The 141228-nt window shown below is 49.1% G+C and overlaps 5 protein-coding genes across 6 annotated transcripts in view; 2 read left to right on the forward strand and 3 right to left on the reverse strand.

The window, feature by feature from the left end:
- Positions 1 to 8950: 8950 nt before the first annotated feature.
- On the reverse strand, positions 8951 to 36843 carry WIPI2 (WD repeat domain, phosphoinositide interacting 2). Of its 2 annotated transcripts, none has more exons than XM_032197263.1 (12): positions 36551 to 36843; positions 27032 to 27114; positions 22678 to 22847; positions 21313 to 21409; positions 20595 to 20692; positions 20024 to 20116; positions 19179 to 19249; positions 18150 to 18257; positions 17193 to 17357; positions 16103 to 16210; positions 14739 to 14836; positions 8951 to 13860 (listed from the first exon to the last, which is right to left on the reverse strand). In XM_032197263.1, the coding sequence occupies exons 1-12, from the start codon at positions 36622 to 36624 to the stop codon at positions 13748 to 13750; spliced, it is 1278 nt and encodes a 425-aa protein (XP_032053154.1). In that variant the 5' UTR covers positions 36625 to 36843; the 3' UTR covers positions 8951 to 13747. The 2 variants fall into 2 exon arrangements, with proteins under 2 accessions (XP_032053154.1, XP_032053153.1); XM_032197262.1 differs by having other exon boundaries at positions 14706 to 14836.
- Positions 36844 to 40055: 3212 nt separating this feature from the next.
- MMD2 (monocyte to macrophage differentiation associated 2) lies at positions 40056 to 54159 on the forward strand. Its single transcript, XM_032197264.1, has 7 exons — positions 40056 to 40339; positions 49155 to 49236; positions 49674 to 49834; positions 50232 to 50306; positions 50529 to 50630; positions 51104 to 51173; positions 51494 to 54159. The coding sequence occupies exons 1-7, from the start codon at positions 40293 to 40295 to the stop codon at positions 51695 to 51697; spliced, it is 741 nt and encodes a 246-aa protein (XP_032053155.1). The 5' UTR covers positions 40056 to 40292; the 3' UTR covers positions 51698 to 54159.
- Positions 54160 to 55654: 1495 nt separating this feature from the next.
- On the forward strand, positions 55655 to 74668 carry RADIL (Rap associating with DIL domain). The gene is given in 17 exon segments (XM_032197628.1): positions 55655 to 55712; positions 59715 to 59805; positions 61512 to 62070; positions 66090 to 66397; positions 67420 to 68085; positions 68255 to 68292; positions 69030 to 69190; positions 69802 to 69914; positions 70464 to 70707; positions 71408 to 71580; positions 71670 to 71820; positions 72155 to 72345; positions 72894 to 73127; positions 73129 to 73279; positions 73382 to 73527; positions 74124 to 74263; positions 74563 to 74668. Coding segments are annotated over 16 exon segments (3417 nt in total). The 5' UTR covers positions 55655 to 55712; positions 59715 to 59769.
- Positions 74669 to 76864: 2196 nt separating this feature from the next.
- AP5Z1 (adaptor related protein complex 5 subunit zeta 1) lies at positions 76865 to 85826 on the reverse strand. The gene is made up of 17 exons (XM_032198032.1): positions 85783 to 85826; positions 85525 to 85662; positions 84973 to 85159; positions 83640 to 83781; positions 82755 to 82867; positions 82414 to 82582; positions 81953 to 82093; positions 81549 to 81586; positions 81300 to 81462; positions 80809 to 80987; positions 80193 to 80335; positions 79229 to 79372; positions 78964 to 79075; positions 78482 to 78579; positions 78165 to 78297; positions 77771 to 77985; positions 76865 to 77493 (listed from the first exon to the last, which is right to left on the reverse strand). Exons 1-17 carry the CDS (start codon positions 85821 to 85823, stop codon positions 77223 to 77225), a joined length of 2427 nt encoding a protein of 808 aa, XP_032053923.1. The 5' UTR covers positions 85824 to 85826; the 3' UTR covers positions 76865 to 77222.
- A 10895-nt stretch (positions 85827 to 96721) lies between these two features.
- FOXK1 (forkhead box K1) overlaps positions 96722 to 141228 on the reverse strand; it is a 46158-nt gene continuing 1651 nt past the window's right edge. Inside the window, exons 2-9 of the mRNA XM_032198009.1 lie at positions 117683 to 117880; positions 107170 to 107326; positions 105820 to 105966; positions 103861 to 104054; positions 102538 to 102704; positions 101548 to 101829; positions 99559 to 99783; positions 96722 to 97249 (exon numbers count right to left, since the gene is read on the reverse strand). Of these exons, the coding sequence (XP_032053900.1) occupies positions 97017 to 97249; positions 99559 to 99783; positions 101548 to 101829; positions 102538 to 102704; positions 103861 to 104054; positions 105820 to 105966; positions 107170 to 107326; positions 117683 to 117880 (1603 nt within the window). The 3' untranslated portion in view covers positions 96722 to 97016. The remainder of the gene's footprint in view (positions 97250 to 99558; positions 99784 to 101547; positions 101830 to 102537; positions 102705 to 103860; positions 104055 to 105819; positions 105967 to 107169; positions 107327 to 117682; positions 117881 to 141228) is intronic.

Below are 141228 nucleotides of genomic sequence, written 5' to 3' on the forward strand. Positions count from 1 at the left end.
AGCAGCCCTGACACGGTCCTGAGGCCACGGAGCCGGTGGGGGCCTGGATGTGGCCAGGGGGGGACCTCAGCACCCACCCCGGAGCACCGCGGGCAGGGTTTTGGATGGGGACCCCGCTCCGTGTCACCGCCCGTGGGGAGCTGCAGTGACCCCATCCGCTGATAAAACCCCAGATTTACCACCCCAGGTGGCAAAACCCCAATGGGAGGCATCGGCCGGGGTGCCTGTTGCAGGGGTTTTCTCACCAAAATGACCCCATCTGGGGAGCGGCACCCCCCACCCGCAGTGACCCAAACTTCTCCACGGCACGGGAGTGGGATGCGCCGCACATCCAGCCCCCCCCCCCCAAACTGCCCCGAGGATCCTCGCGCCGAAATCAATCCGGTTTCCCCTCCCCGTTGGGTTTACACGCGGGAGCAGGGCCAGGCCCCGGCAGCTCTGCGGGGTGGGTGCTCCGTCACTGCCGGGGCTGGAGGGGGGCACGGGGGACACAGAGGGGATAACCCCAGGGGGGTGAGACGGTGGTGATGAAGATGAAGATGATGAAGATGAAGATGATGAAGATGATGATGATGATGAAGATGATGATGAAGATGACGAGGATTTGCATCCCCAGCCCCAGGCAGCAAAGTGCTGTAAACACGGACATTCAACCCAACCCCACCGGAGGAGATGCGTGCTCGGGGAGGGGGGGGGGGATGCTCGGGGGTCGGCCAGAACCAAGCAGGGGGGGTCCCTCACCACCCCCACCCCCTTCCCATCCCTCTCCAGCCCCCTACAACCCCCCCATCCCCAGACAAAGCCGGTCCCATCCTCACCCAACAGGTCGGCGGCTCCTCTTACCTCCCCCCCCCCGGCGGCAGCTCTGCGGCACCGGCTCCTCTCTCGCTCCCTTTCAGCCCCGGGACCCCCCCGGCCCCCCCATACCGGAGCCCGGTCCTTGGGGTGGGGGCACCGGGAGCAGCGAGCGCGGCGGCTGCGAGCGAGGAGCGGGGGCGGCTCCGTCGCCACCCCCCGCACCCTCCCCTTCCCCACCCCTCCGGCCGCCCCTCCCCGGCTCCAAGAAAAGGGGGGAGGACCGGGGGGGGGGGCTCAAAAATGTTTTTTCCACCCAACAGAGCCCGTCCGTCCCCCTGGCTGCGTGTCCATCCTATAGGCGGCAGCTATAGGGACTGCCTGTATGCGTTTTGGGGAAAGGGGGGGGGGTCAGTGGGGTGGCGCTGATTGCAAGGAGATATTAATTAGGGTGAGGAAAAATCAGGGGATTGCGTTCATTTCGTTTAGGACACCAGGTCTGGTCCCATGGCAGGGATAGGGAGCTTTTTGCCATGCACGCCCCGAACGCTTTTGGTATATGGGGTCAGCGTGGGGGCTGCCCTGGGGGGGACGGACAGAGGGATGGATGGATGGATGGATGGATGGATGGATGGACGGACGGACGGACGGACGGACGGACGGATGGATAGGCAGGTGGATGGTTGGATGGACAGACGGACAGACAGGACAACAGATGCATGGCCAGACAGATTGTAGCTCTGGCTAGCAGCACGCAGAAATCCCTTTGTTTTTGGGGGCTCTGTGTGTGTGTGGGGCTCTGCTCCCCCACGTAACGGGCATTGGAAGCAGCGTGGGGTGGGGGGACACCCGTCCAGGGTGAGTGCTCCAGGTGGGGACACTGCGGGTGCCCCCCATCCAAGCCGGGCAAGACCCCCTCTCTGGTGTTCCCCATCCCTGGGTGGCAGTGGGGTGACAAACACCAAAAAACGAGCACCGTGCTCAGCCCTGACCTTTTGCCCTACACCAACTCCCTTCCTTGGAAATCGGTGCAAAAGGGGTGATTTTGGTCTGGGTGCCCCCTCACCCTGCATCCACCTCGGAGAAGGGACCTCGAAGATGCGACACGGTTATAAAGCCATCCCAGGCACATCCCCACGGCACTGCCAGTGGGGCAGGGATGGAGCAGCACAGCCCTACGAGACAGCAGAGAACCCCCTGCCTGGCATCCAGGCGGTGTGCGAGCTCCACGAAAAGCGCAGGACGAGCTGGAGCATATGTGCGCTCGCCTTTTCCCAGCTCCCAGGCAGCGTTACTCACCCAGCTCGGCAGCGATTCTCCCGTCAGAGCCAGCCCTCCCGCCTCGGCACCCCGGCTGCAGAGCCGGGGGGATCCTATAAATGCCCCCGAGGTCCCTATAAAAGCCTCCGAGGTCCCTATAAAAGCCCTGAGGTCCCACCAGCATCCTGGCTCCCTTCGAGTGCATTTGGAGCTCTTGGAGATGCTGAAAAAAAAAACACCTGGAGGCAAAATCCAACCCCTGACTTGTGCCATCCTGGCTGAAATCGCACGACCTCGTGTTCCCCATTTTGGGGTTTGCCACCTCACTTTGGTTCACGGCTGCCAGAGGCCCCACAACTCCAAAGGACCCCACAGACACGCACGTGGGGCTGCCAAAATATCATCACCTGCAGTGCTCTGCGCTTACCAGAGGCTGGGCTCAAGCCAGGCTCGGGGCCAGAGGTTTGCTCCTGACCCCCGCAGAGCTGGCACCAGATATAAGGAAACCTCTACAGCTTTTAGGGCCACACCAGGATGGATTCCTTCCAAGTGCTTCCTCTCATCCTTCCCCTCCCAAAGGGCAGAGTTGGACCCAGATCCCATTCCCCATCCTCCTGAGGTGTCCAAGCACTGCTCGGTGCTGGTGCTGAGCCTCCTCCTCCCTTCGGGGATGTTTGGGGCCCCCGCGCCGTGCGCTCCCCCTGGGCTTTGCCTTGCTCTTCAATTTTTCAGCCGGCCCTGAATAATTCAGCTTTGCTGTAGCTGGCTCGAGGTCTGTGAGCTCGGCTGCTCCCGGAGTTTCCGCCTGACCCACTTCAACACCAGGGAAGCCTGCCAGGCACCACGAAGCTGGCCCCGACCCCTCGGTCCCCATGGCACAAGGGGATGTCCCACACCCAGCCCCTGGCACTTCCACACCCAACATCACATCGCAGAGCATCCCCGGCCAAATCGCAGCATTTTGGGGGGATTTTCTCTGCTTCCATCCCTCCTGCAGCAGCACCGTTTGTGGGGTGAGGAGGTGGTTTTAGCTCTGGAGGCAGCCTCCGCCCCGGCAGCCTCCTCGCCATGGGGGCCGTGGATTGATCCTGCCGGGCGGAATAAGGCCCCGCTGATTCATTTGGCTCGGAGATGTTGGATTAGGACGGCCTCCAGAAATCCCCCGTATTGCGTTTTATCTCGCTCCTGAAGCAGAGTTGGGTTTTATTAATTATTGCTGCTGCAGAGGTGAGGGAGAGGAGAGAGCGTTCAGGCGGATCCCGCCACCCTGCCCAAAACCCCAATGCCACCTCTTGGACCCCTCACCGATCCTTTATGTGGCTCCCTTTGGGGTGCTGCTGCTGCCGTGTGCCTGCCCTCCCTCGGGCACCGCTGTCCTTGCTGTCCCCGTCCCCCCCAGCACCCATTTCCTGGGAACCCAGCAGCAAAACCCTGCTCCTTAACCAAGCCGTGCGCACCCAGCAGGGATGCCCGTGCCTTATATCCCCGTCCCTTGTGCACCTATGGGGTGGGCGATGTGGCGTTGAGGTTTCTGGGCTGGGAGCCCCCCTCTCCACCCCACCGCACTGCGTTCCCGAGCTCAGTGCCCCCGGCAGCGCTGCTCTTCCATCTCCTCCATCTTATGGGACCGGGATGCTGCACGGCTCCTCCCAAGCACTCAATCCCCTCTTGGAAACCCTTCTTTAAATAACATCGAGGGCCTTCGCATCCCTCCCCGAGGACGAGCTTCGCATCCTTCCCTGCTCTGCTGGGTAGCTCCAAAAGCCAACCAAGCGCTGCACCAGCCCCGGGAGCATCCTCGGCAGCATCCTCAGCAGCACTGGCTTCGTACGGAGACATCGGGGATGAAATGAGGCCGGCGTGGTGCCGGGGGGATTATCGGGGCCATGAGGAAGGCGGTGTGGCCGGGGGATTCGTTAGCTGCAGCTCGCGGGGCTTGTCCCCAGCGCTGGCAGGAGCTGGGCACCGGAGGCTGCGGGGATTAACGGGGTTTTCCCCAGGCTTTGCAGCAGGACACGGACGAGAGGAGAGGAGTTGATTTGAGGCCAAAGCACCGGATTTAAGCGCTCCTGGGAGATGCAGGGGATGAACTGGAGCTGAGCCACGGCACCAGCACATCCCGAGGACCAACCCCACTCCTGCAGACACCCCAACCCGGGGGCTTTTCCCTGCTCCCCTGCATCCCCCCACCTGCAGCAGCTACACCGGACTACGAGAGCTGGAAAAACCCAGAGAGGATGCCCAGAGACTTTCCTTTTTTTCCTCCCCTCCCTTCTCCTTGCTGGAACGGATTCGCATCCATCCCTAATTAATCCGAGATGAGCTGCTAATTCAGCTCCTTGATTGCAACTTTGCATAATTGCTGCACGCACTCGCAGCGGCAGGACGGGATAAAAACGGAGACAATCAGCAGCGGGCGCAGGGGAGGTGAGGGCCGGGAAGGGCTGTTCCAGCACTCTCCCACTCATCTGGGCTATTTAAAGACCAGGTGGAGAGAGAGAGACGAGATTTTTCTCTGAAAGAAGAAAAGGGCCAAGTCCACCCTTGGATGGTTTTGCTCTTCCATGCTGGGCTCCCAAAGGACCTCGCCGGCAGCCTCAGCACCTCTGGTGATGGGGAAACCGCAGTAAATGAGCACGGTTTTCTGGACAGCGCAGCTCCTTCGGCTCTTCCCGGAGTGCCACCGAGCTCTGACATCCTCCCAGTCCTCCTCCTCTTCCTTTTCTGCTGCCCAAGCGGTCGTCAGTAGGTTTCAGAGTGAACGCCCCACCAATTTGAGCAGGGCAATCTCCCCCACCCCGATCCAGGCTGCCCAGCCACCAGCGGGTGCATTTGGCCCCAAAGCCCCCAAAACGAGAGCCAGGGGCTGCGGGCATGACCCTGACACCTCCAAAATACTGGGAAGCATGGCCCAGTGCCACAGCAAAGGGCACAGCCACCGGCAGCAAAATTTGGGGGAAAATCAGCTTTTCCCAGCAGCGATGCACCCCTATTAATTAGCAGGGACACGCACGGAGCCCAACGCCACGGCGGAGATTTGGGCACCGTTGACACACACAGAGCATTAAACCCCTTACGGGGGATTTGCATAAGCTCGGGGAGGGAGGAAGAGCGGGGGGGGAAAAGTGTTGACAATGGGCAAGGAAATGCATTAAAGTGCTTAGAAAAAAAAAAAAAATCTGATAAAGGAATAAACCATTTAAGGGAATATAGAATTCGGAGGCTGGTTATTCAAATCCTGCCTTATAGGAAATCCTCTTAAAGCGATCACCTGATTGCGTGTTAAATTCCTAATTGAATAATAAAGGAATTATGTATTTATTCCATCAAGGCACAAGGAGGGAGCGCACGGGGAGCTGGCAGCCCGGGGGGGGGGGACGCTGGGGGGGCAGCCCCAGTGCCCCCCCCTTGGCCCCACGTTTTTCCCATCAGGGGGCCGTGGGCTATAAACTCTATACTTGCTATAAATAAGATGCAGGGAAAGGGAAAATAAAATAAAATAAAATAAAATAAAAAAATGTCATCACCTGGCAGCGGGGAGGCACGCAGCAAGCCCCCAGCCTGCTCCTGGGATCGAGTGAGGGAGGGGGAGAAAGAAAAAGAGGAGCTAAAAATAGCCCCGGGAGCCACTTTCTTCCCGGAGATCGTTTTTCTACCCGCCCGTTTCATTTCATAAACAGGATTATTTATTTATTTATCCCTCTCTTCACTTTTTTTTTTTTTTTTTTTTTTTTTTTCCTTCCCTTCTCTGTTTTTACCGAGCGTTTTGCCCAGCCCCGGCTCTCTTTTAAAAGCGAGTTAAAAAGAGGCAAAAAAAACCCAAACCACCCCCTCCTAACCTGCCCCAAACCAACCCACCCAGCCCCCTTGGTCCTTCCAGCAGGATCTGGCAGGGCTGCAGCACTTTAGAGGTAATTGAATATCCCAGAGTGCATCTGCTAATGCAGCTCCAAGATAAATAAGCAGCAGCGGCGGCGAGCACGGGGCCGTGGCCTCGGCAGCAGCTGAGAAAACAGCGCCAGCACCCAGCAAAACCCAGCCCTGGGCAGTGCCGGGGCTGCCAGAGGCTTGGTTTGGGGAATATTTGATGGCAGGGGGCTCAGGATGCTGGTTATTGAATTTAGCGAGTTTTTCTCCGCCAAGCCTGGTTCGTGGTGGCCACGGGGGCCAAGATCCCCAAGTTCTTGGGGGACGGAGCCGGGCTCGGGGCTTTGCACCCTCTGCAGCTCCAGCAGAGCCCGTGCTGCCTCTGCTCGGTGTCCTTAAGGGCAGCCTTCAGGGCTGGCAGCAGCAGTTAATCGGAGGCTGCGGAGGCCATCTTTCCATGCACACGCTGTTTGGTTTCCAAAGAGGCTCCCAATAACTAATTTCAGATGGTGAAAATGCGTCCTGGCCCCTTGAAATGCAAATGGCCGGGTGCCCTGGGAGACAGGAAAGGCTGCTCCACAGCCGAGAGGGTAAAAAGGAGGCGGATAAGGGCTGCTGCCCCTGCCCCTGTCTCCCTGCTTTCATTTCCAAAATCACTTTTGGGTGAAGAGAGAGGAGCTCAGGGGTCCTGAGCGCGGTCCCCAAGGCGCTGCAGAGCCCCCAGGGGCAGGGATGCTCCCGGGGAAGGTGCAGGGATGCTCGGGGAGGGAAGGGAGAAGAGGAGCAGGGATGCTGCAGGAGGAAAGAGGGAATGGAGCAGGGATGCTCGGGGAGGGAGGAGGAAAAAGGAGCGGGGATGCTCGGGGAGGGAAGGGGGAAGGAGCAGGGATGCTCGGGCAGGGATGCGCACCACCACCTAGCGGCTGCGCGGCGGCAGAGCGCGGCCCCCCCGGCCCCCCAGCACCCAAAGGCTCGTGCTGCTGCCGCTGGGACGTTTCTGTGCCTGGCAGCAACAGATAAAAACGATAAAACGAGTTCTCAGCCCTGCTGCTGAGCTGCCAGGGAGCCCGCTGGTGAAGGGCAGGAGGGCTGTGAGCAGTGGCCAGTGCCAACATCCGTCAGTCAGTCGCTCCCAGGGCTTCTTTTTGCCCCTGAAGAAGAGGATTCAGAGTGTTAGAACATCACCAAAATCCTCCAGTTTATTTCATGAGTCCGTCTGGACTCCTCAGCCTCTGAACCCTTTATTGTAACCTCACCGTGCAGCTCAGCAGAAACTCACTGCCAAGGAAAAAAAGTGACAAGGTGCTGGAAGAGCAGGCGCCAGATTTCCTCAGCTGCAGCAGGCTGGGCAGAAAGCTCTCATTAGCTCGCATCACACCGGTAATTAGCTGATGAAGTGCCCACCAAGCGCCTGGCAGGGGTTTGTTCAAAACCTGTGCAGGGCCAGGGCAGATGCAGAAGGTGAAAGGTACCCGAAAGGTACCCAGGTGCTCCCAAACACAGGCAGGAGCAGAGCAGGGCTGGTGCTCGCCTCTGCCTGCTGCTCCCCCAGCACCTCCCAGCGTCTGGTTTCCTCCTGCTTGCTCTAAAAAGCCACAATTCTGCATCCAAGGAAAACAGCACGGCTGAACGGCGAGCCCAGGAGCTGCTCTGCCCGGTAGCTGCGCTCCTGGCAGCGTGCTTGGCCCCAAGCCCGGGCGGTTGGGCTGCATACAGCAGAACCCTGCTCTTGCTCTGATTTCCTCTGGGATTCGAGTCCCAGGTCACGAGTAAGTAAAGGCAGCAAAGGTGTTAGTTCCTGGCCAGTTGGTGGGATGCCACAACAGGGCTAAACCCTACTCGCTACCAACAGAGAGCTCTGGGAAGGAAAGAGGCACAAGGCGGTGCTACCCTCGTAAGGGGATAAATAATGGGAGATGGGATTCATTATAACAGGAGGTGAGATTTCCCCGTCCCTTCCCTGGGAATTCCAGCTTCATGGAGCAGGCTCAGTACCAGACAGATGCACAACTGCCACTGAACACAGCTGCAGCTGCTGGTTTCAGGGCTGATTTTAACCCATTATTTAGGATTTTCCCTGTGCTTACTAGATACTGTTCTGGCCAAGAGATTCAGCTTTTCTGATATGTTTGCAGGGATTCACGTGCTGGGCAGGCTTACAGCAGGAGCAGCCACATCCATCCTGGGCACAGGGATGGAGCTGCCGCCTGCACCACCTAGGCTGGAAGCTCTGCCCCTTACTGAATCCACCCGCAAACAGCTCAGCTCTGATCCTCAGCTTGCTCCAGGCAGAAGGGAACCAGCAGCAGCAGCTGAATGAACAGTTCAGAATCACTCATCCGAGCTAACACAGCTGCTTCTGCCTGCAGCAAGGGATGGCACGAACAGCACCAGCAGGAAAGCTTCGCCCTCCAGAGCAGGAGCAGGAGAGGAGATGCTTGCACCTTCACAGCCCAGGTTGCTGTGAAACAGTCACAGAGGAGAGCAGGAGCTCTCAGTGTGTGCTCCTCCACTGCTAGCCAGAGCAGTTTTCTCCTCTCTCATGCACCTGATCAGAGGGTTTGTCACAGGAGGAGCCTCCTCACCCATCCGCATGGGCTCACTCTCTCCTGGGCCTGAAGGTGAGAAGCAGCAAGCTGGGAGCGACAGCACAGCAAGCAGGGTACGATGCTTGAAAGCACTGCTACGGATGCAATCCATAAAATAAAGCACAAAGGAAGTTATTTAAACTCACCTGAGGAACAGGAGAAAAACACCCAAGTGTAAGTTCCTCAAGAAGGGCTTTAAGGTGAAACAAAGGGAGAAAATTATGGTTTCAAGCAAAATATGCCAAAAAGGAGCTCAGCTGGTCCTTTTTCTTGGCAAAACTCAAGCTAACAACATCTTCTGGGGTCTGCTGCACAGCACAGCACGGACAGCAGGCTTACTACTGCTAGCAGTCGGGCTGGGGCCACAGCACACATCCAGCACCCCCAGCTGTTATCCAGCCCCATCCTCAAGCAGCAAACAGAAGGAAGAAGACACGGAATACTTATCACAACACATTTAATTTCTTATGCAGTTATAAAATTACAAAGAGCGATGGGCTAGCAGTGAGAACCAGACACTTGGTGAGGTGGAATGTTAGACAGATTTTTCCACTTATCAACAGATATCGAACAGAGTCAGACTGCAGGATGCAGTTTTTTTTTTTTTTTTTTCCTCCATGTGCAGAAGCAAATGCGAGAGCAAACAGATCCAAGTAGAGAAAGGGTTGAGCTAATGCCCCAAAGAAACCCAGAGCTACAGGTTTGGGAACAACTCACCGCTCCTGAGAAACGAGCCGGACACATGCAAAGGCAGCAGGGGAAGTCAGCGCACAGATCGCTGCAGCCACATGGCCAAAGCCACAGCACCAAGACACCCGCGATGAGCACAGCTGTAGCTACCTGCAAGCCAGGATTAAAACTTCTTGCCTGTTATTTTCAAGGCAGCGCAAGATGGGATTTGCCAATCTGAAGTAGGTTAAAACAAAGGCATGTCACAGTCCGAAAACCGGGGATTTACTGAATTCCTTTGGTTGTGCAGCTGGAATCTGGAAGGGTTTATTTACAGTCTGAGCCATGCTTTCTTCTTTGCAAGCCTCTCCTGGTGCAGCAGATTCCAGAAAGACAAATGCCTGCTCTGCACATGTGGAGATGACACCGTGCCTTGCACTCAGTTGTTAACAGGTTAAATCAAGGCGACTGTTAGCCAGGACACCTGGAGCACAGAATAAAGCTTCCCAGATCTCCGCAGAGATTAATCCCCACCAACGCTTTGGACAAAGACTCCCGTTGCTCTGCGAACAACAGCAGAGCATCTGCACGTACGAGTGGTATATTGAGCAGCTCAGCAACCTACGAGGAAGGAAATTCTACAGTCTTCCTGCATGTTGCTTTGGTGCTAATGCCATTATTAGAGCCGAGAAAGCACAGCATGGGATGTAACAAAGCGTTCTGCTGATCGGCTTCTCGGGGCTCCGTGCTAACCTACTCACAGAGTAGGTTCATTCAGTTCACTCCTCCCTTTTTACTATTACACGTAGGTCAGACGCACGTTTCCTTTGTGGAGACACCTGTCACCGCGTTTACAGCTTTCCCAGAAATTTATTTGCATCCAGGCAGACTTGAAAAAATCACCTCCCCCCAACAATTGCTGTAGAAATAGGCAGAAGAAACTCACTCAGACAGGACCTGAAGCAGTGAGGTGCGTGCACACACCTGGTGGCAGAGGGAGTGCTCACACAAACCGTCCTGCTGAACAGGGACTCAGAAGGAACAGTTTTTTTTTTTTTTTACTAAGCTCTGTATGCTTTCAACTTCCTCCTCCTCTCCCAGGCCCGGCCTTTTAACTGCTAGATTTATATCTATCACTTGTATTTTGGAAACTGTGACATAAGAAGAGCCCAGAGCAGATAAAAGCTTTCCACCTCTAAACTTGAAAGACATAGGGTAAACACAGATGTTGAGACAGCAGCAGAGTACACACACTTGCTACGTATTTGCACATCAAGAGAAACAGCTCTTTCCCTGCGGTGCTCGCTGGGAACAGATCCCACTGCAGTTTAAGACCTGAGTTTCCAATTCCAAGATTAATGTCCCCCCCAACTTCCCCAGCTTTGGTTGTTTGTTTGTCCATTTCTGTACCCAACGCTCTACTGAGCCAAAAAGGTTTTGAGAGGTGCAGCCAGAGAGAGACACACACAGAAGCAAAGCAAACGTTGTCCTTTCGAGGAAGGCCACTGAAACAAGAGGGGTTGTAGAAGTGTTCCCGTATCGCGTGACTGCAAGCCCACAGCCACAGCACAAGGCTGCAGCCTCCTTGGCTCACGCTGGGGAATCCAGGGCTGTTGGACCACCAGGACAGAAATGCTGAGCACCACCTGAACCATGGAGCATAAGAATTCAATTGCATGCTCCATACTCAGGTGAAGAAACGGCTGCAAACAGCAGTTCTGGTGTGTTTAAGAAAAAAAAAAAAAGCATATATATCTTTGTGTCACGGGGCAAAACCCCATCCTGAAAGGCTTCTAACTTTGGTAGCGTACTACAGCAGGGCGATTAGAGGGCCTAAAGCCATCAGAGGGAAATGAGATTAATTATATTTTATCTGAGGAGAAAGCTTCACATCCTCATGCAATGAACTTATACAACACAATCGACTGTCACCACCCTAAATACACTGTCAGTTGGGACCAGAAACCTCCTGCTCCATCCCAGCAGCTCCACGTTGGTCACTAACCCCTGAATATTTCTGATCTTGCTCTCTAAGAAGACTTTCCCAGTTAAAACAGGAAAAAAAACTTCCAGCTTTTAGGAGTGGACCAAGCAGGGTGTAGCTATTGAGCAGTCAGTGGCACAGGAGGGGTGTACTACAGCACATGGAAGACAACAACAGCAAATATGGGATTTCCAACTCACCTACGGAAAACAAGCAGGTGTAAAAGTCAGGATACTGGTTTTAACCCTTTCTTAGTGTTCTGTTTTTAAGCAATAAAATTAGTAGACAGGTTAAACGTGATAGCAGTCCCTTGCTATGCAATATGGCCTTTGTTACAACTCGAGTTGTAGAACTTGTGCTTAGCAGACCTGTGTTGGTTACGCGTGTTTGCTGCTAACTCGACTCGTTGAGTCTCTGCCAAGCCTCCAAGTATGTTACCAGGAACATTCCCAGCTTTAGTCTGGAATAAGCAGACATCTGACAGCTCCTGCGTGGTTCAGTTTGCCAGCAGAGCTTGCTGAGCTTATATTTACTTCAAGGCTTGTATTTTACTCTGCAGTTATGAGCTCCACAGCAAAGCTGATAGCACTTGTAGTAAGAAAAACAACAACAAAAATAATTCCAGACTATGGAATTTAGTTGTCAGCCAGAGCTTAAATTCAAGAGACTTGATGAGATTTCAGCATGGCTCAGCAGTTTCCTCTGAACGTGCTGAATTCTGGAGAGGATGCCACAAGCCAATCCAGCCAGCTATTTAGGACGGTCAAGGGTTTTCAGGGAGTAAACAAGCCTGATCCCTTCTCTCCCACATGTTTGTCTAAGAACATCTGTGCACACTAACAGCAGCCTCACCGATACAGGCAGCTCTTTGGCAGGGGCTATCATCATCTTCTGCTCTTTTAGATGAAGGGGAAAGCCCACCTTACCCACACAGGGCTCGGGGGACAACTACCTGCTACCGCTTGACAGAAGCCTTGTTAACAGTACCAAATCCTAAGAGCACCCTGCCATCTAGTTTGGTAAGGAGTTCAACAGCTGGAGTATTCAGTTCAGTCCAGGCCCCATCCTGTTTTCCAGATCTGCAATTTCCTTGTCTACTTCTATTCGTATTTCTTTGTAAGTAGTCAGTAGAGCAAAGGAAGCATCCCACATTACTACACAAAAGGCAAAGCAGGCTCACTTTGGCAAAGTAAAGTAACACTCACCAAGTACTTTGCTAATCATTTACTCACTACCTGTTATCCAAGACTTCAGAGAAGGCACATTACAACCCTAAAAACAGACTGCAGCACTGCTCAGCCTTGGACAGCCCTAGCCACAGTCAGGGCAGTTAAGGATTTATTCCAAAGCTGCCAAAGAAAAACAGTCCTTGGAGAGCATCACCAGAGGTACTCCAATAAAAGGAGAAAATAAAACAGGAACATGATTATCCAACAAAACAGAACCTAGAAGATAATTCTTTCAAAATCATTTATATTTACATCAGTATCTGGAAAAAAAGTCCTGAACCTTCACCATTGGAGCAGTATGCTCAGCCCCAGACTGAAGAGAAGCAAGAATTAAGAATTACACCCTCCAGCTGAAAACCTTAAGGCTGTTTTAAGTAATGGGGCTGTCATACTCTGTGCAGTGACTTCTATCCAGCCTGACAGAATCATTGCTTTGGATAATTAAAAGTAGTATAAAAAAAGGTTATTGCTACTCTGCCAAGGAAACAGAACAACTGACAGGAGAGAAAGTGCATTTGAAGTCTTTGTCTAAAAGAAAAAAAAAAACACAAAACCAAACAACAGCTACCATAGGCTACAGACACCCGAGCACTATAGGTGTGAAACAAGTCTCTAGCAATTCCTTCTTCATTCTAGCTTTCTTCCTACCGCAACTTTTTTTCTTCCCTGTAAAGGCACTTTCTGTATTCTACATCCTCATGCAGGGAAACATTTCCAGTTTTCCATCCCAACAAACAGAACACTCCCACAAATACACAACATTCAGAAGGAATTTTAATTAACAAAATGGTCCAGGAAAGGGGAGGGAGAACCCAAAAACAGGCCAATGCATTTGAAAGATTGCATGTCAGTCACTAGGTATGCCTGCAAGCCCATGCACAGGAAACCTTTTGGACCTTTGTCAGTGCAGAACTAATCTCAGCTTCCAGAACCACTTCTCTACTCCTTCCTTATATAAGCTAAATATTATATACATATATAAAAAAAATACAAACTTGAGTTTGTTATAAAGTGGCTTCTCTCTCTCTCTCCCCCTCCTATGCTTGCTTGGCACATGAACGCATGCAAAGCTAGTAGGCTCCGAGGGCTGCACAAACAGCAGGTTTTGGCAACAAAAAAGAAAAACAACAAAAAACACAGCTAAAATAGATAAGCAAGATTAAAAGCCACTGAATTGAAAACCATATATTTTTCCAATGGTATAGAATTAGAACTACAGCTACGACTTAAAACGGTAAGAGTCTGTCATCCTCTCTCCCAACTCATGTCAAAGTTCATAGCAGCATAACACGAGATTCCTCAAGAAACATCAAGCCAGTGTTCTCTGCTTCAGGAGTGAGTTCACAGGTCAAAGTTCAGTCTGTCCGAAGGATCATGGGGGGATGCTCACTGTCTTCATCCAATCTGAGCGAGTTGGTTTCATCTTCCAGGCAAGCTCCACCCACAGCACCCAGGTCTTCCGTATAGGCTGCAGGGAAAGGGATTAGTTCAACAACCAGCACCACAAACCAAGGCTTGGATCCAACAGAGTCAGGGATTCCAGCTGAAGTACCAGACGTTATTTGCAACAGTTTCACTGCCACCCTATGTTTGCCTTCATCATGACCATGTTTCTCCAAGCAAAGAGCAGTTTGTGATCAAACTTTGCAACTACGCAGCCTGCGTGCAGTGCACGTTGTTGCTTTAGGCAGACTGATGTTTTTATACCCTTCACCCTTTCATTACAGCTGCAACTGCTGTATCGAACAGCTCTATGTGCAGTTGAAGCACCAACCTGAGTGCTGTACAAGGATGGTAAGAGCTGTATGCACGGGCTCCACTCACGTGGAACTCCAGCATTAGACAAACACCGAACCTTTCAATTTCATAGAACAGCAAGGCAAGCTAAAAGGTCACAGTTCCCATAATGGAACTATAGGTTAACACTTAACCAAAAAAACACTTAACCAAAAAAACAACCTAAAAGAACCCCTGTGACTATAATTCAGATGCTTTGTTCTGCACCCAGACCTCCTGCATGAAATAATTGCATTACAGCATCTGAAGAACCATTCAGCAAATACTGCAACTATTACTGAAGTAATTGACCACAATTTGAGACAAAGCTCTACCCAGAAAATAGTGAAGATGAGCAGTTTATCTATAGGAGGCTACTGAACATCACAAGTGCTCTTTTCCAGCCACTCACCAGTGCTTCACATCACGCTCATAGCTATGAAAAGCTCAGTGTTGAAGCAGATGAGCTCATGCAGCCATCTAGAATGATGCAATATGCAGAGGTGCTCCCTGCCCCATTTCCAGCCTTCTCCTTACCATGCCTTGTGGGTGAGGAAGGCACATATGTACCTTTAGTCACAGCAGCACTGTACGTCTGCGCTACCAACGGCCGGTCATGGGATGCAGACTCCAGGATCTCGTTGGCTGGCTCCATGCTGCCATCGAGCCTACCAAGCAGAGAAAGGTTAGCTGGAGAGGTGATCTGCCTAGACGTAACACAGCTTTCCTTGACAGCTACGCAAGGATATCTCATTAGGCGTGCAAGAATACATATACACATGCAACAGGAGAGATATGATCCCTTCAGGGATGGCAGTTATCTTTTCCAATTGCCTGTGCTCTGTTGTAATGCAAGGGATATTCCAGAGGACTGTCAAGAAGGCATCTCTGTGAATATATATTCATATTTAATTTCATATTTAACACTGAATACACATCAGCAACAAGTTTGCCTCTGAGATGACATGAGGACCTAAACCCTGCTAACTGATGCTAGGAAGAAAAAGACTCAAAGAACAGTGCATATTTTAAAGAAAAAAAAAAATAATCAGTCATTCCTATCAGCAAGGTTACAGATTATTTCTTGAGCTCTGTCCACAGCAGAAGCTGTTGCCTCACATACATATCCTGGAAAACACTCTAGTGAAGGTATTAGAGCATTTCAGCTATTACAAACCTGATAAAAGCTTCTCTTTACCAAAGTTCACTTTGTTTACAAATGAAACTGGAGATCGTGTCTTAAAACTTTCAGATAAAGATATTATTTGTAACCAGTACCGTAGACTTGACCAAAGTTGCAAACCTGAATTGTCATCATAAGTTTTTGACTTTAAGTCTATGATTGATCATGTAAGTAATCCAACTGTATTTCCCTATCTGTTCCCTTCAAACCTCAGAAAACAACAAGACCTTGCATATTTTCCCTTAAGTCTTCTACAGTACTGCTACAAAACATTACTTCAGTGGCCTATAGGCAAAGAAGTTCAGTAAGGACACCTGTAGAAAGAATACAGACAAAATTTCACAGGGCAGATTCCCCTGTGTGAAGCCAGAGTTACACATTCTCATATCTCTGTAGCCACTTCACTTATTGATGAAGAGGATGGTGTCAGACCTTTCAAGTTCTTGTCAAAGTAACTCAACTCAAACTGCCTAGTAAGAGGAAATAGGATCGGACAGCTAACAGCAATTGATTTTTCACTGCAATTGGACAGCGCTAAGTTTCTGCTGGAAAAGCGGCGCTTAGTGTAGAAGATATTAAGAAGAAAGGCCCGGGGGGATTCTGAAGTTACTCATTCATGTCAGAGGTTTCAAAAAATAGGTTAAAGAAATGAGCTCTAAGTTAGACTTCTGCAGCATGAAGCTAAGTTTAAGAACAAAGCGGATTTTGTGAAGAAATAAAAAGCATCAGTCCTCAGCTAGTGCAGACTTACTTGTGCTGCTTCATTAGTGTGCACTCTCCTCCTTCTTGGGGGTCTAGGTTGTACATGTAGAGATACCCATCAGCAGCTCCCACCAATAACCGAGGGATCTTCTGGATTCTAGAAAGATTTACGGGAGATTAGTAAAAGTTTGTGTTTTGTATCAGCATGCTCCACTCCCCTCCTGAGATTTTAAGCCATTATTTTCCACAATTGCTTCTAGATGGGGAATATTGTTAACAGTGGCATAGACTGAGCACCTAGGAAAGAACTGCATATATAAAAGCAAGGCATAATCACAATGTGGAGCTAATAGGATGCCATGGGAATCAAGCAACTTATACATAACCCAGGAAAGCAAATTGAGACGTTACCATCCTTTTACTAGCTTTGTGCAACTCTAGAGACAAATATTCTAACATGAAGTATTTACTTATTTCAGAACTGTTACAAGGTTTAATCATTGCTTAAAGCATGCTTTGAGATCAGAGGAGAGAACAAAAACATGAAATCCATTTAGCATAGAATCTACAGAAACACACAAAAAAGTTCACTACTGCTCAGGTTATTGCTTTGGTAGCTGTGCCAAATAGGCCCTGCCCTTTGGTGAAGGCAGAATAAAGATTAAAGTTGAGAACTAAACGTAATGAATGCTATACAGTTTTAGAGACAAGAATAACAGGAACATGCCTTCAAAGATTTCTTTAACCGTTACTCTGGACTGCCTTATTTTGCAACTGACACAAAATACAGCATTATTTCCCCTAGCACTAATAGAAGCAAATGCCTTAAGCCTATGCATCTGTTCTCAACAGCCTTCTTTCAAAAAGAAACGACATCTTTAAACAACACTTAGAAACAGTCTATTGCTGATCCAAATATTATGTCTTTCCCTCTCCTCCTCAAAGGACTGTGAGATGTTAGCTCCAACATACAGCTTTTAAACCAGCGGAGGCTTTGAATGCACTGCAGGTGACCCACTGCTCTGTGTACTACCAATTTTGACAGAGATAAGGCGTGTCCCCCAGTGTCAGCCTCTGCACAGCTCAGCGTGGCGACCCAGTGAGTGGGTGGTGAGTGCAAGCTCTGTTTCTTTACTCACGTGGCAAGTGCACAGATGTTTTTGTGCCCACAGAACGGCAGGCGGACTGTAGCAAAGGCTCTACCCTGGTTGAACATTTCTGTTACTTGTGAAGGCAGATAGCTTGTGGAGGCCATCAGCACTTTTCCAAAGTAACCTGTCCAGGTTGTAGGCTCTTCCTGAGGTCTACAGGTTAGAAGAAAAAAACAGAAAATCACGTCTAACTTTGACTTCACATTGGAGAGAAAGTTGTGCAAACATTTTGAAACATCTTTTCATTTTCAAAGATATTAAATGGTTATTTGTTTTTCTTCAGAGATAAAGAACACCTTTGAGAACTCAATACACTCCATTTACGCTACAGGGCATGGTGTGTCCTGTAATATCCTCAGCCTGTTGCTAAAACACGTTCTATTGGAAATTGATACTTCTGTTTATACAACTGTATTTCATAACGGTTATTATACAAGAGTGAGATCTATTACAAGGTGCTAAACTTCAAGGTTTTATTCAACTGTTTAATCAGTAACCAACCACTTACACAAAAATATAAGTAAAACTCTTCTCAAATCATAAATAGAAATGTTTTACAACATGGTGCCTTTTAAAGCCCTATAGGCAGCTGGAAGATATTGTTGAGATAAGTCTTCCCATACAGATGGGAGAAGAGGTAATAAAAAAAAAAAAACACAAAACAGTGGTCATTGAAGACATTCAACTGCCCCCACATTCTTCTGCCAAGGATGCCCAATTCCCCTTTGTCAGAAATACTCTTCCTATTCATTAGGAGAACAGCATGCACATCAGGAGCAGCTACTGATTCATAACCGACTCGTTATGCCCTTTACATTATAAACGTGTTCAAAGGAAATCTGTCCACACTCTGACTATACTCAACAGGAAGAGTTTTCTCCAATTTGTAAGCCTTTTCCTTGGAGACAAAAAATAAAAAAAATCTACGGCACCTCTGAAACCTACTTTTCTTTCACAGTCTCAAGTTTGAAGATATGCACTGTCTCCGTGTTACTGGATGCAGACAGAAACATGCCGTCCATGCTGAAAGCCAATGAACAGATGCTCACACACCTAGGTGGAAAAGAAACCAAAAAATACTGAAGCATTATTTTTGACATATATTTGACATTATTTTTGACATTCTAATGCTGCACTAACTGGTGAAAGCAAAAGCTCCTGTTAAATGACTCATGGCAACTGATTTAAATGAGAATATTATTCCTCTATTTTGGTAGGTAGGAGCCCTTCTGCACATTCACCACTAAGGAGCTCCATAGCGTTCACACCAGTTGTTCTGCAAGAGCTGGGAGGGACTGTAGCTGCATAGTAAAATCACCTGCAATTTCTCTCAGAAGAAGAGGAGCATGTGACTTGCAATTAAGCCAAAGCATATGGCTTAATAATTAAGCAGATTCTTCAGTCACCACTGCTTTGTAAATAAAAGAAGTAACTCTATAGTAAGCATTCTCTGATGGCTTCTTAATGCACTTCAGGAGCAAGATTCCCCTTAATGACATTTAATTGACATATACTAGACGTTGGGGGTCATCTAGTAAAAATTTGAACTCACTCTTACCTCTGCATAAAGTATTTTAGAGCTACAGAGTTACTGCTACCACAAACTACAGTACCGTGTCACAATGACTTGCAACGGCCCCGGTGCTAGCAGGATTTAGAAGAGCAGGAAAATTAAACACATTGATTCCACTTGCCATAAGAATACAGTATCTTACAAAAGGTGGCCCACTTTGAACAAGTTCTTTACCAGTGAATTTCTAAAATGCAAGAGGAAGTACAATTCTGGCAGGACTGATTTGCAGAATAAGCAAGTCTAAAGTTGCAGGCATTAAAACTGTAAGTGTTATAAGCATACAGGCAGGGATGGAAGAAGATGACAACAGGCAAGAATTAGGATGATAGCTCAACTGCACAGCATACCGGAGATCTACTGTAAAGGACAAGCTTCTGATAACTACCCTGGCTGAACTTTACCTCTTCACTCCTCTCCGGAATTCAAAGAGTTTCTGTCCCTCTGGAATGGAAAACACTCTTATCACTGTCCCCTGGAAGGGGAAGAAAAAATAAGATCTTTCATTATCATTTCAAGTTTGTGCATTGTGCATTAGCTCTGGTGAGCAGAGTACATACCATTCTGCTGTTAATTTACCATAGTTCATGCACCCCACATATTAGCATTAAATATTTTCGGAGCTTGTTTGAAGGATGTTTGAAGAACCAAGAAACTATAAGGTGGGAGCTACTAATGTACAGTACAAGCTTTGCATCAAGAACAGCTCCTCTTATTAATCTTTATCATGAAAATGATCATGTTAACCACAAGTATAGTTACCTGGATGTCTTTGGGCCTTTATCAGGTGAAATCATGTTACATCTGTATAGTTTAAGCTTATTATCCAAGAAGCAGAGGCTTCACACTTTGTAATTTATACAGTTCACATAGACCATTTGTCATCATGTGCCAAAGTCAGGCAAAACAATTCTCTCTTTTGACTTTAACTGTCTTGTTTTCATTAGGAAGATAGCATCAAAGGAATGCAACTGATTCCTAGTATGCATCCCACACTAATGGGAAAAACACTTGGAGGACTGCCCTGATTACAGCCAGATTAAAATTTAAATAACCTTATTATCCAGCATTTCACAGCATGGAAGTTATGTCAAACATCATTAACAGTTTAACTTAGATTTGTTGTTATAACTTTAAGACTTATTTTTTGGTATTTGCACATGGTACTGTGCATGCTTAAAATGAAACTCGTTTAGACCATTTTAAGTAAGTTTATCATTGCCGGCAAGTCAATAAAAAGACGTCTTACCTTTTCTGATGCAGTGGCAAGTTTAGTACCACTTGCATCAAAAGCCAAAGCAGCCAAGGGACTATCATGAGCTGGGATCATATTAGCAGCTCTCTGCAGGAGCAAAACGATAAAATAGAACCTTAGTAAAGCACAGGTTAAAAGCTCCATGTTCACAGCTTAAGCCTGCATATGTAAGAGCTGTCAGGGCAAGTATGAGCCTTATTTACGGACAACTGCTTCAATCTGTTTCAGTAACTGCTAAGCAAAAGTACACAAAATTATTACTGAAGCATATGTGTAGAGAGTTCAAGGAGTAGCAGGCTACTTAAAGACAATTCAAATAAAAGTGACTGTCCATTTATCTGCTCCACCCATTTGCTCAACTCTTCTCATCAAAGCTAGTAGTCTTACTTTCCTTTGTTGACATTCTGTGATGCCTAGGTATAATGGATACCTAGGTAAAACGGATACTGCAGATTGTCATGGATGGACCAATTACAAGTGCCTAGTAATTCTCCTCTGAGCAACTGAAACTATTTCCAAAAACTGCAACTTTAGAAATGGAAACAGCATGCACAAAGACCCTTACCAGATTGATGGTGTCAAAGACCTGTACTTCTCCAATAGTTGCACTCCCTGGATAGGCCAGGTAGCAGTTGTCATTATTTATTGATAAAGCACACAACCCTAGAGGGAATTTAGAACATAAAAAAACAAAACCAACAATGGTTAGAATGAGGCAAATTCTAAAACTTATACAACAAGCTTTCTATGTTCAAATATTGCAAAGATCAACTCAAATCATTCTTCATTGTACCAACAGACACAGAACAGGGAAGAAAAAAAATCTCATCAACCTGCAACGCATCTGTTCAACACAATTATTAACAAAGCCTAATAGAAAGTATAATACTGTCAGAACTACAGTAACCAATGAAGTAGAAGAAATTCCCAAGTATTGCCCTGACTCCTAAAGCATTAACCTGACATAGTTTTTATCTGTACCAAGCACTGGCAATGTGTAGCTTGTAAGTATCTGTATTGCTTCCTTATGATCTAAGATTGTAACCATAAGCACTAGGAGACTAGAAAACTGGGAGAAAGCAGATTAAGGCAGTCTGCTGTTTGTTCTTGGAAGCCTCGTTGGATCGAATGGGTAGGCTTTAAGCCAATGCTCACATATTTATTTATAACTTCAATTTGAAAATAGAATTAAAGAGTGCTACAGTACCATGTTGGAAATGTCATGTGCAGACAGAACACGCTTTTCAGAGTAACACTAGCCTCTGAAAACAGGATTGCCTTACCTGCAGGATTGGGAGGTGTCTCCCGGATTGTATGCAACACCTTCATGTCTCGTATGTTGTGTATATATAGAGACTCTTCCAGACATACTATCAGCCTCTAGATGTGGGGAAGATGAAATGGTGACATGAAAAGAGAGTTTATATGGAGTTATCAACCCTATAAAAAAATTTGTATCCAAAATGCAGCAGGCACCTTCCAATACAGAAAAGGTTGTACCCACCTGATGGGAAGGAATAAGAGTCTGACAGAAGATGCACAAGATACATCTCTTGGCAAGGCTTCAACAGCGCAATACTACACTCGGTCACTTGAACTGACCAGTGCACTCGACTTTTCTCAACCATGCTAGTGCAAATTGATTTAAACGAAAGTTATTTGTATTACTAGATCAAGTCAGCAAGCCAGAAACCTTCATCTACACCTATTTCATTCTTATTCTTTACCTGCCCATATGTATTTCCCCACCCCCAAGAGGCCAATTCACATGTGGGCCCAATTTCCTGCTTTGGCTAAACAAAAATATACAAGGCTTTTTAAACCCATTTATAGACCCTATTACTCACTCACACTCATTTGTAATTACTCACAGTCAGTTGTGAGGACTTTTTTGTTGTTTTAAATTAAGTTCTTCAGCATCTCATTTACCCTTTGGTGACTAGATCTGGACGACTGTCTCACAAGACATTGTTCCTTTAACACTACCTCACGATGCCAGAAGTCAACTCAGCCACCCTGTCCCTTATGATTTTAAACAGGAGTCCCATTCTCACACCCCGATTTTGAGAGCGGGAATGGACATTAAGATAATTTCATCCTTCAGATGCCATTTTCTCTACTTTGAGTGACATGGTTAAAGACAGAAAATTATTTGCAGAAGAGCCTACCGATGACTTAGTACTACTTAGCACCACCCAACTCAAAAGACTTCACCAATTCAGTGATACCATTTTCTAAAAAATTCAAATTATATTTAAAAATGTTACAAAAAAGCTAACAGAATTTGAAGTTTTGTCCCGAGCAGAAGCTGTTGGCTTCAGCTACTTTTACAATTAGGATCACAGGACAATTCTGGCTGAAGGGGACCGTGGCAGGTCTTTAGACAACCTCCTGCTCAAAACAGGATCAGCCATGAGGTCAGACCAGGTTACTCACGACATTCTTTCTAACGAAACAGATGAACACAGCACCAAAAATTCTTAATCAAATACCGTTACTCAGATTCCACAAAATTTTACGGAAGCTACAGGTGGAAAAGTAAAAATTAATTCCAAACAGCAATTCTGTCACCCAAGGAAAAATCACCAGGAAGTGCCAGCACAAGATCCACAGCCCCTCCCCTTGTTTTCACTTAAATTATCACTCACCTGCCTATTGAGTTTGACAGCCAAGATGGTGTTGGAGTAACTGTAGTTGCAAATCTCTGTCCCCTTCTTAAAGTGACAAACTTTCAGCTTGCGTGGAGCCTTAAGGCTGACTATGGCCACCAGACTACTGGAGAACAGCCTCTCCACTATGCACACGTCTTCTGTGTCAGCTGGGGAATCACAGGAAGGGAAGGCAAACAAAATGCAGGTGAGATTTCAGGGATGGACAACGATGTGTATGTATTAATGGGAAATACTGTTTAAGAAAATACAGTTTAAGAACAAACATTCTGGCACAACAGCTCAGAGATAAGGCAGGATGCAGGACAGGTTTCTAGAGCAGAAAATCTACCCGGTGAATGCCAATTCACAAAGGCCATTTTTTTTCCCCAGGAGTCATAGAAGTTTGTGCTTGAGAAGTGTCTACTCCCTGGTGTGCCAAGATGCAACTGGAAAAAAAAACATCAAGGAGACCAAAAATCAAGTTGTCAAGTTCCAGAATCTTATAATCTTCTCTAATCTCTGAAGAAATCTAGGTAAGCATAGGTGTTCCCTTTTTTTTCCCCCTAAGGCAATGCTACACACGGAAATATTTCTGATGACAAAAAAGTTTCTGCACGTCTCCATGAAGGAAAAAAAAGATTACTCAAAGAAGCTGGAAATCTCATTTGTTCTGAAGTCCCTCCACCAGCTACCCCAGCACCTGTGTTTCTCCTCTCGTGAAATTTTCCTCCAAAAGCCCCCCAGACAGTCTTCACAGCACTCTAGGAAATCAACAAATACACTTCAAACCATTATGGTGGCACTCCGAGCACTTGAAAAGTCAAAGAAAACTGAGAGCCTACTCCCTTGCTGGATAAATGGCAGTCAGACACAGAGCTAGCTGTACGTATGCTTTTGAGACTAAAGCAGAATGTGCAAAAAGCTATTGCATGTCATGAGAAAGCAGGGGAGCTTTCCCACCCTCTGCATCTTGCCCGCAGCTGCTGGCTACATCTGCCCTTGCAGGGCTCCCCTTACAGGGCTGAAGCAAGACAAGCAACTGGAGCCTTTGGCATTGATCCGTGGAAACAACCGAACTTCTCAGAACTCCGTGTCTGGATTAGGTCAATGCTTAATGCGTCTCAAACAGTAAAATTGCCAGAAAATAAATACATAAGTAACCTTATTTCTGAAGGCTTCAGTTGGCACTGTTCTCATCACCTATGACAAGAAATCCCTGAAAAAAGTTCTGAGAATGTAAGAGTGTTACAATGCCACCATAATGTGATACATCTGTTTTAAAAACGCCCAAAGAAAGCAGTTATTTCAAAAAAAAAAAAGAGCTGAAAATATTTAAATTCTGTACATGAGAGCAAGAGTGATTGAGCACAAAGAAGCAAGAGCCTTCTTGTGGCAAAGGAGCAGGTTTATACTACGCATTTTCAGTCTTCCATGCGACATAATTGACTTTTATCCAAATCTAATAAACAATATGGTATTTTTCCAAAGAAGACAAAACTGTTCACAGAGGCTTTGAAAATTCAATTTCCTCACTTTCGCAAGAGGGATAATGCATTTTAGAAACGACTTTGTTTTCAAGGAATTATTCTCCACTTTCCTGATGTCACACACAACACATGAAAAAGAATAATATAAAAATCCACTTCAATAACCACACGCACAGACTTCTAAATGCAAAACTCCATGCTCCTTGAACCAGGCAAGTAACATAAAAGGCTCTCAAACATTTTACAGCACAGGTTATCAGTTTTCCATCTAAGCTGGGAGTCCTTCGTACTAATGGCATCGTTTTATAAGAGACAGAGAAGACTGGCACACGAAGACCCAAAAACAGAGCCTGATTGCTCCCTGCTCCTTGGGGGCTAGGTGGAATACTCAGCTTCTTTTCCCATTCAGGGGCAACCACGTTAAGAGACAGCTGCTGGGACTTGTTGCACTCCCAGGAAGGCAGGAGAACTGGTATTTCAGAGTAGGAACAATAGCAGAGATCAAATAGAAATGCTGTCCCACACTGCACCGATGCAGATTAGCCAGCAAGGAAGGCATGCAGGAGCACTGTCAAGAATTAAGCTGCTAAAGGCAAGACAAAAAAAAAAAAAAAAAAAAAAACAGAACCAAAAAACCCCCCGAGTTTTCAACAAGGAAAACACCTAAAAAGTGGAGACATGCCTGGAGTCGCATCATAAAGAGACTTATTACACTATAATACGGTCACTTCTGAGAGAAAGTCTTTGTGATAATCTTTTAATTAAATTCACTTTAAAAATACAGGATGCACCCCTGTTCCTTTGTCTTCCCCTAACAGGAAGGAGTGATAAAAAGAATCCCTTCACAACTGCCAAGTCATGTACACCTCCTAATGAGCAACCATTCGAGTGAAGTACCAGGCTGTACTGCACACCCTATGTCCAGCTGACCTAAATTAATCATATTTTTAATAGCACCAGTTAAGTTCTACAGCAATGCTGCTCATCAGGTTTTCTTTTTCACCCCGTTTGTATTCTCTCCTTTACGCCATGCAAGCGAGGATTACCAGCAACTCAGACCGAAAACACAGCAAGAACAAAGAGCAGAACTGCAAACTGATTTAAGCAGCAGCAGCGAGGGAAGAACAAGCAAATACGTAACAAGATTACAGTTTCATAAACACAAGCATGCAGCATCACAGACAAGAGCTGGTTAGAACCAGCTAGATTACGATCAGCTGTGCTTCTATTTCATTTTTAATCCGGGAACATGAAGCAAATTATAAACATTCATTAAGCCTTAAAGCACCCTCTGATATAATACTTTTTTCTACAGATGGATCAACTGAGCAGGGAGTTTGATGATTTATAGTCACAGTAAAAGTCAGTGATGGGAGCAAAGAGGCTTTCCATTCTTTTCAGTTGCTCTTTCAAACACAGGACACCTAGAGTATATTTTATAGCTTACTTCAGTCACCTACCTGAAAACTTGTAAACCAACCACGTGGAAGAGAAGGGTCCTTAAAACTGCTCACCCAAAATGATGTTAAGTCTTCAGAACCCCTTACAAAGTGAACTGAGGGGCCATGCGTGATGGTGAGGCCTCAAAATACCTTTCCTTGCTGACCGGAGGTACCCAGAACACAGGACACCCTCCAGCCCTGTGCCAAGGTTACAGCCTTGAACATGCACAGCTGGCAAGCCCCAGAGTGAAAATTATTTAGCTGCATATAAAAAAAAAAGTCAAACACTTCGATGTATGCCCTATGAGCAACCTTTATCCCATTTGTACTTTTTCTTTCAATTACTATTAAGAAGCAGCAGCTCTGTGAAGTTCAGTTCAGCCTCCCTCAGTATGTTTATTCAGTGTCTCACGTAACAGGAATCATCTTCACCGAGCCTCTGGGGGTCATATCAGGCCAGATACTCCAAGTGCCTACCATGCTACAGAAGTCAGGTACCTAAATTCAAGAGCCCCAAATGGAATTCAAGGCACCCATTAACCAGTACAACCAGACCGTGACTCAAGCAGGCAGATGGAGCTGCAACGCAATTTAACCTGACCACGGGTACCTAATTTGAACTCCACAATTACTTCTCTCCATTAACTGTACACAGAAACAGGCAGTCACCAGAGATAATAGGTGATCTGAGTCACACACCATTTTCAAATTTAAGATGCCACAGGGTCAGGTCACAGGGAATGGAGTCTGAAGACCACTCTTGTGTGGCATGATCCAGTAGGATCCTAGCATAAACACTGACATCACAGCTACAGGCACTGTTCACATGGAGTTTATTCTCACTGTCAGCTCAAAAAAAAAAAAAAAAAAAAAAAAAAAGAGGATGAACTGTTGGCAAAACAGGGGATACCACTTCTCAAGGCCTCCCTCCATGGCATCTCATATGGTGATCAGTTATTGGAATTTAGATAGTTCAACATTTTGGATGAGTAAAGTTGCAGCTATCATGTTCAAAGATTAGGATTTTTAAAAAATAAAGCTTTTTTTTTTTTTTTTTTTTGATAAGAGTGTCTTAGTGGTTGCCTGCCCCAACAGCCAGTATAAAGACCCAAAAGCCACCTGCACAGGCAGATTTTTTTTTTTTATACCCAGATGCTATGTAACCTTACTACTGGTCATAAAAATCAGAAAAGCAAAGAGTTTTTCTCTTGGCTATTACCAATTTTCACAGGACACCAGCAAGATTTAAATATCTAACACTGGCAATGTTTTGCCCTGCTAGCAGCAATTGTTTCGTGTTTGTTATTTCATCATACACTTAAGGATCATCTCATGTGACTTCAACAATCCATGAAAAAACGAAACGTCATCTCTTCCTAAAGTCAACCAAGGGAGTAAAAAAGAAAAAAAGAAGATACTCACTGCATTCATAGATCTGCTCTAATTTGTCCACAGAAGAGAGAGAGAAGAATTTGTAGCCTGATTTACTGCCAACCGCAAGGGATCTGTAAAAGAAACAAGTCCGTCAGGAACATAAACTACATCAGCTGTGAATTACCCTTGGACAGATTCTTACCCTCTTCTACACCTCCAGCTAGGTTAGCTCAGTAAGAAGAGCGATTAAAAAGCACCAGACAGATAATTTCCTGAACTCTGAAGAGGCCAAATAGCTTCAGAATTACCCCAGGTGTGGAATCCTACTTCACGTGTGATGACATTACAGCTCACAGCTTACAGCCTACTGCCCAGCTCTTACCAGTGATTTCCCTACACAATTCCCCACAAACTGAAAGCTTTAGTGTGGAGGGAAGAGGACATGAATATTGTAACGCAAACCAATTACATCATTGCCTCACCATGAGAGGTGACCTGCAAGACCTTTTCAAGTGAGACTGTCTGGGGATTTTTTGCACTTTATACTGTAACCTTCATCAACCACCCCAAGAGAGTTCTCATATAAAAAAAAAGGAATTAAATACTGCCAGCTCTAATTTTCTCCGGTTTTACTTGATGCTATTCTAGCATCTCTGCAGAACATTGTTACGTCTCAGTCGTACAAATACTCATGCTGAATCTTTAATCAGAGGCTCTCTCAGAAACGCTAGTCGCTGATGTTAAACAGATTTTAACAATAGAATGTTAAAAAAAAAAAAAAAAGGCTACGAGCTCTTCTTTCCACCATTACTCAATTTTCACACTTAGCTCATACACCAATTGCTTTTCCAGTCAAAGACAGGTCTTAAATTTTTTGCTAAAAAAAAAACTTCAGGCGCATCTTGCAGCTCTTTAAACACCAAAGCAGCGGTCAATGGCACGTTATTTTCCCCTCACCACGTGAAGGATGATTTTATGACATAGAAGAAAATTAGCTGTAAATATAGTTGTACAGAAGTGTGTCACTATGTTTACAGTTCATATATTTTTTTACTGTCATGACATATGAAAATAAACTGATTAATTTCCTATAAGATGCATTTCAATATGCCAAACTGTGGCAAGTGATTCAATAAAACGCTCAGACCCAGTCCTGCCCATCACTATGCCAAATTGTCCTTCTCAGCCCGTCAAGATGCTTCACATTTCAGATGCACTAATAATTAGTCCTGCATTTACAACACAGATCCACAGATTTCTTGCTCTTCCTGTATTTTTTCTTATGGCTCCGAAGTGAGCCCGTTTTAGACTTCAAGGTCCCTAGAAAATTAAAAACTGTTCCTAAGACGTCTTATCCTCCAACATTAAGATCCCAAGTTATAAAATCAACTTCTGCATGATGGTATAATGTTCTCTGCTAGCAAAATAAAAACCAAAACAAACAAAACCACATAAACTGGAACAGTCTGGTTAAGAAATTATACTTACGAAGATTTAAGCCCTCAAATTAAAAGATGCACCATCTAGGCAAGAGAAATAAGCTTCTCCAGATGCAATAATCACAACAGGGGAAAAAAGATATTAGGCTTCGAGACAGCACAGCTATGATAAAAACAAATTTTGTTGCTGCTCCTCTAAGTCACCCTTGTAATACGTTTAGTATTACATGTAGTAAAATACATTTATTCAGGCAAAAGTGGTACGTTCTGCAGGCTGTATCTGATTAGTTGCTGAAGACTCTGCATTGTTTTTCTCAACTACTTTTGTATAACTTGATGAAAATCCAAACTGTAAAAACATGAAAATGCAATTCAAAAAAAAAAAAGTTATGCATCTGCTTTTCTTAGCTCATCTATTGTGTCCCTCAAAAGAAAGTTTAACGCAGAATGACATTAGAACTGTCACTTCAGAGGTAAACAAGCACTCATCTGAGTTAAAAATAAATGGAGTCACAAGACTCCTTGCAATATAAACAATCTACAAAAGGCATAGGATGGATTCCTTGTGCAGAATTCCAGATTGCCCGAAAATATATTAAAACAGCTACCAAGTTGATTCCTGCACTGTATTTATAGCTTTAAACACCAAATAATGCTGCATCACTGAGTTAGTGACAGTATCGCTGAAACCAAGAAGCCCATTTTTCTCATCCTACTGACTACCTACACTCCATTTAAATCATTAGACTGAGTAAAAGCCCAAAGAATGAAGGCACAGAACAGATCTTTCCATCCATGGCAACTGCTTTTTATCATTTCTTTCTGGATCAAGGTGATGGTGAAGTCACAAAACATCTGTTTATACAGCAAAGTTTCAGTTTGTGTCAGCATAATTAAACCTGTTTCAATACACAAGCATGACTATAAGACCAACCGTTTTCCTTCTAGAACAGCATTCTTGGTTTTGGAGGGCTTTTTATCCCCCCCCCCTTCCTTTCTTTAAGGCACTCTCAAATTACTTCTTATGAAACTATGGGGAAAAAAGGGCCTTTTATACGTAGTAAGAGAATCCACTAAGCTATGTTATACTGGTGTAATCATAATGATTTAAATCCCCCATCTTCCCTCACACCAATATTACACTTAAGCCCTTAAGACACTCAATAGCTATCTAAATGACCAAATCCCACAAAACAAGTATCTAGGCAAAATTACCTCACCTCCTAAAAATGTGCAGCCATATGGGAAGAAAAATGATCAATAAGCCATTCAGCTAGTGCTCAAATGGACAGTGGCCAACAAGAAGATACTGTAGTTTATCAGAATCTCCTTTTACAGTGCGGGTGTTCTGCTTTATTATCACCAATTTTCAAAAGCTGAGGAGAGACTGAAATTGAAAATAAAATCAATATCCCCCCCCAAAAAATTGCCTTTTTTCTTCTAACATTATGCCACACCGGTATTTTTTAGCCTATTATGTGTAGCCTCTATTACAAGCCTGATTTGTAGACTTTGAGCCATTTCGTCATCAAGGTTTTCTACTCAGTACAAAATTACCAATATAGCTGTGATTTATGAAACCGTGTTTACTCGCTTTTTTCAAAGATAATACTGTTGTCTGATCCAAGATTACATAAATCTTGAAAGCATTTTCAAGAGCAGCTGTCATAAATAATTAAAACTAACCTCATCAGGCAACCAGTGCTTTGAGATGTTTCACACATTCATTTCAAGGAGCTGACATTCTCTCTAAGTGCACTCACCTAGAGTGGGAAATCAGCTGGTTCCATCTCTCCAGCTATTTTAAAACAAGTTTTTTCAGATGGGTTAGAAAGTGGTACAGGTTCTCTTTCGCTTCTTTAATATACATACAGAAGAAAGAAAACCAGTTTTCCCCTTTCCATATCATAGAGGACTTTAATTATTAATCAGAAAGATTCTACGTTAATCAGAATGATTCTACTAAGGGCAAGTCTCAAAGATTAAAATCAATTGCAGCTGCAGTACAAACATGACTCCAGAAGTTATTGCTATTTTAAATAACTGGTTAATTAAACCTACTTTCATTCCGATGCTGTCTCATTATACTAATGTTCCAACTCATTTCAAATCCAATGTAAATTTCTATAAGGAAGGAGCCTTTGGTGAACAAAGGCTTACGATGGAGAGGGGGAAAAAGAATAATAAAACAATAAACAATGAAATGACATAAGGACAGAATTACTGGAGGAGCTTACTTAACTTTTGCCTCTCAAATGGCTGCTGGAATCAAAGCTGTAACATCTTATAGGTATGTCCCAATAGAGAGGTCAAGAACATCAGTATTTGGGATAGGAGGTAAACACTGAAGCCCACACATTCCAACAGATTTATAAGGAACACTGAAAACCTACAGCTTTTCCCATTGCTTTTAAACTATTAAAAAAAAATCCCACAAATTTGCTGCTACAGCAAAAGGAAACCTCACTAGCCCATTACTTAACACAGAGCAATAGGCTGGGATAACAGAAAATTCATTCTCCAAGCAAACATCACTACTTTCAGAACACGTTTGTCCACACTCACACTGCACCACAGCCTCTCTCAGCCAGAACCATTAGGCAAGCCCACCTCTGCTGATATTCCCACTGCAACAACAGCAAGCAACATGACAAGCGATTGCTTCTCTCAGCTATCTTTCCTGAACACAAGGGCTACGTGATCTTTCTCTCTCTCCTTCCTTCTCTGTTTAAAGTCTCCTCAGAGTAAAGCTCTCTGCTGTCCTCAAGGACCACAAATGAATGACACCTGAACCTAGGAGAAATAAAAGCAGAGAATCACAGAATCACAGAATCACAGAATTTTCTAGGTTGGAAGAGACCTCAAGGTCATCGAGTCCAACCTCCAACCTAACACTAACAGCCCTCCACTAAACCATATCCCTAAGCTCTACATCTAAGCGTCTTTTGAAGACTTCCAGGGATGGTGACTCCACCACTTCCCTGGGCAGCCTGTTCCAATGCCTCACAACCCTTTCAGTGAAGAAGTTCTTCCTAACATGTAACCTAAAACTCCCCTGGCTCAACTTAAGCCCATTCCCCCTCGTCCTGTCACCAGGCACGTGGGAGAACAGGCCAACCCCCACCTCGCTACAGCCTCCCTTGAGGTACCTAAAAAGAGCGATAAGGTCGCCCCTGAGCCTCCTCTTCTCCAGGCTGAACAAGCCCAGCTCCCTCAGCCGCTCCTCGTAGGACTTGTTCTCCAGGCCCCTCACCAGCTTCGTCGCCCTTCTCTGCAGAAGTGAATGCTGAGTGCCCAACCCTCAGTCCTCTCACCACAAGTGGTTCAAAAATAAAAACAAAGACACTTTTAATACAAACATCACATGGCACTTATAATAAAAATTCCGCAACAAGAAGCACACTACACAACTTTAGAACTAGAAATGTTTGCTTAGAACACAGAATTAAATAGATTTAGTCAGGCAAAAAAAAGGGGGGGCAGCATTTAATCAGCAGGAACAGACATATGGACCGATACTTGTCCCATGTAACTCCATACATAAATGGAAGCAGAGATTAATGCTGACCTTGGAAATGAGGCTTATCGATGTTTTCATTAGGAACCCAAGCACAAGGATTTGTTTTGTCCTTTTGCGAGTAGTCTGTTTTCAAAACTATAGTGACTATTTTGTTTCTGAGTGCTGTTTCTTGGTTACTTTCTTTTAAAAAGGTGATTAAAGCTTCTCTGAAATCTGTTGATTTGCATTATGTCACTTTTTTTTTTTTGCAAATAGAACCTGAAGACCATTTAAGTTAATTTTTTTTTTTTTTTTTCCCCCAAGAGCTTTTCTCTGGGAATGTGTGTAACAACGTAAAGACAGTTTCACCGATTTTAACAGTGACAGTAAACTTTGAAATCTTCATGTTATATTTTGGTTAAAAAGCTTACCACTTCTCATGAGGCTGGACACGGATACATTTACAAAAACTTAAGCTCACCTCACAGACACATGTAAGCTTTAAAGAGCATAAAGGAGATGTGTAACATAATAGTTCTCCCAGAAGTAACATGAAGAGCACTCAAACTGAAGCAGCACTCTTACCAAATATCTATCATTAAAGATTTGCAACCGCTGAAACATACCTAGCACCAAGGTCACTGACACCCTCCTACTGCCCGGTTCTGCTAGGACTCCTGACTCCCAACCAGTTGCTTCATTTTTATCTGCGAGCTGGAGCTTCTGCCTCTCAGAGTGCCTGTCGTGCCAAGTTGTGCAATGACTGATTCACAGGGAGAAGCGTAAGGTCCAAAAGGAGCACGCTAACATCGGCTGGAAGTGACCTTCTCCCTGTTTTTACTTAATGAAAACGTATTACATCAAGGAGAACCCACAAACCGGCCGCTTCTGCTTTAGAGGTGGAGTGTTTTCAGGCAGAGTTCCAGTCCCAGCCAATAACTCAAAACCCTCAAGTAAATAAAGCTGAAGGCAACACGGAGTAAAGAGGCACGACAACCCTTGTAGTAACAGATACTACGCCACGAGACAATGTCACTACACAGAGCACCCATGAATGAACATGAAAAAGAACTTAAGCAGGAAAAAATAGAAAGCTAAAAGCAAGATAAAAGATTTCCCAGTTGTTGCAATTCCTGGCGACTGAAAAGCTATGGCAATTTTCATGTAGGCAATATTCTTTTAAGTACCAGCAAGCCAATTTCGGGAGTAAAACCCATCCCTAAGCTCACCTCCTTCCTACAGGAGGCAGTAATTAATTATCAAATCCTCCATTAAGCCCAGAAAAGATTAGGCTGACACCTATTCTTACCAGCAAGAACTATGATCTTTTTTTCTGATGCACAGCAACTGGCTCTGCTGTCTAGGTAAGCCAGGCGGATCTGAGCAGGCGTGGAGCTGGCACCTTGCTGGAGGTAAAAGCTTTACTGCAATAACAACGCACCCCTGTTATTTTTGTCCAGTTCTGTCTGTCAGCAAGTTTTCTAATTGCTGGAACACACCTTAAAACGTGATGCGAGCCCTGCTGGCTGGTGAGATGTAAACAAAGCTTGCCTTGCACGTGCTGGCCGAAACAGCGTGCAGTTGCTCACCTTGCCAGGCTCAAAAAGGGCTTCTTTTACTTGGAATATAAATTTAAACTAAGTCAGCTTTCTGAGACCCAGCACGGGAAAGTAGTTAATCCCCAGTTAGTTCTTTTCAGCTCTTCTCACCCAGTAAAGAGTGACCTTCTAGATACTGATAACAGCATGATAATAAACCCAGACGGCTGACCGCTTGTTTCGCTATTCAAACGAGAAATTAAGAGATACCATAGGTGAGAAAAATATAGATAAATCATCAAAAACTTTAGTTTAAGATGCGTAAGGCTTACAGTTTTACACGTGCTTTTTTCTTGACCAGATTTCTTCTGAGACACTATCAGAAAGACAGGATACCTGTTCCACATCATCCATCTGCCTCCTTTGTTTCAAAGTGGCCTTTTAAGTTATTCCTCATGATTTCAAGACAACAATATGAACAGGAGCCTTTTCCTATTTATATAGTCTCTATAATGGATATCTGAAAACCCCCAAAGATACTAAGATGACAAGACTTAGTACTCCAAGATTTTCAATCACAGAGACATACAGGCCAGATTAGGATCATGTAAGATAATTGAATCACCACCAAATCTCATCAGATCATCGCAGGGTGTTCTACATATATTATCTATACACACGCATAAACACACAGACACACACAGAGCTTGTTCTGCCCACACAATCGACATTCGAATGCTGAATACCAAAACCAAATTGGCTATAGCACAGAAACTGAGTAATACTTTCAGGTATTTATGAAAAGGACATGGGAAAAATAGCAAAGTTACACAGTTGAGGTTTAGAAAAGAAGGAAATTATTACTCCCTTGTCCTTCCCCATCTTCCTAACTCAAAATTAAAAATAAGTCACACAGAGAAATGTTTCAAGGTGTACAAGTTAAGGAAGGCCCAGATAAATTTATACTACATTTACTTCTGTTTTATTTCAGTCTCAGGTCTGGTCTGAAGGCAAGCCTGGCACTGTTTTGTTCAGAAGAAATGTATATTTTTTTGTCACAACTCAGTGATCTGTAAATACATACAGCTCTCACCAAAGGTAAGGTGCAACCAAAACCAGGCAGTTGCTTTAAGGAAGAAGTGGTGAAGCTTTTAGAACACCACGCGGGACAGCACAGTGAACCTCAAGAACTTCTATAATGACCTCTGTAAATCACAGCAGAAACAGGTGACAGATTTGCCAGGTGTGATGACTTGGTTTTATCTGGTAATGGGTAAAAAATGGATGGTATCTGAGCACAGCATGGGCACGCTTCATATGTGGAATGACAGCGAGCTGTGCATGGTACTTGATGAAAAACATGAAGAATAGTTGGAGAAGTCTTTGAATCAACATACTGAACTGGTAATGAGTTACTTACAAACGCACAGAAGACTCTCTCCCTCCACCCTGTCACTTATCATACGTTAAAGTCTCCTGCCTCAGGTCTATCCAGCTCCAGTTGCTCATCTCCACCCCAGAATCTCCAACATAACCCACAAAAGCTGGGTATTTCCCTCCTTGGTGTGACCCTGCTCCAGTCTTCTGGCCTTCAACATTCCCACCCGCTACAATCCACGATGAAGAGAGTCAAAGCTTTTACAAGGGCAAGGTACTGCTTGTAAGACTAACAAACAAGTTGTTTAAAAGTCACCACAGCACATGTGGATTACATTCAGTGATGCCAACCTGAGATCATTTCCTCTTACTCACTTCCTAAAATAAAACTCCTCCTTTCACAAGTTCTTTTGGTTCCTTCCCACTGGTTTCATCTCACTGATATTTAAAACAGCCAAATCCTTCTCCAGTGCTCTGCTTCCAACCACCAGCAGTTCTTGAAATGAAAAGCATCGCTCTTCAATACCCCACAGATGAATTATTATGCTCTGATCCAAACGTACTGAGACTGTCAAATAACAGCAGGATGTGTAGCATGAACAATCCGATCCTTTGTAGATTGAAACCAATTACGGAAGCTAAATGCAAGCTCAAGGACCATATGAGAAAGGCCTCTTTCAAAATGAAAACCCAGAAGAAGAACGAGCTCATGAAAATACCTTTACACCTAAGGCATGCTGCTTCACCAGAGAAAGCAGGTGAACAGACAAGGGCTGTATGAAAAGACAGCACCAGTGAGCTTTGGGACTATGCCTGGTAGCTCCTAGGAGACCTGGGTCTCTCCTACAGGCTGGGCATCAGCAGTAAGCACAAAGCACCCTCCCTATTGCTCCTGAAGTGCCGGAGAGCAAGGCTGAGCTCCCCTGGGCAACAATCAGGACGAGAGAGAAGGCACCGTGCAGCAAGCCCAGCTCGAGCAGCGCCTTCACTCTCAGCTGCACGTCCCCACGAGTGTAGCCTCACACCCTGCAGCTCCACACACAACCCTGGGGACACAGAGGTGGGGGCACGTGCCATCCGTCCTACCCCCTCCTGCAGTGAGGAAGCAAACCCCAGCCCCACAGCAGGGCAGCTCGGGGAAAGACTGTGGAGTGCTTGCAGTGGGATGGGGTGGAAGCAGCAGGGGGTGCGTGAGAAATGTCCAGCTCCTCAGGGCCTCTCCTGTCCTAGAGACCCCATCATCAGGGCCTTCCCTGCCCCAAAGATCCTGCACCCTACAGAACCCCCTGCTCAGGCCTCCCCCACCCTAAAGACCCCCCTACCAGGGCCTGCCCCAAACCCTTAAGACCTACCCCATCAGACCTTCCTCGCCCCCTAAAGAATCCCCATCAGCACCTTCCCCTCCAGGACCTTCCCTCCTCCCTCAGAGCCTCCCCCGCCCCAATGACCCCCTCCTCAGGGCCTCCCCCACCCCAATAATCCCCACCCTAAACACCCCCCTCCCAGAGCCTGCCCCACCCCCTAAAGACCTCCCCCCTCAGACCCCCCTCACCCCCTAAAGAACCCCCTCAAGGCCTCCCCCTCCTCAGCACCTCCCCCACCCTAAAGCCCCCCTCAGGGCCTGCTCCACTCCCCCGCCCCCCCCCCCTCCTCAGCACCCCCACCCCCACCACCCCCCATAAACCCCCCCACCCCTCATCCCACCGCCCCGTACGTGTTATCCTGGTTGAAATTAGCGAACAGCAGGTGCCCGCTGCCGGCCTCGCCGCTCTGACCGGCCAAGTTCATGACGGGACGCCACAGGCCTCACCGCCCCCGGCCGGCGGGGGCGTGAGGGAAGACGGTGGGCTACTAGGGACCGGGCCGGGCAGGGAGGAGCCCTCCTCCCTTGCACCAAGGACCGGTCCGGACCTGGCTCAGGCCTCTTCTCGCCTCAGCCCCGGCGGCCCCGGCCCCCGCTGAGCACCCGCGGCCTCCCCATGGCCGCCAGCGCCTTGTTTACGCCCTCCCGCCCCGCCGGCCACCGTCCGGCCTCTGCGCATGCGCGCGGCCCCCGGCGGGGGAGGAGCCGCGCAAGAGGCGGGGTGGTGGTGGCGCCGAACTTATGTTATGGGGGGAGTGTTGTGAAGCTAAGCAGGGCACGGCGGGGTCCGCGGGTGGATGGGTGGCTGGAGAGTGAAGGCGCGCAGAGGAGCCGCGTCCGCACTGAGAGGGTGTGGGGGGAGGAGGTTTTGTGAAGCTAAGCAGGGTTCGCAAGGGTCGGGAAGTGGATGGGTGATACGTGAGGAGCACAGCGTTGCCTGCTGGTGGAGGAGCTTTTGTAAAGCTAAGCAGGGTGCAGCGGGGTCGCCGGCTGGATGGGTGACAGTGAGGGGTCTCGGTGTCCCCGTTGTCCCCCGCTGTCCCCAGGCAGCGGCCGCTCGTTGTCGCCGTGGAAGCGGCCAGCCCTGCACGGAGCCGCCCCCCCGGTGTCTCTGCAGTTCCTCCTCGTACCACCGGAGGTCCTCCAGGCTCAGCGGATGTGGCAGCAGGGGGACAGCGGGCCGCGTGCCCTGCTTTTGGGGCAGCTGGCAGCGAAATGGGCCTGCCCTGAGGGGCCCCGGCTGGCAGGAGGGGACAGCCAGGGGCACCGGGGTGCGGGGAGAGGCTCCTCAGGGGATAAAACCAGCCACCAAGGACGAGGGAACTTGGAAAATCTGGAAAATTGCATCAAAATCATAAGGCTTATGCCTGGAGGGAATGAATCTGGGACACGAGCCCCAGTGGGATTCCTGAACCAGTGTCAGTGGTGCTTGGACTGGTGAAACTGGGGGGCTCCAGCACCCTCTGTCACACCTGTGCCACACACGAGCCATCCCACACAGGCTGCCAGTGCCCCCCTAAAGCATAAGGGACCCCCTGGGATCCCCACCATAACCCACCCTCACCCCCAGCTGCTGCCCCTGGCCCTCAGCTCCTGCTGCCCTACAGAGACTCTTCCCTCACGGGGAGGTTTCTGCTGTTATAGGATGACAGATTTTATCTCCAGCTCTTCTCTTACCTGCTGGCTCCATCGGCTGAATGCAGGGAAAAACCTTGTGGGAAGCCACGGTCGCAATGAGGCAGCCCAGTGCCACCACCACAGTGCCCAAAATCATGGTTATTCACACTATTAACGACCAGGATCCAGCACAGAGGTGTCTCCAGCTGTGGGATGCCTGCACAATTTGGGACCTTACATGTTTTGGGGGAGGTTCATGACCCGTTCCTCCATTTACACAAGAACCCCCATTCGGTGACATTACCAAAATACCATTCAGAGCACCTCTTAATTAAGAAACTGGCAGTACCATTATTAGCAATTACCAGATCTTTGCAAGGAAGTAGGGAGTGAGCCAGGGATGGGGGAGGAAGGACAAGCAGGCATGGTGGTCAGATGATGCTCAAAGAAGCCTCCAGGTGGGGAGGGGACGCATCCAGGCTAATACTGGTCCAGTACAGGTCTGGTACTGGTCCCAGCACCCACCAGGACCGGGCCGCCCGCTCTGGAGGCAGCGCTGGTGCCGGAGCCCTTCCCCAGCAGGATTCGCGAGGCTTTGGTTGCCATAACAACTGGAGCCAGGCTTCAAAAATAGTAACTTATTTTTCATTCAATTTGCCTTTTGCCCTCTGAGACGGATCTATTTTGGGACTGACGGTTCGCTTCAGGTGCCCTCTGCCAGCACCCCTGGCCGGGGGTTCAGGGGCTGGGGTTATTTTGTTCAATGTGGCTTTTCTCTGCTTTCCCTTCCTCCCCCATCCAGGCCCGAAGAAAGGTAAAGCAGGGAACAGGCATCATTAAATAGCCTTTGCCAAAGCCTCGTCATCTTGAAGGAAGGAACTTGAAAAAAAAAATCCCTTCCCAGCTCAGTGGCAGAGCGTGGGAGAGGTTTGGGAATGATCTCACCCCATATCATGCCTTGGACCTGGCACCCTCAGCAGGGCTCAGCTGCCCCAGATCCCGCTGTCCCCAGCCTGGTCCCCCCCAGGTGGCTTGGATCCACGATGGGAACTGTGCAGAGAGGTTGGATCCACCAGATCCCGGATCCTTTTGCACCACATGGAGGCACACAGAGCATCCCCACTCTGCATCCTACAGGGGGACAAGGTTGCATTTGGAAGGGGTTGCAGGGGATTCATTCGTGCCTTGAGTTAAGGGGCACACGTGCGCCTCTCTCTCTAGGGATTTACAGTTCATCTGTACACAAAAAAAAAACACCTTAAAAGCATGATTTGGAAGATGGAAGTGGTGTGCTTTAGGAAATTTTTAATTGTTTCAGCTTTGGGGAGAGGCGTGTGATTGGAAGTGACCACATGAGCCTGACCCTTCAGGTGGAGATGTCTGTGCCTCTTCCACCCTCCTCCCACAAATATTATTACAGCCTCAGCAAGGACAGGTTGTGCTGGGGAGATGAGCTCCTTCCCCAGGTGCTGCTGGCCTCATGTCACATTTCTTGTCCCTTACCTGCTGTCCTGAAGGCACCCACAGTCCCTGGCAAGAGGAGGGCACGATGCCAGCCATCTGCTCACACACACATCCCCAAAACCCTTTACATCCCCACTCTGAGCATCCCAACCTCAGAAATAAGTCACAACATCTCACTGCCCCCCAGTGCATCCATGCAGTCCTCTGGGGGCTGCGGGATGATGGAGAGGACAGAAAGGGGATAAAGGCAAGCGTGAATTCCCCAGGCTGGGACAAAACCACCCAGCCCTGCCGGAGGCCCTGGAACACAACAAACAAAATCCTTCAAATCTAACAAATAAAAGCAAAACCAAACCCAGCAACTCCCCAGGGATGCCGGGGTGGGCTGGCCCTGCCCCGGGGCTGGCGGGGATGCCTCGGACCTGGGACCCACAGTTGGCCGCTCTCCGCTCCCTCCATCCCCCCGCCGTGCTTTAATTACGTTTTCAATCCCAAACTGCTGCTATTTGATCCGCCGGGGGTGGCAGGAGGGGGTATTTTTAGCCGTGCTTAGAGCTGTCTGGGTGGATAAGGGAGAGCGCGCAGGTTGCCGCGGCCAGGCGGAGCGGGACGGGATTTGTGTCCCCCCCCCTTTCTTCTCTTCTCCTCCTCATCTTTGCCCATTTGCTGGCTGCGAGCAGGGCTGGCTCCCTCGCCGGCTGCCTCCCTTAGGTCGCCTTTGTGTGTGTTTTTTTCTTTTTTTTTTTTTTTTCTTTCTTTTTTTTTTTTCCCTTCCCCTTGTATTCTTCTCTTGTGCAACAGGGGGGCGAGGCTGGCCTCCGCTTCTCCTCCTCGGCATTTCAGCCCCACCAACGAGCACCCTAGCCCGGAGTGGGAGCCCATGAAGTTGCCGTGGGTCCCCAGGGCATCGCTGCCCTCGGGGGGCTCGGGGACCCCCGTGAGCCTCGCTCCGCGTTGAGCCGCCCGTGGCTGCATCCCTCCGCCGGCCCGGGACGCCCATGGCAGTGCCGAGATGTTCGTGTCCCGAGTCCTGGACTTCCAGAAGACGCGTTACGCCAGGTAAAACCCTCGGCATGGTGTTTTCCTTCCCTCCTCTTTCTGCTCTGTGCTGGCAGCTCCCCGGGATGGCACCCAGCCCCTGCCCCTCCGCAGGGCTCCGGCCGAATCCCAAACCGAGCCCTAAGGGACCTTCAAAAGATGCTGAGTGCCTCAAAGCTCAGGGCAGGTGCGGGCTGCTCCCTTCACCTGCGGGCACACGGTGTATTTCGGGATGAGGATGCCTCCCTAAGGGATTCAGAGCATCCCCGGGATCCCTCGCTCCCTGGAGGGGCAGAGCAGGGATGGGGTTTGCGGGTCGTTGGGGTGCTGTCTGGCTGAATTAACCCCAAAAGCCACCAGCCAAGACAAAGGGATGCTGACTGAGTTGGTGCTGGGTTTAAGGACCGGTCCTGGACTTCCCCTCGGTCCACATTGATTTTTAAACTTCACATCTGTCCTCCCCCTGCTGGGGCACCAGGAGCCCAGCTCTCAGCAGGGACAGACCCCACTGCTGGGTGCCAGCTCCCATGGGGGGGGTCCCAGCATCACCCCGGGGTCCCACTGCACCCAGCTGACCCCCCCAGCCCATACCCAGGGATTTCAGGCTCCCAGGGGGCTGGCAGGGGTTGCACCATGACAAATCCTTCCCCAGGGCTGTTAGGAAACCTCCTGGCATTACCTACATGGGGGGGACCCAAAGGCCACTCGATGCCTGGCCAGGGTGCTGGGGGGGCTTCCAGGGGTCTGGCACTGAAGACAGGCTTTGTCCCCAACCCCTGTGACCATGGTGGGGACATTTTTGTCGCTTCAGAGAAATCCCTGGGGGCACTCAGCTCTGCTTTCACCCCTACCAACCTCCCAGCGGTGCTGTTAGAGGCAGATAAGAGATCTGGAGAGGAGCGGTGGTGGTTGCTGCACACAGAAGCACCCTGAGGCACGTTTCCCTGTGCTGGTGACCTCCCGTCCTCCCCAAGCCACCAGCTCCTCTTTTTTTCCAGCCATCCCATGGGGAAAAAAAACTGCTTGCACCTCCAAAAGCTGCCTGAGCTCAAGGACCAGCCTGATGCTGTGGCTGCCTCTCGGTTACCTTCACGGGAGGGAGATGCAGAGGCAGCCAACAGGTCTGCACGATGCACCCAGCCCAAAAATCCTTTTGAAAAAAACAGAATTCAAGCTTTTTTCCCCCCATCTGGCATGCAAAGGACAGGGGTGGTGGGGATGGATCTGAGACAAGCTCGGTGCCCCCACAGCAGGAGGCAAACCACACATTTGCTCCGTGGAGGCTGGGGGGCAGAGCAGGAGCTGCCCCCAGCACAAGCCATCTGCCAGCCTAGAGCTGTGATTTTCTCCCAAACCAGCATCCTCAAACCTCACTGTGGTCCTTTATGGAGACAATTTATCAGAGGCATCAGGTGTTAGGGCATCGCAGGAGCCCATGCGCAGAACCAGGGCTGCCAGGTGGGGACAGGGATGGGGGCATTCCTTGGCTTTCACCCCAAGACACGCTGATGTGGTCACCAGCACGTGATGTTTGCCTGGAGATTCCTACATCACCGCAGAGATCCTCTTATCCTGGTGCTTAAAAATAACCAGTGGCTAATCCCCGTCCCTCCAGGCTCCTCGCACCCACCCTCCTCATTGCACAGATGCTTTGCTGTGCCACATCTCAAGAAATACCCCAAATCTCCCCCTCCCTTTGTGCCAGGGATGCACTCAGCTCCCCTACACATACTGGGGACCAGGCTCTGGCATGGGGACTGGTGTGAGCAGGAGCCACAAGCTCACAGCAGCACAAAACATGAAGGAGGCACGTGCCCTTCAAGGCATCAAAGCATCTTGCTTATCTTTTCAAAGGATGAGAAACTCTTGTCTCCTCAGCCCTTTGGAAAAAAAGAAATACACCAAAAGTTTTCCTTGTGATGGAAAAGCCTGGAACAGATTTATTTTTAATGTCTTTTATCTAATTTCGAGAGAGAACCAAGAAATTAGGAACTTGGCCATCAATACACCTGCCAACAGGGATAAATAAAATACGGCGTCACGATGAAAGAGCGGTGGTGTGAGAGCTGCAGCAAAGGCACCGGGCTTTGAATGAGGAGATGAAAGGCAGCGGGATCAATGCAGGAATGATTGGAGAACCACGGGGAGAAAATTCAGGGCTGGAGGGCACCGGGGTGTTCCCGGATCTCCATCATTCCCTGCCTGATGTGACTTCAGCCACAGCACCAGCACATAGTTACAGAATGCACATAGCCATAATTCCTCCCATGTTACCAGCCACCTGATGGTTATTCCCTGATATTTCTCCTCCTTTCTCCCAGCTGATCGTGCTGGTTTCCCCACAGAGCAACAGATGGGTGCCAGTCACATCATCCCTGAAGCTCCCCGGCCGGGTCAGCCCGGGCCAGTAAGCGATACCCCCTGCACATCACCGCTTGGCTCGCTTTTCACCCTGGATTCAGTCGTGGCCGGGTGCCTGCCCGCCAGCCATGCAGGCAGCAAGCGGAGCTGAGCCAGTCTGCCCACAGACACTCGAAATGCTTCCCAGGCTTGGGCCAGCGAGAGCCATAATTGAAAGGAAACACGATTACGGAGGGAGCTGCTGCATCTGGGCAGCTCCTGCAGCTCTGGAGCAGCCAGGGCAGGGGCTGTGCAGGGAGCTGGAGGCTGCACGGGGCACTGAATCATTGTAATTAGCTGATAGCAGTTCAGGATTTGATTTGCCCACGTAAAAAGCTCCAGGTCTTACCGCATTTGCTTGTCTTGCCTTGCAAGCCAAGGAAAATCCACGTGGATTCAGAGCCCAGGAGCAGCAGGAGCCCCTGCAGGTGGCTCCAGGCTTGTCCTCACCTGCCTGGTGCCTGCAGCGAGGACACTGCCACCTCCTCACCAGCACGAGGGGATGGAGAGCTGAGCTCTGTATTTGCCCAAAAAGTCATCTGGGAAGAGCTTCCTTGTGTAATGAGCAAGGAGATGATCACTGACCCCATCCTCCAGCATCTCAGGAGATGGGAGGGAGGGGAAAACCAGCAGGAATAGGAGGGAGAGGGGACATCGGGGTGCTCAGTCCCCAAACATGCAAAGAAAACACTCACAGCCCAGGCAGAGCTACTGCACAGGGAGGATTTGATCCCCATTCTCCTTTGCAAAGAAAGCATGAACAGCCCTTGCCTGCTCCCACGCTCACAGAGATGCTTTCCAAGAGCTCTGCTTCCCCCGCAGCCTGCGTGGGATGGAGCGGGGAGAGGGGAAATGCTTCCAGCATCCGCATGGCAGCTCTGAGCTGCTCGGGGTCCCTATTGTGCCCAGCAGGACCCCCAACACCCTCCTCAGCTACCGAGGTGCTTCCCCAGGAGATGGAAGGCCCCTGGAAATACCTAATGAAAACAGGATCAGCCCATCTCACCAGAAATCGGCTATTAGCCACCCTTTGGAGGCAGTTTGACTCAGATACCCACTTAAGACAGCACTGATAGGATTAATTGCTGGCAGTTCTCAGCACACGGAGGGCAGCTCTTATTATGTCCAGGTGTTTGGAAGGCAACAAGTGCTCAGAGCATCACCTGCATGGCTGGCTGGAGGTGGGGGCACTCCCCAAGCCCCCCACTCCTCTCCCCTGCGAGGGTCAGGGCCAGGCAGAGATGGGCAGCAGTGGCTGAGCTGAGCCTCGTGCCCCTGGGAAGGACAGGCTTTTCCATCCTTCAGCGGGTGTTGGGTGTCAGCCTGGTGTGATTCCTTGGCACAGCTCGCCCCGGCCCGTTTCAGGAGATAGCAGTCAGCGAGGCACGTGGAAAACACAAGCCGCTGCCTCATATGGCACAGCAGGGTGCAGGGCTCTGCCAGGCCTCCCCTTGAAGCTTTCCAGGTGAAATCAAACCCCAAACCTCAGCATTTGTTTCCATAGTGCTCGTTATTTCCATATAGCTCTCACAATCCACAGTCAGGGGGACTTGATGTGATGCATGGCACCTTCTGATGGTGAGATCAAGTACCATGAGCATCACAGTCCTGCTGCTCGCTTCAGACACCAATTAGTTGAGCTTCAGGGAAGTTTGGGTCCAAGGCTGTGCTCCTGCTGAAGTTTGGAGTCCAGGCTTGCTGCTGGTGAGGGGAGGATTTTTTATTTACGCAGAGGGAGCTCAGTAATGGGGCAGTGCCTCCCTCTGTGCTCAGCAGCACAAGCTGGTACAGGTGCATCAGGGCCCTGCTCTTTGATGCAAATAATACTGACTGAAACCACAGTCCCTGCCTGCTGAAATGCACCATCCCCCAGAGGCATTTGCTGAATTATTTACAGATATCTGCTCTGTAGCACCCTGGAGTCCCCAGGGAGACCAAGGCCACGTTTCCCTGGGGATGCTACTGGGACACCTGAGGAACAGACCTGAGGAACAGCAACCCACACACTAATCCCACGGCATGGTAGAGGCCAGGTTGGAGAAGGAAAGAGCCAGAGATGAAGGCTGGAGCCTGCCCCATGCCTCTGCACCACAGGGCCACCGTGCTCGCTCCTGGCTGCTGCAGGGCTCAGCCAAACTGAGCCTGCTCAGGACCTGTCCCACTGTCCCCTGTGCGCAGGGTAATGCAGGCGAGGATCATGCACAACAGCTTCCCAAACAAGCAAATAGGGAATAACAGAGAGGTTTCAGCTCTGGAAGCAGCCCTGCTAACATTCACCAGGCACCTGGGACGTCATTTTGTGACTAATCAGCTGTTGTCTGAGGTCTCATGAGCACCAAGTGAAACAAGAAGTCCCAGCTCGGGAAGTAATTTGGGAAACACTCCCCGATCCCATCTGTCGCGAATAAACAAGCAGCTCTGCTGGAGTTGCAGGGTTGTGAATTGCCTTGGAAGAGTTAGAGGCTGTCTGTAGAGAGAGCAGAAAGCCTGCCAGAGAGAAAAATAGATAGCTATATGTAGAGGTTGGGAAGGTGGGTGGTTGTGGCCATCGGGGGCATCTCTAAGGCAGCAGGGGGACATATTCAGCATCTCTCAGCCTGCAGCATGAGGACTGTTTGGTGCCAGCCCAGCACACTCCCATGTGTCAGAGCTCTGGGAATGAATGAAATGGGGATGGGACAATCAGAGGTGGTGAGGGAGTGTTTGACCTGCAGCCTAATCCACCTTGCTTTGGGGAAACAGGGCTCGCACCAGGGGCTGGGTGCTGCAGGAACCTGGTCATCTGCTGGTGGTCTGCCCAAAAGCTGCTCTAGCTGGGATGCTCGGATGCTCCCTGTGCAAATTGTCAGCTCTCTGCATGCTGCCAGGAAGCTATACATAAAGAAAACGCTGTGCCAGCTTGTGGCATCAGCCCTCCTGCCCCTGCTCACGTGGGACAGGTTGGGGTCAAAGCAGAAGGAAAAGGAGAAGCCCGTGGAGAGGCTCGTAGTGCCTGACCCCTCTCCCCCAGCCTGGGAGCCAGCCTGAGAGCTCACAGCACACGCAGCTCAGCTTCCCAAACCAGGAGCACCATATGTTCATGTGGGAGCAGGCAGGCACCAAGAAACGGGCTCAGGAACAGGGGCTCAGCTTGGTATCAGGGCACCACGCAGCACCCGTGTGGGTGGCTCCGCAGATGGCCAGGCAGCAGCAGCCTCTGAGCTTCCCCGTGGAAAGCATCAGCAGCTTGCAGGGCCCTGCTCTGCACCTTCAGGAGCTAATTACAAGCCTCAGAGGAGCTTGAAGGGATGAAGCCTCTTACAGGGACCGCAGCTGGAGCATTACCAGATTACAGGGCAGCAGCAGAGCACACACCAAGCCCCAGCTTATGGGGATGCCACAGCAGCTCACGCACGGGCACAACCCCGAGGATCAAGCCCTGGCTTTTGCACCAGGCATGCTGCCTCCAGGCTCATCAAGGCAAATCCAGACCATGAACTGAGAGGGTTCAGGGGCTGCTGTGCCCTACAGGACCACGTATGCTCCATTACTATCACCACAGGCATCACAACACACAGAATAACCTGAGCTTCACCTTCACTCTACCAAGGGACAACCAGAAGGACCACAGCAGGACTTACCCCACCACCAGCATCGCCTGTTGCTTCCTCCATCCTTCCTGGCAGGATGCCACCATCAGGATACAATCCCTCAGCTATTTGAAAAGCAGCTGCGACAGTCACAAGAAGGGGAAAACCTTCTGGTTCACCCAGCCTAGAGACACTCCAGCTCCTTGGACAGGGGTGTGCAGACACACAGCAAACCAGCTCCTTCCTCTGAGGACATTAAACCAAGGCCTGAGCCAACCTGGCCCTTTTCTACACCATCCACAGGTGAAACCTGTGGCCATGAGGTGCTTGGGGAGATTCCCATCACCTGTGAGCTCCTGGCCAGCATCACCTGCTTCATGGGGCCCTTGTCACAGCCATGGCCTTGATGCACGGATGTGGCACACATCTTGCTGGACATAAAGCAGCTCTGTGCCTCCCACAAGGGTCATATTTTCTGTATGGTGCCCCACAGCTCTGACTCCCAATGTGTCAGGGTCCCCAGGTGCCCCCAGGAGTGCTCAAGCTCTCCAGTGCTTCCCACATGAGCCACCCTGAGAAATAATTTAATGCCATCTCTACCTTCTTCTCCCCCAAGCCTGGCAAAGCAAGAGCCGGGCGGATCTGCGTGATTTTTTGAGGTCAGAACTCTGTTCTTGGAGAGAAGTCTTTAAAAAAAAAAACAACAAACAAAACATAAAACCAACCCAAACCCACAGAAAAACGGAGTGGGAGAAAGAGAAGGAGAAAAGGACAAGCCTGGGAAGCCGGCTCTGCACTTTGCCCCGGCTGCCTGGGACAAGGGGCTCTTTGTTCCTCGGGCTGGAGCTGGGTGCATTGGCCCTTTTCAGTCTCTTTCCCCGGGCAAGGGGCCAGGGGGAAGCAGGCACAAGGAGGGCAGGCAAAAACCCGGGGGCAGCGATGAACAACCGGTGCTCGTCCCCCTCCAGCACTGGGAGAAAAAAGTGCTGGGAGCCTTGGGGCCGATGATGCTCCTTAGAAAGCAGGACAGGAAAATAGGGGCAATCTCCTCAGAGACCCCCAAAACCCCAAGCTCTTTAAGGCCATTTCACCCCCAACAAAAACAGGCTGCCCATGGGGACAGCGGGGTGCCCCGTGCAGCGTGTGTGAGGGAGGGAATTCAGCCCCTACCCTGCCCAAGGGTCTGTGGGAACCACCCCACACCCCCAGCTCCCCGTTCCTGCCCCTAACAGCAACCACCGTGGGTTGGGGATGGAGGGGCAGATGGCACAGGGCTTTGTTAAAACAAATACATTCAAGGAAAAGGCCTTGCGCGTGTTTCCCCAGCAACTGCGACGTCACGCGGGACGTCTGGGCCTTTGTCCTCCACCCCCCCCCCCCCCCCCCCCCCTTCTTCTTCTTCTTGTTAAAAGGGAAAAGAAAGAGAAGCAGAAAGCGAAGGGGAGCTGGGGACAGTCTCCTGGCAACGTGGGGACAGCAGTGGCCTCCGGCAGGGGGGACATGGCTGGGGCACAGGGACTCCAGCCAGGGGGTGTCAGGATGGGGACGGGTCCCTGGTGTCCCCTGGGACGGAGGTGGCAGCCCCAGGGTGGAGGTGGCAGCCCCAGGGACTCTCAGCTGCTTCCCAGCCACAGCCACCCTCGGTTTACCCAGGGTCTAATCCTGTTCGTGCCTTGTGAGCGCCGTTCCCTCTATTTGCAGCGCACGGGGAGCTGAGCCCCTGCTTGACCATCTTAACTCGAGGTATTTGGGAGGGGACGTGGCCAGACTCCTGCGTGCACTGTGCCTGGGTCCTGCTGTGAGTGCAGGGCTGGGGACAGGGTTCCCTCGTGGGCTGTCACCGCCGCCTGCCGGGCACCACCTCACACACCTGGGCATGCTGCAGCCAAACCCTCGTGCATGCTCAAGCCTCACTATCTGAGTTTTTTAACATAAGCTGGCTTTCTTTGCATGGACACCAGTGAAATGCTCAGAGGAGATGCCCATGGATGGCTCAGAGATGGGTTTTTGGGGGGCTTCCAGCACCTTCCCAGCACCCCAGGGTCACCCCAACCCCGCAGCAAGGTCCTGTCACCCCCCCGAGCCGCTGGCTGGGTGCAGAAACGTGCTGCAAATCGTGCTGGAACTGGGAGCAAAAGCAGTCAGGAAGTAATGAGACCATCTCCTGCAGGGCAGTCCCCAAACCCTGCTGTCCTGAGCCTCCCGCTGGCACTGCTTTTATTGCTCTGCGTGTGCCCATTGATCCGACGGCAGCAATCGATACGTTCCTCCACGCGCCGAGAGCAATCTGATGCTGCTGCCTCAGAGCAATAGGAAAAAAAAAAAAAAAAAAGAAAAAAAAAGATAAAAGTTTCCTAGGGAGCACGGCGGGGCTTCCCCCAGCAGCAATCAGTGCTGGGCCAAATGAGGGGGGCCCCAGGGGGGCGCAGGTGGGACCCAGCAGCCAAAGCATCGCTGGGGATGCCCTGGTGGCACTCAGGCTGCTGTGACGTGGGGTGGCATCGCAGGGTGGTCACAGCCCCACAGCAGGTCCCCCTCCAGCCCCATGCACCCTATTCTCCTCTATGGGGCTGTGCCGGGCTCTGCCCAGAAGCTCTGGGCTGTTTCCAGCAGGGTAATCAGATCGGGTTGCTGCACGCTGCTTGTTTTTCCACCTGTGAAATGGAGACGGGGAGAGGTGCCAGTGTTACAGAAGCTGGTTGTCACCCACACCCGGCCCTGGGGGATGCTCCACACCTCATCCATCCGTCCTTGTGGCTTTCCCCTGCCTCCTGCCCACTGCTGCCATGGGGTCACTTTGCTCAGAGCCTTCCAAAAACCCTTCCCCCGTGTGCTGTCCCCTAACTGCGTTTCGCTCCTCGCTGCAGGTTCATGAATCACCGCGTCCCCTCCAACCGCAGGTACCAGCCGACGGAGTACGAGCACGCAGCCAACTGTGCCACCCACGCCGTGAGTCCCTGTCCCTGTCCCTGTCCCCGTCCCCATGTGAAGGACAGCACTCAGCCCTGTGGGGCCACCTGGGACACCCCAAGGGCCACCTAAAAATGCCAGCATTCAGCCCTGCACCTCCTGAGGGTCCCAGGGGTGGGATGAGCAGGTGGGCCTGGTGCTCCAGGGATGCTCTTCCTCCTCTAGCTATCACGGGGAGCTGGTGTGGTGCTGTGGGATGACCCCTAGTGGAACACGCACACATCCTCCTTGGGCCTTCTTCCACCTGGAGAAGCTCTTTTGGAGAAACCCAGCCTGCCCCTTACAGGTTCTGGCTTTTGCTTTGGCCAGAAGCAAAAAAAAAAAAAAAAGACACCTGAAAGGAAAAGCAGGGACCTCACTGTAGCTGCTCGGTGGAAATGTAGGTTGTGAGCAACCGGCTTGCTTCTCCCTTCCAGTTCTGGATCCTGCCCAGCATCCTCGGCAGCTCCATCCTCTACATCCTCTCCGATGACCAGTGGGAGACCATCTCGGCCTGGATCTATGGCTTTGGCTTGTCCAGCCTCTTCATCGTCTCCACCATCTTCCACACCATCTCCTGGAAGAAGAGGCACCTCAGGTACCAGCCCTGCCTGCTTGTGGCTCAGGAGGGGGGGACAACAGTCTGAGAGCCCTGGCAGCCCCTTGGTCAGAGGTTTTTCTGATCTATGTCAATAGAAAACAGCACTCCAATGCATCTTTTATTTTATTACTTATATCATTTATTTTATTTTTTATCATTTGTTTTATTATTTACATAATTTATTTTATTTTATATCATTTATTTTATGATTTATATCAGTTATTTCATTTTATATCATTTATTTTATGATTTATATCAGTTATTTTATGATTTATATCAGATATTCTCAAGTGCATCATTTTTAATTTTTTTTTTAAGTTTCTGGTTTGACAGCACACCTTGGATCTGTGGTGCCACAGGCTCTGACGTGTCTGTCTGTCTGTCTGTCCCGCAGGACCGTGGAGCACTGCTTGCACATGTTCGACAGGATGGTGATCTACTTCTTCATCGCCGCCTCCTACGCTCCCTGGTGAGTGCCCAGCATGCAGGGCCAGAGGGGAGAAAAGCACCCCAGCAATAAAAGCTTCCCACTTTTCACAAAAACCTTCCTATTCTCCGTATTCCAACCCCTGTCTGTTGATGTTATGGGTTGGGAGGGCTGTTCTGGGACACATGTGGGGTGAGGGCCACATTTCCCCGTGCCGCCATCCTTGGGGTGCCGCTGTGCTCACCCCAGCCCTGGGTCTTGCAGGCTGAACCTGCGGGAGCTGGGGCCCTGGGCCTCCCACATGCGCTGGATCATCTGGATCATGGCATCGGTCGGCACCGTCTACGTCTTCTTCTTCCATGAGCGGTCAGTACCCGTGCCTGGCCCTGCAGAGCCCGTCCCTGCTGCTCCTTCCCCTTAGTGCCCTGATGGGACAGCAGGAAGGATGGACACAGACAGACAGACAGACAGATGTGGGGGTCCTGGGCAGCCCCCAGGCCAGCAGGAGGGCTCCCTTGAACCGCGTCCTTTCCCACCCACATCTTATTTTTGGGAGGCCACAGCCCTGGTGGCAGGGATTTGGGAGCAAAGATGTTGTGCCATGAGCGGGTTCTTCCACGGGGTGGCACCAAATAGAAAGAAAACAGTTCCCAAAGCCTTCCTGGAGCCCTGCCTTCAAGCTTCAAGCTCCAGAGCCAGTTCTGTGCAGGGCAACCCACTGTGGGCTCCCACAGGTGGGATATGGGTCCCACCATGGTGGCACCGCCACCCCTTTCCCTATAGCAGCATTTGGGCTTGATAAGCGTAAAATTCAGCCCTGCCTCCTCTGTCGGTCGCAGGTACAAGCTGGTGGAGCTGGTGTGCTACGTTATCATGGGCTTCTTCCCCGCTGTGGTCATCCTCTCCATGGTAAGCCACCACCAGGGAGCTCACGGGTCCAGCGGGGCTGGGTTGTCCCCAAGGGGGTTGGCCTGGAGGTGAATAAGGGGATCTCCAGATGTGCTGTGGCTTGGTTCACATGCAATTTAGGTGCCCAGCACACCCCAGTATGTACCAGTGGGCACCTCCAGAAGACATCCTACGGGGTCTCCATCGTGTTGGGAGAATCGCAGCAAAGTCCAGGGCTTCCCTGCAGGATGGGAGGACGAGGAGAAAGGCAGGGCAGGGCTCCTCACAGCCGTTTCCTGGTTGTGACCAGGCTGTTTCTGTGCTTTTATTTTTTTTCACAGCCCAACAGGGACGGCCTCCCGGAGCTGGTGGCCGGCGGGCTCTCCTACTGCCTGGGCATGGTCTTCTTCAAAAGCGACGGACGCATCCCCTTCGCCCATGCCATCTGGCACCTCTTCGTGGCCATCGGGGCCGGCATCCATTACTATGCCATCTGGAGGTACCTCTACCGGCCCAGCACGCTGGAGGCCAAAAGGCCCCGATAGGTGCCTTAAGGACGCTGCTCGCCTCAGCGGGGACATGGGGACATGGAAAGGGGGACGGGGAAGGGAGCCCGGGTTGTGGGCTCACCCCGAAGCCACCCGCTGTCCCTGTGGGTACAGACAGAAGAGCCTTCCCACACAGACAGAAGAGCCTGAAGGTTGATTTTAAACAGATTTTTTTTTTTTTTTTAACCATGCGAACGGTTTATTTTTTGTTTTTAGGCAAAGTTTTTGTAACACAGCGACCAACCGAGGGGTGACAGGGGAACAACCACTTGCAGGGGGTTAGGGGAGGCTTTGCCCACCCTGCTGACCCCGAGCATCCCATGGGAGCAGGGGCCCTGACCCCACACCCCACACTTGGCTGGTGACAACCTGGGTTTGGCTACTGGAGCCCTTGGCGTGGGCCACCCATAACCCACAGTGGTGGGGCAGAGCTGGCAGCACCCAGAGATGCTCCAGGTCCCTGTGGCCTTCTCGATGGGAAGGTCCAGAGTCATCAAAGCCTTACAAGTAATTAAAACTTGAATTTCTTCCTCCCAGGGCACTGCAGAACCCTTCCTCTGAGCCAGTGTTAAGCGCACAACCCGGTGCACTGCTCCTAGACAGGCCCTCGGAGCCCCTCACCCCCTGATGTTTTCTCCCTGGGGCTCTCGGTTTTCCCCACTGGTCTCAGTGCTGGTGGCACCCCAAAGCATGGCCCCGCTCAGCCTCTGCCACATGTGGGCCTCTGCCTGTCGGGGAGGAGGCTCTCAAGGTCCGTTCAATCCATCTCTGTCAGGGTATTTTCTTTCTTCTTGAGGAGGGAAGGGAAACTCCTTGAATTAGGATCACAGGCCTGGCTGCCTGCTGCCTCTGGTCCCATTTTACGTTTTCCAGGCTTGTGCCAGCCTCTTGCTCGTCATCAGAATTAAATCCACTTTGGGGAGGGTTTCTGGCATTCCCAGGAACACCACAAGGAAGGGAGGCATCTGGGTGATGCTCAGAGGTGAGCTGTGATGGGGAGATCCTAGTGATAATCAGTTTTTAAACACCCAAACGTGGCTCCACGATGCTGTCCAAGCCAGGACAGCGAGGAAGCAGGACTCCTTGTTCTCCCCCTGGCCTTGGGGAGGGCAGTGCCTGGTGCTGCCCGGCATGTGGGATGGGCTGTGCACACACCGACCTGACAGCCAGGTCCTCCTGGGTGGGAACATCCCCTGGAGAGGATCATCACCTGAAGGGGAACATCACCTGGAGGGGGACATCACCTCCTTTTCCTCCATCGGCCACTGAGGGCTGAAATCCACCACCCAGTGATGTGAAAAGCCAAGCTAGACTCGATGGAAAATGAAGTGCTGCATACTGCCAAGCCTCCAGCAATTCTTCAAGCACCTCGGGCAATTTGTCACCGCTTCTCTTTGGGAGGAAGACTGCAGACTGGGCTGAGCATGGACCCTGGAGTCCAAATTGCCCAGGCTCAGCCTTGTTTTACTTACACCAGAAGAATATATCGGGGTCTACTGCGTGCCAGGGTCCTGTGCAGCCCCACAACCTCGGTGCTGCCCTCAGCCCCACCTGCACCTTCCTTGGGAGCTTCCAAAACATCGATGTCCCACTGGCTCTGCTCACCCCATGATTGATGGCAGCTGCAGCAGCCTCATGCGGTGCTGCCAGCAGAGGAGCTTTGCAGCTGCCCTTCTGCATCTCCCGTCCTTCCTGCAGCCTCATGCCGAGCTGAGCTCCTGGACCCAGCCCCAGGACCAGCTCTGCACACCCAAATTACCAAAGAGAAGGCATCTCGGTACGCTTCCCCTCCTGGCGTGGTGGCTGTGGCCACCAGGTAGGCAAGAAAACCCATATGGAGAGCATTCCTATAAGGGGCTGTGCCCCATGTCCCTGGCTTGGGGCTCTCTGTGGTGCCCCAAAGCAGCCTTTGGGATGGGATGGCTCTCAGGGTGACTGGTGGTCTTTGGGGCAGGAGGTGATGGACCTGGTGGGGTCTGTGCTGCTGCATCCCCTGGAGTGCTGTGCATTGAGCAAAGGGCAGTTTGTGGGGTGATTTGGGGTCAGAATAGAGGGAAATGTGCTCTCAGAGCGCAAGCTGCCATTTTTGCCCTCTGGCAAGCCACTACCCTTCTCCACGCCTCAGTTTCCCCATCTGTAAAATGGGGGCAAAGACAGCAACCAACCTTGGGGGGCTCCTGTGCGGGCTCAGTAGGTACGGGGAGGATGAGTGGGGTTTTGTGAGCACCATCACCTATTTTATACTAATTTTCAACAACTCGTAACATTCGGGACATCTGTGGAGGAGGAGCGACCTTTTTAGCATCTTGTACTTTTTTCACCGTCCGTCCTCGTTCAGTCGCTATTTTGTATTTAACACGGTACTGGAGCGAATTAAAAACAAACCGAAGGAAGCTAACGCTAGTGAACGTCGTTTCCCGTGGAGTAGGACTGAAATAAAAACCCGAGATACCTCACTATTGCCTGCCTGCTGAGTCAGAACGAGTTTCCCCAAAGTGCAAGGAAATAAACCCATTTTCTGTCTGATTCGCCCCGGGGTCCCAGGAGGGGGAATTTCATGTGGTGGTGGCAGAGTAGAAAGGGGGAGCCCCCTGATTGCTGGGGGTCCCAAAAGGGAGCCCGATCCCTGCCCTCCCTGCTCCTCTTTTACCTGCAGGGGGAATCTGGCCCCATCCAGGGAGCCCAGCAGCCTCCGCTGGTCCTGCACGTCCCCAGGCTGCCCTCTTGCTCGCACCTTAGGGGATTTCACTCCCCAGGGAAACTGTGTGGGTTGGCAGCTTGCACTGACACCCAGGGAGGGGGCAGCCACCGAGCTTCTCCCTACACCTAGCCCAGGACCTCCTCCTCGCAGGGCAGGGGGTGGCTGAACCCCTCCCAGCTCCTCTCTGATGGGAATTCCCACCCAAAGCATGACCCTCACACGATCAGCTTGGGATTTTTTTTTTTTTTTATATATAAATAAATTTAATTTATTTTTTTTTAAGTAAATCACTCAGCACCGTCCCTTCCTGCTCCCAGCCCCAACCTGTTCCGCCAAAGCCACCCCACAAAGCCAGTGCCCCACAGACACCGGTGCCCATGGGGCTGTCTTTCTGGCTCGCTGGGATTTTGATCACGCTGCCAACCCCACGCACCGGTGGCGAGGCCATTTCGGAGCCCCACTGCATGGGCAGGGAGGTGCAGCTCCAAATCCTGCCTGCCAACTGCTGCCCGCCCTTCCCCGGGGCTCAGTGAGTTGGTTTTGAGCTGGGAGCTTCGCTTTTTGTCTGTTTTATATTATTTTGTTTTGTTTTATTTTGTTTTATTTATTTTATTTTACTTTGTTTTATTGTACTTTACTTTGTTTTATTTTTTTTTGTTTTGTTTTATGTTATTTTTTATTTTATTTTACTTTGTTTTGTTTTATATAATTTTCTTTTCTTTCCAATTTTTTCTTTCCAATTTACTTCTCTTTTCTCTTTTCAATTTTCTTTCCCATTTTATTTTCTTTCCAATTTTATTTTCTTTTTTCTTTCCAGTTTTCTTTTCTTTTCTCTTTTCTTTTCAATTTTCTTCTCTTTTCAATTTTCTCTCTTCTCTTCTCTTCTCTTCTCTTCTCTTCTCTTCTCTTCTCTTCTCTTCTCTTCTCTTCTCTTCTCTTCTCTTCTCTTCTCTTCTCTTCTCTTCTCTTCTCTTCTCTTCTCTTCTCTTCTCTTCTCTATTCCTTTTCAAATAATTTCTTTTCACTTTTCTTCCCTTCCCTTTCCTCGAAGCCCCCTCCCCTAACGAGCATCCCCCCTATCGAACCCCTTCGTGCCCCCCAACACCCCGCCACCTCCCCTCCGCACCGGGGGATGCTGCGGGGCGCTGGGCGCTGCGCGGAGGCCGCGGGGTGGCGCCGCGGGGCCGCTCCGCTCCGCTCCGCACCCCCCGCTCCGCTCCGCACCCTCCGCTCCGCCCCAGCGGCCGCACGGCCCCGCACAGCCCCGGCGGCTCCGGGCGCTGCAGCCGCCGGGGCCGCGCCGAGCTCCGGGTGAGTACCTGCCGGGGGAGAGGGGGGGGGGGTACACGGGGGTGGGGGGGGGTGGCGAGGCCGTGCCCCTCGGGTTTGGGTTCTTATTTCCCCCTTAAAAAAAAAAAAAAAATTAAAAAAATCCCCCCTTTTCCAATTTTATTTCCCCCTTTTTCATTTTTTCCCTCTTTTTTCATTGTTATTTCTTCCATTTTTATTTTTTTTATTTCATTTTTTCATTTATTTTTCCTTTTCCATTATTTATTTCCCCCCTTTTTTCATTTTTATTCTAATTTTTATTTTTTCATTTCCCCATTTTTCATTTAATTCCCCCTTTTTTCATTTTTTATTCTAATTTTTATTTTTTCATTTCCCCATTTTTCATTTATTTCCCCCTTTTTTCTGTCTCTTTCTCTCTCTCTCTCTTTTCTTGTTTTTAAATTTCCCTTTTTAATTTGTTTATCCCATTTTAATTTTTTTTCCCCCCATTTTTGTTCCTCCCCCCTCCTTTTACTTAGTAATCTTTATTTTTGGGGTAGCACCTCCTGGCACACACACCGCACACAGACGCAGATCCCCTTGCTTGGCCCCGCGGGATGCGCCTGGTGGGACCCCCCTAAACCTCCCCAACCCCTCCCTGCCTGCTCGGAGGGGGCTGTTTGGGTTTGTTGCCTGTGGAAGTGGAGGCAGGAGGAAAGCGCTGAGAGTTGAGGCTTGTCTGGTTGCCACTGGAGACCAGCGCTGCCCTGCACACCTCTCCAGCACCTCTCCAGCCTCAGGGAGGGCACTGCCAGGAGACTGTGCCCTGGCTCTTACCCTAACACCCCCCCTTGGCACCCTCATCCCCTCACCTGCCCCTCAGGAACCCTTCCCGACTGCATCCCCATGGGATCTGTCTCTCCTTTCCTTGCCCTTTGGGGTCCTTCCCCCATTGCACGCACCCCAGGGGCTCGCTGCTTGGTGTCCCACCTCTGTTTCCCCCCCGCACACACCTATGGGTGCCATCCCACCCGCCTTTGGCTGCTCTCGCTGCTCTGGCATCCTTGGCAGAGAGGTTTTGGGGTCAGCCACATCCCCACGAGGCTGGAGCATTTTCTTGCTCAGCTGTAACTTTAGCAGGGAAAACTCCGGGGAGTTTGCTACTTGCTTGGGAAGTGCTTATTTTCGGCGCTCTCCAGGATCAGTTAATTATCACTGGGGGAAAAAAAAAAAAAATTATTGCTAAGATCTTGTAATTAGGCAGCCTACCGAGGCTCGGCTGCTCAGGAGGCAGCAGAAAGCAAATGTATTTTGTAAAATGCTTCTTGTGCACGCGTGTGAATAGAGCTGCACGGGCAGAGGGCTGGCATCTGTACTTGCGCCCAACTGGAGGGCTGGTGCACGCTGGCAGCTCAAAAAGACCAGCGAAATAATGATTCCAAAAAAAAAATAAAAGGCAAGGAAAAAATAAGCCCTGCTAAAAGGCCTCCTGTTGTCCTAGCAGAGCTAGGTCTCAAATCATTATAATCTATTTGTGAAGCCATTGCTGCTTTTGGGAAAAAAACCTGTTAGTTAATCTTTGCAGGGCCAGGTCTGCCTCGATATCCTGTTGGAGCAGCCTCTGGGCCGGGGGTCCAGGGCACAACCGTGGTGCTGCTGCTGCTAATAATAACACAATAAGGAGTTTACCCGCTCTGATCCGGCTAAAGACGGCGGCGAGGCTGGCACTGAGACGATCAGCCCCCGGCCTGTCCCCACGTCTGCCAGATAAAGCTCACACGACAAAGGGCCGGGCAGCGGAGCAGAGACGTGGTCCAGCTTTTTTGGGGAGCGGGCGCACGGGGGGATTTGGGGAGGGCTGCAGAGGGACCGGCCTGTAGGAATCTGCGGAGGGCAGGGTTTACAGCCCAGCAGCGCACGCCAACACGGCTGAGGCCAGGGTGTTCTCATTTCCTTTGCTCTCCGAGTTATAATTTGTTCCACATTGCAGTGCCGGGGCGGCCTCTCCCTCCGCTGGCAGCATCCAAGCTGCGGTCGTTTCCATTATACTAAAGCTGCGAATCCGAGAGGTTTCCGTTTAAAAAAAAAAAAAAAAAAAAAAAAAAGGGAAATTTTCAAATAGGGATCTGAGCAAATAGCTTTTCTGGGATGGTCACAGCTGAAATCTCGCTGCCCATCTGCAGCCGTGTGGAGCTGCCTTTGCCTTGGGACGAGCCCTGGGGAAATTCCAGCAGATTAAAAAGTGCTTTAATGGTGCTGCTGCTCTTCCCAGGAGGCAGTAAGATGACCTGGTAGCTACAGGTTGATTGGCTTGATATCATCCCCCCGGGGAGGAGGAGGAGAAACCTAGCTCAGGCTTTGATTGATTAAAGGCTTGAGCACCAGGAAGAAATTCCTGCCACCCAACGTGGCCACGTGGAAAATAACTCCTGGCGAGTAGAAACGATTTCGTTCTCTGACAAGAGAGGTGACTCTCTGGATGTAGCACACTTTTGTGCAGCGTTTGAGTTATGTGATGTGATATTCTCATAGAAATCTGCACTCTGCAGTATTAAAAAAAAAAAAAAAATCAGTCCAGTATTTAGAGCTGGCATTACACAGCATCAAGAAAGCCCCTATTGAATAAACCCGATCCATTTCAAAGGCAGTTATCAGAGGAGATTATCACTGCTGGGCACTGCTGGCTGGTAGCACGCCCTCGGTGTTTCAGTGCCTTTATCACTAATCGGGAAGGAGATCCAGGAGATTTCTGGAGAAGCCTGCAGCTCGCACAGAGCAGCGCAGTGTTAATGGTGTGGACAAATATGGGCTGCGAGCTGGGCAAGCGAAAAGCATCCTAATTAAAGGTGGGCGGAAAATGGAAATATTTCTTTGTGCCCAAAACCAATAACTGGAGTTTTACACGTTTTCCTGTCCCTAATCTGGGCGATGAATTGAGCAATCACCGTTTCGATGCTGGGAGAGGCTGAGCGGGGGCTCCCCCATCTCTCCCCATCCAGCAGGAGCTGCTGGGGGGGAATGTGTCTGTCTGGATTTCTGTGCTGGAAAAAAAAATGAAAAAAACAGATTAATAGAAATTTTTAGTCTTAAAATAAACAACAAACACTGAAAACAGCCATTTACAATGCGGGTATATTCTGTTCTGGCACTACCAGGACTGCATTTGGGCTTGCGGCAGCCAAAACCATCTTTTACTTTGCAGTGGGGAGATGCCAGACCCCTCGCAAGGGATGGAGGGGCTGCACGTAGCGCCTTGCAGCAGGAGACGAGACCAGCACCCATTAAATCCACTTATCAATAAAATCAAGGGGGTAGGGGGCTTGATCAAAGCCTCTAAATGCTCTCACGGAGGAGAAAACACGATAGCTGAAAGCTCGTTAATTGAGCAGCGCAAAGCACGAGGAGAATCAATGCCTGGCAGCCGAACCGGACGGCAGGCATAAATATTTAAGCAGCAGGAGCGATTAATCACAGAAGCAGCCGTGAGAGGCGGCGGTGGGGGGCTCAGCACCTCTCTGCCTGGCAGAAAGTTCCTTCCATAGCCCCCACGTGGGGCTGGCCGCAGGGGCTGGGCTGAGCCCTCTCCCAGGCCTTCGTTAGGTGAGTTAATTAGGTGGTGCTTCGGTCTTTAATCATGGAGAGAAGAGCCTGTCTTGTGCCCTGCTGCCTCTTTCCAAGAAATGCTCGTGAGATCGGCACAGGCACCTGGCAGGTGCTGCTTCTGCCTTCCAGTTTTTGTTACCCCTGGTCCTGTTCCTGCAGATTTGTGACAAGGAGGGTGAGGGGACGGTGCTTGGTGCTCAGCAAAATACCCAGGAAAAATAAATCCTGGTGAGCATCCATCCCAGCATCTGGAGGCAGGAGCCAGTGCAGGATGCGATGTCCTCCTCTGAATGCAGGGTCCCCAGCCTGGTGCCTCCATCTGGGCATGGGAGGGCGAGCTGAGGGTCGTGGGCTTGATGCTGGTCCCATCTCTTTCTGATAATCTTTTTTTTCTCTTTTCCTTTCCCCTCTTCCTCCTGGGACCTCCTCTTTCTCTCACAGGGCACCCACAGGACGATGCGTGCCAGGGGAAGGCCAACTCTGAAGAAGGGGACAGATGGAAGGACAGGCGGGGTGTGAGAAGGATGGCAAGGTAAGGGGGGCTTTGTGCGGGGTGAGGGGGCCAGGAAGGAGGTGTGGATGAAGCAGAACCCTTGGGACAGCAAGTCCCAGTGAGGCTTTTGGGGCCAATACTCAGCCCTGAGGGCAGGGTGCAAGCACAAACCATGTCCCAGCCCCACCTGCTAGGTAGGGCTCTCACCCCAGCTTCCACAACCCAGGCAGCAGCAGACCGCAGGGACACGGCCACCATCTCCTCCCCCTCTCTGGAGCTCCAGCACCTCTCCTTCAGAGCCACAGGGCTGTAAGAAGCACAAACCTGAGTATTTTCACAGTCCTCATGGCACCGGGACATCCCTGGGTGGGAGAGGGGTGACAGCGAGCAGCTGGCTCCCAGGCTCATCCTGGGGTTGTGGTGCTTGCCCGTGCCTCAGTTTCCCCATCTGTGGCATTCAAAGCGCCCCCGGCCCTGGAACAGGAAGCTTTACACCCTGCAGAAATCATCTGTGCACAGCAGCAAGGCTGCTTCTGGGTGAGAAGGTGACCTCTTCCATTAGCAGCAGGGATGCTTTCTCTTCCCGAATTAGATGGTGGCTTGGAGGCCGTCCAGGGCCAGCACCACTCTGCCTGATAGCGCTGGGGCTGCTGCACAGCCAGGATCCTGCTCGGGCAAGACAGTGCTGCAGATGCAGAGATGCATCCCACACCTCTGTGGCCGAATCATGCTGAACACAGCCTCAGTGGCACATTTTGGAGATCTGAATCAAATCCCTGCCCATGCCCGGGAGCTGTGCACATCTCAGGCACTGACACCTCCCAGCAGGGCAGTGCATTATGAGGTTGGAGGTGAGGGAAATCCCTGTCCTGTCCGAGGCAGAGAGGCATAAATTCATCCTGGAACGCTCCCAGCAGCGGTTTGGGATGCAGCCGGCTGCATTATCAGCGCCGTGCAAGCACCGGGTGGTTTTGCATCCAGGATGCGATTTCAGAGCTGGCCCCAGATGTTGGCGGGGACATCAAGCAAGAAAAAATCCAGCTGGCTGCTCCACCGCGGGCTTGCTCCAGGGAACCGGCTGTTGTTTTCAGGTGGAGGGGTTTTACGGTGTGCATGGGCTTTTTTTTTTTTCTTTCCCCTCCAGTGGAAGCAGACGACAAATTCACATTTCAGGCACCGCGGTTGGCGATGTCGCCGTGTGCTTTAACGTCCTCTGCACACCAGTAGCAGCCAGAAGATTTGCTGGAGTAAGGATGTTTTTAGGAAGGCTAATTAAAGCCCATTTTCACCCTGTGCCTCTCGGCGAGCGAAAGCGTTTAGCAGTGACCTCAGACTAATTCAATTTGCACTTGAGCTTTCTGTTTCACCTCTAAAAAAAGAGATGGGATTGCTCCATAAACTCGTTAGAGAAAGTGACTCCCGAAACGTTGGCTCCTAACCAGGAGCTCCTAACCGCTGGGCTCTGCTGAGTCCCGCTGCAGATAAGCACGTCCTGGCTCAGCAAGAGGGACCTCTTAATATGCGTGATGGAAATTAACTTTTCAGGGACAAAGCCATCCTGCGGTAACCGTGGGGATGCTGAGGAGCCTGGCTGAGCTCGGTCACTGATGTTCAGGGCTGCATAAGGGAGATCTCCTTCCCTCCTTGCTGGTCTTTTCCCACTTGCAGGTGGCTGCTCGCTACCCAAATCCCTCATTTCTCCCTTTTTCCCAGACCCCTGATTTCTTTTCCCCCTTTTTCCCCAGCCACGCCCCATGACCACCTCCCGCACCATGTTCTACGGATCCTCCTCCACCATGGCTCCGCCGTCCAAGAGCCGCCTGAAGCGCCAGAGCCGCCTCCTGTCCCAGGTCCTGCAGCGCACGCTGAGCTACAAGGACCGCAGCCCCACCTCGGCATCCCCCGCAGCCGGCGGGGACGACCCGGCCGAGCTCTCCACCCAGCTCTCGGCCCCGGGCGTCCTGAAGATTTTCGGGGGCAACATCTGCGCGGGGACCAACTACAAGAGCGTGCTGGCCACGGGCAGCTCGGGCGCCCGGGAGCTGGTGAAGGAAGCCCTGGAGCGCTACGGGCTGAGCCAGCTGGGCGCCGGGCACTACGCCCTATGCGATGTCATCGGCCGGTTTGAGGGCCCCGAGAAGCGGTGGCACACCGAGGGGCTCAGGGTGCTGGGGGACCACGAGAAGCCGCTGCTCATCCAGGACCTCTGGAAGCCCAGGGAGGGCTTCTCGCGGCGGCTGGAGCTGCGCAGGAGGGCGGAGGTGGAGGAGATGGCAGCCAGGGATGTGGACACCACCACGGCAGGTCAGCGGGCGCACCGGGGGCTTCACGGGGGATTTGGGGTGGCGCTGGCACCAGGTGGGACAGGAGATGTGTGTTGGCTGTGGTGCTCTTGGTAGTGTTGGTACTTGGCATGCTGTGGGGAAGTTTGGGACCTGTGACCTGAAATATTCACCCCAGCATAGGAGCAATTAAACTAAATGAGAAGATAATGAGGAGAGAGTGATATAGGGCAGCAGAGCCTCCCCAGAGGTGCCTCATCTCCCCCTGCCACCCCTCACCATGAGGTTATCACAAGGAACCGACAGGTTTGTCCGTGGCCTGAGCACAGAGGAACCAAGTTTTCCTCCTCCCACCCTCAGCTACAAGCCCACGAGGATGAGGACAGGAAGGTTTACATCAGGTTTTTAATTGCACAGGGTCCTCCATGGGCCTGACCCGGTGACGAAGGGCTCTGGTGAGGCTCAGGAGATGCTGGCCGGGTGGCTGTGCCAGGCAGGATGCCACAAGGGTGGGCACGAGCAGTCCCTCAGGCCTGTAGGACTGGGCAGGAGCTAAAGAGACCCAGCTCCCCCATGCAGCAGGAACCACATTCCCCTGCATGGATAGGGGCAGCTTTAAGGATCATCTTTCAAATTTTTGGCAGTCCTCTAGCAAGTCCCAATACATTTTATCTCCCCCTTTTAAAAGTAAACAGAACAGCCAAACCAAGAGCCTGGGCATGCTGAAGGCAGACCCTGCTGGGGCCCTGTGGCTGTAACTCACTTTACTTTTCAGTCCAGGTTCCCCCAAACCCCAGGGGAAGGTATATATGATGGGGAGGAAGGAAAAACAGCCCCCAGACCACGCTGTAATGCATGTGCCTGCTGGTCAGAGCCCCCTCCTCATCCCTCCATCATTCCCTGTGCCCACCCGGGGCAGGGAAGGGATGCTGGAGAACTGCTCCTGGCTTGCATGATGCACAGAGAGAGAAAGGGGCAGCTGCCACTCACCTTGGGGTCAAGGATGAAGCTGCAGAGGTGGATGCTCTTCTCTTCTCCAGCTGAGATTGGAGATGTTAAGTGCTTCAGAAGAGCAGTGACAAAAAAAAAAAAAAAAAAAAAAAAAAAAAAAAAAAAGGTTTTTTAAATAGAAAAAGAGGGCAAGATCTAAGATCTAACACCCAGAGTTATGCAGGCAGTTGCTCTATGGACTTACCTGTTAAAATCCCACTGCTGCAGCCATTTCTTTCAGTGGCACCACTCCCATCCCAAACTCTGCCACCACCCCTATCCCACACCAGTGGCATTGTCCCCAAGGGACATTGCACAGGGACACTTCTCAACCCCATCCACGGGCTGCTGGGGATACATGGGAACAAGCCATCTGCTTCCAGCAGTACCTCAAAAAGAAATAAAAGCCTTAGCGTGATGGGGGCTGAGTGCCACCCACCAGGGTCACCCCCACCGCCAGCCTCAAGGTCCCCTTGCCACAAGCTGAGCACCAGCTGCCAGCCTAGGGCAGCAGGGCACTGGGGTGGAAAATGCAGCTTCTGTGCAAAAATAAAGAGTGTTTGGGCTTGAGGTGACCTAGGAGAAAAGCGTGGGGGTGCTGCAAAGCAAGACCCCCAGGGAAATACCCACGGGGACCTTCCCCACGTAGGGATGGCGCATTGCAACCTAGCCTGCTGCTAAACCCAAGGCTTGGGGAAAGGCCCTACACCCATCTGTGACCTGTCAGCACCTGGCTTAAGAGTTTTATCTGCTCATTTAGCCATTATCCTAATTGGTTTATTAGCTGCTGCCCGGTGGGGAGGAAGGTGCTCGCTCCTCACACCGCTAATTAGCAGTGCAGGTGGAACAACTGTGCTAAACGAGGCTGATGGCCTCCCTCCTGAGACCTCCAACCCCTCAAGTTTTGGGGAGCAATGAGGCAGCAAATGGGGAGCACGTGGGGTGTTTGGGGGAGCACCCAAAAGCTGGGGGTGCAGCGCTCAGCTTCGCCAAAACTGCCCCGTTTTGCCCTGAGCTCATGGGGGCTTCCCCAGGAGCAAATCATGCCTGGGTCCCACAAAGTTATTTATTTCTTGACTGATTTACGTAGCCAGGAACAAGGACCCTCTTTCCCAGGCTGAAAAAGAGGCAGTTCCCAGCCAGGCTCTCAAGCACCAAAACCCGCAGGATTTCCCCCAGGATGCAGGAGGGGTTTTGGAGGCAACAACTTGGCGACGCTTGCCTGACTTTTTGGGTGGGATCACCCGCAAATGCTGGCAAGGAGAAAACAGCACTAGAGGACCGAAAATAAAACAAAATAACCTGGTGTGTAGACGGAGTTTGTTACGCTCAGGAAAAGGGCCGTGTTTATCTTTCCAGTGCAGCTCCGGGGTTAGCGGGGTGCTGGGGGCTCTGCTGGCAGTGCAAAAGCAGCTTTTTCCTCCGTGGTTTTCCTACACAAAGTAAATACAGAAGCTTCCTTCCCCCCAGATAAGGGGGCAGCGATGGCGTGTCCCTGTGGGTGGGGGGACCCCAAGCCCTGCAGCTCCCCGTGCCCCTCCCGGTGCCAGGAGCTGGAGTTGGTGCCACCAGCAGGATCCGGCCCCTCTTGGGCTTGGGCACAGGCTGTGGGATGAGCTGTGGCCACCTGCAGACCCCTGGGGATGGCCACAAGTGTCCTCAGTGCCTTGGGTCCGCTGGTACCCGGGCATGCTTGTTGCACCCCCAAATTTCACATCTGGGGGGTGCAGGTGGGGCAGAGGCGCTGCTGCGGCCCCGTAACATGGGATGGGACATGTAGGGGGTGATGGGACCCATAATATAGGATGGGACCCATAACACAGGATGAGACCCTGCCTGAATCCCAAGGCATGTAAGCAGCAGGGGCTATTTTCTCCCTCTCCCACCCCCCCTTCCCCATCCCCATCATTTTCCCAGCAAAGGAGCGCTCGACTTAAAACAAACAAACAACAAAATGTATTTCGGTACCGGCGGCCCGTTCCTCACCAAATAAGGCAGATGATGTTTTTTTTTTTTTTTTCGGGGGCTGAACCTTGTCAGCATCCCTTTAAGCAGCCCCAGGAGCCCGGCTCTCCGCTCAGCCATCCCCAAATCCCACCGTCCGTCCCCAAAAACCTTCTCTCGGTGCCTGGCCGGAGCAGCGGAGCTGCGGGCAGGGCTCTGGCTCGGCGCTGCACCGACGCTGCCGCAGCACAGCTCCCGCAGGCAGAGCCTTCAGGCTTTCCCCTCTTCATCCTCCTCCTCCTCCTCGGCCAGCCCCGAATGCCAGCGCCCTGCTCCCGGGAGGCTGCCCACCAGAGGTACGAGCCGGCTGCCGACCCCACAACTTCTTCTTATTGCTGCCGGAGCCCAGCGGGCAGCCTGGGGATGGAGCGGGGGGGGGGTCCCAAGGGAGCCCCCGCACTGGGGACGCCGCTGCTTCGGTGGCTGGGCCAGGCCTGGCTTATTAATTCGTCCTGCAGACAGCGCTGCCCGGATTGATGCTCGGGAGAAGTTAATTACAGCTCGCTCCTGCGGCAGGCGAGCGGGCAGGCTCTGCTGCAGCTCCCTGCCTGCCTGGGGGGGCTCCCTGCATCCCCCACCCTCTGCTGCCCACAAGCCAGAAGGCAGCATCCAGGCTCTATTTTTTTTCCTCATTTTTTTTTTTTTCTTTAAAGATTGAGGTTGTAAAGCTTCCCTTTTAGCACAGCTTTCCTCTCCCCCCCCCGCCCCGAGCCCCGGCAACACGGGGGATGCTGAGCCCCTCCCCATCCACCCCCTGCTCCGTGGGGGTTTGGGGTCGTGGGGCTGGGATCCCTCTTTTTTGGTGATGGGGAGGAAAAGGGGGGGGGCACAAAACTCCCCATTCCAGTGCCCTACAGTTGGGGTTGGACACGGGGTGGGCAGTGGGACGTCAACCCTGGGGGGGGGTCGCTCTCCAGCTGCGCTCCCCAGGGCCCCCAGCGGTTCCACCGCATCCCTCCGGCACCCGGGATGCTGCTGGGACAGCATCAGGGCTCCTGGGACAATTTTAGGGCATTTGGGACATCGTCAGGGCTTCTCCTCCCGCAGGCATCAACGCCCAAGCGCGGAAACTGCAGCGGCACCGGGCCCGGGGGGCCATGCGGGTGCTGGCGGGGGCTAAGCGGCTCAGCACCCCCCCGGCCCTGCGACGCAGCCTCAGCGAGAGCAGCCTGGGCCGCTCGGCGTCGCGGGACGAGGAGCAGCTCCGCAGGCACTGCTCCACCTTGCCCGACAGCCTGCGGGCTCCGGCCAGCCCTCGGGGCCCCGCGGCGGAGGAGCGGAGCGGGAGCAGCATGCGGTACTCCCTCTACCAGTCCCCGCACCTCCTGCTCCTGCAGGGCTACAGCCAGCAGCATGTAAGCACCGCGCAAGCCTTCCCGCTCACCTCCCTGGCATTTTTTTCCTTCCCTTCTGTGCTTTTATGGCACCCCTCCACGCTCCTAAATCCGCGGGGATGGGGAGCTGCTTGCATGGCCGGAGCTGCTGGGGGGGTGTTGTGGGGTGGGTGGAAAGGGCAGTGGTAAGGGAATCGGCTGTGTGAGTTCAGGGTGTGCAGTACCTCAAAGCACACAGCTGGGTTGAGTTTTTTGGGGATCTGGCTGTGGAGCCATGGGGAAAGCCCTGGAGCTGCATCCCTGCCCCGGTGCGAGGCAGACCCAGTTCTGCAGGAGGAGGGCTGGGAGCTGCCCCGGCCCCGTCTGGCTGCCTCGTTACTGGCAAATGTAATGAGAGGCAGTGATGAGACACGTCTGGGTGCCTCTGCGCCCCAGCCTGGGAGGCACTGGGAGAACTGGAAAGGACTGGGACAACTCTTTTGGTTAATGGCTACTTTGTCCAGGCTGAATATCTGGCTAGTCTGAGATTTCCAGCTCTGTTTTGGCGCTGCAGCTCTCATCAGTCTGCTGCAAGCCCATTAAACACCTGGGGAAACTGAGGCACGGGGCGGTTCTGTGCGCTGCTGTGGGCAGGGACAGGGACTGGGAGGGGCCCAGGGTCCCCGTCCTCACCTGGGCACGCAGGTGGGATGTGGATGGAGGGCTCCTCCTGCCCTGAGCAGCCCCAGAGCTGCCCCATTTATCGCGTGCACAAAGCTCCTGCAGCCACGTAGCAGCGTGCCCAAAGCAGCCCCGCTCGTTGGGCTCGGTGCTGAGCACTTGTTCGTCTTTGAAACAAAGAAATTGTCAAAGAAACGCACGTCGGGGTGCAGGAGTTACGGGGGGCACGATGCACACATGCCTGCACCACCCACGCTTCTCACAGGGCAAGGAAAATAAAGAGAGGGCTGTGGTTCTGCTGGCGCGAGGTGCAGGCAGATGAGGGGGTCGCAGCACATCCCGCACAGCCCCCCCTGCTCACGCCGCGTGTCCCCGCTCGGCAGGACAGCCTGGTGTACCTGCTGAACCGCGAGCAGCACACGGTGGGCCAGAGGACGCAGGCGAGCAAACCCAGCATCAGCCTGTCTGCCCCGGACATCCTGCCCCTGCACTGCACCATCAGGAAGCTCCGAGCATCCCGGCACCTCTCCGAGGAGCAGCTGGTGCTGGAACCCAGCGCCGGCGCCGGCGTCTCCATCAATTTCTGCCAGGTGGCCCGGACGGCCGTGCTGCGGCACGGGGACCTGCTGTCCCTCGGCCTCTACTATTTGCTCCTCTACAAGGACCCCATGAAGGCTCAGCCTCTGCCGGCGCAGACCCTGCTGCGCCTGCGGGCGCTGCACCCCGAGGGCCCCCCCGTCTGCGGGGCGTGCGGCAGCCTGCTGAAGGAACGGGGTTTTTCGGGGGCTCCTTCCAAAAAACGGGGGCCTTCGCCCACCGGCGGCCCCAGGGCTCCCCGCAGAAAGCTGCTGTTGGAGTTCGAGCCGGCGGCTGAGGACGTGCTGCTGCGGCGCATCGTGACCCTGATCGAGCCGGGGGGGGACGACCACAAGCTGACCCCCGCCTTCCTGCTCTGCCTCTGCATCCAGCACTCGGCCACCAGCTTCGAGCCCGGAGACTTCGGGCAGCTGCTGCTCAAAGCGGCCAAAATGATCCAGAGGACGGTGTGGGTCAGTCACCGGGGGGGCGAAAGGGTGGGGGCAGTGGGGACCCCCTCCGGGCTTCCCCAGCCTGGTCCCCACGTGTGGCCGATGCCCCTGATGCTGTCAGGGCGATGCTCCCCCCGTGGACCCCATGCCCAGGTCATCACTCGTGCTTTCTCCTTCTCTCCCTGCCCAGGAGCGGACACGGGAGCTGGCTGAGAAGCAGTCCCAGCAGTAAGTGCCACCCACCTCCCCTCCAGGCCCTGCCCCAAAACAGGGGGAATTCAGCCCATTTCTCCCTCCGCAGCTGGGTGTAACCACCCCGGTGCCTGCCCAGCCTGCCAGCAGTGCTGCCCGCTGCGTTTTTCTTGCTAAATCCCACAGATTTGGCTCTCTGGCCCTTTTTGCCAAGGTGTCTGCAAAGCCCCTGCTTGGGAACGTGGGGCTGGGAAAGCTCGGTGGGGACAGGACCCGCAGCAGCTTTGGGACTTCTCCTGCTCAGGACCTCACCCAAACGGGACCCAAATTCCCTGGGGACGCAGCCGGGATGGCCTTTACTATAGCAGGAAAAAGTGGTTCAGCCGTTGAGAAACTTCCCAGATGTTTTTTATTTGGTTTGCTTTATTTTTGACCGGCCCGGCATGGGCAGGCCGGGTTTAACCGCCCAGAGCTGGCAGGCACGGTGCATATTTCTCGGGGAAAGAAAACCTTCCTCAGCCACGGGCGTTTCCTGCAGCTGAGCTGGGCCCATGCTGGGGGGTGCCCCAAAAAAACGCCAGGTTCCCCCTTTGCCATCCCACAGAGCCACTGAATTGACATGTGCAAAGGGTTTTCCTAAGCAGGGTGCTGGCTCAGTGAGCAAAAGCTCTCCAAACTCATCCTGAGGGCTGCTTTTTTGGCTGTTTTCACCCCAAAAGCCCCCGGCCACGAGCTGGGGGGCAGCAGCCGTAACTCCCGCTGTGTCTCCCCAGCCAGGACCCTGCTGCCCTGTCCCGCTTTGGCATCGGAGACCTGCTGCCGGACCTGCAGCACATCCTCTTCTGGATGTCCAACGCCATCGAGGTGCTCTACTTCGTGCAGCAGAAGTCGCCCACCTACATCCAGAGCATGGAGGAGGAGCTGGACGTCAAAGGTGGGGGGCTCGGGGCTGCTGCTCACCCCGCATGGCCGCTCCCACCGCCTGGGAGTGATTTTATCCCTCTGACCCCCGGCTGTGAGCAGCTCTTGGTGCTCCATGAGGCTCCTTCAGCCTCCTGCAGCCCTCACCCACAGCACAGGAGGGTGATCTGCATCTTTGCACCGTGCCCTGGCCATGCTCAGGAGCACAAATAACCCCCATGCTGGGGAATTTGGGGAGCTGTGAACGGGGCTGCCCTGCACAGCCGCTTGCTTCTCCAAGCTCTGCTGAGCAGGGAAGGGCTGATGGAAAGAAACAGCCCCAAAGCGAGCCAGGAAGAGGGCAGCATCTCAATTTCCACCCCCAAAATAGCTGCCAGAACAACTGCAGGTGTACAAGCATCAGGCAGCCCCGGGGTGGGGATACAGCAGAGCCCTACAAGGGGAGCTGGGGGTTTCTGCACCCGCTTGGAGCCGGTGGTGGTGATCTTGTGCTGGGGACCATCCCCGTAGCATCACACAGCCCTTAGATAGCTCTGCTCCCAATTCTTTGCCATTGCTCCCAATTTTTCCCCTTTGCTCCCAATTTTTCCCCCTTTGCTCCCAATTTTCCCCTCCGTCCCCCAGGCTCCAAGGAGTCCCTGTTCTCCTCCACCATCACCGCCAGCGAGGAGGCGATGACGGTGCTGGAGGAGGTGATCATGTACACCTTCCAGCAGTGCGTCTACTACATCTCCAAGGTAGGCACCCCCCGGGAGGGCAGCAGCTCCCCGCGGGCACCGCGAGCATCCCCAGCAGCGCTCGCGGGATCCTTTAGGCTCGTGTAGCACCGAGGAGCTTTCCTTTGGGCTGCAGTGCCCCGATTTTGGGTTGCAGCCCAGGGAAAGTGTGGAATTACCTCGGCGTGCTTCCCTGCTGGGGAGGAGGTGTTTGGGGAGAGCTCGCTTGGCTCCGGCCGCTGCCCGGCGCGGCGGCCAGCCCCGGCATAATGGTGCGATTCAGGGCAGGAGGGAAAGGGGCCCCTGGGCTGTCACCGTTGGACCGGGCGGCACCGCGGGGGAGCAGGGAACAGAGCGGGCAGTGTGAGGCAGGAGAAAGAGGGGTTGTGTGCGGGACACGGCCTGCAAGGACCCAGGGGATGCTCCTGGGCTGCTCCGTCCTCGCCTCGCTCTCGGCCGCGGCGCAGAGCGGGGGGTGTTGGATGCTGCTCCTGCAAAAAGCAAACAAACAAACCAAGAAAGGAGCGTGGTGCTGCCGTCAGCTCTCAGCTCCTTCTGCCTCCCGGGCAGTGTCTGTACGTGTCGCTGCCGGCCCTGCTGGAGTGCAACCCCTTCCCAAACCCAAGCGAGGGCCGGGAGGGCTGGCGGGCGTCCCCGCCGCTGCCCGAGGAGCTGCGCAGGGTGGTGCTGACCTACCAGGCCGTGCTGGACCTGCTGCGCCAGTACGAAGTGCACCCCGAGATCACCTCCCAGATGTTCGCCTACCTCTTCTTCTTCTCCAACACGCTGCTCTTCAACCAGCTCCTGGACAAGGGTCAGTCCTCATCCTCCTCCTCCTCCCCCCATTCCTTGCCCCAGTCTGTCCCAGTTCCTCCTGGAGGAGGTCCAGGAGAGAGGGGGCCCGAGGTGGGCAGCCTCCAGTGTGGTTATGGGGACGCCAAGCACAAATCCAGCACCCGTCTTTGCTTCCTCAGGCTTTCCATCCTCAGCATCCCTCTTGGGTCACTCCTCACATGGGTTTGGCTTTTGTGGTGCCCATCCCCTACCAGGCTCACGCTGAGCTGTCCCCAAGCAGAGCTCCCTGTCCCCCTTGCAGCTGCCCCCTCCAGCTCCCTGTTCCCAGGAGGGGCTTAGCCCCATTCCCACCCATTTTGAGTCCAAACAGAGGTGGCTGAAAGCACTTTGCTCCACGGAGGGCTGCTTACTAAAGAGCCACCGCAGCCTGCTTTGTAATTGAGGAGCAAGGCGGTGCTCGTTAGCCCTAATTATCATGGCAGCGCTGCCGCATGGCACAGCTGGCTCCGTGCCCCAACCCTATTAGTGCCACCGTGAGTCACAGCCATGGGACACAGGGGACATCAACCTGAGGGCATTAATTGGGGGCGTTAATCTGGGTTTGCCCTGCCATGCTGGAGCATCTCTGCCCCTTGGTGAGGGGCTGGGGGCTCCGGCTGAAGGAGGGAGGGTTTTGTTCCCCCAAAACCACGCTGACGGGGCACTGCTCTGCCTCGCAGGCTCCTCTCTCGGCTGCTTCCACTGGTCGCAGGGGGTGAAGCTGCGAGCCAGCGTGCGGCTGCTCCTCGAGTGGCTGCGCGGCGCCGGCTTCGAGCAGCTGGCCCAGCAGTTCTTCGCCAAGCTGGCCAGCGTGGCCAACCTGCTGGCCATGCCCGGCTCCCAGCTGCTGCAGGTGAGTTGGGGGGGGACCTGTGGCCACGATGCTTTGGGCAGGGGGCGATGCGATGCCACTTGCCCCCTCCCCGCTGTCTCCTCGCCCAGATGAGCTGGCCGGCCCTGCGAGCTGAGTTCCCGGCGCTGAGCCCCGCACAGCTCCACCGGGTGCTGAGCCAGTGCCAGGCGGTGATGGACGTGGGCTTTGTGGCAGCGTGGCAGCCCGGAGAGGAGGAGAGCACGGCCGCCTTCCAGCACGGTGAGCCCCTGGTTGCGTGCTCGGTGCTGCTGCGGTCACCGGGGACCTGGTGCCCGCAGGATCCCTGCGGGGTTTTTACGCAGAAATTGAGCAGGAGGTGCCCTTCCCCTCCCCGGGGCTCCTGCAGGTAGTGGTATTGATCAGGAATAACCTCAGTGCTGCGATGCTGGGGTATCGCAAAGGATGCTGAGTGCACTTAGAGGGGTGTGGGGCCGCTTCTGTGATCCCAAAGGAGGGATGCTGCTGCTGCCTCAAGGCCCTGATCCTGGCTGGGGAGACCCAACGGGGCCAGGGGCAGCCTGGTGATGCTCACCTCCCTCCCGCTGCCTCTCAGAGGGGATGCTGGAGTCCTTCGACAACCACCCGCCCATCATCCTGCCCAGCGGGGGCTTCAAGGTGGACCTGGAGGTGGAGACGTTGGACGACAACATCTACCGGCACCTCCTCTACATCCGCCACTTCCTCTGGAGCCTGCAGAGCAAGAGCCCCCACGGCGGGGAAGGGCCAGGCTCAGCACCCCCTAAGGTAGCCTCGGTCCCCGCGCCCCACGGAGGGGCTGTTTTTGGGGTGGTGGTGGTGGTGGGAGGGTGCTGAGCCCCCTCCGAGCCCGGACCTGAGCTCTCAGCCCTCGCCTGCAACCCTGGAGGTGGGAGGAGGTGTGGAGCTGCTGGGAGGATTAATGCTGCTAATCCCCCCCCCGTGGGGTGTGGGAAGGGGACAGGACAGCACAGGACAGGCTCCTTCCAGCGGTCTCATTAGCAGGGAGAGTGGAGGACGGGGGTGTTTGCAGGCAGCTCTCCCCTTCTCCCCAGACCTGACCCTGTCCATCCCCACACAGCCGGGCAGCCTTTCCCAAAAAAAAAACACCACTAAGGGTAAGTTGTGGCCACAAAGCTGCAGGGTGAGAGCTGTGAGAAGCCAGGGCAGGCACCAGCAGCAGCCAAATCGCTCAGGTTTCGAAGGGGGCCGACAGCCACCATGTGCCCAAACCTTGGGGGATGGCGGGGGGCACAACACCCACCCGCCCTTGATCCCACAGAGCGTTTTTTGGGTGTCTTTTTCTCCTTTTTAAGAAAGAGCCACGCACGACGCCAGAAGTCCTGGAAGAGAACGTGAGCCTGGTGGCAGCCCCGGGGGGCTGCACGGTCACCCCAGGGGGCTGCTGCTCCCCGGGGGGCTGCACAGAGCCGGAGGTGGATGGGAGCCCCCTGCCCACCCTGGCTGCCAACGGCTGCCCCCGGCAGCACCCTGCTGGAGAGCCACAGCTCCAGGAGAAGCTCCAGCAGCTGCAGCTGGGCAGGGGCACGGCCCCCCCCGGCCCCCTCCTGCCTGCTGACGCCCCCCACCACCCCCCTGAACTTCGACTCCGCCAGCCCGGAGTCCCCGCAGGGCACCGGCAAGGCTCTGCAGGACCCGCGGAGGAATGGGATGAACGGCACCAAAAGCAGCACCCCCGAAGGTACCCAGGACCGGTGCTGCCCTTGGAAGGGGTGCAGGAGGAATTGTAAGGCTGAGTCTGGGGGATGGCAGAGCCATAATAACCCGGTGTCCCCGCTGGCAGGCTGCTCGCCGACCCCCTACGATTACCCCACGCCGGAATCCTCCAGCCGCAGCTCTGCCACCGATGACTTCTGCTACGTCTTCGTGGTGGAGCTGGAGAGAGGGCCCCTGGGGCTGGGGATGGGGCTGATCGACGGCTTGGTGAGTGTCTGCCGGCACCGGGATGGTGCCACGGCTCTGCAAGGGGCTGCCCTGGGAGGGAACGGTTCACACCTCGAGGAAGGTGATGGCTTTGCACAGAGCTGAGGAGCTTTTATTGGGGAAAACGAGGCACGGAGCGATCTCTGGTAGATCCCTGCTGCTGCGTTGCTGAGTGCCAGGCCCATCACAGCTGCTCTGCGGCTGGCGAGAGCGAACAGCTCAGTGCTGCTGTGGAAGGAAAATGACTCAGGCGAGGTCTTTCCTACGCCCTGCAGTGCGTGGTGGAGTGAGCACGGGGGGGACCTGCCCTGCCCGTGCTGGCGGGGTCCAGGGGCTCGCAGGGTGCCAAGCAGCGCTGTCAGACACGGTGCTCGCTGCTCTCCCCACTCTGGCATGCGATCTGGCTTAACCCAGTGGAGCATCTTACTAAGGTGGCCTTTCACCACCGTGTGTGTGTTAGTCAGTAGGAAACAAGGCGTCACCGAGCCCCGGGACAGCCGGGAGCAAACGGTTCCCAGCCCAGCTCCGGGTTAACGATGCTTCGCGCTAATTGAGCCAGAAAAGATGGCCTGCCCGGCCGCTCACTACTTTTCCCCCAACAGCACACGCCTCTCACCTCTCCCGGCATCTACATCCGCACCCTGATCGAGGACAGCCCCGCGGCCGCTGATGGCAGGCTGTCCATCGGGGACCGCATCCTGGCTGTCAACGGCACCAGCCTCATCGGGGCCGACTACCAGAGGTGAGGTTACCTGCACAGGACGTGGGGCAATAAGGGGAAGTTTGGGAGAGGCAGCGGGGAGGAAATACCTGGAGGATGTTCTGGCAGTAAAGCTGACACCAGAGGTGGTCTCAGCAATGCTGAGCTGCTCCAGGTGCAGCCCACCCTGGGCGTCTTTTTCCAGGCTGCAGGGTAGGGCAGCTCACACCCACCTTGCTGTTAGTGTTAGGGGCAGAGCTGCTCTGGGCTCATTTTTTTTGGGCTGTCAGCCTGTGGCTGGGCCCCCAACGTTCACCTCTCCCCCTTGCTGCTCTCTGCAGTGCAGTGGACCTCATCCGCTCCGGAGGGAAGAAGCTGCGGTTTCTGGTCGCCAAGTCAGACATGGAAATAGCAAAGAAAATCATCTCCAGCTCCTCTTCCTCTTAGTTCTGGAGGTACAAGGGGCTCTCTGCAGCAGCTCATGGGTGCAGCTCCGGTTAAGGCTAACCTCGTGGAGCCCAGAGTGCAGGAGGAAGGACTAGGACTCCACAACTGCCCTCGATTTGCTTTTCAGCGCCTTGCCCTGTGCTGCAGCGGACGGAAGGACACACGAGGGTGGTGCACGCTTCTCCCCATTGCACCGGCTGGGAGCAGCATTCCTGATCCATCGCCCAAGCCTCACCTTCCAGCCTGTGTCATCCTTCTCAGGAGCTTTCCTGCTCCTCCATCCCCTGGCAGAGAGCAGGAAGGGGTGCTCGCCCCACGGAGGCTGTAAGCAGGCTCCTCTGTTCCTCCAGGCTGACAGCCCTGCATGGTTCTCCTCGCTCTGGCACAAGCGTTCAGGAATGCGTTTCAGTTCTCCTGTTACTCTTTCACGTTGGCAGGGCAGGCTTGAAACAGCTTTGGGATTTCAAGATTACGTAGCCAGGCCTGGGGTTCACTGCGACAGCAGCAGGTCAGGCTGGAAAATGGGCAGAGCCAGCGCAGGCACCCAGCTCCGGGGTGGAAAACGCAGCAGCAGGAGCGGGATCCCAAGCAGGATGCCTTGCTAGGAGTCCCTGGGGCCGTGCCCGAAGCCAGGTGCCTTTCTGCTGCTGGGCTACAACCACACTGCCCCCACCCAGGCGGAGGGATGGGAAGCAGCTTCAGCAAAGGGCTGACACCACCAGCAGTTCCCCGAGTGCCGGGGAGAAGAGGGGTGCTCTCATCCTGCCCCGCACAGCAGGTTTACTGCCCGGCTCTGCCACCCTGTCTCCTACCCAGCCCAGAGCATCTCAGCAGTGCGTGCTGCAGCCAGGCCAGGCTCCCTTTGGGAGGTTACGAGCCCTTTAGGAGGTCAGGATCCCTTTGGGAGGTCAGGCTCCCCTCCAAGTCCCAGCAGCAGTTCTGCAAACACAAACCTCAGCAGAGCCGAGCTGGCAGCTCCACCGTGCGGCTGCCCGGTCCCCTGCACACGCAGCCTCCTTCCTGCTGTCCTGTGCGTGCTTTTAGCGACATTAACGGGATAAACCCGACCTGATTTCCACATATAGATGGATGGCGAGACCTAGTTTAGCTGAACCCTATTAAAACAGCCTGCCATAAAGCCCTGCATCACACCCTGCACTTAAACCTGCGTGGTCCAGGCTCTGGCAGCAAATCAGATATTAAGGTGGCATCTCTCAACAGCTCTCTGAGGATTGTGATGCTAAAAAGGGGATGCTTAGAGTGGCTGGCCTTAATTAAACCTCAGATATTTCACTGCTAGAGTTTGGTTTCAGTGCTTAGCCTCGCACTTTGCAGGAGAGAGATGTCAAAATAATCCATGCAGGGAAAAAAACTCCACATACCAAATCTGAACGGAGCCTGGCCTGCCTCTTGTAGGGCGAGATGGATGAAGCACCTTCACGGAGACACTCGTGCCTTGCTGCCCTGCTAGGCTGTGCTTGTGCCACCCAGCCTGGCTCCAGCAGGCACTGAAAACACCGCACCACTTGGCCACTGACTCAGCTGCAAAGGCTCAGGGCTCCTGGTGATTCACTCGTCTTTGAATCGAGTAGGCTGGCCTGGATACCCTCTGCAGAGCTCGGCAGGAGCCCTCCTGAGGCCCGTGGAGCAGGAAATGGGTTGCCTAGAGCCCTGGGGAAACTGCATGCACTCCTTACCAACCTCTGCCCTTGAGCCAGGGCGCAGGGAACACCTGGTTTGCACTAGACAGCATCAGGGCTGCACCCTGACCAGTTCTGGTAGTACCAGAGCAAAATCCTCAGCTCCCCATGGAGCGTGACTCCCCGGGCACACCTGGAGGCTGGAAACAGCCCCAGAGCTGGATGTTGCTCACAGCGCAGTCAGGTACTGACACAGCCTGTAAATAAGCCCTGCTATTTACTGTTGTGCATGAGAGCTTGCTTCTCCTGGGAGGAGCAATGGGACCCATCTACTTCCCTGTTTGTTAATACTGTACAGCTCTACCGTGTATAAACTCCTTGTGCAGATACAGAACGCAGCATGGCACCTGTGCGACATGGGGCTGATGTACACTACGAAATGCTCTTGGTGTCAACAATAAACTGGATCAGTAAATCTCCCTGAGCTCCTTGTCTGGTCCCTCGGATTTCTACACGTTCGCTGTGACAGTAAGACAGAAGCCAAATGAGAGCTCACAACAGATTTAATGAAGTCACTTCTGCTTCCCCCACCTCACACAGGAAACGTGCTAGCAGGGAATTAAGGCAGGCACTCTCACTCGCCCCATTCACACAAATCCACTGGTATTTTCAATCCATACTGGCCAAGGAGAGGTAGGACAAACACAGGAGGTAGAAAAACAAGAAGTGCTAGAAGAGAGATGTACAAACAGGCTCAGACCAAAAAAGCGGCCTCAGCTCTACTTATTCCTGGTTCCTGTTTCACACACAATCATTGTTCCTCATTCCCAGCTCAGAGCAGGGCCTGAGCCTTGAGTGTTGGCTGTGTCAGATCAGTCACAGATGAGGTTGGAGCTTCCCAGCAACCCCAAACCTCAGCCTGACGCAAAGCCAGGAGCTGGCTCGAGGAGCCGGGTCACTATTCTCAGGGCAGAAGGGAGGGTGTCATTCACCTCCTTCTGAAACCGGCTGCGGGACGCATCCACAGATGGCGTGAAGACGAACTGAGCCACGCTTGGCATTTTCAGCAGGTTCATCAGCTCAGTTGCCCGGGTAAGGATCTCCTCACGGTCCTCCTCACAGTACACAGAGGTGACAGCAGGGCTCTGCAGAAACGTTCTCATCTTGGCCAGGAACAAGGACACTCTGCAGAAGAGAAGGACACGAACTCAGCTGGCAGGATCTTCACACCCTGCGTACCCCAAAAGCTTATTGAAGGCAAACACCAGAAGCCAACCACCCCTCCTGCTGGTGCACAGAGCGTTAAGTCACCAGATGAATCCCACTTCCCCAAACTTTGCACTTCCACAACTTTTTTTCTCAGTCCTCTTTTAGTTTCAGGTTCCATCGTACAACACTGGCAAACATCTGCGCTCGGACTCATCAGATCTGTGTGTTTCAGCCCTTTGCCCTCTGTCCTCACCTGGGGATCAAGTCCTGGCTGCGAGCTGCCAGCTTGGTCAAGGCAGTCATAAGGACAGTGATGGCACGGGGAGCATAGCTGGGGATGCTGGCCAGTGGTCGGACCTGGGTGACCTCAAACAGCACGGCCTCAAGAGTCTCAAAGAACCTGTTGATCTGCTCCACAGTGCAGCGCTTGTCGTAGGACACAGACATGTACTCTCCGATAGCCCAGACCTGAAACAAAGGTGAATGTGCTCAGGGAAAAGCACAGGAAATGGGATCTTATCATTTTTAGGGAATGGCAAATCAAAGTATCTAATGCTAGGACAGAGTAGAGGAGGAAAGGGAAGGCAGCCAAGAGACTGCACTGCAGCTGGAGCGCCCTGGGGCAGATGCAGGCAGGCCCCACTTACCACGTGGGTGAAGACAGCCTCCTTGTTCTGGATGTTGCTGACAGTCCCTGAGAACTCCAGAAGCTCCTTGGACAGTTCCACAATGAGTGCAGGGTGCAGCTTGCACAGCATCACCAGCTGCGAGCTCAGCACCCTGGAAGAGAAGAGACAGAGAGAGCTCAGACCATGGGATCCAGCAGGGCTGAGGGGGTCCCACTTTGCACCCTCCCCAGATGAGCCTCAGCAGCAACTGAAACAGCTCCTGGGCTGTCCTTGGAACCCAGGCCACAGCCAGAGGGAGGGCTGAGAGCCTGGCCATGCCTCCCTTTTCGTCTCACCTGTGCACGTCATCTTTAAACGCTGGGATGTCGTAGAGCTGGTCGCTCCTCTGCAGCAGCAGCACCACCAGCTGGTTTATCAGCGGACCATCTGCAAACTGAGAACAGCCCGTGCTTCAGCAACACCAGTGACTCCCAGCAGCCGAAAAACAAACTAACCAGCCAGAGAAGACTAAGTTAGCACAGAAATAGCCTGATTTAGCACGAAGGGAGCAGTGCACAAAGGCAGCCAGGCACTCACTTTGCACATGCACCTCCTTTACAGCAGCCTGAGAACAGTGTGAACACTGCACTGTGAAGCTTTTCTGCTTTCTGGATGGAGTGAGCAGCTCAGTGTGGGTCTAGGCTAGAATTAGACCATCCCATCATCCCCTCATACATCTCTCGAAGTTGCAGTGTCTTAATGCTTTTGTGTCTGTGACTGTTCTTCATGTAACAAGAAATCCCCACAGCACACTTGGGATTTCCCCAGAAGGGCCTACCTCTGCCACCACACTGAAAAAGAGCTCCAATAAGACAGGAACGGTATCTGCACACTGCACAACCCTTGGGCTGCTGGCCAGAGATCCCAGCAGCTGCCGAAGTGGAATCAGCCTGTGGGCAACAAAAAAGGCCTGTTCCCAACTATTCTTCAGGTCTCTCTTCCCTACACCCCCACAAAGCCTTTCCCAGCACTCCCAGAGCTGCCTCCTAGACCTGGAAAGCTGACCCAAACCCTCGTGGCAGTCCCCTGGATCAGCCTCCTACCTCTCTGGAGAGTCTTCAGGAGCAGACTCGATGCGGAGGAGGTACTGGAAGGCACTCTTGTAGAGGGGATGGCGAAAGGCCTCCAGGCAGGTGGCTGGCTTCACAGTGGGGTCGCTGGAAGCCCTCTCGGAGGCAGAGGTCGACCTAGCAGGAGGGAAACACAGAACGTGATGAATTGTGAGAATGATCCAGGCTGCAGCTGGATCATGAACTGTGGAATAATACCCTTAACACTGCAACAGGGACAGCAGGTTGGTCTAATCCAGGCACCCTGGAAGCCAGAGAACCAGAGTGTCTGAAGTGATGAGAAAAAGTCCCCACACTGACCTCAGAGCCCTGGACTCAGGCAACAGTTCCAGAACTGCTTCTGTATCACTTCTGGGAAACAGGAAAATGACACCCTGCACCCGCAGGCACCAAAGCCCACCAACTCCTTGCTTTTTGGATGACTCCCTTTTCTAAGCACTCCAGAAGAAGCTGCTAATGACAGGGAAGAAAATGAAGAGCAGAGATACAGACTCCTCCACTCCGTAATGACTTTAGAATGAACTTCTGTCTGCCTCCAGGAGAACAGAGCCACTAAAAAGGGTTAAGGGCAAGGAGGGAAAAGTAGCTAGTCCACACCTCTGTGTCAAGGCAGTGGCGCATGCAGACACTCCAAGCAGCACAAGGCAACAGTTTGGAGCTGGATATAGAGAGGGGAATTACAACTCCCTAAGCCTCAGAGGCAGTCCAGTATTAAAGAGTAAGAGCTGGTTAACCTCTCTTCCCATGCACACCACATTACTGGGAAAACTGGGCTGATGCCTGTGCAGCTTTGTGTTAACCTGACTACAATAAATTCGTCTCACTCTCTGACAGCAGCAGCCAGAGGGCAGCTGAGGCTCAGAGAAGAGTGTGGTCAATGTTAAGAGTCTGATTAGCAAGTGGAAGAGAAGAAGAGAGGAAGAGAAGGTAGTGTTACCTCATCTGGACATCCAGAGCTGCTGTCAGACAGGGCAGGTCAAGCAGCAAATGGAAGATCTCAATGGCTGTACCTGCATCCAGCAGAAATGGGAGAAGGTCCACAAACTCAGAGATAAGAGGTGGGCTGTTCCACGCCAGGAACTGCAATAAAAAAAGCAAAAATGTTCTGTACTGTCCCCTGTGCTTCACCATGCAGCCCAGACAATTCTCAAACTGTGATTAAAAGGGATGGGAAAGGGAAAGCCACTTCTGAAGAGCAAAAACGGAGAAAACTAGGGATTCAGTGAAGAGCTGGGGATGTTACTGGTGGCTCACCACATGCATCTAGCAGCTGATTCAGAGGCTGCCAAGCTGCAACTTTTTGAAGTTTACCAAAAACAAACTGCTGTGTCCCAACTGTGCTCACTGCTTGTAATACTAAACCAGACTCTCCTCTCCTGGCAGTGCTAATCACAATCAGAACCCTCTTTCCACCTCAGACTCACGCTTGCTTCTCACCTCTCACAGAGGCACACAGCAGGCTCTGGGGTTTGCTGAAGGGCAAACAGAAGGTTCTAGAGGCACAGAAGGGAAGTGCAGCAGGCTGTCTCCTGCGCTGTTCCTGCAAACTGTACCTTAAAGAGGTTTGGGAAGCTCTGCCTGAATATGCTGGAGGTCTCAGTGAAGAGCCGGCTGTTTTCTTTGCAGAACAGGACAAATTCAAAGGCCAGGGATGCGTTGTGGAAGAGCTGAGCCGGGATATCAGTGAATAAGTGTTTGTAGATTGCATCCGAGTCCACAGCTGCCATCTCACCTGGGAGGATACAGCACATTCCTGAGCACAGCTCACCCAGCAGCCCTGCCAACAGGGGCTCTAGGGGATATGGAAAAGCTAAGTCTGGAGCATGTTTTTCTTAAAAACCAACAAAAACAACAAAATAAAGAAAAAGAGCCAGACACACACAGAGGACAGCCCAGCTCCTGGGTCTTCAGGCATGGGATCACCCATCCTACAGTATAGCCAAGGCTCAATTATGACCTCTGGCAGCCAGCAAACTGCCAGGACAAAAGGCTGTGCTGTTAGAATGCTAGATCTTGGAAGAGAGGGGAAGAGCTGATGGCTCACCGTGATTCAGGAAGAACTGGGCAATGGGCAGCAGAGCCCTGGCATAAGTGGCATCGCCGCTGATCCTGCTGTGCAGGACCTTGAGGAAGGCAGCCGCGCGGTACACGTAGGAGGAGTCCTGTTTGCAAATGATGTCCATGATGGTCACCGCCTCAATGAGACACTGCAGGAGAGCAGAGAGCCAGGTCAGAGTGGGGGAAGCCATGGCACAGCTTCCCAGAGTTCCAGCCCCCACCTCTGTGTACTTACAGCTTTCTGCAGGTCTCCATCAGCTTTCTTCAGGGCCTCTGCCAGAGACAGAAGTCAAAGTTCAACTCTGGGTCCAAGCAGCAATATGAGGCTGTCAGTTTGAGCACTAATCCAAATTTCAAGATAGGTGGGAATACGTACTGATCCCAATCCCTGGCTAATAAGAACCAGGCTCTACAGCCCCCCTGCAGATCAAGGGTTGGAAGCAAAACGAGGGCATTGCCTCTAAATCCCTCCCAAAATCCCAGCCCGGGGATGGTCACTGGCTTGCACCAGCAGCTGCAGCCAGTCCCTTGTCTCCAGCCTGCCTGTGGGCTCCAGGGAGTGAGATCCCAGCCCACAGAAGCAGCAAAGCAGAAGCATTTTCAACAACACTACCAAAAAGGCTCCAAGGCAAAACTCACGCCTGTTGCTCTGCTCAATAAGCCGCTGGCAGTACTCGAAGGCTTTCTCCCGGAGCCGCTCCTTCGGGGGAAGCAGGTGACTGGATGTGGATGAAGCTGAGACCATGGACATAACAGATTTATCCATTTCTGTTCTGCCACCTACAGAATAAACGTTACCACATATCAGGTCCCATCACGGGCACTGTAGCTCGCTAGCTACTGAGCAACAGAGAGGGAGCTGTCTGTCCCCAGGTGCACTGAGAGGTAAAGGAGGCTGGGGTAGAAGGTTTTCTCACAGGAACAATAAGGAGATGTTGTCTTCCACCCCCTGGGCCTTTTTTCTCAGGGACCCATGGCATTTTGCCTCAATCTGGCGAACCCACTGAGTTAGCAACCCCTTACAAAAGGGTCGCTAAGGATCAGTCAGGGGGTTTTGTGATATTCCTTCCCACATTGGTCTGCAGCCCTTCAGCTCGTACCTGAACTGGGTGCGTTCAACCCCTTGCCCCCGTAGCACAGCAGCCACTTCCGCAGCATGGAGAAGGTCTGCATGTTGAGCCACTGGTCCTCTGTGTAGTGCTGAGCCAGCGAGAGCACCGTGAAGAAGTCTGTGGCAATGGCACCATCCACCTCTGTGACAGGGCCAGGCTGGGAGAAAAGATGCAGCAGGTTAGACCCACAGGGAGAGACCACAGGAGAAGGCAAAGAAACCTCCTCTGAGCCCTTCTTTACCAAAAGAAGTTGATTTGGGGGACTTGTAACAGCAAGCTGCTGACTAGAAAATGCCTGTATGAGGTAACAGCAGCAATTCAACACTGACCTGCCTGGTTCTGGGATTGGAGAAGAAGCCTCCAGAAGGCTGAGCGACTCCTTGCTGAATGCTTGCATACCTCAGCCAGTCGGCCATCTTTTTGCTGACTACATTGGTCTGCTCTGTATGAAGAAAGTCACAAGGTCATTGCTAAGACCAAGCAGAGAAGCAGCCTCTGCAACACCCCAGCCGCTGCCCTTCAATTGCTGTGGTTTTTCTCCAGCTTAGACCCGTCTCTGATCCAGCTGTCAGCAAAGAAATCCACCCCAAGGTGGATGCCCTACCCTCCTCACACCACTTTAGAGTCCTGGTGTCCTCTCCCTGCTAGCCATGTTATTGTTTTGTCTGTTTCCTCAGAGAAAAAGTCAGGGAGGAAGTGCTGGAACCAAGGACTTTTGGTACCAAATCACTCCAGAGATGGTTTTTCCTTTGTCTCCACTCACAGCTGTTATTAGGACAAAGGTGCATAAACACTGTCAGACCCATCCAGACAGCGGCTGGCTTCACCTCTGCAGACAAAGGCAGAAATTCCTCACACAGGACACACCGAAGCTAAAGCAGATAATCCTGCCTGCTCAGCCAGCTCTTCGGGACAGCCACAGTTTCACACACCTGCGGTATCTGAAAACCTTGCCTAGGGTACAGCTTCATTTGACACAAATCTGCACAGAGCAGAGACTCTGGCCCCTGGAAGGAATCCAAGCAGCTGAAGGCCCAGCCCAGTTTTTAAGGGGTGGAATGTACCTCCCCCGAGAAGTTCACTTCCCCTGTGGCAGAGATGTCACTTTTAACAGCCGTTTCCAAGTCCTGCTCACATCCAAAGCCCTCAGAGACCCTTCTGATCACTCCACAGATCACTGCCAGACAGCAGTCCCGGGTCTCCTATATATTTACCTTCAGTTAGAGCTTCTGGTGAAAGACTGATGACGTTGGACAAGATGGGAAGAAGGTACCGAGAACTCTGACCCTCGGGCAGCCTTCCTTCAAGGACTTTTACGACACGCTGCCCCACAGCAGCCACTTCAGCCTTGTTTCCCTTCAAAGCAAAGCAGAGGTAAAGGTAGGCAGGTGATCTATCGGTGCTAGAGACCAACACTACATAAAACAAAACTCTTTGATCAAGTACCAATACCGGTGTCAAAGATAAAAAGAACTCACAGGCTATTTTACCACCCATTACAGAGTTCTTCTGCAATGTGAATCCACAGATCACAGGGCGGGAGAGTACTTGGATGGAGCAACATGCCTGTGGACAATCATCACCTCAAGTGGAAATTAAAAACTGCAGTGGATGTCCTCACATTAAACGCTGCTCTGAGCCATCGTTTTGAGAGCAGAAAGCATTAACTGCTCCCCAGGTGGTCTGTTTGCTAGCTCAATTGTTAAGTCAGGAATTTATGAACAGAAAATGGACTGCTGCAACACATCAGAGGACTCTCTGCTCAGGCTGTATCCTCACAACGAGGAAAATAAAGCTGTTATAGCTGTGGTTCTGAGGCGCCATCAAACCCTTCTGTCCAAGACGACTTTGTTAGCGATGACAGGTGGGCTCAGCCTTCCCAGAGATTTTCTTTCCCTGCAAATGTCATCACGCCAACAAAAAGTAAACCTTCTCTGCTGCTCAGGGTCTTGGACAGCTGGTTGCTGCAGGCAGTGAACAAACACCAAACTCCGACACTCCCCATCTAATAGCCAGATCTGTACCTGATTGCTAGAAGCAATTAGGAAATTACAGGCAAGCTTCCAGTGAGAAACTTCATGTCAGAACCTCATCTATGACTGGGGCTACTTTATGTGCTTCTCCAGCAAATAGGTGGGGATAAATTGATGAAAGAAACGTACAGACAAGGAATTTCAAGGTTTGTGGATCTGTGCAGTGAAGGAAAAAGGACGAGACAACCTCTCCCCACCCCACAGATATATTGCTGCTACCTATTGCAAATGACAGCGCTGCTTATTTGTGTTGCTGACACATCTCTTGCCCCTAGAGACTGTGTAATTTTAAGCAGCCTTTGTTATCAAATACTAGGAGGAAAATAAAAGTGCCCTTTTTTTTTCCCTACACAAAGCGGAACAATTAAGTTCCTTAAATGAGCACAGAAATAATTCTGGCTTCTCCTGGGTACTTTCAACTACTTTTCATTCTCCTTGAGCTCAACAAACAAGGAAGAATCAGAAAACAAATCCATATCGATGAGGGAACACTTCTGGCTTGCATGTCATTTACCTGAGCCAAAAGGACGGAGGACACCAGACTCAGGAGCTTCGGGTCTTGAATGTTTTCACAAGAGAGGCTCAGGTCATTGCACGGCGACATCTCTCTCAGGATGGCCGCACATAACAACTGAATCTGCTCAGGACACTTGGGGGAGCACAGCACCTTCTGCAGCAGGCCCACAATCTCGCCATCTAGGCTGCAACATCACAGTAACGCATCAGTGCAAGGCAACAGATTGATACATTTATTTTGTGAATATTCATGGCCTTGGGATGATCTCCAGTGACTGAAACCCTGGTCAATGTGTTAATTATTATCTTCACTTCAGAATTTTGTCCCTTCACGCTTGAAGGAGCGCAGGGACACAAACGCTCGCTTCACACACTGCAAAAGGTTGTTGCTTTCTAGTTTGTAATGGGAAAAAGCAGCCAAGGAGGCTTTGTTTTCACACCAAACCCAGTGTTTTAAAACCAGAGAGCGTGTTTTTTGAAGCACCAGCCCCTTGTTTTGTCCCAAACCGTAACGTTTGGCCTCCAGAGAGCCGCTGAGGCCCGCACCGACCTGCGGGGGTACTTGCTGGCGGCGACAACAAGGTGCAGCCTCTGCAGGCAGGCGGCGGCCTCGGGGCCCGGCTCAGGGCCCTGCAGCTGGGCGGCGACGCGGGCGGCGAACCTCTGCAGCTCCTCCGGCTGGGCCTCCCTGCGGGGGGAGAGAGCCGACAGGGGGGGTTAGGGCCGAGCTCTGGCCCTCACAAAGCCTCACAAAACCCGGGGACCGTCCCGATTCGTGCCCCCCTCCCCCAAACCGTGCCGCCGGTACCGGGCCTGCCTCAGGAAGCTCTCTGCCGCCGCCGAGAACATGGCGGCCGCCCCGGTCCGCGCCCAAAGCGGCCCCCCAGAGGCGGGAGGTCCGCTGCGGATGGCTCCGGGGGGACGCGGTGCTGCTACAAAGGTTCCGCCCCCGAGCGAAGGTTCCGGGGAGGTGGGGGGGTGCATTGGGAGAAATAACGCTGAACGACCCCAAAAGGGGTGATGGAAAAACGCACTGTGTAAATTTGTTTGGAGATTATGTTGGTATTACTCCCCAGGTGGGAGAAGGGCAGCTCTGGGTCTTCATGTGGCGAGGAACACAGCCCTCACTCTGGCCAGGAGCCCTACAGAAGAAGGGCCTTCAGCCAGCACAAACATCAGACACCTCGTTCAGGAGCTCAAAGCAAAGCTTGGCTCCGATGCCATCCTGCACAGCATTAAGGAGAAGAGCTCTCAGGATTCAAACCTACACGAAAGCATGGCAGAAACATGGCAAAAAGCGTGACAGCAGAAGATGCCATCAGCCTTTTCTGTGACCCGTTCAAAAATGATGCTCTCCAAAAAGGGCAAGAGATGATATAAATAGCTGCTCAGCAGGTGGTCTCCACAGCTTCCAAAAGGTTAAAAGGCATTAACATTTCCCCATTAGACGCGTCTTTCCTCCTGACTGCTAATAAGCCTGAAGCTCTTACTGCAGCGCTCTGCATCAGCCTGTGGGGAGGAGAGGACGCTGCGCCAGGCAGCTTGGCGCGTTGCCCTTTGGTACTTCTCTGCCCTACGGTTCCCCCAGCATAAAAGTTCATTAACAGTGTGCCTTGGCAATTAGCCACCAAAGCATCAGCTCCCATTCGCACTCAGAAGCAGCAGCAGCAGCATCCATCATCCCAGCTGTTAGCAGTCAAAGCTATTAGAGGCAGCAGGCTGACGCACAGAGGGGAGCAAGCAGAAGATTCAGATTTTCCCAAACGCCTTCTCCTCTGGCTGCATTAGGAAACATGCCTGATGTGCACAGGGAGCCAGAGATGAAAGGACAATTTTAGGATGCCAAAAAAAAAAAAAAAAAAGGCTCTGGGTGAATATCTTTGCTACACAGCAAACATTTCTCTTTTAAGCATTTGGAAACGTTAAGTCATACACAGCTACTTTATGTCAACTGTGGTCTTAAAAAAAATCCTATTCAATGTTGGAACTCAGAATGTGTTTCATTAGTCAAATAAACCAAGAACTTAAATTTTACCTCCTTCACAAAGACAAGGGAGGACAAAGGTAACTATTTAACCTCGGTAGAGTGGGTACAGAAATATTTTGTCTTTATATACATGAACAAAACAATTATAATCAATTCTAGGCAAATATACCAAAGTAGTTTACCTTTCAAAATACCACTATGTTTTGGTTCCTGATGAAATGAAACCTAGAGTTTGAGGAATGGTTTATAATCCCCAAAGGGAGGATTATGTATCTCAAACACTTGTACAGATATCTGTAAACTCTGAAATCCAGCTACTTGTCCAAACACATACTTCCCTCCTACATGATTCAATGAAGGTAATGGAGGGGAAAACATGCAAGAATACCCTCTCCTAATAAAATCTGCTATAGGAAAAATACCTGCTTGCTCAGAGTGGAATAGTGAGCTGCCAAAATCATTGCCTTCACATTATTACGAAGGTTTGCATCTCATTTGAAGCCAACCACAACTTGTTAAGACAGTGCTGTGTCCAGAAGGATCAACTGCATGAGTTTCATTTTGAGAAGGTGGCAGGCTTGACCACCGACTGCTGCAGGAATCTTACCCCCTTCAGTACTAGACTGGAAGCATGCAAGTCTGTCACTCAAAAGCAGCAAGCTATTTCAGGGTCTCTTCTCTTTCATATATAATTTTATTTCTGGTTATAGAAACAAATGCTAAGAGGAGAAGCAACACTCCCCAACCACATACATCAAAATTAAGGTAACAGAACAGAACAGTTAAAATAAATGAAAAAAAAAATAGTAGAAATTTAAAACTTTGTTATAGCTTTAAAATATTAACGTTCTTGATACATTAGAAATCACATTCAGATCTCAAATTACTTTAAAAAAAAGTATGGCTCCATATTAAAAAAAACAAAAACAAAAACATAACCACTGTATCCCATTTGATGCGAAAATGCAGGTCCTGCTCCTTGGATGCTTGTATTCGCTGTCTCAGCACCACTGGGATGCAGCTGACCCCCTCACAAGAGCCAGGGTCTGCCCATGCGGTTCAGCATCTCCCAGGAGCGGTGCTGCAATGTGGCTGGTAAAGACGAACTTCACATCCACTGCCCCAGCTGGAGCTTTCCCCTTTGGGATACACACCTGCTTTGCAAAAAGCACTGATAATGAAAACAAGTCACAAAAAATACTTTTGATATCGGCTGTAAAAAAAAAAACAACTGTTGGAGGTGTCTTGTACAGGCAAAACCATGAACTGAAATGCAAGCATGGCTTTAGCCCGCCCCATCACACGATTCCTTAAATTAAGTGCCAAATCTAGGAGAGGGGGTAAGGTTTGCCTCTCCATCTCCGTAGCAAAACCAGTCAACAAGTCTGTCAAACCACTGAGGTATTCCAGGTCCTTGTCTCACTGCAGCCTTCCCTGGAGGACTCGGTGGGAATGCATTCGCACAGAACAGGTGAAGACTCCAATTCTTGATTGTTTTGCCTTTTTTTTTTTTTTCTTCTTTAAAGCAAACATTGCAGAATCTGACCAGGACTTCCAGCTTTACCATCCGTTGCTCGTGTATCTTTTGATTCATCTTAAAACACCTTTTGATAGTCCTTTGGGTAACAGTTCTTTGGATAGCTGCAGACTCTTGAGCACATTTCTCAGCTACGCAGAGGTTGGCAGGCTGGACACAGCCAGCCTCATCGCGGTACAAACAGCACGTCCAGAAACCAAGACAACCTACTGTCTTGTAAGATTTTTGTATTTTAAAACCATTCCATATTAATACATTTGAATACTTTTTTTTTTTTTTTAACTTTTTTTTTTTTTTCTCCATTAAAAAGATCTTACAAACAATACTCCAGTTCCCCTCACTTTAAGACCACCAGGGAGGGGAGGAATAAACTGAGTTTAGGCTTACAGCAAGCCATTTGCTACAGAACCAACCTGCCTACTTAGCAGCCTGTCCACATCCGAGGAGCAGCACATAGATCAGCAGAACATCAGGATCTTCTGCACCAGACTTTTAGCAGCAAGGCAGTGAAACAGAAGGAAATGTCACTTTTTCTGCTCCATTTAAATCTCATTTTTCTTTAGCTAACAGACGTTTCTCCTCAACATTGCCCTTAGCTTTAGGGAAGGCTCTCTTTTGGACTGCTTTAAATGAAACCGAGTGGGGTAGAAGTGAGAATAAGGGTCTTGATCATGGCAAGGGTGCCAAGGTCTGGGGTACTGGGTGCATTCCTTAATCCAGTGGCAGACAAAGAATCCAATACTAGGGGAAATCTGTTTCTTGCAAGGGCGTTTGTTTTTCTGCTGAGGAGGAAAGCTGTTTCCTTTCTATGCCCTTATTCTGGTTACTCTTCCTATCACCTTAATATCCTGTTCTCCCTTAAATATCTCAGCCCAACCACCAGAAAGTAAGGAGAAACCGAGGCAAAGCATTCGCTCAGGTCCTTACAAAGGAACTGCTACTTCTGTAAGAGCCCTAAGGGTTAGGAAACCAAGGATGATCTGTTTTAAGAATAGTTCTCAAAAGGCCCAAGTAGGTCAAAATGCAGGGAGTTAAACCAGGACTGAAATTTGACTGGTAAGGTAAAATTCACTCTCTGTGAATGTGAACATTAGAAAAACCTTACATATTTGCTTTTAAGGGTATACACACACCTCATGCACCACATAAAGAGAGAAAAGTATTGCAAAAGGAGAATAATCTCACCATGGAGGAAAAGAAACTCTTTCTCAGTGCACCAGTGCTAGCTTATCCACCTGACAGACGGACAGACAGGGAGGAATTCCTCAACCTCACAGCATCCCCACGGACCCTCCATCAATTTCCTCTGTTGCAATAAGGTCCCATTACTTACAGAGCAGAATCTGTAAAGAGCTCCCTGATACCGCATCTAGAGATAATATGAGACTAGAAAGGCTTCCAGCTTTCATTAGTGCCATTTTGGGGATTTTCTTGCCAGAAAAGCAGCACAGACTGGGGTTGCTGAAAGCACGACAAAGCCAGAAGCAGGGCTCCTGCACGAGGAAGATGCAAGTACCACATCATCTCTTCTGCTCTGTGAGAGGAATGAAAGCAACCGCTGAAGTAAAGCTGCTTCTACAGGCTGCCCACATCTGTTACAAAAATAGGAACATCATTCTTTTAGAATCAGTGTCTGGTGCGGGAATTTACTAACATATTGTATAAAAAGTCTGTGTAAAGTACCATTTAAGAGAAAGAAATAGTCATGGACCATTTATATATCTATATTTACACACTCACACACACACATTAATAAATATAAATTTTATGTTTACACAGATCTAATTTAATATTCTCTGAAAAAAATATTTAAAGGGTTTCTACCTTAGCTGCCACCCATTAATTAATTGCCAATGGTTTTTCTACCTCGAGAGTGAAGGGGTAGATGTGGCACAACAGCCCACTGCAGCTTAAAGTGACACGTAAGGAGAGGACCAGCCATACGTTCTGAAGGATTTAATTCAGTGTTTGTGAATTTAAAAGGTATCAAAAGGTTAAATATCAAGTTGATTAAAAATTTGGAATCTAACCAATAGTGCTCCAAGAAAACCTAGTATTTTTTCCAAATGTCTTGCTCAGTCCAAAGCGAAATGCTCACTGCTTTATTACTTCCCCATGGAAAACAAGCTAACAGAGAAAGCCCACCATCACAGCTAGCTATTTTCCACCACATCATATTACTATATGTGCATATACCCACGTGTGTGCCCAAACACATGCACTGTCCTGCAAATAACCCACCCGGCAGAGAGAGAGTTTGCTGAGCTAACTAATCACAGCCCAGCAGCTGCTAGGCAGCCACAGCGAGGGGATGCTCCAGCTCAAAGCCACAGCTACATTTTGATCAGGTCCCGACCAAACTGCAAGAAAGCATCACTTCCCAGCCTCATCAGTTCCACAAACCCCAATGACATTGTAGTACGACTGTTTTCCGCAGCACAGCTGGCTCCATGGTAAGCTACGCTTTATGGCAGTAGTGTATGCTACAGTAATAGCAGCTTTGGCATAATTTTTACCCAGAAGGAAACAAGAAGTTACACGACTGAACAATCTGTTGTGTAACTGCAACCCAACACGCAGATTCTCGCCAGATGCAGACCTTCAAGCAATTGCATTAACTTTAAAGGATTCCAGAGTTGATAGAAACAACTACAAGTACAGAGGGAAAACCGGGATAGGGAGCAGAAGCAGGAGCTTGCCCAAGAGAGTGGCTGACAAGGGAAGACGGATCATTTGCTGCAGGATGGCATTTGCAACCTCAAAAGCTCAGTGTGAGGCAAGGACAAAGTCATGAAACCAAGTCGTGTTCCTTTAGAAATTCCTTCTTAATGCCCAAGTACAACTTAGTAGCAGCAGGATTAGCAAACCTGTGAAATTGTGCATCAGTGTAGAAGCTCAAGGTAAGATCCACGTTGGAATAGAATTATCTTATTATGAATAGAATTATATTATTATGAACCGACCAGGTTGGTTCAGCCTTTGGAGGAGAAAGCAAGAGAGAAGGGAACCTTACTGATGTCAATTGCCTATTTGGAAGATGCTGAGAAGGCAGAGTCAGGCTCTTCTCAGAGGTGTGCAGTGATACAGAGGCAGTGGACACGCAGGGATGCAACGAGCATCCTTCATACATCACTGCATGAAAACTCAGGTCAGCCACCCTCACTTGCTTACACACAGTTCCCTAGCCTTCAGTGCTTCCAGTTTTATTTTACTGCAGGTATTTCCCTATTAAAAAAAAAAAAAAAAAAAGGAAAAATGTGGAAGTAAACTCTGAATGACAGTTCTAAATACACAAGACAGATGTCTGAGACATGTGCAAAACCAAGTTTACTCCCCTCAAAAAATCTGGAGCCTGACCATGGCATTGACTGCAGAAACACTGTGAAGGCATCAGGTGTTATTTAACTATTTCTCCTCTCTTACAAAGCTTTAACATAGTTCCAAAAACACTCTCCTGAGCAGTGGAGAGTGCCCAGCACTCCTCTCCTTGGCTGTCTCCAACAGTAACATTTCTAAAATACATCATGAAAATTAAGTTAGGGTGACCTTATTCAATTCAAGCCCTATGTATCCCCAAAGGTATTTTCATCCACAAGTCCTTGGGCAGAATTTAATGCAAGGTGCTGCTCCTGCTAGTGGATAAAAATGACTGTGTATGCTACAGGCGACAGCATTAATTGTAAGGGGGAAGGAGGGATATGGGAAGAAGGAGGAGTAGAAAAGAATATATGAGCTAATCAAGAACTTAATTTCTGTGTTCAGCACTGCGCTGTGTTATCACTATAAAAACTCATTTCTGGGTCCAGCACTGTGTTATCACTGTAGAAAACTTCCTGTATCACAAGAGACAAAGGCAAGACAAAACAATGACTAAGAAATTCAGTCGAATAAAACCAAGAACAACTGCATGCAGCTTCTGCTAACTGAGGTAACAAAACTTGCTATAAACTGATCACAATCGAAGTAAAACTCTCTGTCATTGCCTTGGAAAAAAAAAAAAAAAGGCATGGTGAACAGAGAATTCACATTTTGTGAACCCAATTTTAAGGTCTTCCCATGTCCAAGTTATGGCAGGTTAAATATTCCACATGCCTTGACCTTTGTTATACAGATAGCAGAAGATGCACTGAAACCTCCTACTCCTCTCCCCATCAAGCCTCCCTCAGTCAATTAATTGAGGACACGAGATGCAACTCCTTAGACAAAAAAGTTAGAGAATTGATTTAATACGACCCCACTACTGCATATAACCATTAAGGCAGCATTTTCTCTGTAGCTGAAAGCCGAACTCTACCATCACATTAATTTTCATTCCTCTGCAGTGCTCAGAGTTGAAAGCCTGGGGAATCAGGATATATGAGGAAGAGCAGTGCCATTAAAAAGAAGCAAAATGGAAACAGAAATTTCAAACCAGAGACTCTGTTTAGGATTTTCACCTCAGCACAGCATTTGATGGTACCAATAATCAATTAGAAACAGAAGATGAAAATTTTTCAATTCAACTTTTCTTAAGAAGATTCTAATGGTTTCCCTGGGGAGACAACACTGTCTTTCTTGCAAGGAGAACCCATCCCCGCAGCATCACAGTTCTGTGAACTGAGCGCTGATGAGGAGGGAAATCAGGCGACAGCACACTGGGATGGAGCTGCATGCAAACACAGTAGCGCAGAAAAAGTCACTTGTTTTTCAAGATAACCTTCAAATTGTGCTGGATTTAATCAGAGAAGAACCAAGTCAAGTAAAAGTGAAGCAGGAATGACAGCCAGCTGAAGAGAGATGGCTTGGAGAAGGGAGGGGAGTAGCCCAAAACCTCCTGCTTGAATCCTAGACACTGAGAGCAATTCCACCCCCATGCCCCCACCCCGTTAAGTAGGGCTTATCTAGTCTTTTGGTCATGATACCGAATGCAATCCTCAGGGCGAGGGAGGATTATTTAAATGACAGCTGCTCCTGGAACGGCAACAAACTTCTGGGAACTTCTGTCACCTCATACTTCCATCCACAAACTGCTAAGATTTGCTGATACAGTGCATTTCGATGTCCGCCTGTTCCAGCTAACATTTTTATTTTCAACTATAAGCTCAAAAAAGTTTTTAAAAATATCAGCAAACGTGTAATTGGTGTGTACATATATTACCCTGTATTTTAAAGGACTGCAAAGGCATTTTAAAAGAGGCCAAAAAGTTATCTACTCAAAATGATCTCCAGAGATCCTAAACTATTCTGTGATTCAAGAACAAGCCCAAAGATTCAAACTCATTTTTATGATTTGCCACTTTCTGAGGCTCTTCTTGTCTGGTCTGTTTTTCTAAGCACGCTGCTATCCAGACTGAGCAGTGTGTTGAAACAATTCATCTGGAAGCCTGAAATACGATGTGCCATCCCTCCTGTGCTGCAGATGAGAACAAACATTTTTCCCACAGCTCTCAGCAGGATTTTTGTAAGAACTGATATTTTTATCTAGTATCAGGCAGTGATATAAGACAACGTATAGGCAAGTCTACAAAAAAAAAAAAAAAAGAAGAAAAAATAATCAAGTGGCATGACTGCTTTCTACAGTAGCAGTGGAATGCACCAGACTGATAAAGAGAAAAATCCCGATAGGATGAACTGATGGGTTCCAGGCACCTCAAGAAGAATAGGCGAGCAGATCAGAGCTATTTGCTTATCACAAACCTACATTTTAGCCACCAGGCACTAAGCCACAGAAGGAAGACTGAGGAAGCATTATTCCGTTCTGAAATACTGAGGAGGCAAATCTATACAGTCAACCTGAGGACGGACTTGAGAGGTATCTGTAAAGCAGCAGCTGGTTTATGGCAACACCATGGTTCAGCTGATGTATTCCTCTGGTGCTAGACTAGTTTAGGTCCTAATTACTTAGACTTTCCAAAAGAAGAGAAGCAGTAAAGATATCCCCCCAAACTTTGGCAGCTTCACACCCTGAACAGCATTCTGCTGGTTGCTCATCCTGTGCTGACTCACCTAACGTCCTGGAAAACCAAAGACTGCTGCAGGAAAGCTCCCTCGCCTCGGGGCGGTTTCAGAGGCGTGCCTGGATCTAAAACAGCATTCATCCAAAAGTAACGATTAATCACAGATAAGCTATGCTGCACTCTCACTTGTTTGTTCTTCCTTGAAGTCTGTTTTATTGAATTCTGGCTTTGAGAAAGCTTCAGAAAGCACAGGACACATCCATGTGCTTTTTCCACTGTGCTGCACCTCGCTTTCCTAGCGGGAAACGTGACAGCTGGAAACCGGCCTGCTTCAATTACTTTGTGGTCTGTAACAATCCTCCTTCACAGAAATGATTTCAAGGTACTAAAATCCAATCTAATAACGTGTCACTAAAGGCACACGCCTAAATTATGAAGGCCTAGCTGTAGATGAATGAACTGTCCTGAATGCTTTGTGTGCCTATAACCATAGACTGTAACCGCGAATCACAAGACCAAGAAATTCTTTCCTTCTTTCGGAAATATTTCTCACAAAACAATTGGCTTGAGAATAAAACACACTTGGGTTTTATTCCAGTGCTAGGACTTAACTATTGAGTAGGATTTGGCAAACAGAAAGGAAACCCTGAAGTGATGCCAGCTGTTACCTTGTGGACTTTCTCCCCCTCCCCAAATTTTAGAAGACATTAACGTGTTGTGCTTTACCCCTTAATCCCTAAGGACAAACTGGAAGTATAATTTACTGCATATTGGGGAAATCTTGCCAAATGTTTATGCAGTCTCTCTGCTCTGTGACAGCATTGTCCGATTCTACAAGACAGTAACCCGACCACGTATCAGCACAGGTAGAGGGATAACCTACTGAAGACACATCCCAGCCCTGTTGTCACTTTTGCCATTAACAAAGCTGGAACATTTTCTAAGATCTCTGCTGTGTTGCCAAAGACAAGCCAGCCAAAGGAATCACACGCGGGTGTAAACCCACAGAGGTTAGCTGCAGCTATGCAGAAGTTGATTTATTTGCCAGTTCCGAAGTATTACACGCACTCAACTCCTCCCTGCGGTGAAAGTGACCCGAGTCTGCTTTACCCATGAGATGTACTTGTATGACATGAAGAGCCTGGAACACACTTTAAGTAAAAGCCTCCTTCCACTGGCCAACCCAAACAGTCCTCAGGGTAGGAGAGACAGGAGAGAGAGCTGAGGAATGAAAGGAAACCTCTGAATTCCTTTTGGAAAACCTGTTTAAGACCTCCAATGACTTTTGCCACATGGAAAATAAAAGGTCTTTTTGCCTTGGTCTCCACACACTCACAGAATTGGTATTAAATACCGTATGAACTCTGCTGCCTCTCATGATAGCCCTTAACCTCCCTCTCGGAAGAATAACACAGGAGCCTTGCTGTTAGCCTCTTCCAGCCACGGGAGAGGGTCAGGGACAGATTTCTAACCCACCTCTGGCCTCCTGGACATCATCCATCTCGTTGAGGACCACACTACCAACAGAGGGTGAAAGCAGACCGCGTTAATGCAGTTAACCAACTGACATTTTCTCAGGTTTACTGAGACAGTGGGAATGCCTCTGATCTGCAGTGCTATTTGGAACAAACCCTGCTGCTCCAGCTCAGTATGTGATTACAGAAAAAATAAAAATACACACGCAACCTTTTGGAGACACCCTTCCCCACGCAATCCTCAGACATCGAGATACTTCGGCTGTTGTCCAGAACAAGTGATGAATCATTGTAAGAAATCACTGAAGGTACAAAACCCTTTAATATCTTTACAGGAACCAAATTAACACAGTTCCTCTGTCATCTTATTCTCCCTCAGAGGGAATGGAGAGAAATTGCATCTGGAAATCCAGGTGGTTGAGCCCTTTAACTCTTCCTCCTGAATCCCCACATAAATAAACATTCATTCATACTCAGAATTTTTCTGTTTTAGGAAAAAAAAAAAGATCATTTGCCTTTTTCTTTAAGCTTGGTACCATGTTTCTTTAATGCTGTTATTGTGAGATACTGCACCCATCTTTCAGTATTTGATTGCCTTAGCTGGCCTTTTAAAAATGGTCCTATGTTTCAAAGCTCTGAGAAGCGCAGTATTAAGGCATAGAAAATGAGGAGTTTTCTTTCCAGGGAGCAGACTGTATTTGTGTTACATTCCTCTAGATGCTGAACTGCAAATACCATCCCCTTGGAGCCAAAAGGGGAAAAGACAGTTTAAAAAAATCCCAGCAGTCATACAATCAGTTGTCTGTATTTTTTTGAATCTTTAAAAAAAAAAAAAGAAGAAAAAAGGAAAAGTATCCCATATGTAAAGACAGAACAGAGTTCCAGGTATGGGTTCTTGGGAGGGGTTTTCCATTCTTTTCTTTTTGGCACCTTGTGATTCTAACAACTGTTGGCCTCCCATTTATAAAAATCTGACTTTAAAAAGAGCTCTTTATTTGCTATGTTTAGAGCTGTTACAGTTGTGGTTTGTTTTCTCTGAAAGCTGCTTTAGGGGCTGCTGCCATCCCATGCCCACCCCGCACCACTCCAGCTCCTCCCACCGGTTCTTCATTCACTGGTTGCCTGTCCTTGTGGCACTGTGGATGTGATGACTCCAGTTTGGGCTGGGACTGCTCCACTGGACTCTTCTATCCGGGGTCTTTTGACTTCGGGTTCACTGCTGTCTTGACTTCGGGAAGCTGCTGCTGGTTCTTCGGTCCCTGTCTCACATACCCGGCTGACTACAACAGGAGTGGACGAGCTGGCCTGGGCTGCAAGAAGCTGCAATGGATTTGTAAGAGCTGGCAAGAAGGACAAAAGAAAGAAAAGAGAATTAATGTGACAAGTAACACATGTGTTTGCCATTCCAGGAAACAAGAAAACACCACAATCAAATGCAACACCTGGGCACGGACTCAACTGTAGTGTCCAAATCCATTTTGTAAAGCCCACAGCAATCTTAGCTCTGTCCAAATTTACCAAACTGGGAAACTGTTCTCTTTCAAAGGAGAACTTCATCCTTTCTATCCACTGTCAAACAAGGCATTGCCAGCTAAGCATTCTTCTCCAGATGAGGAGAACCAATCCTCTGCTAAAACTACAGCACGCCTCTTGGAGAGGTAGCCCTCACACCACCTACAATTAGCTTTTTGCAAGCTGCATCTCTGTGCTGCACCTTTGTTTTAGAGGGCCCTCTTCAGCCCCTCTGAGACTGCCAAAAAAGAAAAACACAACCTGGGGCAAAGCTTGCACAGTAGGAACAGCCAGCCTGTTGGGACACTAGATTACAATGCAAATATTGACTGTATTGACATCTCACTTGTAAAAGGGGCAGAGAGGTATAACAGCTTACCCCAGACAATCAAACGGGTTTCCATCAGAACTGGAATCCAAATTTAAGAATTTCTGGCTCCCAGTCTTGTATTTTAGTACTGACAAAAATCTCTCACCCTCCCATTAATAGACGTTGTGAGAAAATAAAGAAGGTTTAAGTAGCAACCCTGAGTAAAAATGTCTACAATTCCTTGTTCCAGACAAAGAATGTGCTTACACACTGGCTTTGGCACACACCACCGCTTGAAAAACAAAACACATGCAGTTTTTGGACTCTGCATCAATAGGAGAAGCAGCCAAAGGGGACTCAGGAGACAGTACATCCTCTGCCCTCCAGACTGATTTGCAGAGGATGGAATGACAAAACATTAATGTGTGCTCGCTGCTAACTGCATCAAAAAAGAAGTCCTAAGATAAACAAACAGTGGAAACAGAACAAAGGCCCTCAAAGCCCAGCAACTTCTACCAAGTCATGGGAAGGAGGCTATGCAGTATCAAGGGGATGAAGGAAAGAAACAGAGTAAGGATGAGGGCAGACATCAATTACTATTTAATTACTGATAAAGAACCTAAACCTTGCAGTTGAATAGAAGTTAACTTCATACAGAAGAGTCAAGAGACTCAGGCTCCGTTTTGTCAACTAGAAAATTCACTACTTATCACATACACAAAAAAAAAAAAAAAAAAAAAAAGGAAAAGAAAGAAAACCACCCATCTTGGATGCACCTGGAATACTTTCAATGTTAAGAGAGAGCTACAAAAATTGGTAAGATCAGAGTATCTTCATGTAAAAAAAAACAAACAAAAAACATTACATTAGACAAACACTACTGTAGGGTAATAGCAACTGCACCTGTTTGATTTATTAAATATCTTTGATGCATAAAAAAAACTTATCACTGACATTTTTTCATCGCTCCAATAAGATTCTTGCAATTCAAAGTGCAAGCCAGGTGATAATGCAAATACAAATATCAGAAAATTCGGTAGAAAGGCTCCTACTTTGCTTTAAGAATGCCATCAAAACCTCAATGTCCTTCATTTCAAACTCCCTGTAAGCACCAGCCTGGGACAGTAGAGGTACTTAGCATCTCTTGAGGAGGGCAGTAAGAAGCTGGGATATTACCACCCTAAGTCATCATCCTTAACTGCACAAACCTGAGGTGCTGAGCAAGCACAAGAAGAGACTGCCAAGACATAGCTAGTATGAGATTTTAAAAATCAGGGTTGACAAATGACTACAACACATCCTGTATATAAACAATCCTACATTCATTCACCTGATGAAATAGATCTTATTTCTCTCAGGCTCTAAGACCTTAAGATGGGAAAGTATGTTATTTTCTTAATACTCTATGGAGTCATATTTCACAAGATCTAAAGAGCACCACTGAAATTTTATTATTTAGCATGCTGAAAGCAAATGCTGTTTGTCGGAGGAAAACAAATGATAAAGCAGACTCAAGGCAAGAATCAAGAACGCTTTCAACAAGTAACTCCCAAAGGTATAAGCAGTAATACATGCAGAGCCAAGGACAAGGAGAGAGACGAGACTTTTCAGCAACAATGGTAGATAGCAGAACTTTCCCATCAAGGAGAACTGAGCAAACCAGTGGGCAGAAGGGTATCTACCACTGATGTTTACAGCCACAGAAGTTGCACAATTTATATAACCTGTGGAATTGAACACGCAGAATAACTTGCATAGCTAAGAAGATAAAGACACAACTTTACAACTGAACTGGAAAGCTCAGAGAGCAATCAAAACAGAGCCTACCGTAAGCACTGCCCGTGATGCTGTTGGTGGGGACAGCATGTTTCCCGTTCTGGGTGACTGCCCGCACGGGGAGTTGGTGCTGCCCGATGGCCACTGGAGCTGCCTGCTGAAGGATTGTGACTGTCTGTCCTGGAACACCCTGTGCCATTTGACTGGCAACTGTCTGAATAACACGGCTGGCTGTGGGTATTGTGGCAAACGCGATTGTTGGCTTTTCATCCATGCCTGCTTGGAGAGAAGAACAGACAACCACCATTACCACCCTGCTGGTTTAGGAGCAGGCTTTCTTCTCATTAACGTTTTAGTACTAATACCTACCCCAGGCTTACAGATGTGTGAGTACCTCAGTACCACAAAGTCACTTGTCTTTGATGTGTCTTACAAGGTTTACAGAGTGGGAGTGGAAAGCATTGCTTCTCAGGCTAAGGCAGCTTAGTCACAAAAGTAACATATTTGGGCTCCAAGGAGCTCAGAGGGTTCCTAGAGCCCTGTGAAAACTGCCCAGAACACTTTAGGCAGGATCAGGCTCTAAACACACATTTTCTGTGGGCTGATTCATACAGCATAGTCAGCTCTGAGAAGGTAACAATTCACTCACCCTGCTCATTAGAGGAAGAACACTGCAACCGGGGACATAAGAATAGAGAATATTAGTCCCTCTGAAATGCTTATTCTGAAGCACATCAGAAGTCTAGGGATGTATTTTTGAAAACACTAAATTCTGTATATATACTCTATGCATATTAAGAACATTTTTTTTAGAGCATAAGCCACCCAGCTGAAAATAAAGACCATAAATTTGACCCTTTGTCCTAAACGGACACCGACTCCCTTATTTGTACATTACAGCTGTGATATGGACAGCAGCCACTACAAAAGTAAGCTATGAGATATTCACAATTGCAAGCCAATTGGCCTGACTCTGACACCACACAGCAGCAGAAGCCATTTAAGATCCCAAACAATGCCCCAGGCATTGTCTGCAACAGCTTGCTGTCAGGCCTGTGCGTAGGTTGATTTACAAGGTCTCCGCACAGTCACAAGCTTTCGCCAGCTATGGAGTATGGGAAGAAACCAGAAGGGAATACATAATAAAGGACAAACTAACTAAAAAATAATGAATAAATAAATAGGGCTGAAATCCTGCAGAGAAATAACTTGGAGCATTTGGCTGCCTATCTCACTTCCCAGGACAAGTAAAAAGGTTCAATTCAGCAGGTATAGAATGGCTGCAGGACAGCCTCCTGCTGGACATGCGTGAGCAGAGAGCCACTCTCATTTTCCAGGGGCTCTGCGGTCTTAAAGCAGACAAGGTAGGCAGGAAGCACGAATTCATTAACCCTGTAGGGAGGGAAGACTTCTTCCATGCTAACATCAGAAGACAATGGGAGTGGAGTTGGATGGAACATGAGCATTGAACTGAGACTTGCAGGCAGGATGATTGAAAGCAAGAGGGAAAGAAGCAAGGAAAGCTCAGAGAGTAGGAAAGAAAAACAGGGAACTAAAAGTGGAAATAAAATGGACAAGTAGGGAAAGAACAAATGACAGACAGCAAGAACTGGCGAGTGAGAGAAAGGAGCAGGTGACAGGCAGCTGCAACTGTTAGTGCTTCAACAACGTGAATGGGATCCAGACAGGAATTTCTAGAGAATGTGAATGAAATTCAAGCAGGATAACCAGTGAAGAACTAAAAATGCCAATGGTCCTGCCACTGCTGTAGAGGAAGGTTTTTGTCATTTCTTCTTTCCCTTAGACCTTGTAAATCAACCTGAGAACCTTTACACCACTGCCCACATATCATCAGTCAGAGTAGCCAGTCTTGCTGCTGGTGCAACACAACTGGATGAACTCTTATTTGTTAAGTTTTATCAAGAGAAGATCTTTTATAAAGGGCTAAGCACCCACAGAGTGAAACAGCTGTCTGACTCCCCCCCACTCCAAGCGAGCTCAAGACTTATCAACGAAGTAGCAAGGGAGGTGAAAAGCTACCTCGGTGGTCACCGGCTAAGTCCAACACCGCTCCTGCAGCTTCATGAGCTCCTCCTGCTGTGCCCTGATTTGTGAGGATGTATCCGTTTGCAGAGTTTGCAGAGGAGGTCACCACTCGGACCATTGTAACAGTGGGAGCTTGCTGAACTACGTGAATTGCGTGACACGAAGGCTGCTGAGAAGTCACTATTGATGCGGGCATGTACGCAACTGGTTTTGCCACCAGAGTAGATGGCCGGGGAGGAACAGCCATGATCACTGGCTGGGCACTGACTGGAGATCCTAAACAGAAAAGAGAAGCACACGTTAATAGGAGAGGCAAAAAAGGCCTCCACTCATTTTGCTTATACACTTCTAAATCTTCAGTACTCAATCCTTCAACATCAGCAAGGTGTGGGGGTAGGTTAAAAAATAAAGTAAGGCTTCAAAAATGTCACCTTCAATCTTCTATGTACTCATATAAAAAAGTACTTGCCATCTGAGCACAGTTTTGTGAACAAACACCACGATATGCCCCAAAACATGAGGTTCTACACTAGGAGCTTTGCCTTCCCACTTTGACAGGAACACCCTATCCATCAGGCCAGTTACAGTACAGCTGACCAGCAGGTACTTACCAAGGCTTAACAAATTACCAAGGCCACAGAACCACGGAGCTCTGCATAGACAAGATGATCTTATCAAAAAGCCTGGCAAATTAATGAGTGAGCTACGCACTACCAAGGCTACTCCGCTGTCAGTTCCTTAGAGACACCTAGTTTAAGGCTAGCTCGTGTGTGTCCACACATTCCTTTACCTCCTGCCCTTTAATACATAGACTAGTTAGAAAAATGATCTGAAGTTGCACATGCATCACCAGTCTGTAACAAAAAGCCAAAAAAGAGCCCTAGATCCTCCTGTAGCAGACTGGTAGGAGCATCCCTGCAGCGTCCCCAGCACTGCACTCAGCGCAACGGAACAGTCACTTGCTGTGAAAGGAGAGCTACTCACCAGGTGCACTCTGTGAATACCGATACTCTGGAACTGAGGCTAACTTTGACCCAAAGTCGTGATCATGTGGAATGGGCGAGCCCTCCCGTGACAGGCACTCTGGAGTCTGTAGGCCACTAGAGTGAGGGGACAGCAGGCCAGGGTGAGTAGGGGAGGCAGGAGCGCTCCTGAAACACCAGAACATAGAATTGGCAGGTGTCGATGTGTTTCAAACACAAGACAGCAGCAGAGACCGAGCATGATCTTCAGCAGAGGATCCTCTAGGGAGAAGGAGAGCCATTCTTCCACATTACCCACTGTAGTCTTGCTGAGAAGAGTACACAGTGATCCCAAAAACCCTCTAGCACCACATGCAGTCACATTAATCCCTGCTGAAGGAAACTGGACCCTTCAGAGCACAGTTAGCGTTTCATTTGAAGACTCACATGGAGAAATTGAAAGTGCCTTATGTTTAGATTTTATTTTTATTTTTAAATAATTTCAGGGCATTCTCTAAGGATGTTTGTCAGTGTTTGAGGAAGAAAGACACAGTGTAGATAAAAGGTCTGGCCTCACATACGCTTGCAAAGCAGTTCCTACCCCTGTTGCCTCCCTCACCCAACCACTTGGTTCCCATCTCTTGTCCCACGTGGCCACTAAATCTGTAAGGAATCCAGCAGTTCTTTAATGACAAACAGAAAAGCTGATCAGCCAAAAAATCTCTCCTTCTGCTTTTCCCCCATTTTAAAAGACAGAAAGGAAGCGAGGTGTGGGAGGAATGCTACATGAACCTGCTCCAGCTAGGGGTGTACATGGCAAGTCCTGGTCCCACAGCTACAGGGCTCAGAGAAGGCTGTCACTGCGTGCAGCTCCTCTTTGCAGTTGTGCTGCTGACTGCAGCAGTTACACAGAACATCCCCCCCCCCCCCCCAGTGTTTCGCTGCTCACGCTGACGATCAATGTGATGTTCCCTATAGGAGAGTGCTTTAAATAACACAAAAAGTATTCCCACTGTGATCTAATCCACATATAAACACAGCTTTCCTGAAATGAAAGGCTGGCATCTGAAAACATTTACTTCACTGATAAACGTTTTGAATTTCTTTGAAATGATGCCAAAACAGATATGGTATTTGATGCATTTTTAGTTTGGTTCTGGCTTTTCTTTTTTTTGTAAACACTTAAGAAGTCGGAACAATTTTCAGATTATGCCTTGGGACTACCTAACCTATATAACCACTCAAAAACTATAAACAGAAGCATGCTCACTGTACTTCAGATGAAGTTTTTGTTTGTTTTTTTTGCAAGGAGTTTGGCACAGAGATTAGAGGAAGGTGAAGTTACCTGGAGGAGAGAGGCCCAAAAGGTGTTCGGAAGCAGGACACTCCTCTTTGCCTTCGTTTTCTAAATGCTTGCTCTACTAGCTTGGCTTCAGAGGCAGGGTCAATTCGCCAAAAGGAGCCCTTTCCAGGCTCCTCCTGGGAGCGTGGGACTTTAATAAAGTAACGGTTCAAGGAGAGGTTGTGCCGAATGGAATTCTGCAGGAAGCAGAGGAACGAGATGATTATTTTGCCATGAGGAAACATGTAACAAAGACGGACGGGTTTTGCTGCACAGCTTGGAAAAATAAAATCCATACTGCCAGAATCAGTGTTGAAGACAGAAACAAGTCACTCAACTCACAGAGCTCCACAGTCACGGGAGAAACATGAGAGAAAATCTGGGGAAATTAGTGAGACAGAGCTTCTACTAACCACGCAGAAAGATGTGTTTACTTGGTACTGTACAATCACTTAAATACATCTGGAGTCTTGGAATATGGTAGCTTTTCTATGGAAAAAAAATGAAAGCAGAGCTTTTTTCTGAGGCAGGGGGAAAGCAGTGCAAACCACATCAGAACTCTCTCAAGACAGGCTTTGTTCTAGGCAAGCGGAAAAAGCTGTCTGAGCCTGTGCTAACTGCTTACCTGCAAACGATCACTGGGGTGCCCAAACATGCCCTAAAGGACACTGCATCTCGTGGTAATCATAAAGCAAGCCAGCCAACATGCCCTCAAACATCTAGCTCCGAGAAGAATCCATTATTTATGTGGCACTAGTCTAGCACCGTAAGGCTCTCCAGGTGTTGACACGACTAATCAGCCTCTCCATTGAAAAAGCCCACCTCTGACTGGGTGTAGCACTGTCTGTAGGGCCAGGGGAAAGGCTCAGCAAGCCCAGGTATGCACCAACTCATTCCTCTTCCACTTTCAAAACAAAAGAAGAGCTTTTGTAGCAGCCTTAAACAAGCTCTTCAGAAGTAAAGCCTATACACTGTGTTGGGGAAAATAAAAAGAGGCAACTTCACCCTCCACTGAAACGCAGCTATCTTTGAAGCAGGATGCAGCAACTGGTTCACAAAGCACAACTCTGCTGAGCAGGTTACGGCAGGAAATGAATTCCACAGTTAATTAGAACTGCAGGGAAAAGCCAGGGAGGCAGAATGTATTTATTCCAATTGTACTCAAAGTGCACCAAGCCATACTGCTCCTGCCAGTTGAACACAATGAAATCAGCAGTTGCAAGGGGCTCTTCAGCTGCATTGGTGTATTATATTCAAATGACAACACCCATTTCAGAGGTGTGATGCCAAGAAAGTCTGAAAGCAGGTGGAGCTGAAATTTCTGAGACTTTGAAAACAGCCCTCAAGTGATCACTCTAGTCTGATTTAGCATGTGTTAGCTACATCCAAACCCTCCAGTGAAGCTGGTCAGATTTCCTTTAATACCACATGGAAGGCACAGATTCAAGTTTCCTCAAGTTCCCATTCTGAGATTCAAAACTCAGAAACTGACTTAGGCAACGCAGTAGATAAATGGGGAAAAGAATACACCTGTGATGATTTAAGGCAATATTAGGATTTCAAAATATGATCTCAGTTTTAGGTTGGACATCTGCTTGGACAGACTACTCCAAAGAAAGACAATGTGCAGGATTATGCAAAATTCAGGCAAGTATCTGGGCAGGGGAGTTACCCATAGGAAGGACGTGGAAAAATAAAAAAAATAAACAAATATGAAAGACAGCTGACTATGGAACTAGAAGAGTTTCAGAAAACAGCCCAATGGTAACACTACATTGCCCTATAAAATATTTCAAAAAACTAATCACCCACAAACAAACTAGTTAGCTTATGTTAAACAAATTAATTCTGGGAATAGTCAAAGCAGCTCTATTCTCAGTGCTCCAAATCTTTAATAAATGTATTATAAAGTAGATAAGACCTGACAAAGTAGTTTAAAAGCTTGTCATATCAAAAACTTACCTGCCAGCCTTTGTCAGCAGTTCTGTAATATGGGTAATGCTTGGTAATGTGGGCATAGATCCCACTTAGTGTTAATTGCCTGTCCTGTGCTGAAGAGATAGCCTGCACAATTAGCTGAGCGTAAGAGTAGGGTGGCTTGGACTCGTCCTAAGGAAAAAAAAAAGTTTAGTTATTTCCTATGCTAAAGTTCACCAGCAACCCCAATTAAAAAAGCCCTCCTCATCCCTTTCACTCCTGCTTTACACTCTTTACACTGTCACCTCCCAGTTTATGGCAAACGTGTGCACAAACAGAACTTAAAACAGATTAAATTATCTTCTCCCTTCCAACATCCCCACTATCAAACACAGACAAAAATGGTAACTTTAATCTGCTTCCATTCTCCAGTGAATTTGCCACATGTGCTTCTATCAGTACAAGGGACAGAACAAGGACAAGCAATTGGAAGCAAAGAGTTACAGGGCATGGTGCACATTCAGTGCTTTCAGGGTTCATGAAACTAAAGCCTTGAATTCTGCCCAATTACAACTAAAACTTTGTCAGAAAGTTTCATGCAAGATGCTACCAGCTCTCTTCCAGCCACAAGCCCAACATGAAACTTGATCCTGTCCCTTCAGTCTCCAGCAAGACTCGTTTCATTCTAGGAACTTCAATTTGTTTTACAGATCTCATATTCCCAGCCCTTCACACTACTCCGTCAAGAACAGCCCTTCTTGTCTCAAGGGAGAATTCAACCTACAAAAAGAAGTCATCTAGTGCTGTGCTTCTCCACCCAATCTCAAATCAGGTGGTTTTGAACCTAGACCTTTAACTTTGATCTGAAGATCAGCTCACCAAAATTAAGTTTTATCATAGTAACTCAGTTATTTTTTAATCTAAATTCCATTGCGACTCTCCTCATTTAACGCTTGCTTGGCAGGTGTTTGTTTTAAAGTCTGACTACAGATTTCTCATGACAAGGATCTAGTTTCTTCCTGTTTCCCTTTTCCTCAACTGCGTTTTGCAAAATACCATTAATTAAAAGGAGAAAACAAGACTGAATTCTAATGCTCTGTTTCTTTATGGGTTCTTGATTTATCAAACAAGCAAGACAAATTATTCTTGCTTAACCCTGTTAGTGAATGACTTGAATACATTTTGGGCAGCTAAGCAAAGCAGATTCATCATCTACCACAAACAAGAAGCTGGTTTGAAGGCATGGTCTTAAAACCCTGGAGGATATTGCACACAGCGCCCTTATGGCCAGGGTATTCTTAGACTCATTTAACTGCATTCAGCACTGGTAATAAACTGCCAGGTCTTAATAAGCCTCCCAATGAGCCCTGTTGGGTAAGTAATGTTTCTCTGAACCTTTGGGCTGTCCCCGCCAGATGCATCTGCCTGCTGTTCTGATGCTGCTTTTGCAGCATACTCCGCTGCCAGCTGCAGATCCGAGGTAATGTTGTGAACAAAACGATATCCTGAGGATCCAGCACCACGTGGACTGGCTGGGCAAGAGTTGGGAACACTGGAAAGACAAAAAGGAAAAAAAAATTTACCTTATTTAGTAACAAGACACATGGTTTTTATTTCCTAAGGTACAGGAAAGCTCCCAAGTTGCTGAGAAGCATACATGCCCTGAATTTATTTTTGCCTTCGTGGCTTATCCAAAGCACAGAAAGATGGGAAATAAATACAAATAATCAGAAACAATCAGAGAATAACATGGAATTCCTACAAATCCTGACACCACCGCCCCCTTCCCACGATCACAAGAAAACAGTCTCAAAGCACTGAACAGCTTCTCTATGCAAGGGACTTAGACAAATATACACTGAAATTGGGATGAATAACTAACTACATAGCTAGAGACAGGTATTGCCTTGTTTCACCAAGCACACAAATGCAGCTAAGAAGGGAGCTGCAGTCACTGCTACAGAAGGCAGCTCGTCTCATCAGCTTTGGTTAGCGTGGGGAAGAGACATCTGAGTCCTGGGACGACCACGAGATGGCATTACAGGAACAACTACAGAGCAGGAAAGGCACGCTAAAGCTGATGAAAACCTACAAACAAATAAAAGGTCGTTGTAATTTGCAGCACCACTCAGGCACACAGAAGTGAGTGCTACAAGATGAGAACTAATCAGAAAGACTTGTCTAGGGATCACACTTCCTTGATTGGCAGGGTACAAAGGACAGGAGGAGAGGGATGAGGCTGGGAAATTTAAGACCTGAAGTTCCCCTCTTCCATCTCTCCTCCATTCTGCAGGGAGGGGTGCAAAGCCAGAGTGGCACGACATAGAGCCAAATCCCAGGATTACATACGTCTTCCGCCTAAGAGCTGAGAAACAATGAGCAAGAAAGCAAAACAATACACAGAAGATTAACGCAGCAAAACAAGCGGTTCAAATTGTATGACAAGATGCAAAATGAAGCCCACAGCTGGAACCGGCAGTCAGGAAAACCGGTATAAAAAATCCTCTTAGCAGTAAAATGCCCAACAGCAGTGCTAACCCTGATGCAAATAAAGGCAGTGATACCCACACTGTGCAAAGTGCTGCACGGGAAACACAAAACACGGTCCCTTCCTCACTAAGGTGGCTGGCCAAACAGCCTTCCCCATACACACAGAGGAGAGGAAACGGTGAGACAACCCTTGTTTGCTCAGTGGGTAACGCCTCCTGTGCACGAGCAATGTGACAGGGTAAAGAATGACCGTTTCCTAGCAGTCCACCCCGTCAACTGAGAAGTGCAGCTTCTCCTGCCTCTGTGACACCTCTGCAAATGGCTGTGGTGCTGAGCTCAGCAGCACCCAAGGCTGTTTTCTTTTAAAAGGGAATTACAGGATTAAAGGTAGAGGCTGGGTGAGAAAAAAAAAAGGCAACAAAAATAATCCAGCCACAACAACCCCCTGCAATAGGAAACCCCAGCTCATCCGTCTGGCATATGGGGTGAGCCATACAAACCACTGCACAGGGCTTGGTAACGTTTCCAGCACCCGCTGATGGTCCTTTGTGTTAGTGGGTGATGCTGTTCAGAAGCATGGCAGGAGGTGAAGCTTTCAGGAGGTGTAAGGCAAATAGCCTCAATGAGCCCATACATAAATCTGTCTTTGCAAGAGATAAAAGCGTTTCTTACCTAGTCTTTCAAAAAGCTGAGACCTGTTTGTGCTGAAAAATTAATCCAAGTTTGCTATTCCATGCTTTGAGCCCACTTTGGAAGCGGTAACACCACACCACAGAAGACGCTCTTGATGTCTTAGTACTCACACGCAGAGCTGGTGTGAATTTAATTATTCTGCTGTCATTTTTCAACAGCTTTTCCCTATACACACTTCTTATAACGTGTAGATAATTACAAATTAAAGTAATTTTCATACATGAAACAATGACAAATCAAAAACGTGGCAATTCTTTTTATCTTAGAATTTGGCACGTGAGCAACTATTGTAACGCACAGACTAGGAATGGAAGAGCATGAAACAGTTTGCTGATTCTTCATTTGCAGAAATACATGAAAAACAATCCCTATAAACAGCACCCAAAACTAAGTTCACGGATATTGAAAACAGCAGTTTTCCAGTAAAAACACACTTCAGAGCTATATTTCTATCCTCCTCACCTCCGCTCTTTATGGCTTCAAAAATCGTCCCATGCAGTTCAGACACAGGAATTGATTCATTCTTTGAGGAGGAAAATGAAGTAGCCCCATTTTTACTGTTCAGATTTGAACTGTTGGAGTTGATCATGAGCTTTAAGTATAACTTCTTGCTTTAAATAAATAATCAATCAATCAAACAAACAAACAAACCCCCTCCCCTTGCAGGGCTGTGATTCTGTTAAGAGTGCTGACAAATCCCCTCCAACCTAAAGAGCTGTTAACTCTTTGAAAAGCCCGTCTCTCCCAGCAGATAGCTGCTGAAGAGCCTGATAGTCCCTGAAGGAAGGAGCTGCCCCTTGGGACAGCCACAGCAGTATCTGAAGATTTGGGAGAAGTACTGGGCTTTCACCAGGATGGTGCGCGTCCATCCAGGTGGACCTGCCTCCTTTCAGCCTGGATCAATCATCAGATCAAGAGACCCTGGTAGAGAACATACAACACAATCTTATAGCCACTCCATGCAAAGAGCCAGGGTAACACGCTGCTGAGTGCTCAAGCTCTCCGTCAATCATCGGAGAGCTCTTAAGAGGAAGGGAGAGAGAGCTGACATGGGGAAAAAACAAGGTGACACAATCTGTTCCCCCCCAAACACAGGACAGAAGGAGTGAAGAAACGGTTTTACTAAAAATACCCTCCTGAGGGTTAAGTTAAAATTAAACACTAGTGGGGTTTAAAGAAAACAAGCAAACACAATGCAGTGACATCAGTTTCCTGGAGTTCCTGGAATTCTCCTCGCCACCCAGAGCAGGGGCTGGCCAGGGACGCTGCATGCACTCCCCCCCTTATTAAGAAATACTAAGAAACAAAGACTTTTTCCTCCAAACACCTGCCTGTGCTATAATAACACAATTAAATATGGGGATAGTGACTACAACTTGCTGGATATTGACATCCCCTCAGTGCTTGAAGGGATAACGTGACCCATTTTAAGACTACAAACATTTACTGAGCAAAGCTATGGCCAGGTATGCAATTTCACCCAGCCCTCAGCCACCCGAGCGTACTGCTGTGATCCATGCTAACTGTCCATGAGAACACTCGTTAGCTTACAAGCAATCTAAGCTAATTTGCATTAAACTTGTCTGTTCGGAAGAGGGCAGGCTGTGGAGAGGAAGCATGCATTTTATGCCACTGAAAGACACCCAGCATGTAAGCAAACCAGCTGCAGTTGGCCACAGCCTTAACCCCACGACACCATGGTTAATGCCCCAAGCCCCAGAGATCTTCAATATCCACCAAGAGGATTCAGCATCTCGACTTGAAGCACTTACTGCAGGCAGCCACCGAGACACAGTTCCTCAAACATCACGCCGAGACTCAGCTTCAGAACCAGACCGTGACCACGTGCTGAATCACAACAGCCCTTTGCTGCATGTTTTCCATTTAATACTTAACCCTTGTTGTAGGGCCAACAAGCTGAGGGCTGAAAGCAGTGTCTGCAATACACTCACCTGTGTAACAGGCAGAATATCATAATCACAGGGCTTACTTCTGGCTATTAAGAACATAACAGATCTCATAGCATGATTTACTTTTGACTACTGCCAACAGGAATCCAGCCTCTTAAGTTCACAGCACTTTTTAACAACTAGAAAATCTTTAAATACCAACTATTGGAGAAGATGTGCAATTTACTGCATTTCTGCTGGAATGCTTCAAGTCACTTTGTTTTAACTGCAGAATCAGAGTGCAAAAATAGGATGCACCACTGTGTGCATGCTGCATCCACTCCCAGGATGCTGGATGCTGTTCTGTCTTACTTCATTAAAAAATAAACATAAATATCACATCACAATCACCACAGCTAGGCTCAGAGAAGGTACTGACTGGGATAACTGGGCTGATCAGAGGTAGGGAATGGATTCCATACAGAAGACAAATAGTTGAAGACAGAAAGCTGAGGTGCGAGGTGACAGCCTATAAAAACAGAGCCAACAGAAGGCGCACAACTCCTGTCTTCTTCTAAGTGAAGTGCTGGTGAACATGAAATGAAACTAACAGCGGGTCCAAACCAAGAGGAAGTCCTTCTATGTTTGTAGTCAAACCGTGGAACAACATGCTATAAGACAGGGCTGATGTTAAGTTTATGTGAACACAAAAGGCCATTATAAGAGTTTGTGGGAAAAGGAGGAAGACAGGGAATCGTCAGGGGTTTTATGAGACAGAAAGTTAAAAAGTCACTGCTCCAAGGCAGTCCTTGAACCATGACAATGGTGGAGGCAGACTGAACACCAGTAAGCATTACTGGGTATTTTCTATGTTCTTAAATTACCCCAAAGACACCTGTCTGAGGCAGAATACCGGGCTAGATGGATCCGCTGCCTGAACACACGCAGTGGTTCGTATGTAAAGATCTCCAGACTCTCTCCATCTAACCACATTTTACAGACTTGGGGCGGGGGAGCAACAAGTGCTTAAATGATTTATTTACGGTCATATTACAAGTCTGTGAGCAAGCTGGGAACAGGAACACTCCCAAATTCCAGTGCCAATTTCCCCAGAAGGACAGGCAGTAGGGGAATGCAGGAAAACTGCTGTTACTTAATTCCATTCTTTTCTGCAAGAAAGATATCTGTAGGGCTCAAGCCATGGAAGCTTAATTTAAGCCAGGTGTATGGATAAAGCACTTTCCCTCCCTAATGGCAAAGAGGAAAGATTACCTGGGATTCCACATAAAATTGTTCACCTGACTTGGAACCTGCATTGCTGAAAAGAATATAAAAAAAAAACTCTTGTGGTTTGGGATACGGTATTCACATGAGCAGTGCCTTTGAAAAATGCCTAAATGCACATTTCTGAGGCAGGTACAAAGACACAGCAGTGATAAGAAACCACCTTGGCAACACTGCCAATACAAAGATTCCTGTCTGAGCAGGCTTTTTTTTTTTTTTTTTTTAAAGCCCCAATTCAGTACAAAGGGAGAATCCTCATTTCTTAACAGGATCTTTTCTAACTGGAGGTATGCTTCCCTGCACACAAGGACTGTATTAGAGAAATACCACAAATCTCAGACTACTCCTGTACTCCAAGTGCCTTCACATGGTATACTGAAAGATATAGGGACTTTTTTTTCCTCTCCATGTGCAACAAGCAAGAACCAGGTCAAAGTACAGCACTTCAGCTTGCGAAACAAGCATTTCCACGATACACCAATCAGAAGTAATGGGTGCGAATCCTCTGCCACTGTCTCCTTCCCCAGCCTAGCCCCAAAAACATAACTCAAAGAAAGAAAGGCAAGCCCTTGCACGTTGCACGTTTCAGACAGGTTTCAGAAACAATCACAAGTGGCGAGATTGCCAAACCACGCTGGATTTTGATGTGAAAAGGGAAACATGAGAGCTACTCTGCCTGCTTAATGCTGAAAAAAAAACGCAGAGCTGTTGAACAAGCCACAGCGAGAGAAAGTTAGCTATCCACAAAAGTTCAAATTGTTTTTACTTGTCTCCACTCCAGCAGTTCCCCTCTTAGAAAGGAAGTGAGCTCACTCTGGCTGTGGATTCAGCGAGCGTTTTACACCAGCGCTGATCAGGGGAAGTGAAGGGAAGAGGAAGTGCTCGTGTAGCTGGTGACTTCTGCAACCCTTCCTCCAGCACATGGCTTGGCGCTTCTCCACTAGCACATGGCCCATTATCTGACATAAACATGCGTAGGAACTCCCGAGCCCGGTATAGATCGCTGCAGTTCTGACGGGATGTATGTGCATCGCACTACTTGGCTTGTGGTTTGGAGACGAGGGCGATTAAGAACAATCACCATTCTGTCCGATTGTGGGAGTTACCAGGGCTGTATATTCTGCCCGAATGCAGGAAGTAATGGATAACCGAGACAATGCAAAAGAGCCTGCAAAAATCCTGCCTTCGAGCTCTTCACTGGCTTTTCAGTTAAGTGGCTAACAGTGTTATAGGAAGGAGGAAAGCCTGAATGAATTGGAACATGCAATATTTATGCATCCTGTCCCACTGAGTGCATGCAACCACTGAAGTCAGGGTTCACTCAAACTCCCATTGCATACCTTTCAAGAAACATGCAAGTTCATTTTAAGACCCAAGAATTCTGAAATGGTGTTGTAAGGCTGTCCTAGAGCCTAGAAAAAAGCACGCCCTCGTCAGCAAGCCAAGTCTGAAGCAAAGCACATCCAGCACTTACACATCTAATATAACATGGCTCGTAAGAATACATACATACACACCACCCCCTGCAACTTACACTTCCATGATGCTTTACAGAATAAAAGCCCAATCCATAATTTATCTACTACACAGTCTTGGAAAGTAGTTATTATGCTCTACATGCATAAAAAACAACCAATGAATTTAAATGACCTGTAAAAGGCCACAAAACACATTGGTGACTTAACCAACATAACTGCAGTTCCTGAAATGCAGGCCTCTGAATAACCCACAATCAGGGCATGCAGCATGTTACTGAGCTCATTTGGCCTCGTGAAAATAAAGTGAGTGTGTGTGTAGGGGGGCAGGGAAGCAAATAAGGTTGAAAAATTTATAGCTTCTGGAACCATAAGAGTTCAGCTCACGTCTTCTGTTTTGCTAATCAAAACTATAAAACAAAAGTGAAGAAGGATGTCAGCTGATCTTTCATTTATTCATCTAATTAATTTCACTGCAAACTAGGTATTGACTATTCTAGCAATGACTGAACATGGGCAGGCACATTAATTGCTAAAAATACTCTAAAATGTAAGTTTAGGCCCCCACACAAACATGGACTACTTTGACTATTAGCACTGACCCTCACCAGGTACTTCCCATGAGGTTCTCACAGGGCTCTAAGGGCTCTTCCTCCTGTATGTCAAAAATTTTTATTTTTATTTACTGATAAAGTCTGCATACGTGAGCTACATATCCATCCCCTTTCAGTGAAAAAGTACAAGACAGTGTTCAAACCCACAGTCATTCCGGTACACAGATAAGTCAGAAGTAACTGCTGGAAAATGTGAACACTGATACTGACTCCACAGTGCAGCACTCTGAATTGCTTTACTGTAGCATTTATTTTATGAGTGAGAACGTTACTACTATTTAGAATAGGGAAGAACATGCAGAGAAATTAGTTTTTAGAAATACCCCAAAGAAACAAACCAATAACCCTGAAGGGCAGTACTTTAGAGAGATGCTGCTGCTTCGGAGGCAACTTCAGAGTGTAAGCTCTACTTCAGAGTTAAGCTACCACTACAGGGTCACTAAAACCAACTGGAAGATTATATTTAAAAAAAAAAAAAAACTTAAATAAACACTATAAATCTGAACTCCAACTCAGCATCTTTTCGCTCCAGCATCATACCTTGCCTCTGTGGATCTGTTTGTAATCCAAGCACAAGCTGCTCTGAAGACTGGATTACAACACACATGGAGGTACATCCACGTAGGTATTATGGATTTACAGCAAAACCAGGCAAAGTTAAGGGGGTTGGCAACACAGGTGAAGAACTCATCCTCACCAAAAGAGGATGCTCCAGATGCAAGTGGAGAACCCTAAAGCCACATACTGAAAGCCAGTCCCCTAACTCCTGAGATTGATTGTGAGCATCAGATGTCTCCCAATGGGCTGAGCTGAATTTAGCCAAACTGCACATGGCTTTCAGACAGCTTTGCAGTGCCCTGAGTCTACTGAAAAGAGATTTCTGCTTGAATCCAGGCGATACTCTGCCCTTTCTTATGACGTACAATATGGACAGGCTGCTTCTACTAGTTTCCTGCAACCACAGCAGCCTTTTTGTTTCAGACTGTGGAAGCCTGATATTTTTTTTAAAGGATTTTTGAACTCAAAGCAGGAAGAAATAAGTTATTGCCTGTGTGTAAGCCTCACAAAGCATGCTGCCAGCCAACATTTTCCCTTAAAGCCGTACAACAGCACTGAAAACATCTGCAAAACAGCCCCTCCTGGAGATAAAACACCTAGCTAAGAAAACAGTAGAAACGCTTCTCCCTGGGAACAAGCAGGAATCTTGCTTTGCAAAGCTGCTGAGGGTGGCAGGTTTGCTTTTGTTTAACTAAAGCTCATTCCTTCTCTAGGCGGTGCACTTCGTGGAGGGAAAATAAATAGGCTGGAAAGAAACCCAGCAGCTTGCGGGGGGGGGGAACCTGCAGGGAAGCGAGCTGCAATGGGAACGGGGAGGCAGAGCAGGGCTGGGGGCAGGAATGGTTGTGGGACCAAGGGGTGTTTGGGTGCAGGAGTGCAGGTAAGGCCCCGGCCTGCGGCCTGCTGTGGGGTGGAGGCAGGAAGAGGAGGCCGGGAGCCGCTTTCCAAAAAGGAAATTTCACCCGGCCAAGGATTTCCAAAGTGCACTAATTTTCCATGGGCCAATCAGGGAGGAGCGAGGCAAACGAACCAAATTAGGAAAGTAAATACTGGAAAGGGGGAGAGGGAGGAGGAGGAGAGCAGAGCCTGTGAAAACGCCTCCCGAGGCAGCTGGGGAACGGGGTGAGGGTCCCAGCCTGAGCCCCCTGCAGCCCTGCTCTGGGGAAGGGGCTGAGGACACCGTGTCAGCCTCGAGTGCTGATAGAAAGACACCAAAAAAGACAGCAAGAGTGCACACTGACACGCTCCTGAAGGGCAACGTTCCCCTTCTCAGAGCAAAACACCCAAATCGTGTCCCAGATCACGGCCCCGCAGGAGGCAAGAGCTGTGAGACCCCACGGAGGCAGAGAGGGAGGTCGAAGGGGCTGAGCAGGGATGTTTACAAACGTGTCAGCCCCTCCTCTGGAAGAGGAACTCAGAAACGAAAGGGATTTGGCAAGTGAAACCTCAGATGTCTTTTGAGGTTTTCTGAAGACTCTGCTGGGTTCGCTTCTGCTCGAGACAAACGGATGCACTCATTAATCATCTTTAGTAAACACCCCGTTAGGGGCCGAGCACAATTCAACACCACTATTTCCACTTTCTCCTTATGCAAAAGAAACATTCTCGGGGAGTCAAATATCAGTTGCAGGCATATGCCAGAGTCAAAAGATACAGCCTCCGTTAGTAACACAAACCACACTGCGCTGCTCTGCACAGGATGACTGAATGGAAACTAAATACCATATGTTGGCAAAGAAACCATCCCCCTCCCCTCCCAGCAACAAGCTTCATCTAAAAAGAGAAGGTTAAATATAAACTAAAAGCAGTGCCTGAACAGAGGGCTGAAACCACAGCTCCCTCCAGCCCCCTCTTTCTAGAATATCTGCACTGCACATCTGTGCAGCTCTGCAAGAGGGGGGAAAAACCCAAACAAGCAAGGGCCTCCAGCCCTATGCAAAACCAAACGGGCTCCATTGTGACCCTGAAGTCATTCTCAGCCATGTCGATTTGAATACTACTCACCGAATTAGCACTAACTGACAGAATGTGTTTGTTTATTACAACATTTTACAAATCTATGGACAAGAAAACAAACCAGCAGCTATTACTGTTACCGGGTACACTCTCATTATTCTGGGGTCTACACTTTTTAAAGCTGTAATACATCATCCTATACCGTCAGCTACTGCTTATTACTTTATTAACTAATTACTACTACTTTATTATACTTTAAGTAACAGCTTCAATGTTAAAAGAGATCAGTGCAAAGCTGTAACATCAGGTCTTTGCTGAGAAAGGAGAGAAAACAGTCGAGACAGTAACTTGATGTTCAGGTTGTGTCTACTGCACATTCTTGAATCGGATAGCTTACAAAACAGGATACTCGCACAGACGCCCATTCAAATCGCTACAGCCCCTCTGTGCATGGTCAGCATCCTCCCCGTTTCCTTCTATTCCCAGGAAACCACATGCCAGTGGCCACCCTCATCCCTAGCTCCAGATAGCACCGGCACCACCCAGCAACAACAGAATGTTATTGAGATAAAAATAAAATAGGCAGTCCTAACAATATTTGCCTGCTTTCTTTTCTCCGCGTATATAGGTGGGTCTTGACAGATCTCTCTAATTCCTCTGCCAAAGATAAACAGCTCCATGCTGAGGCCAGCCCCCGCCCTTTAGAGCTCTTAAACAAAAACCCTGAGCCCTGCATTTAGGCTACAAAATTTTAGACTGTGCTCCATCATTCTGAACATCAGATATTTCACAGGTTATTTTTAATGGGGCATTTCATGCATCAAGTATAGCAGATAAAGAGCACAAGGCTGATAAAGGCCGGCGTCAGAACAGAGATGGAGTTTCCAGAATACACACAGAAAGATGAGAAGAACCTCAGGAGGGTAGCAGGGGATGGGTAACATCTTACCTGATAGTGCCTGTGGGGGACGGGAGGGGACTGACCACGCTCCGGAGATCCGGCTCCGGGATGTGGATCTTCAGAGGCGATATTTGAGGGTAAAGTGGCCGAAGGGGAGGCGATGAGGCTTCTTCTTTTACTTCCTCTTTATGGTATAAAGATGTGAACTGGATCTTTATAACCGTGCTAGGGAATCGAAAAGTACACCTGTACGGGAAAGAAAGGGAAAGTCACTGTCACACATGATGCTAAACAGTTTGAATGTTTTTATATGTAACTATTGAATCATTAATAAATTAACAGCATAAAAATCCACCACCCACTACAGCATCTTTCTGCCCAGACTCCTAGGCAGGAATTGTTCATCATTCACAAATCACTGCATATACATCACAGGGATTTCAAATGCAAGCTGAAGGCTTGGGTAGGCTAAATGATTTCCCCAAGGCCATGTATTCCATCAATGACTAAGCGTGACATAGAACTACAAAGACAAACCGTTGGGTTCCTGCTTTATCAAGGTCTAGAATTTATCTTTTATTGGCTCCTTGCACATAACTCAGGAAGGTACGAGTTACTAGAAAGTATCAGGCCACGAGTAACACTCAACAAAAAAAGCCATAAAGACCAGACAGCCCAAACAGCCCCCAGGAAGACCAGACAGCACCATTTAGAGACCGGCCTCTACACACTGTAAAACTAATACCCATTTATATCTCTGCACATGACACTAAAAGATAATCTAGCAGGTTTCCTATTAAAAAAAATACCTTTATTTACAAGTGACTCCTTTGGACGGCGTGGCTTATAGCTAAGAGGGTCAGAACAGGGCCGCTACAAGTCTACAGGGTTTCATTTCTTTTATAAAAACATTTCTTTCCAATTGTTACTTAGAAAAAGCAAATGATCACACATCTACATGTGTAGCCTTCAAGAGATGCTGTGAAATTCAAAAGGAAATAAGCACTGACATTTTCTGTATTTGAACAGAAAGCTTTCTAATTTATAGTGTCTACAATAGGCACGGGGCTGTAAAAGCGAGTGTTCTGCAGTTCTACTTATTGCGCTTTAATTAGACAATAATGTGCAATCAATACAAGCTTTCCAGGGATCATTTCACTGATACTAAGGTTAAAGAAGCAGGAAATAAAAACCAGGTTTCACCGTGGGAAAGGCCAGCAGAGCACAGCGATTGTGCTGGCTTCCAGCATCTCGCCTATAGAAGGAAATGAGGGGACGTGGGCAGCGTTGTTCTAGCACCACGAGCACGGCTGAACATAATCCCTTTAACCAGGGTATTATTGAATCCTGTAGGTAACAGAGCCAGGTGGTAGGCAAGTAAATCAGCGTTTGTGACTGCCTCATCTCACCTCTGCTAGTGAGAGAAATACAGGGAAACGTTTTGTTGCTGCTCTAAAAACATACTTTCCTGCTCTTGGTGTCTCACAATTTAGTTCTGCTGTAAGGTAACGTTCAGAAACCTGCTGTGAAAAGAGCAAAATTATCATTCTGGCATGGGAAGCTCCTTCTCATTTCCCATCTCATCTCGAGTGAGCTGGCTCAGCATCCGGCAGCACGGAATCGCCGTGGTGCTGCTACGTACAGTAGGAGATAGTCCAGCTTTTCATTCCCTTCAGAGGTCCTGTGCTTGTTACTGCATTAAATAAGACCACCACTGCTGCCCATGCAGCCTGGCCATGCATACCTAGCCCTTCTAACCGAGCCCAGGACAGTCCAGCCCTCGTTTAACAGTGCTCGGTGTGATCCCAACAGGTCTGGCTGCCCTGCAGCAGCTCTGCAGCACGGCCGAGGCCAGCCCCGCACCGTGGTGCACAGCAGCAAGGAGCCCAGTCCCACCACCACCACGTTTTGCTTTTCAGAGGAACCCAATAATGTGAGACCAGCATCTCCTCCTGTCGCTGCCTCCAGGTCATGCATCCAGCTCCTCAACTCCATTTTATTTCCTGATGCTGTAACGTTAGATAAGAAGGTGCTAACTGCACCCAGGCTGGTGCCAGCAGTCCAGGAGCAAGGACAATCTTCACAAAGCCAACTTTTGGTTTTCCTAAATCCTAAATCAAGCTAACTGTGAAGTTTAAGGCGACCCAGCAGCCGTGTGCCTAAGAGGCCTGTCTCGCACAGCGTCTCCTTGGGAGCCCTCCCCGGAGCTATCGGGTTCAGCCACGTGATTTACCCGCACTGGAACAAGGGAGAGAAACGGGGAGGCTGGGCTGGGCTGGGCTGGCTCCACAGGCAAACAATTTGTTGGCTGCTGGGATTTCATTTTTAGAAAGACAGCCCTCCCGGCCCACTGGAGCAGAACCCAGGCCGTGCAGCTAGCTTTAACATCTCGCTAGCCAGCACGTACGTGGCCCTTTTGTAAGAACCAGTCCCACAAAAAACAGAGGGTGGAAATCTGGGAGGGTGGGCAAGGTTTCAGAAGGCTTCTGAAGCTTGGGCTGTGCTAGTTCCTGCTGCCTGGCAGAGTGGGGGCAGCTAGTCCAAAGTGCCTGTATGCTTTCAGTGCTGTAAAAACCGGGGACGCAAGAAATGGAAGCGCAATGCGAAACGCAGAGCACAGATTCCTGCACAACTCCTCCCCTCCCTCAGGGGGAAGGTGCCTGGGATTAGCGTTATTGTTGCAGTCCCTGTTCCAACAACCGCAGAAATACCAGCAGGGACAGCCTCCGTGCAGCCCAGAGACACTGCCCCAGGTCAGCCGACACGCACTGACACCAGGGAGCCGTGTCACCGGGAACTCTGGACAGCCTCACCATGAACCATGTCACAGCCAGCTCGCTTTTCATTACACTAAAGCTGGATGCAGTTTTAATGAGCTTTTCTAATTGTTCCCTTAATTAACCTCTTTCCTAGCAAGAAGGATAAATGCAAATTGTATCAGGTAGTGCTATTTAGAAACCGAGGCACATTAGTGCAGGATTTAAGCCTATGAGAATTGTACTTCCCCAGAAGATAAGCTGGACAAGACAGGCAGCCCAAGCAGAACTGAGCACGCATTCACTAAGATTACTGTATATAATTGACATTATTTAAGCTGAATTAGACTATTTGATCCATGTTGCATGGTTCCTATCAAAGATGCACAGCAATTACCACCACGGCTTAATGTTTCCATCATGAGAAAAAGATCAATCTGGAAGTTAGACTCAGCATATAAAGCATAACGAAGACAACTGCTGTTTCCAAAGGTGTCTAAGATGCAACTCTTTTAAGCACCTCAGAAATTCCCAGCTGATTACAGAGCAATGAATTAACGGTCCACAAAAAGCTCTCGGTCACCTGCAGGCAGGAGGTAGCCTGCCTCGATTGCAGAAGTGCAGAGCTGTCCTCGATAACCTGCTCCAGACAGGTCCAACCTGCAGTCCCAGGCCATATAAACCTCACCTATTGTATAAAACATGATGTAACTGTGTGTGAGTACATCTGAACTCCTTCTGGGAAAAGGATTCCCATTTCTCCAGGATCCTTGCGAGGCGGGGAGAATATCTGTCTTAAAACCAACAACAGATGCATGCAGCAGGCTCCAGAAATTGCATGGAAACAATTCTTGCCTTGTGAGATTGCAGGCAGGAGAAAGTCAAAGCAAACGGATTGCTGGCTCCCTGCTGCATGCCTGAGCTCCCTGAACGCACGCTATATATACATTGGAGACCAAGGGCAGGAGGAGGAGTGCACATGCCACACATTGCTACAGCGACGTAATAAACAACAACAACAAAATGTTGCTAGAAATGCTTGTTTGCTTTAAGTACGACAGAATTTCAAAAGTTTCCTGGACAAGCTCCTCACGCTGACAACACAGCACCCGTGCTATTAGGCTTCCTTCATGTGGTGAACCAGCGACAGTGACCACAAGCATTTCATCTACGTAAGGCCTGAAAATAAAACGCTAGGGAACACTAGACTTTACATAAACATTCACCCCTAATGCAGGCTTCGGGGAAAATGGTTAGGGGAAAAAAAAAAAGGCAACATGACAACTCCATACCCTGCGTGACACCATAAAAACCAGAAATGTTCTCCCCCCCTCCTCCAAGTGCCTTTTACTCACAGATGCAAAGGAGATTGAGGTGCATTTGCCAAAAGGTAGTGCCAGACTTGGTAGAAATGGAGGCTATTCACTGATTTCTTTGTTAGAGCACCCTGTGTGCTGCTCCACACCAAATGGCTTCTGCTAAAATCTGTTTCACAAGGGCAAGAAAAGGCTGCTCGAAGAGACTTAGAAAGGAGACAGGAAATGGAGCTGGATTCAGGGCTGTGCATTTACACCGCAGAAAAGCACGGTGTAAAAACAGAGAAGACAAAGATCGTGAAGAAGCCAAGTAAAATAAAGAAGCTTATGTACATACGCATGTATTTATTATATATATTAAACATCATTCTGGTAAATGCAAAGGGGAGTAACCAGAAGAGCTGTCACTCGAGTTGCCATCACTGAGCCAGCACTACCTCTGCCTCCTCCATCGTGCTGCAGTTTCTGGAAGCCGCTGCTCCTGCGAACACGCCCCGAGCACCCGTGCTAGGAGCAGTGCCAGGGCGCAGGCTGAGCAAGAAACGTTTCGTGAGATGCTTCATTGAGAGTAACGCTTTTCGCCATCTGAATCAGAACTGAAACACGGGGCTGTGGCTCCATTCAGAAAAATTAGTTAGGCATGATGGTGTCCCTCTGCTGCAACTGCCACCTTTTCTTTTTAAGCTCACGGCTACCGGTAGCACCCCGTGACCCTGACACCCTTCCCTCTGGCACACCACGCCGGGGGACAGCAGCCACAGCACACCCTACGAGGTGGCAGTCACCTCCCCAGTCAGTGCCCTGCTCAGACCCAGCCAACGCTGACAGGCAGAGCTCTCACCACAGCACCAAGTGCCATGGCAAAACAGAGCCATCGCTCACTAAAATTTGACTGAGGAGCCCCACAAAAGCCTTTGGAAGAGGTATTAAAATCCCCAACCACACACACTAGCCTTTATTCTGTCCCCTCCAACTCCTCACCAGTCCCGTGCCATTCACCCAGAAGAACACCGTATTATTCCCATGCACAAAGCTCCAAAACCACGCTGGGTTTCTCAGCTCGACTGAGAATTTGCCTTCCTTCACCTTTGTTAAGCCATTACCATTTCCAGTTATTTCAAGGTACCTGATTTCACCAGAGGGCAAGACGGATCCTTCTCACCCTTTAATGCAAGGTGTAGGGTAAACACCAAAATTTCAGCGTGCAGGTAGTGCATGCAGCTGCCTTCACAGAGAAAGAAGTGCCCCAATTACCTCCTGCAGCTAATTTTCCTGGTATTCCGTAATCAGCTAAGGGAAGAACAACGCGCTAGCATCTATGAAAATCACATTCCCATTAAGTCATAAATCCACTCCCTGTTCCTGCCATACTTTGAAGCAGCCTGAGAGGAGGTGCCTTGGCCAACATGAAAGACTCACTGGGAAAGTTTACCCAAGATCAAACTACATTTGGTTAGGAGGAGATGAGAGTTTGCTTCACTTACCTAAACACGGATCTAAGCCCTGAAGGCCTGCCCGTGGACAGATAAGCAAAACTACCTGACACAAGAGCAGCTACCTCAGATTCCCATTTCTTCCAAAATAAGGTGCAAATCATTGCTGCGACCACTGCACGACAAGATCTGTTGCTTTGTGATGCTTCGCTCTGACTGCAGGGAGCCTGACCGCAGACAGACAACACATTTCAAAACAACAAAAAACCGTAAAACACAAAAAATTCAACTGCAAAATGCTTAGAAGGGTTCCTCCCTCACCCAACCCCCTTCAGTAAGGGAAACAGCCAAATCAATTTTCTCCATCTTCTCCAAAAGGAAGGTAGCCCCTTGCTCCCTGATGGCAATAATCATCAGCAGCATTGTGCTCACGACGATTATTTTGCTGGAACTGCAGCTGTCTGAAGCAGCGAGGTAAGCAAAAGCATGAGTAACAAAACCACCTTTCAATCGCGAGTGAATTATAGTGAATATTATTTTGAAGGGATGTCATGAAACCATACAACAAGCTCTGTACAGCTGTCTTAGCTGTCACAGGAGATTATGTACTACTCACCCCTCCTTTACAACAAACTAATAATATCATCAGCCAACATTTCCTGTTCCCCTCCCCACCGCAGGGATTTATTTATTTTTTTTAAATAACATTTTGTAGCCAACGCCAGTAAGAAACCTGCTTTATTGTCTACTTGGCTGGTGCTATCTGGATCCCAAATGAAAAAGTTAATTGCACCAAGACTACAGGAGGAGTTCTGGAGGAGTGAAGACAAATAGGTTTTATTCTCCTAAGTCTAAATCCACATTACAAGACAGGCATGCACCTATCACCATGGCAATTTAGAAGTCGTTCTGTTTGTTTTCTTCACATCTCTTTAGGCTAGGGGACATGGGCAGCATAACTGCCAGGTTTTTAAGACTGCCTCGTCCATTTTGGAGGTTACCACAGTCTTAAAGCAATGAGGTTTTCAGCGTTTGCTATTTCCCTTTCAATTGCACCACTGGTCTGACCAGATTTAACACAGAAATCCTACTGAAGGCTAACCCACAGAGTCCAGAGAAGTATCTGCAATGTGATTGTCAGTAAAATAACCTGCTGCTTCTACAAAGAGAGAACCGAGGGGCCTGTAGGTAAATGGTGAAGCCCCGAACCCACTGCTCCTTGACAAAGGCCACGGGGATGCTTCAGTACATTTGTTCTTCCCGAGATGGACCAACTCAAGCCAAGACAAGGCAAAACGAGCATGTTGTCAGACAGCAGCAGGATAAGGAAATAAACTGTGGAGCTCCCTGTAAACACACCTCTACTGTCATCCACTGTTGTTTAGTTAGAAGAAAAGCTACAGAAGTCACCGTTAGTGTTTTTAACGTAACTGAAGGAAAACTGGGATCAGAAAGCATGGAGCTTAACTGCAGATAAAGGAGTGCAGCGACCTCCGTAACCACCACAAAGACTGAGCAACCCATTGAAAAGTTTGGTTATGGTTATTGTGTAGGGCACGATAGGAGTTTAGATCCAGGAGGACTGGTTTCTAACTTTAAAGTCACCACAAGTTTACAAATCGCTTGCCTTGGATGCTTTGTAACGCAGTCACTGCATGTTGTCCATGCTGTCCTGCTCAACGCCACAGATACACAGAGGAGGTAATGCCAGTTGGATGGAACTGGGATGAGTGAGTCCAGGCTTGAAATAAGGAGTTGAATTCAAGAGACAGCGATCTTAATTCTACTTCACAAATGTCAGTTCTCTTCTGTTGGGAACTTTTTTCCAGAATAATGCCAGCAACCACTTCCATTGCCCTGTGACAGCAGATGTATAACTCAACCTCACTGTCCTGGTCCCTGCATTAGCTGCCTCCTGGCTGTCCTGTCTGCCCCAGAACTAGCACCAAACGGTGTTTAGTAAAGGGAAACTCACCGGGAAGCAGTGAGCATTCCTCACGCCCAGTCCAGTGGCACTAGCAGCAACTAGCCTATAGCTCTGCATTACTGGAAGGATTTTCTGTCCTTCCAAATACCTGTGGAGGTGATATTCATTCTCTTTTTTGTTGGAGGGAACTGCCAGGCAGAGCAGCCCCCTGGCCTTGCCCTCCACGTGGCAGCACCGACACGAAGGAGGCGGAGGGGACGAGACTCGAGGGGAGGAAGGAGGTACCAGCAGCAGTGCTGCAGATTTCTGGCAGATAATTAAAAAACAGAGTACGTAACCACAGACTCAGATTTGAGCATCACATGATCCAAACAGCGCCTTCTCCTCTCAGAGGACGAAATGCAGCTCATTCATTTTGAGAGAAGCTCCGCTCTCTATCAGGTACGTCCCATCAGCTACCACGCCGATGCTTTCAGGCTGGAAATTTTCAAAAGTTCCTGAAACTGAAAAGTCGATTTTATTTTAAATTCAGCTTAATTATTCCAAACCCAAAGTCAACCAGCTGGGGCAAGACACCAGCGGCATGAACAGAGCCGGGAAGTGTTTTCTGCGTCCCAACAAGCCTTCCCATGTCCCGTACCCACAGCAATCCTCGCAAGGCAGCAAGGTCAGGGCTCCCGGAGTGGGTTTTGTCACCTCGAAGGGGCTTCACACAATGCACAACACGTGCTTTTCAGCATCTTCACGCTTCCAGAATTTATTCACCTGTTGTCCTTGAGGGAAGCAAGCACATTAAATGGCTGAACAAGGACAGCACGTCAGAAAAAACAGAATAAAATAAAACTGCCACTTGGTCACAGACGTGACCTTTTCCTTGGACTTCACGCTACCGCTTGCTTGGCACCGTACACGGGTTAAGGGATTTTTTCCTTAATGAGAAGGCACCACAGGTTACACCGGGATTTGCCTAACACTGCATATTGCCATGTCTAAAATGAGGTTTCCAACACAGCCAGACAAGATTTCAAATGGGCAAAGAGCGTGTGCGGGCAAGTGTATCTATTTAAAACAAATACTACCAGCAGCATCAGGCAAAACCACAACTTACGAATAGCTATGCCTCTTAAAAGCACCAAGTAAATTAGCTATAATGACTGTTTCTATTGAGCTCAGTTGCACTGGGCTTCCCTTTATGTCGTTTCATCAAGGCTCGCAAACGCACCAAGAAACGCTTCCCCATGCAGGCTCATTTTGAAACCTTCAGCGAGCCCCTCTGAAGAAAGTCACGTTCGCAGGAAAGTTTGGGCAAACTCTGGGATTCCCCTCCTGGCCAGCACCACGCACGCAGAAGGACACGAACAGAATTTTTTTTTTCAATTTTCAGCCCTCTCCGGCCGCTGCAGACATCCCAGGTGGCTGCTGCCCATCCCAGGGAAACGGAGCCAGGCAGGTGGCGGAGGGGGAAAGGGTAAACACCCCCAGGCAGATCAGGAAGGCTAAAAAGGAAAAGAGATACCAGAAGCCCAACCCCATGAACATCAAAATGCTGTTCTGGTTCACATATATCTTCCTTAAGAGCACACAGAAAATAGGCTGCTTTTTTTTTTTTTTTTTTCTTTTTGAGGCTCTGACGACTAGATGTTGAAAGCAAAACCTTCAGGAGGGTTTGCACTGAAACACCATGCTGGGCGACTTAAAAAACAATCGTTTTATTCTACACAGCTTCCCTACAATTTCTGATAGGCTCTCTAGCAAACCTTTTAATTGCTGTCAGAGAGCAAACTGATAAAACGAGCAACAACACCGCCAGGAACAATGGCAGTTAATTTTTCAAGCGAGAACGTGCTAGGTTCTTCCACACTGGAGAATTAATAGCGAAGAACCAAGGGCTGTATTTTTATTTGTACATCCCTCACAGCTCTTTAATGACGTTCTGATTTTATTCTTTGAAAATTATTTGAGATGTCAGGCACAGCTTTACTTCAACATCCTCCCCTTTCAAGAATAAAGCACAGTACAGGAAAGGGAAAAAAACAAAACAAAACAAAACAAAACACAAAACACAAGATATTGCAGTTGCCTTTTTTTTTTTTTTTTTTTCTGTGTAATGAAATACCACAGCAAGGTCAGGGAATAAATTCTGTGAGTATGAAAACAGAATCTCGTAGAAGAGCAAGGAAGAATATCATCAAAATTGCTGAAAAGGGTGTTTCAAGGAGGTGGTGGAGAGCCAGCAGGAGCGGTAGGAGGTTCCCCCTGGAGTCACCACCCTGCCCACGTTATGGATGGGTCCTGTCCAGATCCTATATCCCCAGCACTGCTGGACAGGTCTTACAGCAGAGCTGCTCGGTCCAATACTGAAAAAAAAAAAATCTACCAGGAGCTGCTCCAGAAAGCTACTAGAGTGCAAAGGGACAAGAATCTGCAGTTTCTGAAAAATAACCTTCCTGAAACTTCTCCAGAAGCCACTCTAAGTCAGCTCGTTGTGTTTCTTTATGCCTGCAAAAAAAAAGCTGAAAGATATCCTTGAAAAAACATAATTACCACTTGTTTCTGAACTCAGTGGAGCATCTGACTGGGTCAACCCACACCTGACTGGATCTGAATTCATCTATACATAAAAAAATAAAATAATTTTAAAAAATCTACAAACACTTATGTTAAAATTAATCCAAACTTGGGTCTGACAAGTATCTCCAGACTGATTATAAACATGCAGGATGATGTCAGAAATCAAGCCCTGCTGTAGTCAAAAGAATATCCTTAGCAGGCTTTTTTAACAAATACCATTAAGGCAGATTATTTTTGGTGCTTGGGTCAGTGACTCTGCTAGAGCCCACTACCAAGCCAACCTTGTTAAATAGGTACGTCAATAAAAGATGGAAGTTACTTGATGCCTGTCCGCGAGGAATGGAGAAACAAAGAGGTGATGCTATAATTGTACCTCAGTCAGTTTCGCATTTCAAAACATTGGAGTCAGCTTCAAAATATGCCATTCACTCCAAACGAGGAGCGCCGGGCACAGGACTCGCTATCAGAAGACGAATTCCTCTTCCCCTCCCAAGCACTCCCATTCCTTTAGATACCAGCAAGCTGCAGCTCGGTGCCACACGGGGAGGATGGCACGGAGCATGGCCAGCCTGCAGCATTTAAAGGTCTAACTCGGCTGTGATTTTACATCCATCTCAATTAATATGCAGCATCAACAGCCACGGGGATTGGAGGGTTTTATTTGTATTATTTGTAAGGTCTCTGAAGGTGAGCTCCAGCCCCGATTCTAGCAGCTACAGAGGCTGCTCTGTTCCCCTCGGTTCTCCTTACTGTAAACAACTCGGTGTTTCTGAGCAAACTGCTAAGATACAGTGCACTTTTTTCCTGTGTGTGTCAGATGGGAAGCCACGGCTCAACCCACCACCGCCCCGCGTGTCAATTCGAGCCTCTCTCCTTTACCGGGCCTCTCGGTACAAAGGCAGGGGAGAAAACAACCTTTGTGTTGGTGTGCAAACAGTTACCTGCAGACAGCATCTAGGTGACTGCCTTTCAGGTCTAAAATTAACCGTAAAGCTGCTGTTTATTTTGAAGGCTGGCAATAAGGAGCTGGTTTAAGTGTCAGAAAGAGCAGCCTGATGAAACCTCAGAACCTGATGTGAAAGCTCGCCACCGAAGAAGTGGGCTGGCACGAGGTGCAGGCGATGCCTCTGTTTAAACAAGGCTGGCTGCCGGCCCCAGAAAGTTTCGCTATCAACGCTGCAGATGGCTGATACGATCTGCAACACACAGCACACCCATTATGTTGTTTTGTTGTGTGTGTGGTTGTATACATAAAAATAACCATAGGTAAGAAGCTCCGTGCAACACGCACGGGCCCCCGTGTGCCCACTGCTGCCGTAATCAGGTATTTTAGCCTGTAGAGGTCTAGATCGTATCTCAGCAATTTCTTTACCAAACACTAAATATCTGATCTTCAGAGAAAATGTAAATTATGTGCAATATTGGAGGGGCACCTCTCTCTTTCATCATCCAGTCTCATAACTGCAAAAGTCCCTTTCCACGTTGGGCTGAGCAGTCTATTAAATTTCTTACTGTATTACCTTTTTTTTTTAATTTTATTTTTTTAAGTTTAAAGCCTGAAAGTTATCAATCATTTTTTTTTTTTTTTAAAATAAAAAAAGAACAAAACTCCAACATGCTACATACAGCGTTCCTCAAAAGCTAAACAGCCATTTAACCCCACTGTTTGCACGTAACAAAGAGGCTAGGAAACGCTGCTTTAGCTCAGAAAAGATGGATGGCTTCTTACGAACCTACCCCTTTCTAGCTCTGATGGTTCTCTATTTTCATTTATTTTCCTAAAAAGAGTGCTCGCCTACCAGCCTTCCATTTTAAACCTCCTTGCCACCTGTACACCAGCACTGCCTCTTAAAGGGTTCGTGCCCAGCCTGGCCTTCACCCCATTGGCATGTTTTAAAGCCGGATCTCTCTCGTCACCTCGAGAAAGCTCGTGGCCCCCTGCTCGAGAGCAGCGGGGTGATTTCCGCGCCCCGAGCTCAAGAGGAAGGAGCACACGGCCCTAGCTGAGCTCTCAGCACGCCGTGCTGTGCCGGCAGGGATCAGTCCCTCGCCACCGTGCCTTTGAACAGAAGCCTGTCTGATACGCCGCGGCCTCAGACACGTGTGCGATTCCAATAACATCGCCCGCGGCTGGAAATAGACGCAGATGTCCAGCCAGCCGCTCCCTCCTCCCAGCCTCCTTTATGTCAATAAATCTTAACCTGGCTGTTTGAGCAATGTTTAATCATAAACAGCTCGGAACGGGCTCCAGAACATAAACAAAGGGGAGTAGGAGCAAAGCGGGGAGCCCAGTCCCGAGACGCTGCAGAGGAGCCAGGCAGCAGGGCGCAGAGCCTGGGACCTGCAGAGGAATGGGACACGCACCTGGTGTTATCTCAGCCAGCCTTGTGCAACAACGCTAGGCATGCAGGACTGCTACCACACGAGCATTTCAAGGATTAAATGCGTTAACGGCCTCGGTTCCCTTAAGAAAAATAATGAAATTGCTTAGAACACCCACTTAGATGCATGAAAATAAACTCCCCTCGTTGATCTCATCCCACTGCCATCTCCAGCGCAGTCAGCTCGGTTCCCTTCTGTGTTGCCAATCAAGCTAAAATTAACTCCTCTCCTCCTGCTCACCGCACGTGCTAGTGCCGGCGACAGCAGCACGGGGCAGGAATTGCACCTTGCTTTAGGGAACAAGAAGTGCTCGGCATTTGCAGAACCTCTCCTGAGATTTTAACTGCACCACTTTGAGGGGCTGCACAGCTCTAGTTCAAATATTTCTGAATACCTTCGAGTCAATATTGGCCTCTTCTGATGGCCATGTGGAAGCGGTGGCTCCTATCCTGCTAAGCCAGGGTCCAGCTCAGAAGAATCAACACCACGCTTGTCACTCCTGCTTTGACTCTGAAGAGCGGACATCTGCCTTAAGACAGGATTTCTGCAAAGCCTCAGAGGTCTTTTCATTGGCATGGCACTTCGTGAAGTTTGGGGCATCCTTAGGACACAGAAATTCACTTTATAGGGGTTTCTCTCTGACAGCATCAGCAATAAATATCTTGTCCTAGTGTTCACTTTTAAAATTGATCCATTTTAGAGCCTGGTGTGATTCCTCAAATGGGGAAAAAAATCCAAATCAAAAATAAAATCCCAACCCTATCAGATAACCACTAAATAAAATTAAAGAACAGGTCAAATTGGCAGAAAAACATAACAGAAGCAAAAAAACAAAAACAAAAACAAAAAAAAAAAACCACCACACTGTGAAAACAAATATTCTCAACCATGTGCCTGAGAGCAGCCAAGGCTTTATGCAACACAAAGAAAAACCAATACACACCACGACAGCAAACGAGGTTATTCCACCCTTCCCCATGCTAACTTGCTGCTCTACAAAGTAAATTCAAGTGCACAAATGGCTCTGTCCATGTTCTGCTACCACCACCCTCATCCTCCACGAGTCAGTGGCAAGCCCTGCGCCTTCAGACTTAATGGCAGACCCTATAACAAGCCTTGGATCGTGAGCATGTTTGGCTCAGCGTTCACCGAGGTCTCAGAGCCATTCCTGCAGGAATTTGCAGGTCCTGGTACCACCCCAGTCCTGGGGACGTATGGGCAAACCACAGCTCTCAGGCTGAGGAGCACTAACACATTGCACCCAGCTGCTTTGGCACCCCCGAGCACAAAATTGGGGCAGCACCGAGCACCTGGTTTCTTTTCGGAGGTGTTGCAGCAACAGCGAGCACCAGTTCTCTAACACACACACACACACACACGCCTGCCTGCAGGGAGTTTCTGCGCAGAAAGGACTGCCCATTCCCCATTCATTCATCACGGGCTGAGTTTTTCCCCCCTCCAAGACAGCCCTCGAGATAAGAGCAGGAGCCTGGCTTCAATTGCACCGCAGCGCAGACCACAAGGGGTGACTCAGCACAGCCTGGCCACGACCAGCACCTCTCATTTCTTCCCTGCTTCTGCGAAACTTGAGAGCCGTTCTGAGCAGCTTTCCAAGCCTCTGCCGCTCACACCGACCTCGGTTAAAATTAAAAAGGTCAATATTAACTATTTTCCCTCTTTGCTCATCTTGGCAGAACCGTTCGGCTAAGTACGTTTCTCCCTCAATCATAAACCACAATTAACACCTACCTCAGTGCCAAAAAAAGCCCCACCTGCACCCACGCTCTGGGGAACTTCCCCGTAACAGCTCCTACAAAGAGTTCTGTTTTCAATAAGAAATTAAGCAGTGCACCGAGAATTAAATACGTAGTGACAGCATGGAACGAGTGGCAGTGCCAGCGCTGGCCTCGACAAGCCGTGCTGGTTATTCATTTCCATACCGAACTCAACACCAAGATTTTTCAAGCTTTGCTCAACTGCTGGGGAATTTCCAGCTTGCCACAGCTCCTGCCCCTTCCACCACAGAAATCTGGCCACGCACAGCACGCAGCATGTGTCCTATCCCCCTTTTCATGCCCCTTTCCAGCTTCCTGGGAAGACCCTTCCCTTATTACTACAGGTTTTTGAGTATTTTTATATCCCGGAGAAGGAGGAGAAACTCCCCATTTGAAAAGATCAGTTCATAAAAATCTCTCAATAACCATCCCGGAGAGGGGCACTTGTTTCAGCATCTCTGCTGGACGCACTCGAGCAGTTTGATTCTCATGTAAATCTCATTTGCAATGCCATCAACTTCCTTCTAATGGGCCATTCATCATCCTAGGGCTGGCTTTCAAGGAGCCAGCTGGTCTCCTTGAAAGGTCTCAGCAGCCACCTAGGAGACGTATTTCCAAAGCTAAGACCTACCTATAAACACATTAGCAAAGGCTGTGCAAAACAAAGTAACCTCAGTAAAGCTCAGGAAAAGATCTTAATTCCCACATCCATATGCCAGAAAAAACTTGTGTGTGGGATGTTGCTAACCTTTGCATGCAGTCAGACTCTCAAAGAGGGCTCTAACACACAGAGCATGACTATGATGTATTTTCCTTTGAGGCTGGTTCAGTTCATTTAGAAAGTGATTTGGAAGGAGCTAATGTACTATTTATGTACATTATAAAAAACGATCCATATGGACTCAGACTTTGCAAAATGTTCACTCAAGTCCATTCCGCTCCCTCCGAAGACATTTCACAACCCATTCAATGCCCAGTAGAGGAAGCCAGGATTAGTGTTAAAGGCTGCTCCGAGGGTAATTTAGATGTTTTAAAAGCTGGCATCTTTTGGACTCGGAGCCAAATAAGCATTTGGGGCATCAGAGAGCATCCCTCACACATATGTCTACAAAGTGACACCCACCTGCAGCCTCCGAAATACTGACATTGGAAATGAAGGTTAGAAGAGGATCCCCGGCACAGCTTGGTGAGACAAAGCCTTCCTACTAAAGAAGCAGAAAAGAAATTCATCCTACTGTGGTTTGTTTTAAGGCAAAGGCATACTGGAGACTGGCTTGGGAAAGACCACGTAGCAGGACACGGCTAAGATGGCAAACAGCAAAAAATAATCCTAAGACTGTTCATGTATCCTAAATCCTGACAGCATGTATGACTGTACTGAGGAGTTTCTTCCTTGAAAAGAATTTAACCTACTAAAGTGACAGACTTGTGCAAAAAGACAGGACACTTGTATGCTGCCACCACAATGGTTTCATTACCTTAAAGCAGGACATTTTAAAGAGTTCACTTGTCCTATTACCAGCATATTCAACTACACCCCTGCCTCCTTATAGTATACAGAGCTAGTGAAACATTTTACTTTGGTGCACGTATCTTACCTGGAAGCTTCACACAAACTTCACAGTTTGTAATACCAGCTTTTTGAGGAAGAGGACTCTAGCCCCTTTCTGCTACAATTTTGTCAATTCTCACACTTGTAATGCTTTCTGGTGAAGCACAAAGCAAGATGAAAGCGAGAAGAAACCGAATCACGTGGAAAAGAGGATGCACCCACATGTCACCCAGAGACCTCAGATTTAGTATCGCCGTTCATCAAAAAAATTTGTCTCCCGAGTTCATTTGAGGCTCAGTTTGCAGCAGAGCGCTGATCTGGGCCACTCGGTTGTAAACAGACCACGTGTAAGTCTGAACTATGTGACTGCACCGATTTCTAGCAGCCAGTTTGCTTACGCCTTGTTTACACAAAACACACACACACACAAAAAATAACCGTGCTAGCAACGCGTTTACTGAACCAGTGCACATCAGGAATATTCTCCTAAGACCTCCTGTGCCTGAAGAAAACATCAGTGCTCGCCTTAATACTCCATAAATAAAGGCATCAGCCACAAAGCATGTGTCAGTCTTTGTCTTCCTTCGCAGGTCTTAACCAGGGCACAAAACAGTTTCATTACGGCTTGTCTCATTAGCCAGTGTCTAAGGGAGACGTGGTGGAAGAACTGAGATAATAATTGTACAGCCAAACGGCCAAGACAGAAGGAGGCAAAGCCACCCAATTGCCAGGCTTGTTGACAGTCAACACCCCTTTACACATGATGGGCTGGCAGCCAAGCCAAGATATGCCACCTTACGCAAGTCGTGAAACAATTAAAAAAAAAGAAAAAAAAAAAAGATCAATAAGTAAACAGCAGTTGGCACATCTCCGACACCGAGAGCCTGCCCTCGCTGGTTTGGACTGCACTCAAACTGAGTACAAAATGCAAAACCACTTCTGGCCTACCCATCAGGTGGAAACAAAATTTGCTTTCTGTGTCCGGTTCTTTTCTCCTCCCACAGCATCAGGATTGTGAGTGTTTCAAGAGTCCAGAGTTCTTGTGCCCTGGAGAGAGGAAAGGCCTTCAGTTGCTCAAGAACAAATCCTTTAGCAAGTGCACAAACTGGCTCTGCAGGGAGTCCGGTCTTGCTTAGCCAAAATGCTGGTGGCTTCCGTCCGTGGCCTTAAGGGAGACAGAAGATTAAAACAGTTTGTGTGGGAAGCCTTCCCAAGGCTCTCTTTAAAGTGGCACGAAGCAGAAAAAAAGGGGCATGGCTGTAACATTGTGTTTCAGGGAAGGGGAGGGATGCTTCTTCCACTCTGCTTATGCCACGGGTTTTGTGTCTCCCTGATCCACCCCAGAGGATGAAGTGCGCTGTAGGTGCATGTGGAGAGTCGCAGGCACTTCTGCTCGACAGCCCTGAATGCAGGCTAAGTGATAAAAACGTGCTCGAAGTTTCCTTCCACTTACCCTCCTCTACTAATCACGCAGCGTCTATTAACAGAACCGAAGACCGTTCAGCTTTGCTCCCTCGGCTAAGGTGGAATTCCCAATTCACTTCTGCCTTATTTCTCGGTAACTGTCAAGGTGTCATCAAACAAGAGGCAAACTGCCGAGCTGCTGCGCTGAAAGGTGCGAGAAAAACACCGACACAAATCGGAGCGTGCATGCACACCCAGCAAACGACAGCCCGAGAAATTAAACTCCTTTTCGAATCACTAAAAATAGAGTGGGTAAGGGAGGGAAGGGACTATCAATCACATCTTCCCGAGAGTTGCTGAATATTCAAAGAACAGGCTTCTGACAGAGTGCTCTCCAAAGACTGCTTGAAATTTTTATGATAAGAAATGTACCAGGATGAGAGAAAAGGCGCAGCAGCCTAATGAAGAGCAAAACACACAAGCCAGAAGTGGATACAGAGTATTAATTAGGCCATTAAGACCCTTAAATGTCCAATAAAATATGTATTTCATAAAAATTAAGTGCCATGCAAAAGTAATGCACGCATGCATTTTATTGAGCTGTTCTGAAGGAACCGAAGACGTAAATCACTCGCAAAAAACATTTATGGACAAGAGTGAACAGACAGTAAAACTGCATCTGTATTACGAAAACAAAGAATATACTGCTGCAAAGAAATATTCACTCATTTACCTAAGCGGGAGATCAGTGCTCTGCCTAATTGCAGGCAGCCTGCAGTCAGCTGGAGTGGGGAAACTTGAAAATACTCGAAAAAAAAGCTATTCAGTGACTAATATGGGACTAGGCACTGAGGTGAACAAATGCATCAAGACCATAAAATCATTTGTACTCACAATTAGTCAATTAACCAAATAACCTGGAAGTACGTTACGGTGTCTGTCATAGCCCACGCATTCAGGAGACAAAAGAACTGCTTGAACCTCGTCACCTTACCGATTCCTTCGGATCACAGCCACAAAACGAACCTGTAATTCCCCACACCTCCAGCTCCCCGTATTTTTCAGTCTGCTACATCGAGGCCTGCCAGTCGCTTCTGTTTCAAATGTTTTAAACCAACATTGAAAAGTTACCCAAGCTAACCAGCCAGAAAGCACTGAACCAGCTCTTAGAGCATTTATCACCTGTCCCAGACATATAAAATTGTCAGATGACAGAGACCTTAACCACTTAATAAACTCTGGAAAGAATATTTAGCTTTCTTTCTTGTTTGTTTGGTGCTGCTCCCCCTTTTAAGCAGGAATCCAGAAGTAGGATAGCCCAGCTGTAATTCTGCAGCCTTGGGAAACCCTTCAGGGGTTGATGCTTGGAGCAAAAGCAGCTGGAGGTAACTGTCAGATCTCAGACAGGCACCAAATCCCTTACCAGGCACCAAATCCCTTACCAGGCACCAAGCAGCCTGTGTCCTTGCTCCCCCAAAGCACACCGCAGCTCGCCCAGCTCCAGCCTCCAGGGGCTGCAGAACCTCGGGTCGATGGCAGACACCAAGGACTACACGTGGGCCAGCAATAAGAGTTTATTTGTGTCTCATGAGTAGTAAATTCAAGTAGTTTCCTGTTCTTTACCAACATCCTGTTGCCACATCTACTCCTCCAGGAAACTGCAACACCGAGCAAGAGCATTTGGCATCGCACACAGCAGCTCGGACGCCAAATGGCTATCGGAGCGCAGTTACTAGGAGCTTGCTTACAAAGAAAACAACCACTTCAGGCTGGTCCTCATCTACACTTTCAGTTCGTCGGTGGAAGGCTGAGTCCCATTTTCTGAAATTAAAAAAAAAAAAAAAAAAAAAAAAAAAAAGGTTCTTCTGATCTGTTGCCTGAAGTCAAAACAGGAACCCTGCAGCGGGGATGCTCACGCAACTGGCACCAAAATAACTAAGATGCGAATTACTGAAGGTCTCATGATTTTTATTCCTGTGTTTGTAAGAGCAAAACCTCTCACACTCATTCATCCCCTAGACTTCTGTACACAGACAGCAACTGGAAGCATCCCCGAGTCAGCTGAGCGTTCATGTCAGGGTTGAGAGTTTGTGAACAGAGAAGTTACACCAGCACAACTTGAACCCACGTTACAGCCTCAGCCTTTACAGCTGAGATCTGCACAAGAATGCACAGGACAAGCGCGGTGTGTTCTGGTTACATTAATCTTTTCATCATCAACACATCAGCTAAACTGAACCCAGCTTGGTTGAAAGGAATCCCTAAGAGAGCAGACACCGAGTTTTGCATGGCATTAGTTTACATTCGCAGCCTGACTTCCAGCACAGCTATTTTTGAATCAACAGATCGAGCACCAGTCTCACTTAATGAGAAACTCGCCTTAAACATTTAATGTAACCCATGACAAATTGAGGCGCGTAGCTAGGAATTATTACTCGACATAAATTCCGTAATTAAAATGAAGCAGCCCTTTATCACAGCCTCGCTGCGCAACAAAAAAAACCTGTTCGGTCTTTGAAATCAGAGCAGGAGAAACGTCAGATAAAGAACTAAGACAGCAAAGCTTGAAAGAATTTCTAGCAAGAGCAAAACCACCATCCACTAGCTGTAGCAAAGCGAGCGATGCATTTCGAACAAAGGAAAAAAACTGTTGTAAATGCCGATTATGCAATCTTTAAGGGCTAAAACTGCACGAGGAGTTAACAGAGTCAACAGACACACGCAGCATTTCAGCAACGAGCAGCTCTGCAGTCGTGGTTCTGTGGTCAAAGCACTTCCTTAGCACGCGTACGCAGGGCTCGCAGTTCCCTCCGAGCTGTAAGGATACCCACACTCGCACCCACCGTGATGGCATCGTCCTAACCACAAGAATGGAGGCCGAGTGGTTAGTGAGGTCATCAAAACACTGACACGCCGTGCACATCTCCATTTTTTGAGAGCAGGTCAATTTTTACTTGAAACAGAGCCTCGGGTTCCTGGCTAACAGCCTGCCCCGTCTCCCTTAGGGAATGGGAAGACTGCTGGATCCAGCTCTCAGTTTTGGGTTCCCAGACCCCAAATGCAGCGACAACCGCCGCTGCCCACAGCATTTTGTGGGCTCAGCACCCCGATAGCTGCTCGGAGCATTGCGCTGTTTATTTTTGTCAAGTTTATTAAGTGCCTAGCAAAATGCCATTATAAATAAAGCAGCATGCTCTTCGCATGCAGAGCAAGTTTTCAATTTATAATGGGGCTCGTACACATAATAGATTTTATTTTTAACTCCATGGTTTAATTTTACACATCCACATATTTACTCTCCAACTAAAAAAAAAAAGTAAAAAAAATACTCCATTCACCCCTTCCAAAATGCTGTACAAACTTCAGGTTTTAAAACTTTTTTTATGCTTATAAGTCTCACGCTGAAAATATCAGCTTACACTGAAAAACACCAACTTTCAGCTCCATTAACAGCTCTACTGCAAAGCTACAGAACGGGCACAAAAGCAATAAGCAAATATCCCATGAAACGCTCGCAGACAAGCACCATTTTCCAATCTATTGAGCTCCCAGTTCAGAAAGCTCAAGTGCCATTATCGGGCTATGCTCGATCAACATTTGCAGTTTTTAGTCAATAGGACTTTTGTACTTCGGAGCATTTGAAAACCTGACCCATAGCTGCTTAAAATTCAGGTTAGCAAGCTTAAACTTTCAACTTCTGTTTCAGTTCCTTTGCTTCTAGGGGCGGAAAACGCTTATTTTAGTTATTGGAAGTCTCTAACTTGTTACTGTCACTTCTTTTAAAAATTGAGTCATTTCTGAAGATTGCAAAGAAAAATTTAATAATCCAATGTCACCCTGATCCTGCAAACACCTGATTGCACGGTAAATTTGAAGTTGTACCAAACAGGACTGTAGTGTTACCATTAAATAATATTCAGAGAAAAATTATAGTTTGAATCGTAAAGTCTGTGTACCAAGACCTATCTTTATTTTTTCCCCTCCTATTTTTTGACAATATTATCGTCCTCAGCAGGAAAAATTACTCCAGCCAGTGATTCCAGCTGTATCTCAAGTTTTTGCTTGTATCAACAGTTTAAAAATCCAGTGCTTACCCTAACCAACAGCCTTGATTTTTTTTTTTTTTTAATATAAAACTCAGCAACATTTCTCTACGGATTTCCAGCCTCTACTAGCATAGCTAAAAGGAGTTTCTAGCGATCCTTAATTTTCCTTAAAGCACTTATGCTCAATGTAAGTACTTCCATGATTTCATCTTGATTTATTTGTAATGCCTGCTGTAGTGCGACACTCATGTTAATTAAACAGATTAAGGGGGCTTTGGCCGGACTGCCGGCCCTCCGCTCTCCTACCCACTTTGTTTCTATCTGTCATTAACCTCTAGGAAATGCCCTTCTTGTTGGTCGTTACTGTTTAATTACACTTCACAGTTATGTCATCACATCTGTGAAATATAATCGTCCGTAACAACACAGCTGTGCAACACGACACTCCTGCCCGGCAGTGAAATCCTGCTCACAGCGGATTATTACACGTACACACCGAGGGGATGGAGGAAGTGATACGAAACTTTTCCAAGGCCCTCGATTTTGAACGGGTCTATTGTTTTAGGAGGTGCTGAGAGTCTTCAGAAAGAAACATCTCCGAACTCTTCCTCTTTCTTCCCTTCCCTACTCCTCCCTGCAAAATCTTCTGTAAATTTTAGGAATTACTTCTGGACTCAGGAGAGGGCTGACAACACAGAAATGTTTATGTAGAGCGAGTGAAACGGGAAGAAACCTCAGAAACAGAATGTGCAAGTCCAGGATTTATTTTTTATAGTATGAATTACATCTGAAAGACATTTTTTCCATGGAATCCTCTGCTTCCATTCATGATCTCATGACCCACAATCATCTCCTTTGCTTGTAATATCAAAGCAATGACTGTACTCCTAGAGAAGAAATTGGACTTTGTATATTTTTTGCTATCCTTTACTAGAAGGGGAAAAAAAGAAAGGGGACAGCTATTCACACAAGCAGTTCTTCGAAGTTTACCAGCAAGCATTCCCCATATCACAAGGGGCTTCCATCTAAATCACTGTGTGGAGCAGCCACTAATTCCTAAAATTTAATATAAACTGTACATTTTAGTGGCAGATGGAGATGATGTGGCTGTACCAAACAGGACTGTAATGTTACCAGAAAATGATACTCAGAAAAAAGTGTAGTTTGAGTTGTAAAGTCTGTGTACTCAGACCTATCTTCATTTTTATTCCTCCTGTCTTTGACAATATTAGTTGGCTAGCAACAGGCATACAGACTTCTCCGCAGAGAAGAAATGGCAGCGACCAGCGCTTTGTTTTGCTTATGTGGTGGGGGTGTGTTTGTGGGGGGAGTGAGGGTGGGACTGGGAGGGAGTTGTCCGGGATAGCAGTGAACAGGAGAATAGGTTTAAGCCTCAATAGAAGCTGTGTATTATAAGATTTGATAGGATTTTTTTTTTCCCCTGGTCTTGATTACAAAAACCCTTGCCCTGCCAGGAAAAGAAAAGGAGTTGTTTACCTGCTAGAAGCAAGGGGGCAAATTCCTTTAGATTGATGCAAAACATTTTCCTACTCCAGAACTCAGAAAGGGAGGAGCATGGTGTTTATTTATGTAGCTCAAACAGTGACCAAGCAAAGGATGGCTTACCGAACAGTGTTCCTAACTGCACATTGAACTCCTCCCTTTGAACTGATGAAGAAGGAAAATTGCCGTTCCCACACCAGAAGTCGTGAGCAAATGGAAGTGGGGGGAATAAGCAACCAATTTGCTGCCTGAGAGAGTTTTCGAGCACAATGCTTATGATTAACCAAACGAAGAAACAGAGCGACAGGGAGAAGAGAGCTTGCACAAACAAACCCAGGACCAGAGGGAGCAAAACACCAGAACTGCCCTGGGCTTTGGGTGGTCTTGTTTTACAAAGCAAGATTAATTAAACAGACACTAAAGGACATCTCTTTTAGAAAATGAAACACGTTACAAACCAAAACGCCTCGGAGAGCGAGCAGCTAGGGAGTTATAACTAAATTACTAAGTACAAAATGAAGCAGCCTGCAGAGGAAATGAGTAATTAAAAAACCCTCCCCTGAGCAACAGGCTGGCGAGAGAGGGATAACTCCGGGACCCTTGCGCTGGAGGTGAGCAGTACCAAAGCCAAATGCTGCCAGCTGAAAACGGATGTTTTACACAAGCACCGAGAGGCAGAGAAATATCGCTCCCTGCCCTTGAGGGGGGGTTCTCTCGGGGATCACAGCAGACACAGCCTGCCCAGCGGGACCTGAAGAGATGCACGCAGGAATTACATCACCCACCGCCGCCACGCTGCCACCTCCGGGGTGAAGTGCTGCAGTAGTTGGACAGTGCTCAGCAACCGTAAACAGCGTTTTCGGAGGAAGAAATAGATCGGCGTCGACCTCATCCTTCTTTCTGCGCTTTCCCCAAACAAGAAAGCTTAT

This window comes from Aythya fuligula, chromosome 15 (genome assembly GCF_009819795.1).
Source record: "Aythya fuligula isolate bAytFul2 chromosome 15, bAytFul2.pri, whole genome shotgun sequence".
Lineage (NCBI taxonomy): Eukaryota > Metazoa > Chordata > Aves > Anseriformes > Anatidae > Aythya > Aythya fuligula.

Excerpts from the sequence above, each read along its gene's own strand:
- AP5Z1 (XM_032198032.1), bottom strand. The coding sequence starts at position 85,823 with ATGTTCTCGGCGGCGGCAGAGAGCTTCCTGAGGCAGGCCCG. Across the intron at positions 85,663-85,782 it reads AGCTTCCTGAGGCAGGCCCG|GGAGGCCCAGCCGGAGGAGC; the intron begins GTACCGGCGGCA and ends CTCCCCCCGCAG. Across the intron at positions 83,782-84,972 it reads CCTCCGTCCTTTTGGCTCAG|GGAAACAAGGCTGAAGTGGC; the intron begins GTAAATGACATG and ends TTTGCTTTGAAG.
- WIPI2 (XM_032197262.1), bottom strand. The coding sequence starts at position 36,624 with ATGAACTTGGCCGGTCAGAGCGGCGAGGCCGGCAGCGGGCACCTGCTG. Across the intron at positions 20,693-21,312 it reads GACACCTCCCAATCCTGCAG|GGTTGTGTGCTTTATCAATA; the intron begins GTAAGGCAATCC and ends AATTCCCTCTAG. Across the intron at positions 16,211-17,192 it reads AACATCTGTGCACTTGCCAC|AATCCAGAAGATCCCTCGGT; the intron begins GTGAGTAAAGAA and ends AAATCTTTCTAG.
- MMD2 (XM_032197264.1), top strand. The coding sequence starts at position 40,293 with ATGTTCGTGTCCCGAGTCCTGGACTTCCAGAAGACGCGTTACGCCAG. Across the intron at positions 50,307-50,528 it reads GCCGCCTCCTACGCTCCCTG|GCTGAACCTGCGGGAGCTGG; the intron begins GTGAGTGCCCAG and ends TGGGTCTTGCAG. Across the intron at positions 51,174-51,493 it reads CTGTGGTCATCCTCTCCATG|CCCAACAGGGACGGCCTCCC; the intron begins GTAAGCCACCAC and ends TTTTTTTCACAG.